Source organism: Dipodomys merriami, unplaced genomic scaffold (assembly GCF_024711535.1).
Source record: "Dipodomys merriami isolate MVZ:Mamm:240054 unplaced genomic scaffold, mDipMer1.0.p SCAF_13, whole genome shotgun sequence".
Classification (NCBI taxonomy): Eukaryota; Metazoa; Chordata; class Mammalia; order Rodentia; family Heteromyidae; genus Dipodomys; species Dipodomys merriami.
In genome coordinates, this window is record NW_027202604.1 from 6,916,068 (window position 1) to 7,045,049 (window position 128,982).

At 43.8% G+C, this 128,982-nt stretch overlaps 3 protein-coding genes across 4 annotated transcripts; 2 read left to right on the top strand and 1 right to left on the bottom strand.

Moving 5' to 3' along the window:
* Window positions 1-26,934: 26,934 nt before the first annotated feature.
* On the top strand, window positions 26,935-59,098 carry Galnt15 (polypeptide N-acetylgalactosaminyltransferase 15). 2 transcript variants are annotated; one of them, XM_070018643.1, is made up of 10 exons: window positions 26,935-28,055; window positions 38,713-38,879; window positions 40,156-40,360; window positions 41,043-41,210; window positions 43,032-43,149; window positions 43,718-43,912; window positions 49,221-49,352; window positions 49,709-49,813; window positions 52,593-52,736; window positions 56,499-59,098. In XM_070018643.1, the coding sequence occupies exons 1-10, from the start codon at window positions 27,532-27,534 to the stop codon at window positions 56,643-56,645; spliced, it is 1,905 nt and encodes a 634-aa protein (XP_069874744.1). In that variant the 5' UTR covers window positions 26,935-27,531; the 3' UTR covers window positions 56,646-59,098. The 2 variants fall into 2 exon arrangements, with proteins under 2 accessions (XP_069874744.1, XP_069874745.1); XM_070018644.1 differs by lacking the exons at window positions 26,935-28,055; window positions 38,713-38,879 and adding an exon at window positions 31,160-31,189.
* Window positions 59,099-72,682: 13,584 nt separating this feature from the next.
* Dph3 (diphthamide biosynthesis 3) lies at window positions 72,683-75,226 on the bottom strand. Its single transcript, XM_070018646.1, has 3 exons — window positions 75,022-75,226; window positions 74,575-74,649; window positions 72,683-74,288 (listed from the first exon to the last, which is right to left on the bottom strand). Exons 1-3 carry the CDS (start codon window positions 75,127-75,129, stop codon window positions 74,223-74,225), a joined length of 249 nt encoding a protein of 82 aa, XP_069874747.1. The 5' UTR covers window positions 75,130-75,226; the 3' UTR covers window positions 72,683-74,222.
* A 229-nt stretch (window positions 75,227-75,455) lies between these two features.
* Window positions 75,456-116,137, top strand: Oxnad1 (oxidoreductase NAD binding domain containing 1). Its single transcript, XM_070018645.1, has 9 exons — window positions 75,456-75,697; window positions 83,308-83,434; window positions 87,079-87,205; window positions 87,477-87,540; window positions 97,662-97,768; window positions 106,225-106,366; window positions 113,133-113,375; window positions 114,892-115,000; window positions 115,557-116,137. Exons 3-9 carry the CDS (start codon window positions 87,087-87,089, stop codon window positions 115,709-115,711), a joined length of 939 nt encoding a protein of 312 aa, XP_069874746.1. The 5' UTR covers window positions 75,456-75,697; window positions 83,308-83,434; window positions 87,079-87,086; the 3' UTR covers window positions 115,712-116,137.
* Window positions 116,138-128,982: the final 12,845 nt, after the last annotated feature.

Here is a 128,982-nt window from a genome sequence, read left to right on the forward strand (position 1 = left end):
AATGAAAACACTGAGGGACATGAAAGGAGACCATTGATATTGTGGTTGCCAACTGAAGCTGACTAAAGTTAGGCTCCTTATCTTCCACAGAGACTTGCAGACAAGGAAGCAGGAAACTGGTCTTTCTGGATGTCTACATTTCAAACTGGATGGCTCCGGAGTCCTTGAGAAAGCTGTTTCTCAGTTGCAGAAGGTGCATCATAAAAGAACACAGAAAAGGATTTATCCTTGCAATGTTTTTATTTTGTAGTTGTTGCTTTGTAAGTCAGTGCTTCTAAGAAGAGGTCAGGGCCCCATAGTCATGTTTTATAACAACGAAGTGAATTCTTTGGGCAGACACTTGAGAGGCCCACATTGGGCCAGGAGTTACCATCAATAGGAATGTGGCCTCGAGCTGTTAAAAGCTGTGCTAGTGTTAGTTCAAGTCTCTCGGTGCAGTGGGTGTGTGAAGTGGTCTGTGCTTAGAGGCTGCAGTCTCAATGGTCAAGGTGGAGGTCTAGTTGAGTTTGGCTCAGAGAAGCCAAACTCAAATTCAGGGAAGGACAGTGGGTGCTGATGAGATGTCCAGGGCCCTGTCAATCAGGAAGTGGATTCAGACATGTCCCTGTGTTGTTCACAGCAGTTTAAAACCCTGTTTCTTCCCCTTATTTACTGTGGCCGGAAGCTGGTTCATGTTCTGCTCATTGTAGCTCTTCATACACTTAACAATCAATGTTTCCCAAACTGGATTTTAAATTGTTGAAGGCCACACATTGATTGCATCCTAACAAACTCCAACGTCTTCCATGGTTCTTAAACAAATAGACAACTTGGTGGTCAGTTATTGACCAGAACTCCAGATTACATTCTGTTGCCAAAAGGAATGGTTCTCTCAATTTTCCATATCTTTGACTGGCAGAGTAGCTCAAGTGGTAGAGTGCCTGTCTAGCAAGCATAAGGTCCCGAATTCCATTTCCAGTACTGCCAAAAAGAAAAACCAACAACACTAATGCTCTATATCCTGTTTTTGTAGCCATCTCTGTGGAAATTTCCTGAACCCTCTTCCAACACAGGAGGCCAAGATAAGTCTTAGTCACCCTTCCCTGTACTTTATGAACATGTTCCTTTTCAATGAGATCCCCAAGAATTCACTTCATCAGACTTTTACTAAGCAAAAATTCTAGGTCCCGGGGTTACTAGGGAGGAAGAGATTAATAGTTTAGGGTTCCTGTTCTTGTGTAAACTAGTCGGGAAGGCTGACAAGTAAATCAAAGATTTCTTCCTCTTCCTCCTCTTCCTCCCCCTGTTCCTCCTTCTCCTCACCCTCCTTCTTAAGGAGAATCTCTGTGTTAGAGGCATGAATACTGAAGAGGGGCCCTAATTTAATTTGGGTGGGAAATGGCCAGAGAAAGTCCCCAGAGACGATATTGGCTTGGTTCTCCTCAAGCAGAATGGATGAGAAGAAACTTTGTATAAGTGTTTTATCAAGGGGGAATTCTCAAGAAACCAAGGAAGAAATGGGGCAGATAAGATAGAGCAAGAAGAGAAGCTAGACAAACAGGTGGGTCTAGCGTCTAATCCCAAGGGGAGATAGGGAATAAGAACTATCTTATGGAGTCATCCCACCCAAGTCCAGGTGGCCAGGTTCTGTACTCTCTGTCAGCAAGCCACTGTAGACTGCTCGAGGGGTGTTACCTTGTCTTCTACAGATTCCCGAGAGAGGAGGCCTCTCTGGGCTGAGGGTGGATCTCTGGGGAAGGACAGAGCTTGGAGTCCTTAGAAACACAGCAGAAGGGGGTGCACCTGCCAAGCTAACCAAGATCTCTAATGAGGCACCATCAGCCTCTGCTACAATGCCTGTCCTCTCTTTTGGAAGGCGAGAATGGCCAAGACATGAGAGGGGACACAGGGCCTTTTAGTGGTACACAGGGAAGAGAGAATGTGGCTCATTCTGAAAGGGCATTGGCTTGACATAGACACATATATAAAATATTTGATGTAAGCAGGCATCAGTAGCTCATGCCTGTAATCCCAGCTACTCAGGAGGTTGAGATCTGAGATCACAGTTTGAAGTCAGCCTGGGAACGGAAGTCTTTGAGTCTCTTTATCTCCTAGTAACTAGCAAAAAGCCAGAAGTAGAGCTATAGCTCAAGTGGTAGTGTTCTAGCTTGGAGCAAATAAAACTAAGGGACATGTCCAGGCCCTTAGTTCAAGTCCTAGTACTAGCACCAGAAACAAACAACAACAACAACACCCCCACCCCCCCAAACCCCCAAATCCCTCCAAAATTTGGTGTGTGAGAGTACCCATGCAAGTGCATGTGCATACAGTTATCAATAGGTGAGCATCCCTCCTCCGTCTTGGGACCCCTGCCCCATCTTGGGTGATTGATGTCTGCCCCCCCCCACTCCCTGTTCAGGAAACTGAGTCTAGAGCCACTAGAGAAACTGAGTCAAAGATGGAAAAGAGCTGTAACGGGGACATGTGAAGAGGTGGTTCCAGTTTTCAAATGTGTTAGGTTTCTGCCAAGTAGTCATAGGCATGTGTCAGGTCTCCTCAATCCCATTTCTCAGAAAGGGCATTTGATTTGTTCATCTGCAACCAGACATCCCCAAATCTTCAATACAGCCATCTATTGTTCTGTAATTGTTTGCAGAGCCTGCCTTTCTCTCCATAGGCCCTCTCCTAGCCAAACTAGTTGCTCAGGACCTCAAGATCTACCTGGCATTCACACACACACACACACACACACACACACACACACACACACACACACACACACACACACACACACAAGTTGAGTGTTTTGTAATGACTCTTGCCAGCTCTTAAGTCTCTCCCTTTGCAGCTGTAAATATGCTCAAGTTCAAACAGCTTCTTCCCTGGAGTTTGACACTTACCTTCCCACCATGGAATTTGATGGTTGTTTTGATATGTGATTATAGCTTAATCTTTTTTGGGGTATATGTGTGCCAGAACCGGTGCTAGACCTCAGAGCCTGGGTACTATCCCTTAGCTTTTTCACTCAAGGGTGGCTCTCTACCACTTGAACCACAGCTCCACTTCTGGTTTTTCAGTGGTTGGTTGAAGAGAAAAGTCTCATAGACTTTTCTGCCTGGGCTGGCTTTGAACCACAAAATTCAGATCTCAGCTACCTGAGTAGCTAGGATTGCAGGTGTGAGCCACCAAAATCCCAGCAGGTTCTGCTTTTATAAATGCATTCATGAAGATGCATGGACCATAAATCTATTCAGAATTCAACTCTTCAGGTGCCAAAATAGCCTAAAGAGCTTTTTTTGGCTATAGTGTTAGTGTATGCCTAAAAGCAATTTGGAGTCACCAAGCTAGCATGCGGATGTCAACAAGCATAAATAAAAGGTTGATAAATGCAAACTGCATTTCAAGCAGCCCCCAAATTCCACAGATGTCTTCCATAAATGGCATATCCTCCCTCATTTTCTAATGAGAAAAATAACCTTTTTATATCCTCAGAAACCATTCTGAGTTTTATCTTCACTTTGGTGGCATTCTTGCACAGATTATATACATTTATTTATTCATTCAGTCATTCCAGAAATGTAATCTAAAGTTCTTCCTGTGTTCCAGCCACGGTCAGGTTCTAGACATACAAAACAGAAAAGTACTCTCAGTCTTGGCTCTCATAGAGCTCACAGACATGAAGGAAATCATTTAAATAATGTTTCTATAATCACAGGCTGGAAAATTTTAGGAAGCAACAAAAAATAGGAAGTAGACATGTGGCTCAAGTGGTAAAAAGCCAGCTGTGAAGGAAAAGAAAAAAGTGAGAGTGAGAGACTCTGAGTTCAAGCCCAAGCACTGGCACCAAGAAAAAGAGAGGAAAGGGAAGGGAGAGGAGGAGGAGGGAGGGGGGAGAGGAGGGGAAGGGAAGGAGAGGGAAGGGAATGAGAGGAAAGGGAAGAGGAGAGGGAGGGAAAGGGTGGGGAAGGGAGAAGGCAGTGAGGAGATAGGAGGGGGGAGGGGAGGGGAATGAGAAAGAGAGAAAGAGAAGAAAAAAAAACAGTACAGTTGTCACTTGTATCCACAGATTCCACATATGTGAATTCAACCAAACAAATTCAAACCAAAGAAATTGTGGCCATATTCAGTATGAACACAACAATTTGCATAGCTGCTATGTTTTCTTAGTTTATTTAAGGTGATCTAGAGATGACTTTAATTTAGTCTAGGAGGATATGTGTGTGTGTGTGTGTGGGGGGGGGTTATATGGAAACAAACACCAGCTTACAAAAGGGACTGGAGCACCCATGGATTTGATATCAACAGAAGAGTCTAGAACCAGTCTCCAGCAACACTGAAGACTGACTGTTGTGCTGATCATCTATTGCTCTGTAGCAATGTACCCAAAACCAGTCTTAAAACAATGCCAGTAAGAATGTGTGATAGTAATACATAATCATCAACAGGAACAGCTTCTGGTGCCCACCTGGCACTGGCCAGCATGTCAGCACATCTGGGTACTGCAGTGATTTGAAGGAAAACATATTTACCTGTCTGGCAGCTCATGATGGCTGTCTGCAGGGACCCCAGCTGGAGCTGTCAAGTAGGACACAAACCTGTGACTGCTCCACCTGCCTGAGCACCCCACGGGGTGGCCTCTAAGTTCCCAGAGTGTGTGTGCTTAGAAGAAAGGGATAGAAGCCATACCCTTTCATGTGCTACATGCCAACTCACACAGTAACTTCTGTCACCTTCATTCAATAATGCAGTCACAAAGTCCTGCATAGTTTCAAGAAAATAGACCCTTCCTTCCTTCCTTCCTTCCTTCCTTCCTTCCTTCCTTCCTTCCTTCCTTCTTTCCTTCCTTCCTTCTCTCTTTCTCTCTTTCTATCTCTCTTTCTGTCTTTCTCTCTTCCTCTCTCTCTTTCTTTTCTTTCTTTCTCTCTTTCTTTCTTTCTTTCTTTCTTTCTTTCTTTCTTTCTTTCTTTCTTTCTTTCTTTCTTTCTTTCTTTCATTTTTCTATTTCATGCTGGTCCTGGGGCTTGAATTCAGGGACTGGACACTCTATTTTAGCATTTTCCCTCAAGGCTAGTGCTATACCACTTAAATCACAACTCTACGTTTGGGTTTTTGCTGGTTATTTGAAGACAAGAGTCTCACACACTTTTCTGCCCCAGCTAGCTTTGAACCATGATCCTCAGATGTCAGCCTCCTGAGTGGCTAGGATTACAGGTGTAAGCCACCAGTGTCTGACTGTAGACTCTGCCTCTTGACAAGAAAATGGTGAGGTTTGGGAGTAGCGTGTGGAGTCAAAAGAATGTTTGCAGCAAATTTTTAGATGATATAGACTCTTACAGAGGCTATGAGAATACTAAGACCTTATTCAAATGAATTGAAAAGTAATTTTCATGTCAGAACCTAGAGGATGAATAAGAGCCAGATAAAAGGAGAAAGAATTTTAAGGGAGAGGAACATTCTAGACAGTGGGTCCAGGGTTAGGAGCAGCTATAAAACAGTGAGTTGGTGGCTCACACCTGTAATCCTACCTTCTGAGGAGGCTGAGATCTGAAGATCCCAGTTTAAAGCCAGCCCAGACAAGAAAAGTTCCTGAGACTCTTATCTCTAATTAACCAAAAAAGCTGGAAATGGAGCTGTGTCTCAAGTGATAAGAGCACCAACCTTGAGTGAAAAAGCTAAGGGACAGTGTCCAGGCCCTGACTGCAAGCCCCAGTACCCCCCTATCCATACATACATAAAAAGAGTGCTCAGTGGGTCCCTTTAAGTATCATTGGCCCATGGTATCTAACTAACTTTTACAGTCTCTTGTTACCTACTGCTGTGTGATAAATCAGCTCAAGCTGGCTGGTATACAAGAGCACCACAACAGGTTATTATTTTTCTCTCTTGGTTCTGAGGCATGACAGCTTAGCTGGCAGCCTTCACCTGGGGTCCCCTTGGGGCTACAGTCAGATAGTAGCTGCGGCTGGCATCACCTCCGCCCGCTTCTCTCACGTATTTGGAATTCAGACTGTGGCATCTCCCACTGATGCGCTTTGAACTCAGGTCCTTGTGCTTGCTAGGCAGGTGCTCTACCTCTTGAGATATGTCCCCAACCCTTTTTTGCTTTGACTAGGTTAGATTAGATTCTTGAATTTATTTCCAGGCCAACCTAGACTAAGATCTTCCTAGTTATACTTCCTGCATAGCTGGAATGATGGGTGCTCACCACAATACCCAGTTATTAGTTGAGATGAGGATCTCTCAATGTTTTTTGCCTAGGATGGCCTCAAACTATGATCTTCCCTCTATCTCTGTCTCCTGAGTAATTGGGTTAAAAACACCATCCTTTATTCATTGAAATTTGTGCTTTACATTTTGTTTTCTGTCTCTTCATAAATTCTTGCTTTAAGATCATGAATGTTATATTGAGGTTGCTTTGTCATAATGATTCTTGTCTCAAAAATCTTTCATGTGCACTCGGACAGCGGCTGGCTCTGTGGATGTCTGTGGTTAGTTTGCCTCCTCTCAAACCAACCAATGGAAGAATCTGTCTCAAGAAACCCTTTTTTAAACCTTATTTTTTTGGCTAAGTGGTTGAGAAAACACAGTGATGACTCATCCGTTGAAATCAAATCCTTCATCCTTAAAAAAAGTGTTTTTATAAGAAAAAGTGGGTGTTTTTTTTCTTGCCCCCAAAGACAGCCTGTAGAATATTTGGTGCATGTCTTTTCTGAGTAATATATTCCATCTCAGTGGAAAGTAACAATTTCAGACTTGAGCCAACCCCATTTTATTTTGGAGTTGTGCACAAGGCCTCCTCATCCAAGGATTCATAGCCTCTTCCCCTCCCCCATCCACCACCCTGTCCCCTCAATTGGCTATATTGTATTTTTCTGCAGACCTTGGGGCTGAGGAATGCCTAGAGAGACATTTAAAATGCATCCAAATAAAAATAAGCATGGCGGGTTTAGCAGCCTTCAACAACCCAACCTCTCTCTCCTCATCCCAATTCTTCACGCATGTGCAAGTCCTTATTCTCACAGCTCATCACCTCAAAACATTTCCATTCTGTTTTCTCCCTGCCCCCACCAAGACTCTACAATTCTGAGTGAAAGTGTTGTGATGCATTTCAGATCCATGAAAGCAAACATCCCATTCTGCTCCATTTGTTGCTTAGGAGTGTCTACAAATCTCTCTTTGATAGAAGATAAACATGTAAAACTTCTACTCATTTCTGTGCCAGATAAACACAGGGCGAAAAAAAAAATTTAGGGTGTGAGACTTGGTCTGTGGCCTGGGCTTCATGAATTAAAAGGATATTTAAGAGGGACACATGAAAGGAGTCAAGATAAAGAACACGATTACAAGAACCAGAGAGAATGGAAATAATGGCTCGGGACAGTGGCTCAGGATAAAAGTGAGCTGGACTTAGAGTGACTAGTTGTTAAATGGCACTAGCCTAGTCTAGGTTGTGGGTACTGAATCCCAATCTCCGTGGGACTGCATCTGAAATGGGCCTTTAGGAGATGCTTAAGTTTCCTTGAAGTATTAGATGGAATTAGTGTTCTTAGGAGCCACAGAGTACACTCTGTCACACTCTGTCCCTCTTCCTCCTCCTCCCCAATCCTCCCTATCTCCTCCCTCCTCCCCCCCCCCACTTTCCTTCTCTCCAGTCTCTCTCTCCTCACTCCACATCTCTGCTTATGAGGACATAATATCTACAAGCTGGAAGAGGCCTTACCAGAACCTACTTGTGCAGGCAGATCCAACCATGCCAACACCTTGATATTCTGCTTCCAGCCCACAGGCCTGTGAGAAAACAGATTTCTGTGGTTTAACATCCCCACCCCCAAGCCCATCAGTGATATTTTGTTATGGAAGTTCAAGCTGACCCAGTGGCTCCAGTATCCCTTGAGACTCAGGGGTTCCTGAGAAGTAGAACTTCCAGTTTTCCCATTTAAATCAAAAACCCAGGCATAAAATGGTCAGGCCTGCTGCTAGAAGAGAAGGAAAAAGCAAAGATGAACGTGGGCCACTCCTCAGCCAGGGGATCATCAGGAAGTTAGTCTTCTAGGTTGAAGGTTGCTCAAAGATTTGGGGCTCAAAAGGGTAGCAGTGGTTAAGGTGCACAATATTATTAATGGGGCAAAATACGGAGACAGAATCCCACCATACAACAAAGGGATCTTTTCCCTTTGTAGGCCTCTAGGCTCATTCCAAGGCTCTGTTCTTGTTGCTCCCACAGGCTTGGCCCCTCCTCCCTCTGGATCTGTCCCTAGCAAAAGTACATTAGTTGTTCAAGTTTCTTTTTTGTCCTGACTGACCCTGCATAGCTCATGCTACACATACTACTGCAGACCAAGAAAACAAGCTTGCTCTCCCATCCTCACCTGAAAAACCTGGGAGAAGAGTTACTATGCCCATGGAATCTCCTCTCCAGGTCTTTTCTGACATAAAAGGCAGAAAGGTTTGTGACTTTCACTGGTAAGCCTGATTCAGGGTCATTCAACATTCTAGCAAAATTAATACTTGTTTTGATTTGATATTTTACCAGTCTCTAAGTTTAGGTGTTAAGTTTGTTGAAAATCATTCCGAAACAAAGGTTTTTTTTCCCCCAACAGCAATGAAAATAAAATTTTGTCCTATAAAGATGCTGTCCTATCAAGATGTTTGTTAAAGAGGATAGCAGTAAAGGTTGCAGTTTATTGTACTGGTCCCTTTCATCTTTCTGTCCCATAAACACAGAGAAAGCCTGGTCTTCCTCAGGGCTGTGGTGAATGATACCTTTTCTGTAATTCTTTTTGTATGTGTGCTAGTATTGGTGCTTGAACTCAGGGCCTTGGCACTGTCCCTTAGCTTTTTTAACTCAAGGCTGGATCTGTACCTCTTGAACCACAGCAACACTTCTGATGATTTGCTCATTGAAGATGTCTCTTAGTTCCGGCCCAGGCTGGCTTCCAAACAAGGTCCTCATATCTCAGCCTCCTGAGTAGCTTGGAATACAGGTGTGAGACACTAATGCTCAATGGCAAAAAAAATATTTTCAAAGGGGAATTGCTCAGGTGCAGAATTGTCAGTTATAGCAAAATCTGGATTCTAAGTGGTCCCTCAGTAAAGAGTAGACAATTATGACATATCAACAGCTAATATGACACAGTTGTAAGTTGTCATCATAAAGACTCTAGCTAACGTAAAACCAACAGTCAGCTAGGAGCTGAATGGGAGGGAACATGGGTAAGGGCTGTTTGTAAACACTCACAGTCCCTCCTTAGGGAGGGACTAGTAAGGAGCTTAATGTGTTTTTACTTTTTCAATGAAAACTATGTGAAACATAAAGTTTAAAACCTGAGGAAGCAGACATGAAGACAATGGGGCATTGATATTTCAGTCAACGTGGTCTGGAGACATTGCTTGGGACTTTGCACTGAGGAACTGTCCTGACATCTCTCCCTCCCCTCTGAATGCATGGGAGACCCAAGGTCCCTTTGGGTACACACAGGTAGAAAGGAGTGAGTCCTTGTGACACTGGGCACTGTTAAGGGGAGGTCTTGCCAGGGGAGCAGGCTCCTGAAGGCTTGTAAGAACTTGGTGACCCCATGTCTCAGAGGGGCCAGGATATTAGAAGCTCTTCCTAAGACAGCTGGGCAGGCATTCAGGTCCCCTGGGGAGGGGGACTGTCAATTTCCAGCCATGCATCCCTGAACTCATGGCATTGTCTCTAGAGCCAAGTGTTCTACCTGACTTAACCAAAATCCACCTTGGGCTGAGCACTAGCAATCCAGGAGACTGAGATGTGAGGATTAAGGGTTGAAGGATGCCTAAAATGAACCTACAATTAACTAGCAAAAAGCCAGACGTAGAGATACAGCTCAAGCAGTAGAGTGGTAGCCTTGAGCAAAAATGGTTAAGGACAGCACCCAGTCCCTGAGTTCAAGCCCTGGGACTGGCCCCAAAAAGAAAAGAAAAGAAACAAAACCAATCCACCTTGGGCTGCATATACAGCTATCAGATCCCAAGCTAGGACAGGTCCTGCACCTCTTTGCCCACCCTGCCTTCTTTCCACCTGAGACTTGTCTGCCTGGCTTCTGAGAGCCCTGCCAGCTCTGAGTTTGGCGCCTGGATGTCCTGAGGACAGACCTTCCCTTCTCTGCCTTCTTGGAGAAAACCACAAAAACAAAGCAAGAGCCAGCTTTGCTCCGAGGGGAGTGTTTTCACCCTGTTCCCCAGGCAAGGAGCTCCTTGGCCCAAAACACAAGCAATGACATATTTACAAGGCTTCTGGGAGGTGCCATGAAGCAAAGCAGCCCAGACCCTGCCAGCTCCGACCTCACTTGGGGATGCTTTCCTTTTCCCTGGCAGCTGCTTTTTAAAGCCAGCTCATCTTCTAAGTGCGAGTGTTTACAAACAGACCTTACCCATGTTCCCTGAAAAACTTCCCAAACTCCATCTCTGCTCAGTGAATCATCTTTTGTTTTGTATGTGACACCTTCTTAGCTGTTTTCCAAGCATAGGTACCAGGCACATGTTCCCAGTGAGTAAGGACATAGTTTACATTTATTTCTAGCCAGCACTTAACATAGAATAAATGACTGGAGAAAACTGGAAACAACCCAAATGTTCAGTCAGAGGAGAATAGGTAAATAAATTCTAGTTGAGTTGTGAAATACTACTTTATAATGAAAAGGAATAAACCACTGACATAATATAGGTACAACAATATGCTGATTCTCAAAATATTACAAAAAGCTAAAGAAACTGAGACCAAAGACTGCGTGCTGTACGATTCTGTTTACAGAAAGTTCTAGAACCAACCACACTCCTCTATGTGCCAGAGGACTTCTGTGAACTAGATCTTTGTATTCTCCACAAAATTTTAATGTTGAAGTCTTAGTCCCCCCTTCATGAAGGCCCAAACCTCAAGGTCTGGAGATGGGACCTGTAGGGGTCACTCAGGATTAAGTGAGATTATAAGGGTGAGACCCTGATAATCAGGATTCAATGAGATTGTAAAGGTGGGCCGTTATGAGAAGAAACAACTGAGAACTTGTGCTCTCCACTAACAGGCACCGAGGAAAGAGGACAAAGAGAGAAGATGATCTTCTTCAAACCAGGAAGGATCTTGGACTTTCAGCCTCTGGGACTGTGATATTTTGTTATGACAAAATAAACAGATGGAGACAAAGTTGGGTACTAGCGTTTTAGTTGGTTTAGGTTGCTATGGTGAAAAACCATACACTGAGTTGCTTAAATAATAGTTATCCCTTGTGCTTCTGGAGGCTGGAAGTACTGGGAGAGAGTGTCTTATGAAGGCCATCTCCCAGTTTGTCGATAGCGATTTTCTTGTATCTTCAGATGGGGAGAGAGAAACGGAGACAGAGAGAGAGAGGGAAGGAGGGAAGAAAGAGGGAGAGAGAACACATGCTGTTCTGATCTCCTCCTCCTCCTCCTCCTCCTCCTCCTCCTCCTCCTCCTCCTCCTCCTCCTCCTCCTCCTCCTCCTCCTCCTCCTCCTCCTCCTCCTCCTCCTCCTCCTCCTCCTCCTCCTTCTCCTCCTCCTCCTCCTCATTGCCAGTTCCTGGGCTTGTGCTTAAGGCTAACACTCCACCACTCGAGTCACAACTCCATTGCTGGCTTTTTGGTGGTTAACTGGAGATAAAAGTCTCATGTTCTTTCCTGCCCAGCCTGACTTTGAACTGTAATTTTCTGATCTCAGCCCCCCAAGTAGCTAGGATTACAGGTGTGAGCACCCAGACTCTTTCTTTTCTTTTAAGAATATGAAAAAGTACCTTACAAAAGTACCTCCTCCAAATACCACTGCCTTGGGGATTGGGGTGGCCATGAATTCTGGAGGGAAACATAAAGGAAGTGTTATGACCTGAATAGGAACTTCCAGGGTGAAGGCTGTGTTGTAGGTCTTGCTAGGATAATGGCTCCATAGGTTTTTACATGGGAAGTGTTGAGCTGCACACTGAAAATGTATGTATTTTATTCTATGTCAATAATACCTCAATAAAGAACTGAAAAAAAATGTCTGTTGAAGGGAATGATCATTTCCTCTCAAATCTCGTCCTATTCTAATCAATGGACTTGGGCATATTTAGAAGCACTCACTGTTTGTGCTTCTTGCATCACAGATACACCCAGTAGGTCTAAAAAGGCGTTCTCAGCTCCAAAAGTAGTATTTGGAAGTTCTCAAGTCACAGCCACTGAGCCAGATTGCAGCAAATGCTAACAGTTCATTAAGAGGTTTTTGGACACTGAGGAAACCATATTAACTCCTTTCTTCATGTTTGCACCAAGGCAGCTTTTGCTTGGTTCCTTTGAGAACCAGCCAACCCCCAGATCTGCTCAGCTGTCAGCAAACACAACCAGGAAAAAAGAAAAGGAACTAGAAAAGCCAGTGCAAAAGGTCTTTATGAGACTTTAAACTGAGCAACTCTGACTTTAATGGCTCCCCATAGCCTAGCAGAAAAGCTGAAAAATGACCTACCCCCATACTTCAGCAGATGACTTTTCTGTACTGTGTGGGATTCTGGAGTTGGGAGCACCTTGGGACAAAAGTGACCCTGTCTTTTCTTTATAGGATGTTGACAATGCTAGTGAGACCAGACACCGAGTTCCTTCCTAAGGAGAAAGGTGCCATTCCCTAAGGGGATCCCAAGCTGTTTGCAATGAAAAATTCAGAAAGCTGTTGTATAAAAGCATACATTCTAGAAAAGGTAAAATATGTGACATTTGTCTCTAATCTCTTCTCCTGTGTCCTTTTCAGACATTGTTAATTGATCATTGCACTATTCATCACTGAGCTTGGCTTCACAATCAATGGTGGGCTGAGCCAGCTAGCTGGTACTTGCTCATAATAGGCAATTGCATATTTTTTTTTTGCTACTCAGTTGTTAAACTCATTTGTATTAACAATCAAATTATAAGCTTGATGCAGGTTACTCCTGCCTGCTATTTTAGCTACTTAGGAGGCTGAGATCTGAAGATCCTTAATGTAAAGCCAACCTGTGCAGGAAAATCTGTAAGACTCTTATCCCCAATTAACTACCAAAAAAGCCATAAGTAGAGCTGTAGCTCAAATAGTAGAGCTAGCCTTGAGCAAAAACAAGAACAACAACAAAAAAACCCCAAAAACTCAGGGATAGGGCCTAGCCCCTGGGTCCAAGCCCCAGGTCCAGCCCCAAAACAAAAGTCAAATCATATAAGATTACACTTAATGCATTATATCAAAAGCAAAGGTATTGCATCCTCAAAACTCATTTCTCCCACTAGACACTGGTGGCTCATGCCTTTAATCTTAGCTACTCAGAAAGCTGAGATCTGAGGCGCATGGTTCAAAGGCAGAAACTCCTATCGCCAATTAACCATCAAAATCCTATAAATGGATCTGTAGATCAAGTGATAGCCAGCCTTCAAGGATAAAGCTAAGGGCCAGCACTCAGGCCCCAAGTTAAAGCCAGCGTGTGTTTGTGCACATGCATGTGCGAGCGTGCGCACGCACACACACACAATTACTTGCTCCTTTGTTACTTTACAGTTTTAAAATAATCTCGGGTGCTGAGGTTATATACATACATAGTATCTTAAAAGTTTATAAAATGGTGTGCTATTGTGCCAATTTCTTTGTTCAATGCTGGCAGAGCAGGAAATAGGTCACAATGCTAGTATGAGAACATTTATATCACAAAAATTGCCAAATGCTCCAACCCAGGACATCCCTTCCCTTTCCCACTAAGTGCCAATTATTAAATATTTGCAGCACATTGTTGCATCTGATAAGAGATGCCAGACAAAGCAAAGCCTGCTAGGCAAAATGCTGCTGCTTCTGATACAGGTGGAGGTTTTGGTTACCATGCCTTCCTTCCCACACAAGACTTGGCATAGAGAGATGCAACTCTGAGCACTCAATTCAGCTGTGCCTGAAGCCAGTATTGCTGTGCTTTTTTTTTTTTTTGCCAATATGACACTTGCTTAGGGCATCATTTTCTGACTCTCCCAAAGATATTATTACATTCATTTAGCAGCCTAGCCCCTGAGTACACAGTTCTGGTTTTCTCTGAATGTTCTGAAAGGTTCCTGAGGAAGCCAGTTAAGAACACTGGACCAAAGTCAGTTGAAATCAGAAGCAAATAGGGAGGGCTCGAAGCAGGAGGAACTAAAGGAAGGTGGGCACTGGGGAAGCCATCAGCCCTGAGAGGAAGGGGGCAGAGTGGGAAACTCCAGAGCCAAGCGAGGTCTTTCCAGCCAGCCTGGCCTGACCCTCAGGAGGATAAGGCTCAAACACCCCAGTTCCAGGAATTTCAGAGGAATTACTTTTCTCTCACTTTTTTTTCTCAGTCATGAGGCTTGAACTTGGAGCTTTGGTGCTGTCCCTGAGCTCTTTTTGCACCAAGCTATCGCTCTACCACGTTGAGCCACAACTCTTCTTCCAATTTTCTGGAGATAAGAGTCTCACAGACTTTCTGCATGGGCCTGGCTTTGAACCTCAGTCCTTAGATCTCAGCTTCCTGAGTAGCTAGGATTATAGGCATCAGCCATCAATGTCCAGCTCTTTTCTCTCACTTCTAGCTGTGAAGGACAGGACCTGGAAACACCCTCCCAATCCTGAGCCAAACTAGGGAACTGTGGACAGAATATAGTGGCTTCAAGGTCTACCACAAGAGTCACCCACTCCAAACAGGTCCTACTTCTCAAGTCCTTCTTCCCTCCCTCCCCCCCTTCCTCCCTTCCTTCCTTCCTTCCTCCCTCCTTCCCTTCACCTTCCTTCCTTCCTTCCTTTCCTTCCTTCCTTCTTTCCTTCCTTCCTTCCTTCCTTCCCTCCCTCCCTCCCTCCCTCCCTCCCTCCCTTCCTTCCTTCCTTCCTCCCTCCTTCCCTTCCCCTTCCTTCCTTCCTTCCTTCCTTCCTTCCTTCCTTCCTTCCTTCCTTCCTTCCTTCCTTCCTCCCTCCTTCCCTTCCCCTTCCTTCCTTCCTTCCTTCCTTCCTTCCTTCCTTCCTTCCTTCCTTCCTTCCATTCTTTTTGGACTTAAAATCAACCTCAGCTCTGAAATGCTGGAGCTTACTCCTTGCTGTGCATCAGACCCATCCCTGCCCACCAAGAATTTGTTCAACAATGCGTATTGAAGGGCCACACACCTTGGAAATTTAATTTGGAGGTTCAGACCTGGGAATAGGCCAGGTCTATGGGACCCTAAGGTGAAATCTGCACATTTTGTTCACTTTTCCCCCAGCATGACACCCAGGAAGAAGAAGTGAAGGTCAATTTGCTGGGATAGAATGAAGGCTGAAAGGTCACCTTGGGGACTGGGTTGGCATGACAATTTGGGGGAGGGATAGTACAAAATGAAAATGTGGGCCCCTTGTTCAAACACATGAAAGGATTTCAAGACAGTGATAGAGTCTCTAGAATGCCGCCTGGGCCCCTGTGTGACCACAGCCATAGCCCAGGAGACTGGGCAGGTGCAGGCTACTGCTGCCTCTGGGGTTTTGCGTTGTTGACTGGATATTTTCAACCCAGCTCCCGTCGTCCTGATTTTCAAGGACTATGGATCCAGGCAGACGGCAGGGAGTCTTGCCAGCCCTGGCCTGACTTTGAAGGACAGCCGCAATCCTGGAGGGCCCAGCCGGGGAGACCTCTGAGTATGACCAAGTCTTACTGGCTCCCTGACCCCAGAGGCTCCAGAGCACTCTGTTTCCATCCCCCACCTCCACCCTCAGTGCCTTGGGGACACAGAAGCAGAGGTGCAGGGAGAGGGTGACAGCTGAGCTGCAAGGCAACAAGCCTTGGAAACCCACAACCCTGTGTCCCCATAACCAATCTGAGGCGCCTCAGGCCTGACCAAGCTACTTTGTTCCATCCCCTGATCCTGGCCTGAGAAGAAAGTGCCTGATAGTGTGACCAACTCACACCCCTCCATGTGTCACCAGTTAACCCTGGGAAACTAGGATGCTAGCTGTCCTAAGATCTAATTGCCATGTTCAGGTTCATTTTCCTTAGCATCCCCCAAGGGGTTCTATGTCATTCAGATCGCCCTACTAACGTAGCAGCTGCTCTGAGTTTTTCCCTTTAAATCCCCCTTCCCCATACCCTGGGCAGTAGTCCTCATTCAAATCCCCTGGCAGTGGGGGGCAGCTTTGTTGTGGTTCAAAACATCTAGATCATTCTGAGTACACCCAGGGTTAAGGCCCCCATCCCAAACCCCACTCTAGGCCCTAGAACATAGGCATTTAATTACCTCTGGCTAGAACACCATTCGGGAGAAGTCGTGACCCTGCTCAGGGCCCCTACAGCCCACCTCCTTGCAAGTGGGGGAGTGGAGGGGTCAAGACACAGATGAAGATCCTCCTTGAAGCAACTTTGTTTAAAGCCAAAAAGCCACCAGGTACCAGTGACTCATGTCTGTAATCCTTGCTACTCAGGAAGCTGAGAACTGAGAACTGCAATTTGAAGCCATCCCAGGCAGGAAAGTCTGTGAGATGCCTGTCTTCAAATAACCACCAAAAAGCTGGAAGTGGAGCTGTGGCTCAAGTGGTAGAGCGCTAGCCTTGAGCAAAAAAATCTAGAACTCAGAGACTGCACCCAGTCCCCAAGTTCAAGCCACAGGACCAACACCAATAAACAAATAGCCATTCCATTTTCTTGATTGTCACAGATTTTGGCACTGTCTGCTAATCTATTCCATAGTCTTTCTAGTTGAAGACAAAAGCTCTGAAAACTCCAGGTTTTGTGGACAGTGGCCCAGAGGACCTATTACTGTGTGGTTGGAGCATTCCCATTCAGAGCCTCTGATAACTAATCATGTTCTTTTCTTTGTATTGTCTGCTAGGAGGCTCAGAATCAATTAGTAGCAAATATAGCAATTTGCACAGGCTTGATGGTATATACATGTGCTTTGTTTTCCTCTTGCTTTCTCAGCTTACTTTCTACCTATGGGGTTTTTGTTGTTGTTGTTGTTTTGCCAGTCTTGGGGCTTGAACTCGGGGCCTAGGCTTGAGCATCTTTTGATCAAGGCTAGCACTCTACCACTTGAGTCACAGTGCCACTTCTGGCTTTTTTGTTTGTTTATGTGGTACTGAGGAATTGAATCATACATACTGGGCAAGCACTCTACCACTAAACCACATTCCCAGCCCTCTACCTATGTTTTTAATGATTTATGCCTTTTTTATTGAACATATAAGCTGCCACACATTTTTTCAGAACTGAAGGGCAAAAGATATTGTTAGTGCCTCACACCTTTAATCCTAGCTACTCAGAAGGTTGAGATCTGAGAATCTCAGCTCAAGGCCAGACCAGACAGACAAACCCTAGAGACTCTTATCTCCAATTAATGAACAAAAAAGCTGGCTCAGGTAGTAGAACTCCAACTTAGGGTAAAAAGCTAAACAAGAGCACAAAGTCCTGAGTTCAAGCCATAATACTGGCACAGGCACGTGTACATGCACACACACACACACACACACACACACACACACACACACACACACACAGATGAGCAAATAGAATGCAGATGGTAATCGTTATGATGCAGAAAAGCAAAGAACAAAATATGAAGCAGACTAAAGCAGATCATTCCAATCCTTATAACACAAGGTTTCCCGTGTGTGTGTGTGTGTGTGTGTGTGTGTGTGTGTGTGTGTGCCAGGACTGGGGCTTGAACTCAGGCCCTGAGTACTGTCTTTTAGCTTTTTCACTCAAGATTGAAGCTCTACTACTTGAACTACACCTCTACTTTCTGCATTTTTTGCTAGTTAATTGAAGATAAGAATCTCTAGGATTTGTCTGGATTTGTCTGGCTGCCTTCAAAGCAAGATTCTCTCAGATCTCCTGAGTAGTCAGGATTGTGAGTCATGAGCCCCCAGCTAAGAAAAAATAAAAGACTAGGGCTTCCGAATTTGAGTGTAAAGCTACCACACCAGGAGGCGCAATGGTTGTCTCCCAGAAAAAGTGATAAAGCTCCATTTCCTAACCCAGTGAGGGCCTTTAGCCTTTCCCACGTAGGCTGCCTTTGGCCTCCACACAGTTAAGGGGCAGACAACTGCTTCCAGAAGCAAGCTATCTTCCCAATCAAGGCCCCAATTATCCTGACTGCCTTACAAGCTCAACACCAAGTTCCTGGAGAGAGATCACCCAGTGGCTTGGAGTGCTGCCACTGTCAGTTGCCCTAATTAATTTATTTGATTTATATGCAGGGCTAAGAGGGAGCTTTTTCAAATCAATATGCAAATGTCATTTAAAATTTAAATCACGATTTGGAGCCTGGGCTTTTTTTTTTTTAATGCCAGTACTGAGGTTTACACTCAGGTCCTGGGCACTGTCCCTGTGCTTTTCCCCTCAAGACTAGTGCCCTACTCCTTGAGCAACAACTCCACTTCCTACTTTATAGTGAGATTGGAGATAGAGATAATTGGAGATTAGAGTCTGGCAGACTTTCCTGCAGTGATAGCTTCAAATTTCAATCCTCAAATCTCAGTCTCCTGAGGTACTAGGATTACAGGTGTGAGCTACTGGCACCCAGCTCAGCCTGGTTTTTTTGTTTTGTTTTGTTTTGTTTTCAAATGGAGGTGTACAGAGGCTCAAACACCTGATGCTATGGCTCTCTGTAAACCCTAAACTCTTGTGTCCAGCAATCAGGGAGGTAGGAGTCAGCAAGCAGGCTGCGTAAGGCCCCTTCCCTGATTCCAGTTGTAGGACTGACTGCAAGGGTCCTTCACAAACATTCAGGCAAAAAGCTCTATACGACTATCAACATTTACAGCTCAGCCTATGTCCACATTCCATTTATGGAATCAGGGCTGACAAATGTCTAGGTAAACACCTAATCCAGCCCCTCATTTTGTGAATATAAAGAGTGAAGGAGCTTGCTCAGGATCACACAGAAAAATGGCAGAATTTGAACTGAGATCCAATACCCATGGCAACTCTGGCCAAGCCAGAATGGGTACAGAATCCTCATCTCTGGCCTCCTAAGTCAACTTCTTAAAGACTTCCTCCAGTCCAGCTAGACTTCTAAGTTATCAATATGTTCAAGAAGCTAAGTGTTGGGGACTTATGTCTATAATCCAAGCTGCTCAGGAGATTGAGATCTGAGGCTCACAGTCCAAAGCCAGTTCAGGCAGGAAAGTCTATGAAACTCTTATCTCCAATTAACCACCAAAAAAAGTTAGAAGGGGAGCTGTGTCTCAAGTGGTAGAGCACCAGTTAGTCCTGAATGAAAAAGCTGAAAGGCAGAGTTAGGCCCTGAGTTCAAGCCCTAGTACCTAGTATGATATAATATATATATATATATATATATATATGCACACATATATATGTATGTGTGTACATATATATGTATGTATATGTTCAAGATATGTCATGATGCCTTTTATGCTCCCAGATCCTTGGGAACATAAACTTAAACACGGAGTCTAATTGGAGGCTCCCACAAGCCAGAGCGTTTTCTGTCTGGGAACCTGGCCCTGACTCTTCTATAAAGTAAGGACCTCCAGATGCCTTCCCTGCTCCTTGCTTATTAGTAAACTACTGTTGTCAACAGTCCTAGCCAGGAGCTGGTGGCTTACTCCTAGAACCCTAGCTACTCAGGTGGCTGAGAGTTGAGGATTGGACAGGCAGCTCTAAGAGACTTTTATCTCCAGCCAACCAGCAAAAAGCTGGAAATGGAAATGTGATAATAGAGCACCAGCCTTGAGCGAAAAAAGCTAAGGAGGGTGTGAGGCCCTGAATCCAAGCCCTAGCACCAAAAATAAATAAATAATCATGTCCTGCCTTGTGCACTCTGTTCCTCAGGGATCAGCTCATGTTTGCAAGGCAATTGCACAAGGTTTTCAAAAGCCTCCTTTAGGGACCATCTTACCCTTGTGAATGGGAACACAGTACAAAGATCACCCAAGGAATAAAGCCCAGCCCAGACTCATCTAGAGGCTGGCTGTCCTGTCTACCGAAGCGCACTTTTTATAGTATTCACCTTCTTCTTCCTGGTGAGCACATGTTTAGAGGAAGCCAGATGCTGATCCTATCAGCCCTCCAGATGTCTGACTAGAGGTACTTTCTAGAATTTCCCAGAGGTTAGGATCTAAATATTCACAAATTCATGCCCTCCCTACATACTGGGTTTTGTGCCAAGAGTGCTCTTCCTTGACACCTCTCCTTCTCCAATGGCAGCTGAAAATCATGAGCTGTAGGCTATGACCCATTGTTTGGGTGTTCAGGATTCTAGTAATCCTGGCTGGAGTTCCTTTCACACATCCACCCTGCTGTCCTCGGCTCTGATCCAGCCTACAGAAGGGAGGCAGAAGCTTTTCAAAATAATGGTAAACAATGAGGTCACAGCCCAGAACAGCCCAGTCCTCCAGGATACAGCCAAAAGAAAATACTCTCAGTGGTTACAGCAGCCCCGGGACCATCCCGAGTCAAGGAGGCTAGTAAGGTGTGGCCCACCAGCCACTGGTGGGATTCGCAGATTTGGAGATAACTTAGAAGCAGTGGTTTAAATAGGGGAGGGGGGCAGTGTCTTACTCTTGTAATCGTATCTACTCAGGAGGCTGAGATCTGAGGATGAAGATTTGAAGCTAACCTGGACAGGAAGGTCCATGAGTTCACCACCAAAAGGCTGGAAATGGAACAGCGGTTCAAGTGGTAGAACACCAGCCCTGAGCATTAAAATCTAAGGGGCAGCACCCAGGCCCCGAGTGTAAGCCCCAGTACTGGCACACACTTCCACACATACACACCCCACACAAATTTACATAAATGATCTCACGTTGTCTCTTACAACTTTTTACTCAACATTCTGCTTTAGATATGTGTATTGATTCATATAGATTTATTTTATTTGTTCTACTTGCTGAGCCTGTTATATATTGTTATATGGACAATTAGCTTATTTCCAGTTTTAGCTATTCATTGCTCTCATGCACCGAAGTTTCTCCCAGAAGAGGAAGTGCCAGGCTGTAGCATGGGCATCCTCACAATAGAGGGTGCTCCTAAAATTGTTCCTCAAAGAACAAAAGTTACCTGCATCACAACAGCAAAAGAGAAGCTCCCTTCCCTTATATCTCAGACTGCATTGGTATTATCGGATTTTGACATAGTGTAGTAATGTGCATCTTGACTCTACTATCTTTTTCCTTGTGTGTATCGGTATTATAGTGTTTCAATTATTTAAGTTTTAAAGTCTAGGTGCACTGGCTTGACTCTTAAATATCTCCTAATAACCTACATGTTAAAGGTTGGGACTCTCTCTGCTTGAAACTTTTGGGAAATGGTGGAGATGTTTTAGAGATGAGGCCTAGTGCGAGGTCAGAACATGGAGGGCCTGCCCTGTCTTTGAAGGCGATGTGCCCAGCTTCTTCCTCTCTGCATTCCCTGGCTAGGAAGTGGGTGGCTTTTCTTGTCCATATGCTCCCCTACCAGGAGGTGCTGCTCCACCACAAGCCAAAAACTAACAAGGCCAATTGGTCATGGTTTTAAACCTCTGAACTTAACCTTTTCTTTTTACGAATGGATTGTCTTGGGTATTTGATATAGTACCAGGCAGCTGACTAACTCTAGATGTCTGGTGAGAGGGATTTCTCTCCTTTTTCTTCAGAATTACCTTAACTTGTCTTAGTCCTTTTCTTTATTGTAAGAATAGTAGAATAACATGCCAGGATCCATGGAAAAGCTGGGTGCCAGTAACTCATGCCTATAATCCTAGCTACTTAAGAGGCTATGATCACAGTTTGAAGCCAATCTGGGTAGGAAGTCCATAAGATTCTTTTTTTTTTTTTTTTGCCAGTTGTGGGGCCTGAACTCTGGGCCTGGGCACTGTCCCTCAGCTCTTCAGCTCAAGGCTAGTGCTCTACCACTTGAGCCACAGTGCCACTTCCAGCTTTTTCTGCTATGTGGTGCTGAGGAATCGAACCCAGGGCCTCATGCATGCAAGGCAAGCACTTTACCACTGAGCCACCTCCCCAGCCCTCCATAAGATTCTTATCTGCAACTAATCACCAAAAGCTGGAAGTGGAGCTGGGGCTCAAGTGGTAGAGTGCTAGCATTGAGTAAAAGAAGCTCAGGGACAGCACCCAGGCCCTGAGTTCTATGGAAGATGAGTTCGAATTTAGAATGCAATGACAGTGAATTTTTCAATTAACTTGGGGAAGATTGAGTCTTTCCATCTAGAATCAAATTTTGCTATAGTTCTCCAGGTTTACTTTTATTCCTTCAATAAAATTTAGTGCTGCCTATACATGCCATGAAATACATTCCCAAGCATCTTAATGTTTTTGTTACTGAGCTGCCATTTTTCACTTAGTAGATTGGCAAAGATTAAAAAGGTTAATGATACTTTCTACTGGTAAGATTACAGAGCAGCTGGCATGTTCATATTTTATTCGTGCAAGTGTAAATTAATGGAAACTCTTTGAAGTAAATTTGCCAAAGCTCTAATTTTTTAATGTGCATCTTACTTAATTCATAGGTTCAATTTATAAGAAATATTTGCAAATATATGCACATATGTGAAATTGTGTATATGTGTGACAGAGAAGATATTTAAAGAAATATTACTATAAAACATAAAAATAGGCAACAGTCCAAATGTGCATTAGTAGAGTACTAGCTAAATCAATCAGGGGCTACTTCATTCATTCAATGATATAGTATGCACCTATTAAATAGAATGAAAGTTTCTAAATACTTATGTGCAAAATGTATAAGATTTAAACTTTTTTCTCTTATTTGTTTCAACTTTGTTTTTCTTTTTTTCTCTTTTCTTTTTTTTGTCAGTCGGGAGCTTGAATTCTTGTGTGTGTGTGTGTGTGTGTGTGTGTGTGTGTGTGTGTGTGTGTGTGTGTGTGTGTGTGTGTGTGTGTGTGTGTGTGTGTTGGTTGTGGGGCCTGGGCACTGTCCCTGAGCTCTTTTGCTGTAGGCTAGTGCTCTACCACTGGAGCAACAGAACCAGTTCTGGTTTTCTGGTGATTAATTGGAGACAATGGTCTCATGGACTTTCCTGCCCAGACTGTCTATGAACTGTAATCCTCAGATCTTTAGCCTCCTGAGTAGCTAGGATTACAGGCGTGACCACCAGTGTCCAGCTTCAGCTTTGGTTTTCTTTACAGTATCTTTTTTGTTTTTTGGCCGGTTGTGGGGCTTGAACTCTGGGCCTGGGTGTTGTCCATCAGCATTTCAGCTCAAGGCTAGCACTCTGCTACTTGAGCCACAGTGCCACTTCTGGTTTTCTGGTGGTTTGCTAGAGATAAGAGTCTCATGGACTTTCCTGCCTGGGCTGGCTTTGAACCACAATCCTCAGATCTCAGCCTCCTGAGTAGCTAGGATTATAGGCATGAACCCCCAGCTCCCAGCTTACAGTATCTTAAAGTGGTAGGTTAGGTTTTTGATTGAAATATGTATTCTTTTTTAAATATTTATATAGTTTTGAAATAGGGTTTCATTATGTTTCCCAAGCTGACCTCTGCCTCAGTCTCCCAAATGTTGCAATTACAGACATGGGCCATGTGTATTTGTTTGAGGTGAGGGCCTGTTCTTGCACGGCAGATGCTCTACCACTTGAGCCATACTCCCAGCATTTTTTACTTTTGAGATAGAGTCTCATGTTTTCATCCGAACTGTCATAGACTATGATACTCCTGGTCTCTACTTCCCAAGTAGCTGTGATTATAGGTATAATCTAACATGCTTGACATTTATTTAAAGTATTGCTCTTTCTTTTTTTCTGGCACCAGCGCCTTATTTATGGCCTCAAGCTCTGGCTTGGCTCACAGCCAATGTTCTACAGCCATTCCTCCAGCTCCAATATTTCTAAATTCTGATATGATTTCTCCTTCAATTCAGTTATTTTGATATATGCTTTTTAGTTCTCACATTTTTGTGTTTTTTTTTTATTATTTTTTCCTGTTATTGGTTTCTACTTTATTCCATTTGGTCAAAGAACACCTACTTGTTATGATTTCAATCCTTTTGAATGTATTGAAACTTGTTTTGTGCTTGGAGAATGTTCCATGTGACTTGAAAAGACTATATACTCTGCTATCAGTGAGTGGAAAAAAAAATCCTCTCTTGTCTACAGTTACTGAGGAGCATTTCACCCTCCCAACTTGAAATCCCTTCCTTCTGTGTCTAGTCCAGAAGACATTGTTTTTTCCCCCTCTTCCTTGTGTGTGTGTGTGTGTGTGAGAGAGAGAGAGAGAGAGAGTGAGTGCACGCGCGCACAGGTGCACGCACACGCACATGCGCGTGTGTACTACTATCCAAACTTGAAGTTAGGGTCTGGGCTTTGTCCATTAGCTTTTTGTGTGTGTTGGTCCTGGGGCTTGAACTCAGGTCCTGGATACTGTCCCTGATCTTCTTTTGATCAAGCCTAGCACTCTACCACTTGATCCACAGCTCCATGTTCAACATTTTTGGGAGTTTATTGGAAATAAGTGTTGCATAGACTTTCCTGCCTGGTCTGGCTTTGAACCAGGATTCTCAGATCTCAGCCACCAGGTAGCTAAGATTATAGGCGTGAGCCTCCAGTACCTGGCTGTTGGTTAGGTTTTTTGCTCAAGGGTGGTGCTCTACCATTTGAGCCACACATCCACTTACTCTTTGCTTCCTCTTAACTGGTTATTTAGGTAAACTTAGCTTCTAGCATGGTACCTTCTCCTCTTCCTTCTCTTTTTTCCTCCTTTACCTGCTCTTCATTCGCTATTCCACCCATCTCTCAGTTGCTCCCAGAACAAACTAAAACCCAAGAGCTAACACAAAGGGATTCACCCCTTCCCTATGCCTTTGTAGCTCAGGTTCTTCTACTCCTTTTCAGGAATCTGAATTACAAAAAGTAGTCCAGGAACCAACTGATGGAGAAAACTCTATGTGCTCAGAACACTAAGATTAAAATGCTATGGAGAAGTCAACACCTTCCCTTCTAGTCTCACCTGCCATGGAACATGGGTCCAAGGAGAGATTTCAGTGAACAAAGCGCGCGTGTGTGTGTGTGTGTGTGTGTGTGTGTGTGTGTGTGTGTGTGTGTGTATGTGTGTGTGTGTGTGCGCGTGCGTGTGCGCGCGCGTGCGTGCATGCGTGCATGCTTATTGGGACTTGAACTCAGGGCCCAGCCTCTGTCTACCTTTTTGCTCAAAGCTGATGCTCTACCACTTGAGCCACACCTCTACTTCCAGTTCTTTTGGTGATTAGTTGGAAGTAAAAGTCTTACTGACTTTCCTTCCTAGACTAACTTCAAATCATAATCCTCAGATCTTAATCTCTGGAGTACCTGGGATTACAGGCTTGAGCCACCAGCAAACTAACTGCGGCTGCTGCTCTTTCTTCTCCTCCTTCTTTTTCTTTCTTCTTCTCTTTCTTTCTTCCTTCTCCTCCTCTTCCTCCTCCTTCTCCTCCCCCTCCTCTTCTTTTGGCATACTTTAGTTGTGCAAGGAATGTTCCAGTTGTAACATTTCCCACATGCATGCAGTGTATGCAGGGGCTCATATCTATAATCCTAGCTACCTGGAAGGCTGAGATCTGAGATTATAGTTCAAAGTCAACCTGAGCAGGAAAGTCTGTGAGACTCTTATCTCCAATTAAGCACATACACACACGGTAAAGGATAGGAGAGTGGAAATGGTGAATGAAGGATGGATTGGTGAGCAGATTGCCTTGTAAACTCCAGGGCCTCACTCCCCTTAATGGTTCTTTTGGAGACTCATGTAGCCCACACCTCTAGACATCCCACAAGCCCACCCTGTGTTGTCTACTGAGAAGTCATCATAACTTTTCTTTCTTTAATCAGTGACATTGCTCCTGGAGTTAGATCCCCCTCCCCTCAGCTTCTAGTCTGTTTGGCATGACAGGTGAGCTGGCAGCCCTGGCACTGGGAAGCTCAGGCAGAGTGATTCAGGCACTTGAGGTAGCAAGCCATCTCCCTCGGCCCCTGTCCACCTGCAGCTGCAGGTGACTCCAAGCTGAGCTACAGGCATGGAAATGCCTTGTCTAAGTCCATCTGGGACAGGAATATGAGTGAAGAAAGGGGCAGGACCCCTGCACAACTCCCCCTCCTCAGGTACAGTCCAGAGCCCTGGCAAGACCCACTGTCACCTTCCCCACCATGGTGTGGAGACAGAAGTCCCACAGGGGCTTTGGGGGGTAGGTGTGGGGCATCTTACAGTGTTTCCAGGCTCCCTGAGCAGAGTGGCATGAGCTGTACCTGGCCAAAGAGAAAAGCAACAGAGCTTACCTCTGCACACAGACCCAGGTGGTCAAAGCCCGAGAAGCACTTTTAGTTTTGCACCAAGTGAACTCCCCAAGCCACCTTTGTTCTCAGCCAAGGAATCAATCTTGGGAGAATCAATCTTCAGCCTCCATTTCCCATCTCAGCTTCCATCTTCCTCCTCAGCCCTTAGCACTGTCTGACCCACTGTAGATTTAACCAATCATCCGTCTCCTCGGGAAGCAGGGAGGTACATACATACAGACCTCTCTCTTCTCCACTGCTGTATTCCCAATTCCCAGAACCATATTTTTTGTTTTCTTTGTACATAGTAGGAGCTCATTACCTATGTATAGGCTGAATGGACTTAAGACCAAAGGAGCAGGCCACGCCTCCTCCAGAGCACCTCTGATTGGCTGGCACACAGTAGGAATTCAGGTGCTCTAGTGGGAGCAAGAGGAGCAAACAGGAGTGTCCCCCAGTCCCTCACTTTCAGAAAAGCCAGGGCAGTGGTTCCCCCCAGGGGGTAGACTTCAAGCTGGCTTGGCAGATCCCCGGAGGGGAGGCAAGGACGCAAATAGACAGCTGGCTCCTGGCATCTGCGTCCTATGTACAACTTGTCTGAATCCGGAGGGAATAGCCGATCCTGCTTCTGGGGGTGGGGAAAGGATTTCTCCTGCAAACAAGGTTCAAATCTGAACTCCTGGGATGTTCTTGTTTTGATCTGGTTCTAGCCTGACACCATGGGGTTGTGCAAACGCCCTGGAACAGTGAGGGCATTAGGACCAGGAGCGAGGCGCACACTTGGCTCGGCCTGTGTCTGGCACAGGGCTCTGGGCTGAGCAGAGCTATGTGTGAAAGGAAATCAGGCTCTGCGTGCGACTTCACATCTGTTGATCTGACCTGACTTGAAGCCATCCAAAGAAGGACGGCTGTCAGCGCTGCTTGACTGAAGCCCCACCAGCTGGCCCCCGACATCTCATTACAGCCCAGCCACTTGTGCAAAGGGAGAGAAACACGTGGAACTAAACACCTGAGAGGAATGGATTCCTTACTTTTTTTCTCAAGGAGAAAACCAGGGAGACAGGGAGCAAACAATTCACTCTGAAGTCTGTGGGAATGGGCTTGCAGAAGGCAATTAAAGAAATCCACTTCGAGAGGACCCAGGGTGATACCCAGGTCCTGTGGCTTTCTGATCATGAGTGGAAGCAGGTCTTAACACACGTGGTTGGCAAATGTCAGAAGGACGAAAAAGAGCTGGCTAAGCGACTAGCAAGACAAATCTCAGGTGAGCTGAGCAAGCCAGGTTGTGCCCTGAGGCACCCGGAGCGGTGTGAGCAAGCAAACCTGAACACAACCTGTTGCATCTGGCAATTGTAGCAGCATGCTCCTAAGGAAGCGCCAGCGACAGGGACCATGCAGACTTCCGTTCCGGCTGCTCCTTGTGATGCTGGGATGTCTCCTGATGATGGTGGTCATGCTGTACCCGCCCCCACCCACCCTGCCCCAGGATGCCACGGCCCGCACCAGCAAGCGCAGCTCTGATGCTGGGTACCGCTTGGATTTTGGAGACTCCCAAGAATGGGTCCTGGAGACTGAGGATGAGGGGGAGGATTATAGCTTCATAGACGATCTACCGCCCTTCATCTCGCTGCGGGAAGATCAGCTGCTGATGGCTGTGGCTTCACCCCGAGCCAGGAGGAATCAGAGCCAGAGCAGAAGAGGAGGCTATCGGTTCATCAGACAGGCAAGCAGGAGGCAGGAGGAGGAAGCCTCAGAGGAGGAGGATGGGGAGGTAGCAGAAGAAGAAGCACTCACTCTGCACAGCCTGGACCAACAGGGCCTCAAAGAGGGGCACAGAACCCGTATCCCCCTGCGGAGGACCCTGCCCGAGGCCCGGCATCCACTGTAAGTAAAGCCCCCCTGCTTCTTCCCCTTTGCTGGTCTCCCCAACGCCAGTCAGGTGGCTGCAAAGTGAAGGTGCAAACTGTGCTGGATCTCCTCCCTCATCCCATCCCTGTCCACGACTCCAGTTCTGGCCTGGAGGGCCAGGCAGGAACAGCTGTGTGTATGTAACCGGCCAGGAGCTCAGCAGGGATTTCTCAAGACACCTTTTCACACCCACTCCAAGCCAGTGTGGGTATTCTGCTCCCTTCTTAGTGTTTTGTGGGGTTTTGTTTTGTTTTTTAATCAACACAGCGATTGCAGTGTGCATTTAGGCAGCTCATGCCACGCACCTGGTTTTAATCGAAGAGCTTTCCATACACAACTCATAAAGTCCTGTGAAGTCCTTGCAACTCTGGAGGATGGGTGTAACTATTAGCTTCATTCTCGTTTTGTAGGAATGAAAAATAAGGCCCAGAGAGGCCAAGTGGCTCACCCCAGTCACACACAGCTAGCCAGTGCCAAAGCAGGGATTTAGATTCAGGCATTTAAGTGCCAGTCTGCCTGAATCACGGCTCTTGAACACCCTCTTTAGCCTGATAGACTAGTTTCAGTGCCTGACTGCTGGAATACTGTCTTCACTAAAGCTTAGTCTGGCAAGATGACCCCAACCGGAGGAGCTTGGCTGGGAAGTATACACAAATGCAGGTCTGTGCCCAGGGAGATGGTGGGCTCTCCCTCTTTATCCCCACCCTCCTTTACCATGGTTGGCCATGGGACAGGACCTGAGGCTGCTTACCCACCTCCAGAAGCAGAGGGACTGGCTAGTCCATCTCTGGATGATCTCAGACCCATCCTTGGAAGTTCTGGTTCCTCAAAGCCCGGCTGTTTCCTGGAAAGCAAATATATCTTTCATCCCTCCAGGCAAGGGATGTGTAAGAGCTCCTAAAATGCCTGATTTGGGCCCTCCCAGCACCATGCTGGGCCTGGAGTCCTTACCTCTCCACTGACTTCAAAGCCTTGCCTTAGAAAGCTCTTCACAGGAAGCTTCCAGCCCAGGCTAGCTTTGTGCTTTCTCTAGACTCCAGGCACTTATTATAACTAAAGCTAAAAGGCCCTTGATGCATTGACTTGCTCTGTGTTGCTTCTCCTTCTTGCTGAGCCCACAGGTCAGGACTGCATGTGCACTGTGCAGCCAGTGCCCGGCACCCGGTAAAGCAATGCTTGCAGATGCAAGAATACTTTCAGATTCCTTTGATATGATTTTCCCTTGCCCCAGAGCAAGATTGATCATCATCATTTTGTGACTAAGAAGAATGACTGGAAACAAATCTTTGGATCCCAAAAGGGGTGTGTGTGTGTGTGTGTGTGTGTGTCTGTGTCTGTGTCTGTGTGTGTCCTCAATTTTGTGCCTGTATGTTGTGTGTATTATACATTGTACCATGCATTGCATGATATAAATTGTATATTGCACATTGCACTGTGTATCATATATGTATGTATGATTGAACAAGTGTTGGGGATATGTGTGGTGCACTGTGTAGTGTGTGGCAAGTGGGTGTGTTGTATATGTGGTGTGATGTGTACAAATATGAGCTATGGGAGGTTGGCATGGTTGCACGTGTGTTCAAGTTGTGGGTATATCTGTGTGCATAGTACACACATGTATTATATATTCATTGTACATATTGGTGCACATGTGTCATGATGTTGTATTTGTCTTGTATGTATTTATGTGGCTCAAATGTGCCATGTGTGTTGTGATAATGTTGCTTGGGTCTGGCGCAATTGTTCATTATTGTGCCTATGTGTATTGGATGTATATTGGATGTGTATTGTGTATAAATTTGTGCATATACAAATGTGTTATGAAGTTCATGATAGCTCACGTGTGTGTGGTACAAAGTGAGTGAATTTTGTAACATATTTGTTGTACCCATGTATGCATTACTGGGTGAGATGTACATGAGTACAATATGCACGTATATTGTGCATGTTGTACATTTGGTGCTGTGTACACATGTATGGTGCTATGCATACATGCACGTGTGTGGTGCATAAAGTACATGTATTTGTTGTGGCTGTGTTACATGTGTATTATGGATCATGTAAGTGGGAGTGTGCATAGGTTCAAGCATGTTGCATTTGTTGTGTGTGGTGTACATATATGCAAGTGTGTGGTGCAAGCAGGTGGATTTTGTGCCAAGCGTGTTTAATGTAAAAAATGTATGCATGCATATGTGTACCATTCTGCGGCTTTTCTTCCAGCCAGCTTAACCAGCTTGTCTCAGTTTTCCTGGAACTTTACCCATTTTAGCACTAAAAACTCCTGGTACCCAGGAAACCCTTAACCCCAGGCAAAGCCATGCAGTTGGACTCTGTGCTCCAGCTTGCCAGACTTCTCATGGTTGCCAGCTCTATGCAGAGGTGGGAAGCGCCCTCTGCTGGATCCACCAGTAAGTGCAACCTGTGGCCGTGGGCCCCAGACTTTCACCTGTAGGTCAGGCTCTGAACACTGGATATGCAAGAGTTCTGATGAAGCGTGGCATAACTCCACCCTCCTTCCAAGAGACAGTGCTTTTCTCTTCTTCCTTAAAACTAGGTTGAAGTACAAGACATGAAAGAAACAGCCATGTATTAAGGACCTACTATATGTGGGCTTGCATTACAGTTTTCCTGCCAAACCTGGAACAACAAGACTTCCAGGGCCATGTACCCCACACTTCCTCCTGTCCCCAGGCTTCCTGCAAGCCCACCCTTAACCTGTAGCTTAGACAAGCCCCAGCCACAGATTCTTCCACCAAAGCCCTGGCCTTTGTTTGCTCCTCTTTTTCAGACTCTAGGTCTTGTTTGAGCACTATTATTTCCATTTGTTTAATTTACATAACAAAACTAGTAAGTGGGTTTCATTTTTATGGATGTGAAGCCAAGGTCGAGAAAAGTGGATGGACTTGTGCCACGTCATCTGTCCACATGTTCAACACCAAAATCACCCTGGGGTTTAAATTCAGGGCCTCCTGCTTGCCTGGCAGGTGATCTACCACCTGTGTTACCTCCAGCCACCTTTAATGTTGGTTATTTTCATGATCTCACTTTTTTCCAGGTGGGCCTGGGCTGAGATTTTCCTTCTTATAATTCCCCTGTAACCGAGAAAGCAGGTATGTGCCACTGTGCCTACCCACTGGTTGTAATGGAGTCTTTCTTACAAACTTTTTTACTCAGTTTGGTCTTGAACTGCAATTCCCTAATCTCTGCTTCCAGATGACTTGAGACATCATGCCAACTTAAAGCCATGCTCTTAATCAGACTTTCTAAGTCTGCCACTTCCTAGACCAGACAATGGGCAAGTCACATGGGTTGAGTACATTTCTGGCTTTCCTTTGAGGGGAGGATGGTAGAGTGGGGTATAGTTCATATCCCCAGCCCTTTTTGCTTTAGTAAGTTTCAGGTAGAGTCTTGTAGAATTTTGTTTTGTTTTGTGGTACTGGGATTTGAACTCATAGTATCATGTGTGCCAGTCAGGCATTCTACTACCTGAGCCACAGGCCCAGATCCCAGACTTTGCACTGATAAGTCAGGTGCAAAGGTCTCAGGGTCTTTACCCCAGGCTGGCTTCAGACACAGATCCTCCTACCTATACCTCCTGTGTGGCTAGGAATACAGACATAAGCCAGCACATCCAGCCTGATTTTCCCTTCTTAATCAGGAAGCTGACACTGGTCCATAGAGAGAGACAATAGAAGATGCTCATCACGGCATCCTCAGGGATACTTGGAGTGGAAGCCACCTGGTGTCACATCCCAGGCACAGAAGAACTGGGTGTGCCCCATGAAATACTCAGTGGGAGCTAGGAGCCCAAGACTCAGCATCGGCTCAACAAGGGAGCAAGACCTTGACAATCCTCTGTTGAGACTAAGAAGTGAGACAGAGAGCCTAAGGCTAGTTCCTTCCTGGCTATGGAATCCAGACACTCCACCAGTCTGTTCCTCACCAGACAGCTCAAAGGCATTGAGATGGTGGTGTGATGAGTCAGAGAACAGCTCCTGGTCCTGGAAGAGCCAGGAACCAACACATAGGACTAACTCATCTCTGCAAAGCTGCTGTCGGAAGGAAGGAAGGTGGAGAAAGTCTTTCCCATCCTCCTGTCTTTGCACAAACCACTCCCACTCCAGCACTAACAGCCTCAAAGCTTGGCCAGATCCACTCTCCTTGATCTTCCAGGCATGGAGTATAAAGCCGTGCTTCCCTAGGATCTAAGAGACTCCTGTGAGCTAGTGCTTTGGTTCTCCAGGAGCCTGTATTTTGGAGTGGCATCAGAGCCCCCAGGTGGCTGGTTAAAACCGAATCCTGAACCAGGTGCTGGTGACTCATGCCTATAATCCTAGCTATTCCGGAGGCTGGGATCTGAGGATCCCAGTTTAAAGCTAACCTGGGCAGGAAAAACCATGAGATTATTTATTTATTTGTTTATTTATTTTTGGGTCCGGTCGTGGGGCCTGAACTCTGGGCCTGGGCTCTGTCCTTTAGCTCTTCAGCTCAAGGCTAGTGCTCTACCAGTTGAACCACAGCGCCACTTCCGGCTTTTTTCTCTTTGTTTATGTGGTGCTGAGGAATCGAACCCAGGACCTCAGGCATGCAAGGCAAGCGCTCTACCACTAAGCCACCTTCCCAGCCCCTCCATGAGATTCTTATCTCCAATTAACCACCAAAAAACTGGAAGTGAATTGAGGGCTCAAGTGGTAGAGTGCTAGCCTTGAACAAAAAACGCTAAGGGGCAGCACCCAGGCCCTGAATTCAAGCCCCAGTACTGGCTCCAAAGAAAACAGATTCCTGCCTTCTTGCCGCCCTTCTCGGCCTCATCCCACCCCACAGCTTCCCACTCAGCAGGTTCAGGATGGGTCTTCAGCATTTGTAGCTACAATCTGCCAGCCACTGCTATACTGCAGAGACTGGAGGACCCTGCTGAGTCCCATTGCTGTCTGTGCACCAGCCAGACTGGCCAGAACAGAGAGCCTCAGACGTAGATATGTGTGCCACCATAGAGACAGCTGGTTAACCTGCAAAGCCTTTCAGAAGATCCATAGTGCAGCCCAAGATGCTAAGTTCCCTATAGACTAGTACTGCTTTTAAGCAGTAAAGGGCTACCCCACAGGTTCTCCAAAGTTTGTGCACATGTAATTCCTTACTGCTTCACACACACACATACACACACACACACACACACACACACACACACACACACACACACACACACACACCACCACCACCACCACCACCACCACTGGAGACTCCATACCAAATCAGAGCTCAATCACCTACATTTCAAAAAACAGAGTAAGGGAGGGAGAAGTAGGAGAACTCAGATTCTTCTTGAAAGGTAATGGAACCAGGTTTTTAGACCCCAGGCTCAAGATCCACAAGTCCCAAGTTCAGTCCAGGCACTCACTCCCATATGTCAAATACAGAGACATAGTGAAGGCAGAGAAAGGAGTTTTATTACATGGCGGCCATGGGAAGACAGCCCACTCGGGCCATCCTCGGCCATCCTCAGAGGGTCCCACATGGCACTGGGGGACAGGGAGGGAGAAAGGTAGCAGAGTAAACAGTCCTAGCTCACAGAGGCAGCCTGGGTAACCATTAGCTCAGTCTTTTTCTTGGAGGAGTTCCAGAGAAGTTATTTTACTACAGGAACAAGATACTGTCCTGTTTGGGGCTGTTTGCTTTAAGGTACTAAGGAGATGTTGCTTGTGGGAGGGGCAGCTTTCACACAAGAGGGCTATCTTAATCCCTGCAAACTAGGCCATTGTCTTAGGAAGAGAGGCAACAGAGAATAGCTCAGATCAAAGGGCACAGATACAAAGATAGGGGGCTTTTAGTTGATTCATAGAACCCAGCAAGAATATCATTTAAGTTGCTTCTGACATCAGTCCTAGAACTGAGAGATAAAGAAAAGAAGTACAGCCCACAGTCTCACTATAACCTGAAGGGCTCATGCTTGAATCTGTGTCAGGTCAGCTCCAAGTAAATAAGCCCTGTTCTTTCCTGACTTAGGTATGCATGAGTGTGACATACTCATCTGCTCACAGAACCGTAGACACAGGGTCAAATCCAGGCACCACCTCTCACTGTGTGACCTTGGGCAAGCTGCTCAAGGTCTCTGAGCTTTAGTGTCCTCAACTGTAAATTGGGGTGATAGTAACATCTTTATATGGGGCAACAGAGAAAGTAAGTTAAAGCATGTGATGCTTTCCCCCAGGATTAAAGTCCAAAGAGAAGCTGACATTGTATTCTTCAGCAAAGAGCCTAAAGTGAATCAGACAGGAGGAAAGATGGAGGGAAGATGGAGCTTTCCTGCTCTGATCCCCCAGAGGAGGGGAGAAGGGGAGGGGAGGGGGGCGTCCGAGGGGAGGCGGGGCATGGAGAGTTATACTCATCTATATGTGGTTCTAGAACAGGCCCCTAAGCCAGGGCTACAGCAGCCCCCCCGCCCAGCTAATGGGGAAGCAGCGCAAGGATCTCATCTGCTTTTTTTCCTCCCTTCTGCCCTGGGACCACCTAGGGCATGGTGGGGAACATGGTGTGGCAGGGCAGGGCAGGGTGGGTGTGTTATTGGGCTATAGAAGAACGTGGTATTACAAGCACAGGGTCCGTGCCATTCTTTGCCATCTCTGTCTCGCCAGGCAGTGAGTCACCGGGATGACTCCTGACCCCGCTGCTGCAGGCTCTGACTGCCTGGCCTGAGAGAGGGGGTGGACAGGGCTGACTGATGAATGGGGCGGCAGTTCATCTGAGAGGCTTGGCTGGCAGTGTGAGGAGGTGGGGCTCATCTCAGTACCCCCCATCCATTCCACTCCACCCCGTCCACCAATGAAAAGTCAGCAGGGTTATTGCAAGTGATGCTACTGGACCTTCCTGGCCATGTCCTGAAGGCCACCCACAAACATCACACTTTCAGCCTCGGAGGATGAAGAGCCCCTGCCCCCCATGGGGCTGTGGTGGGAATGAGAATGAGTATGAGGCACTAACACTAGTTGACTCTGGGCTTCCTGGGTACAACCAGCTGAGCTTGGTCATCAGATTAGAGGTGGCAACCCTGCACCTTGCCTTTTTCTTTCTCTTTTTCTTTCTTCTTCCTTTTTTTAATGCTGGTACTAGGACTGGAACTCAGGGCCCTATGCTCTCCTTTGGGTTTTTCACTTAAAGCTGGTGCTCTACTACTCAGATCTCAACCTCTTGACTAGCTAGGATTACAGACGTGAGCCACCATCGCTTGGCTGTAAGTTGTCTTGTCTTTTACAGTCACCCCTCACCCCCCCCAACTCCAACGGAGGAAAAGGATGTTGGTAGATACTGCTACTCACAGAGAGAGGCAAACTCTTCAGAGGGAGGATTTAGAAGTTTCATCTGGCCACTCTGAAGGGGAGGCTGGCTCTGGCACTATTGCTCCAGGGCACTCTACAGGCCTCTGGTCAGTGTTCATACCTGCAACTCCCAGACAGTGTCCATACCTTGTCGAGGGTTAAAGGGCCAGGATAAGAGCAAGCCAGGGATATCCTAGAATCCCTCAGAAGGGAACTGTGGGACTATCACAAACAGAGGGAGACTGTACACACCTTTTGTGCCCTGTGTCACCTAATAGAGAATGACAGGTTGGCAGAATTAGCCTCCACTGAAGACTCTGATCTTCTCATGCTCTGTCTCATATAGAAACGAGCACCCTTACTCATTCCTTGAAGGTTTTCTTTTCCCCAGCTGTGCTCCAACCTCAGGATCCCCACACTAGCAAACATCATTGTCAAGCTGTACTTAACAGTTAAATATCCTCAGGCAAACTGCTTTGGCTTACACCTGTAATCCTAGCTATTTGAGAGGTGAAGATTGGGTGGTGCACACACAATTTGAAGCCAGCTAATCAAAAAGTTAGTGAAAATCCCATCTCAACAAACATGCTAGGCATGGTGGTACACCTATAATCTCAGCTACCTATGAGGCATGGGTAGGAAGAAGCCAGCCCAGGCAAAACTGAGAGTCTATTCAAAAAAATAACTAAAGCAAAACGGGCTGGTGGTGCGGCTGAAGTGATAAAGTGCCTATCTAGCAAGTATGGGGGCCTGAATTCAAATGTACTACTCACTGAATAAGATGAGGAGGAAGAGGAGGCCAGTAGAAACCTTTCCACTGTGGTCAGGCAAGAGGGCTGGCAGAAGCTTTGGTTCATGTGTGACAGCCAGGCAATCTGGTGCAACACCATGACTCATTCTCTTTGAAATCATCATCCAAATGCATTTTCCAAATTCCTAGGGGATCCTGGGGCAGCAGGCAAGAGGGATGGGTGGGAGAGCAGAGAGGGTGAGCACAAGTGTGTGCACTTGATTGCTCTTATCCCTTCTGATCCTGGCTACAACCCTGAGTGAGGGAAGGTAGCCAGTTGTCTAGTTAGGAATGTAAATAACAGCCAGAATTCCAGTCGAGGTTACCTCAGTCCCAAAGCTGTTGGTCTCTCCTTCGTGATCCTCTGCTTGAGCACCTGGTCACTTTGGCTTACAAAATCCCAAAGACTTTGCTATGCACCACTTCACTGATTTGCTGGATTCTGCTATGACAGGGGCCCAGGATGGTTGACAAGCCACTCAACAAGGAGAATCAGAGGCAGGTGCTCAGAGGTATAATCGCTTGCACAAGGCCCCCTTGCTTGGTCTGTCTACCCGTTGCTTATTTCGCTAAAGGATTTAAAGAAAAGTTAGAAAATTGCTGTTTGCATTTTTTAGACAAGATAGGGGGGAATATATATTTTTAATTAACATTATTTTGTGCTACTCCTGGGGCTTGAACTCAGGGCCTAAGTGCTATCCCTGAGCTCTCCCCCCACTGCCCCCACAAGGCTAGTGTTCCACCACTTGAGTCATAGCTCCACTTCAAGCTTTTTGATGATTCTTTGGAGATAAGAGTCTCATGGACTTTCCTGTCTGGGCTGGCTTGGAGCCTCGATCCTTGGATCATAGCTAGGCTTACAGGCCTGACCCACAGGCACCTGGCTGAAAATGTATTTCAGAATGTCTTTCTGATGTATGAGATATAAGTATGGTGAGTTCTTGTTCTCCAGCAGCATAGATATAAATGTCAGGAGCAAGGACAATTAAGAGTTTATTCAGTAAAGAGAAAGTAACGGCCACTCAGAAGAATGAGCAGTGTGAATGAAAGCTGATTGTCCCTCCATGGTCCTGAGCTGTTGCTTTTACCTTGCCTCTATCTTCCCCTCACCTACTTTTCTCCTCCCTTCAGGCAATTTTCCAGATGATGATTGGTATATTTGAAGTAGGCCAGACCTTTCCCAGGGCAGTGACCACAGGATGGCAAACTGGCCTGGCTCCTGATTGGATTGTTTGAAATAGGCCAGATGCTCTCCTGGATCTGGTGGGTTTGGCCTGAGACATGGCAAAACCCAAGGCCCTCCTGTGGGTGGAGGTTTGTAGACGGCTGGCCAAGTTATGGCCAGACCCAAGACCCACCCTGCACTGATGGGAGAAGGGGCAACATGTTTGCTGATGTCCTTCATTTCCTTCAGTTCCTGGCACATGGGGAGCCCATTTCCCTCACTGAGCCTTCAGAGAGGCCTGGATATCTGCAGGAAGGATATGGCTTATATATATGTTCTCCTGACTGTCCTGTCTGGAATTCTGGTACTGGTTTTGATGTCACACCCCACATCCTGAATGTCTCAGTGTTGAGTAGTGATAACTACCTGTATGATGGGGTGTAAGCCTCATTATGCCACATGCATGTATTATATCCAAGTCTCACATTCTGTGGATTGATAGAAAGGGACCAGTCCCATGGACACACATGGTGGTATTATGCCCTGAGAACAAGGTGACAGACCTCTGTCCCTATGAATCTGCCCCCACAGGACTCCTAAATCCAGTCTCTGCATCCCCAGTCTCCTTTCCTAGTTTAGGAAACAGTCAGACTCCCAGAAATATGCTTAAGTTTTAGCCAAGGGCTTCTCATATTTCCTCTTACTACCACCACCAAGAATCAGAGGCAGGTGTGAACTGTGGTTCAAATGGAAGGATGCTAGCCTTGGACAGCTATAGCTAAAGGAGAGCATGAGTTCTCGCTTGCATGAGTTCCTGCCTCAGTATTGGCACAACACACACACACACACACACACACACACACGCACACACACAACACACACACACACACACCCCTAATGCTACCAATAAATGAGCTGACACTTCTCATGTGCTAGGTGCTGTGCTAGGATGCAGGAATACAACTAGAAAGAAACGGGTGTGCAGCCCTTGAGTGGACGGTAAGCTGTGTTCACAAAATGCTCAAGGAGGGGCGTCCACACACTTTAGCTCACAGCAGTTCCCGGACCTTGGTAACACTGTCATTTGCTTCCATTGTTCCAGATGCTGGCAGTCAGCTGTTGAGAACTGTCCCAGTCCCTGCTGACTGCAATGATGGGGTGTGGACTGACAGAGCAAAGGGGCTCTTGGGATCAGAGCGGGAGCTAATAGAGACACGCCTGTCTCTTTCTATATGGTAGTTTTCAGCAAAGCTGGACAGCACAATGGAGTTGGGAAGGGCATAGAACCAGAGGCCCAGCCAGGCCTGCAGGGACTTAGAGCAGGGGTCAAGTGCTTTCTGCAGCTCCAGGCTCTCTTCCCCCCAGGTGTCTGCAGCAGCACCCCGAGGGCAGCCTGCCCACAGCCAGCGTGATCCTGTGTTTCCATAATGAGGCCTGGGCCACCCTCCTGAGAACTGTACACAGTGTCCTGGACACGGCACCCAGGGCCTTGCTGACGGAGATCATCCTGGTGGACGACTTCAGCCAGCAAGGTAGCTGTGGTTAGCCTTGGGCCCCAGAGGGGAAGGGAACTCCCATGGAAAAGATGGGGGTAGAATCTACTGTAAGCGAAGTTCCCCAGAGGTAGGAATCTTCCTGAGGACTCACCTGTAATTGGAGCATGAAAGAAGGGCCCAGGGGAGACCAGTGGGAGAAGGGAAACAGAAGAGGAAGAAGCCAAGCAAATGGGGACCCCATTCCCTGGGCTCTCCCCCACGACTCTGCAATCACAGAGGGCAGCCAGTAGGGCACACTGTTTGCTAGACCTTGGGCAAAACCCTTTGCATCTATCACTGTTCCAAAGAGGAAACTGAGGCCAGATAGGAGAACTTGCCAGAACTGAGTCAGACCAAGAGGGGCAAAGTGGGGGCCAGATAGCCCAGCCTATAGAGTCTCCTGAAATGCTTCCTCTGACCAAAAAAAAAAAAAAAAAACCTTAGTTCAGAGAACAGCCTAAAAAGAAGATGGAGAAAGAACCACCCAGCCTGACTTCCCAGTCTGCAGCAATCAAACCTTAGGTGAATGTGAAATGTGGTGGGTTTCTTTAAACACCACAGGGGTCGGGGAGCCCAGAGGGGCTCAGGGATTTCCATCTCTAACAAGCTGACAGGTGGTGCTGGGGAACATCCTGACTCAAGTCCTCTGCTTCTGACTTAAATCAGAAATTAAGCCAAAGTCCACTCTGGCTTCATGAGATGAGGCTCCATGAAGAAAGCCAAGCAAGGTGGTATGTTACTTAGGGACACGGCAGGCAATGTGACAGAGGAATCAGGCATGTTGTTAGCTGTCTAAGGTCCTCTTGTTGGAAGTCTTTCCAACCTGGCCATGGCAGAAACTTGGCCAGATTGGGCTGGCCAATACCCAGAGATTCTTCAGACCATCAGCTGAGGCAGGGTCTTCCTGAGATCATGCCCTGTGGTCCCTGTCAGCCAATGATAAATGTCCTATTGGTGTCCCTAGGGAGTGTGGGAACTGAAGAGTTTGTCTTAGATACACAGATACACGTGCCCTCGTGTACATGTGGATCGCCTGTGAACACACACACAACACACATATGAGTCAAACTTTTTCTAGCTTAAGCACGAAACTGAAGAAGCCTCTCATTCTCCTCCTCAAGGGTCTTTGTCTCCCTTCCATGTAGAACCAGCCTTTCAAAGGCATCGTGCAGGCCCCTAGTGCTCCAAAGAGTTGCCAGCAGTGACCTTAATGAGGCCCACTTAGTTCCATTGGCTATGGTGTCTGTGACCCCATTGACCCCTGTCATTCTAGAACAACTCAAGTCTGCTCTCAGTGAATATGTCACCAGACTGGAAGGCGTGAAGCTGATTAGGAGCAACAAGAGGCTGGGTACCATCAAGGCCCAGATGCTGGGAGCCAACCGGGCCACAGGAGATGTGCTAGTGTTCATGAATGCCCGCTGTGAATGCCACTCCGGCTGGCTGGAACCTCTCCTCAGCAGAATAGCAGGTGACAGGTAACTCACTCCGGCCTCGGGATTTGCCCAGCAGAACACGGAAAGTGCTAGGTCTCCACAACTACAGAGAACTCAGTACCTTTGGGGATTCCCAGGTGGTTAGAAGGAAGTTAGAATTGGAGGTGTGGATCAAGTGGTATAGCCCTAGCCTTGCACAAAAAAGCTCAGAAACATCACCCAGCACCCAGTGCAAGCCCCCAAGACCAGCAAAAAAGGAGATATGTGTGTGGGGGGGGGACACATAGGTATGTACTTTTCATAAAATAGGCCCCAATTCCTTACGGAAAAGCATATTTTCTAGAACAACGCTATTAAATAGAAATATATCATGAGACACAAATATTTTTTTAATTCAGTACTCATATTCCAAAATAAAAAAGATGAGATTAATTTTTAGCAATATAGATGATTAAACTCAATATATCCAAAATGTCATTCCAACAATTTTTAAATGATCAAAATTTTTTACATCTTCTTTTCCTGGGCGTCTTCTAAATCTGCATATTTGATAATGACACCACATCTTATTTGGGAAAACCGCATTTGGAGTACCAAAGGCACCGTGGCTGGCTCACTGGCAGCGTGTGTATATATCTGGTTTCCATTCCCAGAGGGTGAACCGTCTGTCTCCCCCCCCCCATCCCATCTCCCTACGCCCTGCCTGCCCCCTCTAATCCCCCAGGAGTCGTGTGGTGTCCCCACTCATAGACGTGATCGACTGGAAGACTTTCCAGTATTACCCAGCCCAGGAGTTGCAGCGCGGGGTGTTGGACTGGAAGTTGGAATTGCACTGGGAACCCTTGTCAGAGCCTGAGAAGAAGGCTCGACCATCCCCCATCAGCCCAGTCAGGTGAGGCCTGTGACCCAGAGATGAAGTCAGCCCAGCTGGGCCCAGCATATTTTCAGGGATGCTCTGAGGTGGGTATGGGAGAAGCTGAGACATCTACCCAGCTCTCTCACATGGGAGCTTTGGAGGTTCCTAGGCCTCAAGTCCTGCCGAGCACAAAGGATGGGGTCAGGCAGATGAATAGGACCACATTCCCCATGCACAATTAGTCCTAAAGTCCATCGTCTCTCCCAGCTGTGGAGTGGATGATCTAGGGTTCCCCTGCTGTGTAACAAGCCGCCTCATAGTAGTGCAAACCAGCCATGTCCCTAAGCTCCTGGTTCTCAGGGTGGGGTTCTGACAGGGCACAATAAGGGATCTGTTCTCACCTTGCCTGGACACACACCCAAGAAATGATTTGCCCAACATCATCAAGCTACTGGAAAGCAGGTCCAGAGTTAGGACGGGGCCAGGCACTGGACTGAGACCATCTACTTTGCCTCTGGCTGTGTTGTGTGGCAAATCCAAGTCCACAGTTGCTTGTTTATAATGGTGAAAGCCAAAGACTTCTAAACCCAAGCCTTTATTCATGATGCACTGGGCACAAGAGGCTGCCCTGGTCTGAGGCAGGTGTCTGCGTAGGCCTGATTTCTGCCACTTACACTGAAGATTCACCTTTCACTGTATTTGACTTGAGCGCTGGCCCAGACATACATTCAAGTGCCCATTAAGTCCATGCCACTTCTGAATTTAAAAACACACTGGCACTGAGGCCCTGGTGGCTCACCTGTAATCCTAGCTATTCAGGAGGCTGAGACCTGAAGGACCATGGTTTGAAGCCAACCCTAGCAAGACTACATTTACAATTAACCAGCAAAAAGCAGGGTTGGAGACATGGTTCAAATGATACAGCACCAGCCAAACAAGTAAGCAGAGCAAGAATGTGAGCCCCAGGTCCCAGAACTGGGATTTAAAAAAAGACAAAAATAAATAAATCACACACATATATTACATGAGTTATTTTTAACCCCCATTAAACACAGAAAAAATTATTCCAATTTGGAGGTAGGAAAACTAAACTCAGAAAGCTTACATATCTACAGATCTGGAAATTGTGCCAAGCAATCTCACAATCTTGGTGTCTTAGTATTTTGGCATAACAATATTTTTAATAATCTGAAGCTGGTGGCTTTGTAATGCAATACTGTCTCCTCTGCAATTAAAAAACTCTGAAGTTTTATTTATATCTTGTGACATATCCAGAGTTTGGCTGCATTCAAATTTGTTTCTGAATGAAGGGAGCTCTGTAAGAAGGCTTCTGGCTACATCTTTTGGGGGGAAGCCCAGAGGATATTATTGTCACCTGAATTCCCTTCCTCCAGGTTTCTAGGTTGCTTTATTGCTTATAAATCATGTGTAATTCTCCCAGAGCACATGGAACTGGCTTTAAACTGCAATCCTCTGATCTCAGCCTCCTGAGCATCTAGGATTACAGGTGTGAGCCACCAGCACCAGGCTCTGGTAGGCATCTTATTTTTAGCCAAGGCTTTGGTCCCAAGCATCTTTCCAGACTGACTATAGCCAGCAGATCTGGGGGCCTGGAGCTCAGTCCCTGGGGCTCCAATGTAGGAACAGACTTGCGGACAGAACAACTTTAGTCCTCTATAAAATACTTGGATTTTTGACATTGTTGCTTTGATCCAATCTTGCCACTAAAACTGTTGATTTCCAGAGCCTGCTTTCTCAGTCCCTGGAGCTCCCTTGGGGAAGCCCTCAGTCCTGCTTTGCCTGTGGAGCTCCGGGCTCTGAACTGCAGTCTCTTAACTGCCCATCTTCTCTGCTCAGGAGCCCCGTAGTACTCGGAGAGGTAGTGGCTGTGGATAGATATTACTTCCAAAACACTGGAGCATATGACCCACTCATGGCACTGCAGGGTGGAGAAAACCTCGAACTCTCCCTTAAGGTAAGTCCTATGCCAGTGTAGGACACAGGTGGGATTTCTGGCATGGTAATGGTAGTGGTAATGGTTATAGCTTGGCAGAAGTCATCAAAATGCCAGGAGTTGAAGATGAGGCTGGGGAAAAAGTATACATTTATTGTGACTAGGTCTGCTAAACCTCCTCCCATTCCTCCCCCATTCCCATCTGTCTTGTGTCCCACCTTGATTTTACTTGGCCTCCCACACGAATTTGACCTTCAAAACTTCACTCCAGGCTCTGGTGCCTGTAAAGGAGACCTCACAAGCTTCTAGAAATTCCCGGGCCACTGGGGCCACATTCCTTTTGGAATGTGTTGGCTGGAGAGAGGAGGTGCAGTCTCTGGGCTGCATTTATTTCCAAGGGTTGAGTCTGCGCATTGCAGACGGGCAGCTGTGCCCTCCACCATCTGGAAACTGCACCAAAGTGCTCTCATCCTCTTGGCCACTTCATGCTCACGACATCCTGTGTGGTTTTTGCCAGTCCCTCAGAGACCCCCCCCCCCGTTCCTGGAAGGGGAGGGGGAGAGTTGCTCACCTTCTCCCTTCGTGGCAGGCCTGGCTCTGTGGTGGCTCCGTGGAGGTCATCCCTTGCTCTCGGGTTGGGCACCTGTACCCAAATCAGGATACCCGCACCTCCCTGGACAAGAAGGCCGTCCTGATGAATAAGGTCCGCCTTGCTGAGATCTGGCTGGGCTCCTTCAAAGAAACTTTCTACAGACACAGCCCAGATGCCTTCACTCTGAGCAAGGTAAGGAGAGGGTAGGGTTCTGTGCCCAGCCTGGGGCCATCCCAGCTGGGGGTTGGGACAGGGGAGTCCATCCCTCCTCCCTGGAGGGAGGTGAGGTGGAGGAATGGAAGCCTTCTGAGGCATGGAAGACACTCATGCCCCTGGAGAGCAGGCTGAGTGGAGGAGCTCCAGGCCTCCACTTAGGTCTTTCTCCTGCCCACCCTTGCCCCACTTCTTTTTCCCCTATGGCAGAACAGCCTCTGAGACTGAGGAATTGGGATGCCTTGAACTTCAAGGTTGCTTGAGGTGAAGATCTCACCAACTGTTTGCTGAAGCTGGCCTGGAACCACACGAACTATCCGTCTCATCCCAATGTCTAGGCAGGCTGAACTCTCTCTGGTCCTCAGGAGTTGCCACTATTGTTGCCCAGAGGGCCACAAGATTCCTCCCACATCAGCTTCCATAGTTACAAGGGAAAGAGACATTGACACAAGGCCTCCACTCCACTCAGATTTCTTCTTTGTTCTTTGGCCTCCTCTTCCCTCTGAAAGAGGCATCCACCTTTGGATAGCATTGTGCAAGTCTACTGGTTAAGCCCATTGGTGGTGAGAAAGACTGGGTGTCAGTGTGGGATTTTCAGTGGTGTGATCCTGAAAGTTCCTTGTGCAGTCAGCATTCCTCTTCCTCTCTTGTTGCACCTTCTTTTTTTTTTTTTTTTTTTTTTTTTGCCGGTCATGGGGCCTGAACTCTGAGTCTGGGCGCTGTCCCTCAGCTCTTCAGCTCAAGGCTAGTGCTCTACCACTGGAGCCACAGCGCCACTTCCGGCTTTTTCTGTTTATGTGGTGCTGAGGAATCGAACCCAGGGCCTCATGCTTGCAAGGCATGCACTCTACCACTGAGCTACCTTCCCAGCCCCTGTTACACCTTCTTGATGTCTCTGGATGGTTTAATAAGTTCATAGATCCAAAAGCACTCAGAAGAGTAGGTGGCATGAGATGAACCCTGTCTGGGTGTTGATGGTCATCACTGGGGGAGAGGGGAGCTTGGTGAGTCCGGCAGGTGGTACTAAACTATGCCCAAGACTGGGAGGTTCCTGGTGGGAGCAAGATCTCCTTAAAGGAGGGACAATGTACACAAAAATGAGCTATCATACCCTAGAGAGGCCCAGAGTGGCTCTTCAGGAGATGTTGTAGTTGAACTGTAGCTGAGTGGATTCAGTTTTGACATCCAAAAGAAGTGCTTGGTGAATATTCTAGCACCTGAGGGGTGGGATAGAGTTTAGACTCACTACGTGCTGAAGGCTCATGCCTGTAACCCTAGCTACTCAGGAAATTGAAATCTGGGAATCCAGATTCGAAGTCAACCTGGGCAGGGAAGTCCATGAAGCTCTTATCTCCTATTAGCCAGCAAAAAGCTGGAAATATGGCTCAAGTGGTAGAGCACCAGCCTTGAGTAAAAAAGCTATGGGATAATGAGCAGGCCCTGAGTTCAAGACCAGTACTGACTGGTACAAAGAATAAAATAAGAAAAGAAAAGGAGTTTAGACTTTACTCCATGAGCAATGGGAGTAGGTGGTTTTCTACAGAGTTCTTTTTTTTGCAATAGAAAACAACTTCACTTTCTTTATGTCTTTTTTTCTGTGCCTGCCTCCCAGCTTCCCTCTTACATATACATGTATATGCCATATGCAGGGTCAAGGACATAGTCATGTAAAAACAATGCAACAAACTAAGAAAACGTCCTTTGTATTTTGACATATCTTGTTGCATTTTGAATTTAACATATGCATATCAGGGAGACCTTATGCCATTTGTCTCTCTTTAATCTTGGTTTATTTCACTCACTGTGATTTGTTCTAGTTCCATCCATTTCCCTGAGAATGCCATTATTTTGTCCTTTCTAATGGCTGTATAATATTCCATTGTATATAGGAACCACAATTTTTGGATCCATTCATCTGTAGTGGGGCATCTGGGTTGTTTCCATATCTTGGCTATTGTGAACAGTGCAGCAAGGAACATTGGGGTGCATGTGTCCTTAAATCCTGGTTCCTGTTGCTCAGGGTAGATTCCTAAGGAGTGGTATGGCTGGGTTGTAGGCAAGGTCTATGTTTTCTGAGGAACCTCCAGATTGCTTTCCAGAGTGGTTGTGTTAGTTTACATACCCACCAGCAGTGCAGTAGGGTTCCTCTTTCTCCACATCCCTGCCAGCATTTGTTGTATAGAACTCTACAGCGTTTTATAGAGTTGCAACTGGCTTTTAATCTTTTGCTTTATTTTGGGGAGAGCATTCGTCTTTCTTGCCTGGGAGGCCAGTTGGTTTTTTCTAGTGCCCAGCTACAAAGTACCCTTAAGGAAATGGCAACATTTTGGATGCACTGGTCTAACCTTCTGCCATAGAGACCCACCAGAGCATGGTCTATTGGCCATAGCCAGACTAATGCAATGGCATGCAAATTACTTACTGACCTTAAGTTTTCTCAACACAATTTTTGGTTCAATTAGAAGTGCTTGTGTTATGCCAGGCACTGGTGGCTCGTGGCAATAATCCTAGCTACTCTGGAGGGTGAGATCTGAGGATTGTGGTTCAAAGATAGTCTGGGCAGCAAAGTCCATGAGACTTATCTCCAGTTAGCCAGAAAAATGCTGAACATGGAGTGGTGGCTGAAGTTGCAGAGTGCTTGAACACTCAGGTTGTGATCATTCAAGCCCCAAGTTCAAGTCTGAGGACTTGGCACTTAGACCCAGGCAATCACAGAAATTGGGACCTGGCATGATGGGAATTCCCTCTGCAGTCTGACTGCTCTGCTTTTGGGGAAAATAAAGGTTATCTAGTTGGTGATTGGGGAGTTTTGAAGTCCTTAGTGTGTTCATCCAGCCAAACCCTTCATTTTATAAAACAGAAAGCTGAGGTCTCATAGAAGAAGAAAGAAGTTAAATGCTAAAGAAAAGCAGGGAGAAAGGCAGGAATAGAGGGAGAAATCTAATGGATATAGAAGTAGACTAGCCCCGCCTCATAGTAGTTGGTCTTCCGTCTCCCAGCTCCCTCAAGTATAGTTACACTAAACCGTACATATGGATACCACTCCTCTGGGACTAGCGGGAGTCCTATTAAGTATCTCCTCTGAATCGCTCTGAATTTGTGGGGAGGTGGGTGGAATTCATTCTCACTGTTGGGACCTCCAGCCTATAAGCACCATCAGTGTGCCACAAATCTTCATTGATGGAATAAATGGATCACACAGAGATTGTTAAACTGAAGCTAAAGTCTGACTCTGGCCTTTTAGCAGCTAATGAACCTGGGAAAGTCTTTTAACACCAACAATAGCTGTGACCATACAATAGAAAGAAATATGAAGCCAGGTACCAGTGCTCATGCATGTAATCCTAGATATCAAGGAGGCTGACATCTGAGGATTGTGGTTCAAAGCCAGCCCAGTCAGATAGTCTGTGAGACTCTTTCTTTTACTTGTCTAGAAATTTAATCATGAAACAACTGGAAACAAAGAAAACATTTTAACAAAAATATTTGGATATTTTACATAAATTAATCTTCTAAGTATAACAGACTGTGAGACTCTTATAGCTAATAAACCTACCAAAAAAAAAAAAAAAAAACAAAACAGAAAGAGAGCTGTTGCTCAGGTAGTAGGGTGCTAGCCTTGAGCGAAAAGAAGCTCAAGAACAGCTCCCAGGTCCTGGGTTTAAGGCTCAGACTGGCACCAAAAACAAAAATTAAAATTAAAAAAAGAAAGAAAGACATATAAAAAAGTGATTCGGAGAATTCCAAATACCAACTTAGTCCATAGGCAATCATTCTTCTCTTCTTTTGTCTACTCCTGTCTCTGAGGAACACCAATGAAGGACATACATGTCCCTCTGTTCATCTGATGACTTTTGCAAAGAGAATGGCACCCTTACTGCTCAGTCAGAAGATACTGAGCAGAGGATTCCTATTTATCTATCTACCTACCTACCCATCTATCCTTCATCTCTCTCTCTCTATCTCTCTATCTCTCTATCTCTATCTCTCTATCTCTCTATCTATCTATCTATCTATCTATCTATCTATCTATCTATCATCTATCCATCCATCTGTCCTCCATCTTCTACTTTTTGTCCATCCTTCATCATCTATCATCCATCCATCATCTATTATCTATCAAATATTGATCTTGTATACACATGTATACACACCGTCCCATTAATGCATGTTTTAGTACTGTCCTATCACTCAGTTGATTTCAATGATGTCCCTGAAAGTATTTAATAGCATGCACTTATTTTACATGTAAAAAGCTTTTGTTCTGAAGATTTCTAGTCCTTTTAAGCCCTCACATGGATTTTGAGATACAGAAAGATCTCACCACCAGGGGACTCGACATTGCCTTGTTTCTTCCTTTCTTAGGTGGTGTTGTGCAGAAGGGGAAGTTCAAAGTCAGCATGCCCCTTGTTTGAGGTCACACAAAGGTTGAATAGATTTGTCAGTTTGTTTTTATCACTATCTTAGTGATAGAATACCAATGAAGAAATGTCTCTGCTTTGGTAACAAAGCAGAGGAGAGGTTGGGGAGATCTCAAATAAAGATTAATGATGTAAATAAACCATCAAAATTATACCAATTTCCTTAGAGGAAAAGCAATAGATTTCCTTGGTTTAATGGTGTGTAAAGCTGTGGAATAAGTAAGAAATTCCTGAGTTAGGAAAGTTAATTTCATTGGGCATGGTGGGGTTCTTGGGGTCTTCTCCCCAAAGCCCCAAACTTTAATTTATATCAACATTAAAATTTTGTCTTGCTATCCATCCAGATACAATTATATAATGAAGGAGAACCACAAGAAGGAAGGATTGTTTCACCTAATTGATTAACTCATTAACAGAAAGACTTGGCAGCCTCACCTGGTCCCTTACCCTACAGTTTCCCAACTGACGCCCTTCTCAGCTGCTTCTAGGCCTGTTCCTGTCTAAGCGCACAGCCCTCTATAGGTGGCCACCAATGCCCACCAGTAAGTCTCAAAGCCTGAACACCAAGGTCTTATTCTGTGGTCTTTGTAAAGATTTGGTAGGTGACTGGAGTGGGTGCTGTCATTTCCAGTCTTGGTGCTTCCATGTCCTAGGGGAGATCCACTCTGTGCCATCCCTTCCAAACTCTCTTCGGCCAACACAAGATTTTCTCTACTGACCACAGTGCTGGGAGCTGGAACCTTGGGCCCCTCTCTGTCCCAGCCCTTCAACTTCTTCCAGCCACCCTATCTCCTCCCCTCCTAAGTCACCTCTGGCATAACACAAACTCTCCTCATGTGGATGCTGGTGTTTTTCTTCTTCCCCAGGCTGTGAGCCTAGACTTCAGGGAGCGAATAAAGCTGCAAAGGACGCTGGGTTGTCGGACCTTCCACTGGTTTCTGGCCAACATCTACCCTGAGTTGTATCCAACAGAGCGCAGACCCAGATTCACTGGAAAGGCAAGGCATGGCCCAAGGGTGATGGGTCGGGAGGAAAGGAGAGGGTAGTTTCCCTCCCAGGACAAGAGCTACTATTCGAATGTTCTTCCATTGTCTTGGTCAACCAATGGTGAGCTCAGCAAGGCCTCGGGGGTCTTCATTCCAACCCCTGCTCATATGCCAGCCTGAGGAAAGTGGCTAGCTTGCCATTTACTCTAACCCCAGACCTCCTGGCCTGCCTCCTTCCAGAGTATGTCCATCAGGATCAGTGATTTCCACTTGACCCCATTCCTTATGAGTGAATTTGAGGAATGGAGCCTGGCTGAGTGTGTATCATGGAAGTTGGGGTTTACTTGTCTGTGGGTGTCCACTTGCAGCTCCGCAACAAGGGTCTTGGATTCTGCGCAGACTGCCAGGCAGAAGGAGAGACCTTGGGCTGTCCTGTGGTGCTTGCGTCTTGTAGTAACAGGCGACAACAGCAGGTAGGTGGTCAGCCTTCTCAGGACAGGGAGCAGTTCGCAGAAGTTTCATGCTTCACTTCCTTTTCTATAGTCCCCTGTCCCCTGATGGCCCCTTTCCCTGATGTGACAATTTGTCATAGCACTGCCTGCTTCAATCCCAGTTTATTGGTGGAGCTGAATCAAAGAATGGAGCAGTGAGATAGAGGGCAATGGAGAGGCTGTTTATCCAACCCTCCTCAGTCAGATGAAAAACTAGAGCCATAGAATCACAGCCCTAGGGATTGCAGGCACTGGTGTTGGCAGGTTGAAGCAAGGTCATAGTGTCAGGAGAAAAGATGGCAATAAAGTCAGAGGAAAAATCTCGATGCAGTGATGCAATATTCAAATAGGCCCCTTGGTCTTTAGGAAAGTCACCTAGAATCTTAGGGCGGGTTTTATTTTATTTTTTTGGTTATTGTTGTTTTGTGTTAGTCCTGTGGCTTGAACTCAGGGCCTGAGCACTGTCCCTTTGTTTTTGTTTTTTTGCTCAAGACTGGTCCTTTACCACTTGAGCCACAGCTCTGCTTTAGGCATTTTTTTTTTTTTGGTCGGTCATGGGGCTTAAAATCTGGGCTTGGGCGCTGTCCCTGCACTCTTCAGCTCAATGCAAACACTCTACCACTTGAGCTATAGCGCCACTTCTGGTTTTCTGGTGGTTTATTGGAGATAAGAATTTCACAGACTTTCCTGCCCAGGTTGGCTTTGAATCATGATCCTCAGATCTCAGCCTCCTGAGTAGCTAGGATTACAGGCATGAGCCACCAGCGCCCGGCTTTAGGCTTTTTTTGCTGGTTAATTGGAGGTAAGGGTTGCACAGACTTTCCTTCCTATGCTTGCTTCAAATTACTATCTTTAGATCGCAGCCTATTGAGTAGCTAGGATTACAGGCATGAGCCAGGAGCCTGGCTTAGGGTGTGCTTTACTCTCTTCAAAACTTTCTTTCATCGGAATAATTGCTCAGATGGTAGAAGCCTCCTTTGAACCCATCTGGGGCCTTGGTGGACTCACTTCTTTTTTACAACCTGGGTGATAATGGAGCAAGTCTCACCTGTTCCCAGATCTCTCCACACTCCTGCTGTCATAAGGGACTTTGCATTAAGGTACCTCAATTCCCAGAGGTATTTTTTGGATGATCTGAAGATACCAAGAGAGCCTGGGGGTGGGGGGAGTAGAAAAGAACATCCCTCAGAAGGCCTGGGGCCCAGCCCTGCCTGGAAGAGAGCCAGCCAAGAACACATAGAAAAGGGAGGCTCAGGATCCACTTCACCTCTCCTGGCTCTAGAACCATCTAGAACCTACTGAGAAGCAGTCATGCCTGGTTCAAGGGCTGAAAACAAAAAGAAATAAAGCTTATGAAGAAGTTCTGTAGTAGGGTAAAATGGCTGTATGATCTCAGCAGCCTTGTTTAAACTCTCTGAGCCTTTTCTTCTTCATCTGCAATTGGGAATCAAGTAAACAGAATGTTTACTCTTTTCTGTGTGTGCACATATATATATATATATATATATATATATATATATGTTGAGGAAATTAGTGAGGACTCTTGGATCCAGCAATAGTGTAATATATAAACTCAACGCCCTTCCTTAATACACATAGATAGGCTCTCTCTCTCTCTCTCTATATATATATATATATATGTATATATATAGGCTATATATATATATGTATAAAATGCTCCTTTTGTGCACAAGTCATTGATTTGACAAGAAAGCAAGCAAAATCTCCTTAACAACAACAACAAGCAACTGAAAATAGAGCTATGGGATATTATGGGATATGGGCTGAACTGCCAAAGTCAGGGGTAGGCAGCATCCACCTCAGAGAGCTGGGCATGCTGACTCCAGACAGGGAAAAGCAGTGAGAGCCAAACTTCAATCCATGAAGATCAGCTTTGGATCTTCAAGAGCAATCCCTGCTCCCAAAGTTAAATTCCATCTATCCATCGCCACAGGGAAATGTTTCCCAAGGAAGTTTGTCCATCACCTCAGGGGTTTAAGTAGGAAAAATACCCTTCCCTGAGTAAGGTGCCCAGCCTTGCCTCTAACATTGGGTTAGGATTCACGTATAAACTGTGTATGTGGTTTGGCATCCTCAAGCAAGGCAGGCTATTTCATTTGCAGAGTACCATGCAAAACAAAAGTATGGCATCTCCAATTCAACAAGTGTTAAGGATTTTTCAATGCTGATAGCAATGTGTTAAGTTTGTTAAACCAAGAGCATGTGTGCCAGTTATATTGCTCAAATCCAACCAGTCCTGTCTTAGAACCACTAATATAAAAATTGGTTTGGGCTGTGACTGTCAGGAACAAACAAAAATAGGTTTCTCAGGATGTGCCTTCAATTAGTGTGCACAGGCTTCTCCACTAAAGGCCTCCCCAAGAGTATGCGCGATCCCAGTGCTGCGGGTAAATACGATAACCATGAGCGAGAGTCAGCAGCAGATCCCACAAACAGCGGGACAGTTCATTTGAGGGGCAGGAAAGATCTCTGCAGAAAGAGATCAGCATAGGCCTCAGAGAGAGGTTCCTCATCTGTTCCTCCACCATTTCACTCACAGGACACACAGACTTCTTTCTAGATTAATCTATTGGACAGTCAATAGGACAATGGAGGAACGTGACAGAATCACGTAAGGCAGCTGCCATGTGAGAACTTCAGGGCCCAGGGCTGGTGTCACAGTATATTTATCGACTTAACCATGAGATGCAGCCTTGCTGTCCTGCAGAACAATCCCTGACACACTGTTCCTTCTGCCCAGCGCCTGGAACACATTGGCAGGAAGGAAATCCGTTTTGGAAGCCCGCCACATCTGTGCTTTGATGTCAGGCAAGAGCAGGTAATTCTGCAAGACTGCATCCAGGAAAGCACAGCCATCCATTCGCAACTCTGGGACTTCCAGAAGGTGAGAACTCATTTCCGGATGTTCAGTAGGGCTGCAGGTCAGATGGGATTTATGGGCAGCACTGCAGTCCGGGTTGTTCCAAGAGGTCAGGTGTTACCAGAGGCCTGTGTTTCTAGGGTTGAAAGTTACTGCATGTCAACCTCAGAGAGAGAGAAAGCACCCCCATGGGGAGGCTGGGCCACCAGCATCAGGACATGTACTAATCCTTCTTCACCTAGTCAGTGTATAGAACTGACTGACTGGGAAAAGGATTGCTGCCCCTCCTCCCACTTTGATGTTTGTCAGTTCATCTTGCGGGGAAGAGCGTGGAACATGTCACAGAAACAGCTGACCAGTGTGTTAGTATGTTTTTTAGGAGTAACACAAAGACCCCCCCTTACTACTGTAATAAAACATGAATATGAGTAGATGCATAGATGAATAGATATATAGATATCACCTTCTTCCTTCTAATGCAGATTCCATTCTGATCATTTCAGCATTTTTGTAAAGTTTGGACCTATGAATCCTTAGGGAAGAGGAGCTTTAGATCCTTCCCAGAGGTCTTGTGTCTATGGAGAGGAATTCTAGTATCGTAAGCACTTAGGAGAATTAGCAGCTTGCAGACACAGGATTGGAAGAGGAAGGTGATAGTATCTATGATTAATTTTCTCCTTATATCTTCCAAATTGAGTTAGATTATTACCATAAAAAACAAATACACACTTTTTCTTTCTTCTTCTTCTTTTTTTTTTTTTGCCAGTCATGGAGCTTCAACTCAGGAACTGGGCACTATTCTTGAGCTTTTTTTTTTTTTTGGTCTATCATGGGTCCTGAACTCTTCTAGTGCTCTACCACTTGATCCATAGCTTCACTTCCTGCTTTTTCTGCTTATGTGGTGCTGAGGAATCGAACCCAGGGCCTCATGCATGCAAGGCAAGCACTCTACCATTGAGCCACCTTCCCAGCTGTCTTGAGCTTTTTTGCTCAAGGCTAGCACTCTACCACTTTGAGCCACAGTACCACTTCTGGTTTCTTGGTGTTTAATTGGAGATAAGAGTTTCATGGACTTTCCTTCCTTGGGCTGACTTCAAACCATGATCCTCAGCTCTTAGTTTCCTGAGTAGCTAGGAATACAGGCATGAGCCACCAACACCCAGTTCATAGTTTTCTTTTCTCAACAGAATGGGGATTTGAACTCAGGTCCTCACCTTTGCTAGACTGGTGCTGTACCACAGAGCCATACCTCCAGCCCTGTTTTTCCATGGTTATTTTTTGAGATAGGGTCTCACTTCCTGACTGGGCCTGCAACCTGAGCCACTATCCACCTGCTTTACACTTTCCATCATCTCTGGACTCAGGTACAACACTGCATCCAGCTTCCTTTCATGGAGATAGAGTCATAGTCTCTTGGACTTGGACTTTTCTGTTCAAGTTGGTCTGAAAACTTGATACTCTAATCCTAAACTGCCCAAGCAGCTAGAATGACAGATCTGATCACTAACACCCAACTTAAATATACACATTCAAAAAAGTCTTTTCATTGGCTGCCGGTGGCTCACGCCTATAATTTTAGCTACTCAGGAAGGATGAGATCTGAGGATCATGGTTCAAAGCCAACCTGGGCAGGAAAGTCTGTGAGAGTCTTATCTTTAATAAACCACCAGAAAAACAGAAGTGGCACTGTGGCTTAAGTGGTACAGAGCTTGCCTTGAGCTGAAGAGCTGAGGGATAGTGCCCAGGCCCAGAGTTCAAGCCCCATGACTGACAAAACAAAACAAAAAAGTCTTTTCTTCAACTTCTGCTTGGGAGTAAAGATAGCAAAATAACTAAGAAGAACTCTATCCCTGGTGTTCTTAAAGCTGGCTCTGGGAGGAAATTTTGTATTTTAGAAATCTTCAGGAAAATTCAAAATAAGCAGCTGGGACAAAGACCTTGAGGCTTTGATGACAAGTAGACCCAGAACTAGGGGGAACCACATATGCAAAAAGTCTTAGCGATCATGTTAAGATCTTTCATGGATGCTCATGAAAGATCACTCTAAGAAAGTACTGTGAATAAGATATATTTTAGAGACAGCATTTTAAGACAAATAAAAAATTAGAATTACCCAGCATATTTGAGATATTAGGAAATGAAACTAGGCACAGTGGCAAACACTTGTAATCCCCACTTCTTGGTACAGAGATAGGGAAGATTGTGGTTTGAATCCAGCCTAGGTCAAAAGTTACAAAGACCCCAATCTTAACAAATAAGCCAAGCAGTGGTGGCATGTGACTGATATTAGCTATGCTGGAGGCCATACATAGGAGATTCAGGTCTGAGGTTGTTCCTGTTCAAAAGATGCAAGACCATATCAGAAAAAAATAACTAAATCCTAAAAGGACTGAGGATATAGCTAGTGGTAGATTGCATACCTCGCAAATTTAAGGCCTTGAGTTCAAACACAGTACTACCAGAGAGGCGAGGTAGGGGTGGTGATGGGGGAGAGAATTTAAAAAGCTATTATCATCAGCCAGAAAAGAATGCTGTTCATAGTGGCACTACTTAATAACAGCCAAGTGCTGGAGACAACCCAAATGTCCATCCATGGATGGATAGATACAATGTGGATACACATTTATCTTAAATGTATATTATTCAGATAGGGATTAATTGCCTCCTAAAATAATTTCTTATAATAACTGGTATTCACCTTTAAAATGGAAGAGAATCTTGTCCTCTGCTACAACATGCATGGGCCTTAAAGCCACTATGCTAGATGAAATAAACCAGTTACAAAAAGTCAAAAGAAGTCAAGCACTGGTGGCTCACCGCTATAATCCTAGCTATTCAAGAGGCTGAGATCTGAGAATTGAGGTTCAAAACCAGCTGAGTGGGAAAGTCTGTGAGGTTCTTATTAGTTTACTACTGAAAAGCCAGAGGTGGACCTATGGCTCAAGTGGTAGAGCACCAGTCTTGAATGAAAAAATGAAGGAACAGTGCCCAGGCCCTGAGTTCAAGCCCCAATACCAGCACCTACAAAAATAAGAGGAAGTAAAAGTTTGAAAAGAGGATGTTAGATTTAATAATAAATCTGCTAGTTTTTGAGCAGAGCACTCATAGTTCATTGAATGTGGCTTGTTCAGGATGTAGGTAATCGTGGAGGCTTTGCTCTCTACTGTAACCTTCTGGCCACAGCACAAAATTGTAAGATAAACAGAGGGCAGAGCTCATGAAATCCTTTTGAAAGTGGACATTTGTGAACAGAGTGCTAACAGTGAATGTCCAAAACACAGCAGAAAACTTGGACAGGTTCTATTTCCGGAAATCATCCTCACCACATGTGCTTAAGAAAGAACATAATAGGGCTGGGAAGGTGGCTCAGTGGTAGAGTGCTTGCCTTGCATGCATGAGGCCTTGGGTTCGATTCTTCAGCACTACATAAGCAGAAAAAGCCGCAAGGGGTGCTGTGGTTCAAGTGGTAGAGCACTAGCCTTGAGTTGAAGAGCTGAGGGACAGCACCTAGGCCCAGAGTTCAGGCCCCACAACCTACCAAAAAAAAGAACATAATTGTAACAAAGATAAGGACATTAGTGACCCCAAGGGTTTGAATAACAACTATATTTTAGGACTATCGTAGCTAACATTTTGAATTAACCAAAAAAAAAAAAAACACTACCATTCCTCTGCAGGCTGGTTCAAATTATATTAGTTGCTTACTAATCAGTGCAAATGTTAAAAGTATCTTTCAGGGGACTGCCTTTGTGGGGAACTGGCTTTCTTTATCTTTTCTATTTGCAGAATGGGATGCTTGTCCACATTGTTTCCGGGAAGTGCGTGGAGGCTGTGGATGAGCAAAGCAGCATGGATTTGTTTTTGAGTCCATGCCAGGATAAAGCCAACCAGCTGTGGCGGTTTGACCAGGTCCACCCTGTGGATGAGCGGTGAACACAAGGGCAGAGAGGAAAAGACTTTTGACCATTGCAGTTCTGCCCTAAGGGAGCTGAAAGAGCATGTAGATGTCATGAATCAGTCCCTTCTGTGCTTGTGCTCCTGGTAGTAGACAAAAGAAAGTTCTGTGAAAGAATGTAGAGTCTCTCCTTCTCACACCTTATCTTATTGACTGCTGACTGTGTAAAACAGAGCTGGGCACCAGTGGCTCATACCTATAATCCTAGCTATTTAGGAAGCTGAGATCTAGAGGATCATGGTTCAAGGCCAGTTCAGGCAGAAAAAAAAATCTATATGATTCTATATCTAAAATAATCAGCAAAACTCATTGCTGGAGGCATGGTTTAAGAGGTAGAATACCAAGTAAGAGGTCCTGAGTTCAAACCTAGTACCTACCAAAAATTTGATTCATTTTCTCATTGCCTTTATTAATAGAGATGATCAACATATGGTACAGAAGAGTCATTTCTTTTCTCACTGAGCAAGTGCTCTTGATTCTGCCTAGGGAAAGAAGCCTGGGCATTGTCTGGCAGCCTCTCAAGGATGCTGGACCTAGACCACTGGATCAGGTTCTCTGTCTTCAAGTAGCCTTAACTTGGATTGCTGGTTGGCCATGAAAATTCAGCGGTGACCTGACAATTTGACAACTTTAGGTCCACTAGACGAGCTTTCGTGTTCATTGGTTGAGCCCAAGCGCAGGGAGGCACTGAGAGGATCAGGGTAGGAATGGAGAGAAGATAGAAGAGAGCTTTGGCCCAACTCTGCAGCTCGTCCCAGCCTGCTGAAACATCCATAGAGCTGGGTAAGATGTTTTCATCTAAATGAGAATTTCCTTGGTCTTGTCTACCTCTGTTCACCTGCCCCAGCCCTTGTGTAGCTCAGCTAACTCTAGCCAAAATTGCCTGCAATGTATTTCTCTAGTCACTGGTATTGCAAAGATCAGCACAGAGCAGGTGTTTACAGTTGAGAAACTCTCCTGATGCCCCATATTTGGTTGGCATAGGCCTGACAAGAAATAACCATTGTAAAGGCCCATACTTCTTGGAAGAGAGAGATGCCAGCATCTGAACCAGTTTCTTTCTAAAGAAAGCAGAGTTGAATGTTAATGTGTGTGAGATGTGAGCCCTGAGTAAGTGTCTGAGACCCATATATGTGGCTGCAGGTTTAATGCTCACATGTTTGGAAGAACAGATCTCGGCTGGAGTAGAGCCAGGACTGACAGGAGTGGGAAAGCTCTCCTTGCTGAGCCTGGCCTATCTAGTTCAGACAAGAGTTGCTGAGTGGGTTGGTTCTGCCATTGGGAAAACATCATTCACATCCAATTCTCTACCAGATGGAGTCTGCTCTCTAATCGGCAAGTTTAGTACCCTTCTACCCACTTAAAGATGCTGTCTCCTTTGGGCTGTCTTTGAGTGCAGTTTTTTTCTTCTTTTCTCTTTTCTTTTGTCAGTTGTAAGGCTTGAACTCAGGGCCTGGGTGCTGTCCCTGAGCCTCTTTGTACACAAGACTAATACTCTACCACTTGAGCCACAGTGCCACTTCCGGTTTTGAGTGGTTAATTGGAGATAATAGTGTCTCGGGGACTTTTCTTCCCTGGGCTGGCTTCGAACCTTGATCCTCAGCTCTCAGCCTCCCAAGTATATAGGATTATAGGCGTGAGCCGACAGCACCCAGTTGAGTACAGTGATTCTGATAGGAAAAACTAGGTAGGAAGTATGTTTTTAAATACCTAACATCCTTACATAGGCATTCTCCACCCATTCCATTTACAGCCCACTGCATCTCTCTGTCCTTAGACTATATGCTAGATCTGAGCTGTCTAACATGGCAACCACTAACCACTGGGAGCTATCTTAATGGAGACTCATTATAATGGAGGAATGTGACATCATTCCCTCATACAAGCTTGAGCTCTATGGCCACATGTGGTTAATGGTTACTGTATCAGAGATGCAGATAGCTACTACCAAGAGTAGTTCTATTGGACTTTAGATAACGTTGGCCTCCTATCTAGAGAAGATATTTTAGCCACTGGCTTACTGCTTCAGACCTGTGTGTTTGTATCAAAAACAAATTCCCCCCTCATGTCAGGAGGCTGAGATGGAGTTAAAAATTCTGCCTGGCAGTGGTGGCTTATCCCTGTAATCCTAGCTACTCAGGAGGCTGAGATCTGATGATTGTAATTCAAAGCCATCTCAGACAAGAAAATCCATGAGACGCTTATATCCAATTAACTAGCAAAATGCCAGAACTGAAGGTGTGGCTTCAAGTTGTAGAGTGCCAGCCTTGAGTGAAAAGCCAACCAAGAGCTGGAGACTCTTAGTTCAAGCCCTGTACTGGCACAAAAGATGGGGGTATTAATGGTTCAAGAATGAAAACTAAACAAGGCTTCTATTTTTAATGGAGTTTATTATTTGCATTGTGGGTATTTGAAAATTAATATAAATAAAAGGCTGAATTTATTCATGTAAGTTGTATGGGGGGGGGAATTAACAGAAGGGCTCATGTGGCTGATGGCTTAATTTGTTGAACAAGTAGAACCTGGTGTTTCCTACTTCCTTACTCATCCCCACAAGCTATTACTTTATTACCAAGATGGCTGTCAATGCTGACTGGTTCTTACAGATTCTTAAAGAACACATGCTTCCATTTAGATTTAAATGAACCCTCTCCTTCCAGTTTAACCAGTTCTCCTCTTATCTATTGACTCCACATGCATTTTACCCCAACGGATTCAAAAGTAGAGGAGCTCATCTGACTTGATTCCTGTTTGAGTTCATCCCATAAAGGGCTCAGATTCATTTCTTCTTTTCCTCAATGTCACAGATCCCACAGGCAAACTCAGTCCCGTTCTACCATTCACATCAGAAGATCCCCAGGCCTTTGACAATGATGTTGTCACTCCACAGAATTTGACATTTTAGAGGTCATATATCCTGCATACATTAAGGAAGTTTCCATTTTCTGCTGACACATCATAGGAAAGCCAGTTGGACACCAAGTAAACTGCAGCCAGTCACCAAATCAGAACAGACAGGTGTAAACAAGTTACATTCCCCAAAAAGTTCTGAAAGAAGCATAGTTTGCACAATATGTACAGTTGTGCTAACGTTGTGTGTGTGTGTGTGTGTGTGTGTGTGTGTGTGCGTGCGCACGCATGTGTGTATATGTATACTGACCCTGGGACTTGAACTCAGGGTCTGGGCACTGTCCCTGAGCTTTTATGATCAAGATGAGGACTCTACCATTTGACCACAGTCCACTTCCAGCTCCATAGTCTTTTTTCCTAGGCTGGCTTTGAACCATGATCCTTAGATTTCAGCCTCTCAGCTAGGACTAGAGGCGTGAGCCACCAGCACTCAGACAGTTGTGCTAACATTTATGCAAAACATCAACATGCATTTTCTTGCATGGCCCAGCTATACTTTTTTCTGCATGTTTGTGGTTGCTCTTTAAAAATATCTTTTAAAAGTATAACTTGTCAAACTTTTTTTCCCCAATGCCTAGAGGAATAGGCTTCTTTTAGCAAAGAGCCATAGAGTACACTTCTTCAATTCCACTTAGTACTTAAAACTAAGTGGATGCTTGACTTCACAAGTTCTGAAGGAGAAAACAGGATACAGAAGAACAACATTTCAAGTCAGATGCCAGTGGCTTATACCTGTAACCCTAGCTACTCAGGAGGCTGAGAGCTGAGGATTGCAAATCAAAGCCATATAGGTCAAGAAAGTCTGAAAGACTCTTATCTCCAATTAATCATCCAAAAGCCAGAAGTGGAGCTGTAGCTCAAGTGGTAGATCACTAGCCTTGAGTTAAAAAGCTCAGGAACAGTGCCCCCTGAGTTCAAGCCTTAGAACAGGGAAAGGAAGGAAGGCAGGAAGGGAGGGACTGAGGGAGGGGAAAGATCTCTTTAATATTGGGGCTGGGAAGGTGGCCCAGTGGTAGAGTGCTTGCCTTGCATGCATGAGGCCCTGGGTTCGATTCCTCAGCACCATATAAGCAAAAAGCCGGAAGTGGTGCTGTAGCTCAAGTGGTAGAGCGCTAGCCTTGAGCTGAAGAGCTGAGGGACAGCGCCCAGGCCCAGAGTTCAGGCCCCACAACCGGACCCAAAAAAAAAAAAAAAAGATCTCTTTAATAATCTCTTGTGCTCCATCTAAGCTAGGTAATCTCATATTTGATGCAATGGCTCACACACAACTGTTGTACTTTTTTTTTTAACCTCACCCCTGTTGGCTTTTGTTCCTGATATCTATCTTTTCATAAGAGATGCACAAGTTGGACACCAGAGTACCATATGTTGAATACTATCCCAGGACAAAGGACAGAAAAAAAACAGAGTTCTTCTCTGACATCCTTTTCTGTTGAAAAAGCAACGTTTTCCCAGAAGCCTTCTTTCTCATTGGTTACTCCATGTCATTTGGCCATTCCCAGCAAGCAGCCAGGGAAGTTGGTAAATTTACTCTAAAAATTTAGCCACCAGAAAGGGAGAAGGGGCTGAGCATGCTGACACCCAGAGCATACCTGAAGCTCTTGAGCTGAGAAGATGGGAAGATGGTTGTCAGTAACTGGCTACATTTGAAGGTAGCACCTCTCCCAGGTAAGACTGTCTCTGCTTCTGGTTTACTATGTTGAGGCCCAAATTGCTGGACACAAAGCCAGAGAATTACAAAATTCTTTGTTTAAACTTCCTGGATACTATCTACTTAGCTACTGTCTCTGAAAATGTAGGAATCTTCAACTGTTCCAGTCTAGCTCAGTTTGGATCACAGAGAATACAAGAATACATTTAGCATGAGGATCTCAGCCTTTTCTACCATAGGTGATCAAACATTACAGGAGGCAAAACTGAGTTGATCTCTTTTACTGCTCATCTTGCAGCAAAACTTGTGGTCCAGGCATGAAAACCAATAAAACTCGAGAAACTGTCTCTGAGAAATAAGTTTCTACCTCATTTCTAAATAAATAGCAACTCATCAAGGCATACACAAGCTAGAAAGGATCCAAGTACGGTGGCCCCTAGCTAGGGTGATAATCCTAGCTACTTGGGAGGTAGTGATCAGGAGGATTATGTTTGAGGTCAACCTGAGCAAAACCATAACCCAATCAGTAAAAAGCCAGAAAAAGAGTCCTTCAGTCCCATTTCCTGTGAGGGGAGCAAGAAATGTTTCTCATGCTAAAATAAACCCTTGCCAGAACGAAAATAAAAAATACAGAGCTGGATGCAATAGCATATAGCTGTCATCCCAGTTTTTGGAAAAGCATAAATAGAAAGATCAAAGTTCAGGTTAGCCTGGTCAAAAATCCAAGACCCTGTTTCAAAAGTAACCAAAACTGAGAGGGGTAGGAATATGATTCAAGTGGTAGAGCATCTGCCTAGCAAGTACTAAGCTCTGAGTTCAAACTCCAATACTACCAAAATAAAAATAAGGAAGGAAAAGAAAGGAAGGAAGAGAGGGGAGGAATGGAGGGAGGGAGAGAAGGGGTTTCACATGGGATTTATAATTTCTTCCTTTCTTGCATACCATATGTGAATATATGATAGAAGTTGTTTGAGAATCTTGTGTAAAACAAGAACATCCTGTTAATCCCATTCGCTTTCCATCTGTGGGAAAAGTCATTAAATGATGCGTCAAGGGGCCTCTGGACTTTCTCAAGGCTTCCCCAAAAGACAGGGGCTTAAGACAAAAATCCTCTGACTCTGGTTCTAATCCTCCCGTGGTGCATTCAGTCCCTATGGAGACACAGCATCCGGCCCATATCCAGGGAGCTATAAACTGTGCTGCAGCTGATTTTATTGCCTGAGTTTTAGTTTCTAAATGACACATTTGCCATTAGTAACCCAGATTGTGATGGCTTTCCCCAAGTAATTTTGGCTCTTAGAATCCCTTTCCAGATTGAAAAAATAGACCAAAATATTTGTTGAATGTCTATTGTGTACCAATGATATTTCTATAACCTTGTCTTATGCATTTTCTGAATCATTGGTTTGGACATCTGAATGAGTCACCCATGAATCAGAAAATTAGAAAATTGTAAAATAGCATCTCTGCATGTATGTCACCCAGTACCAGGCTCTCTGGTTTCTGGGAAGGCAGTAATATTTTAAAAACAATTCCAGGAAAGTAACTGAATGTGCTTTGTGATACAGTTGCCAAATGGATCACCTAGGCCCGGCACTGATGGCTCATGCCTGTAATCTTAGCTAGTCAGCAAGCTAAGGTCTGAGATCTAAGGGATGCATTGTCCCTCTTCACAGTTTCTGAAGCCCTGTGCGTGGACTCTGTCTTTACCTGGACCACTTCATTCATTCATTATTTATTTATTTATTTTTGTGGGTACTAGGATTTGAAGCCAGAGAAAGGGAGAGAGAGGGGGAGAGAGGGAGAGAGAGAGAGAGAGAGAGAGAGAGAGAGAGAGAGAGAGAGAGAGAGAGAGAGAGAGAGAGAGAGAGAGGAAGGAGGGAAGGAGGGAGGGAGGGAGGGAGGGAGGAAGGGAGGGAGGAAGGAAGGAAGGAAGGAAGGAAGGAAGGAAAAAGGGCAAGAAAGAATGTTAATTGGGGCTGGGAAGGTGGTTCAGTGGTAGAGCACTTGCCTTGCAGGCATGAGGCCCTGGGTTTGATTCCTCAGCACCACATAAGCAAAAAGAAAAAAGCCAGAAGTGGCGCTGTGGCTCAAGTGGTAGAGCGCTAGCCTTGAGCTGAAGAGCTGAGGGACAGCGCCCAGGCCCAGAGTTCAGGCCCCACAACCAAACCCCCCCCCCCCAAAAAAAGAATGTTAATTGTGTGTTTGGGCATCTTGATTTTCATCTAGGAAGTTGTAGGAGGAATAGAATAAGGCTAGAGACTTAACTGGAAACCCTCAGCCATGTTTACCAAGAGAGGGACTATCTGGTGATTTGTAGTTTCCTTGTGGTCTTGCTGTAGGGTTCTCACAGACATAGTGACAATGTGGACTTATTTTGTGCCACAGAACTACCTGTCTGTGTTCTGGGCAATAACATATGTTAAGTAGGGAGGGGACTCTGAAGCTAGGCCTTGTGGTTGGTGCCTTCTCCTTTCTCAGGTCTTCTGTGACACAGGTACTAGTGTCTGTGCCCTAGGAGAGTAGCAGGTGTCACATGAGCCTTGCTATGTGCCTATAATCAGTCAACCAAGGAGTACCCAGGGCATAAGAGGAGGCACAGATAATTAGAACTCATCTGTCTTGTGACAAGCTCTTGGAAAATCTGGCTGCAGTATTCAAGTAGCTTCTTTCTCCCTCCTCAGTGACTCACAATGGTAATGCTCATGGCTGGACCTCAAATGGATGCCAGTAACAAGGTAGTGGGAAGGACTCACCTTCCTGCCACTTATTTGAGAGTGACAAAATCTGATGGTGACAGCACATATAAGATTCCTGGCAATCAAATCCTCAAACCATCAGGAAGCTGAGGATCCCAGTTGGAAACCAGTACAGGCAGGAAAGTCCCATGAGACTCTTATCTCCAATGAACCACTGAAAAGAGCTCAAGGATGGTGTTGCACCACAGTAGAGCTGTGACTCAAGTGATAGAACAAAAGCCTTGAGCCAAAAAGTTAAGGGACAGCACCCAGACCCTGAGTTCAAGCCCCCGTACTGGCACCAAAAAATTAAATAGAATAAATAAAGACAGTTTTTACTGGCTCATACCTGTAATCCTAGCTACTCAGTAGGATGAGATCTGAATATCATGGTTCAAAGCCAGCCCAGGCAAGAAACTGTTTTCTCCACTGAACAACCAAAAAAAGCTGGAAGTGGAGCTGTGGTTCAAGTGGTAGAGCACTACTAGCTTTGAGCACAAAAGCTCAAAGATAGCACCAGGCCTGAAGTTCAAGCTCTAGTACTGGCACACACACACACACACACACACACACACACACACACACACACACACACACACACACACACACACACACACACACACACACACACACACACACACACACACACGTCCTGAAGCTAATTGAGCCAGGCATTCATACTCCAGGCATTCCATGTACCTCAAATTTTGGCAGCAACTTTCACAGGAAAAGGATTTGGAGCCTGCAAGCTGTCTTGGTTGACAGGATTAATTCACCACTACGCTGACCAATGACAAATGTGATGTCTCAGGCTGGAGGACAGGCCATGTATCCAATGCCACTGGGAAGGTCAAAGGTTTAAGGCAGCTCAGTTGGGGAACAAGTAGAGGCGCAGACTCTCTGAGCCCAGCTTCACCATTAGCACCAGACTGGACTAAAGCAAAAGAGACTTCTGGAAACTTACCATCTTCTCACTAGAATCTTGATTCCCACTGAGTCCCATGCAGAGGCTGGTACTCTAGATATGAACCAGAGATCCCTTCCCTTGGCCCAGCGGCATGCCATCCACTGGGCCATGTCCATATTACAAGACTATAGAGGTCAACAAGGGACTGCAGAGATGTTGCATCAAGTCCCACATCCCTGGAAGCCTCGGCACAGAGCCACCACCTGTGAGCAGTTCCATGCTGGCTCCCATTCCCTTAGTCCTGGGTCTTTGGCTTCCTGCTTTCAGTGTCTTCTCTGAATACAGGGCTGTTTACGCAGCTGGCACAATGACTGTGCTTTTTATTATTTATTCATTTTGGTTCAAAGCCTGCACATTGTCCCTGAGCATTTTTATTTTTTATTTTTATTTTTTGCTCAAGGTTTAATGCTCTACTATTTGAGCCACAGCTCCACTTTCAGCTTTTTTTTTCCTGGTTAATTGGAGATAGATCCTCAAAGACTTTCCTTTCCAGGATGGAATCTACAATCTTTAGATCTCAGCCTCCTGAGTAGCTAGGATTACAGGCATCAGCCACCAGAATCCAGCCTGACTATGTTTTTGTTGTTGTTGTTGTTGCTACTGTGATTAATTACCCATGAAAAGCCACTTAAATGAGGAAGGAGGTATTTTGGCTCATGATTTCGGTGGTCCACAGTCCATGGTCAGCTGGCTCCATGGTTACTGGGCTTGTGGTGAGGTCCAGTGGAAGAATATGGCAAAACAGAGATGCCTACCTAGTGCAGCCAAGGAGGAGAAAGAGTAGGAGGAAGGTGAGAGAGCAAGGGTCCAGAGTCAACATAGCTTCCAAGGACACACCCTCAATGATCCACTCCCTTCAACCAGGTTTTACAGTCCTAAAAATCCACTGGCTTGGGCTGGGAAGTTGGCTCAGTGGTAGAGCGCTTGCCTCGCATGCATGAGGCTGTGGATTTGATTCCTCAGCACCACATAAGCAGAAAAAAAGCCAGAAGTGGCACTGTGGTTCAGGTGGTAGGACGCTAGCCTTGAGCTGAAGAGCTGACAGTGCCCAGGCCCAGAGTTTCAGCCCTCACCACCGACAAAAAAATCCACTGGCTCCCAATAACCCATCAATTACGAAACTATCAATGGATGAATGCATCGATGAAGTCAGATGGTCAGTCACTTCCCACAGCTTTCCTCTGCACACAGCTGCTCAGGGGCCTTCAGCAGCAGATCCTTTAGGGAATAATTCAGATCTCAATAACAGCAAGGAAGCAATCAGCCTGAGGGAATGGGGCTAAGTTACCATGCCTAGGGCAAACCTCAGTCCCTGAGCCCACTGGAGACTGTGGGCCGATTCCCTAGCCTTTCCTCCCCTCCCTCCCCTCTTTCCCTTCCCTCCTTCCCTTTTCAGGTAATTGTTGCTGTATTCTGAATTCTTTTCAGGATGGTTCAGCATAACCAAGCAGCCACTTCAATAACACTCCTGTTGTCTGTTCTTTCTGTTCTGTCTCTCCTCCTACTCTCACCTTCCTGCTCCCCAAGTTCCCCTCCCAAAGAAGCCACTTACCCTCAAGACTTCTCAGGCTCTAGTTTCATTGACTCAAACCAGAACACACTGGTTTGCCTGATTCACTGACTCCCCAGGCTGACTTGGGGATGCCCAGAGCACGCCTCAGAGCTATGGAGCTGAAGCAGGGGCCAGCCACCCAGGTACTCCTGGGAGTCCTGCCAGAGGGTATCTGGCCACCTGTAGGGGTGGGCCCTGCAGCTTAACATCAAGAAGTTCAGATGATAGTTAAGACTTACAGAGAGGAAGGGGAATTTTGTAGAACAACACTGAAGCTTCTCATGACATTGAAGTACAACCAAACCATGAGAGTGCAATAGAGTGGCTGGGCTTCAGGGACAAATCACACCATTGGCTTCTTACACACGGAGAGAAATGTGGTCTGGAGCAGCTCAGGAGGCCCACAGTAAGGAAGATGATGTGTGTCTCAATAAGGTAAGAGTTTCTGAGAGCCACAGGATACATTGTGGCTATGTTCCAGTGACGAATCCAGATGTCTAAGTCATATATGGTTAGTATATATTGGATGAATGAATGGACATAATAGAGGAGGAGAAGAAAGGAATGAGTCCTGGCTCTTGATATTGCTGTCATTCCTCAGCTCAGATGGTGGCTGTGGTTCTCCACTGTCCCCGGAGGACAAAAACTGACCTCCTTGGTGCCCTGCAATTCCCTCCAAACCTGGCTCAATGCCTTCTTCGTCACCTCCCCTTGGACTGAAGTATGGAAGATATACTTCAATGTGCATGGGGTGGAGTCCCAGAGGAAGGACTCGGGCAGAGGGAAGGAGGCCAGAAGATCAAGGATGTGCCAGGATCCTGGACCTTGTGTCCTGTTCATGCTGGGCCTGGAGCGCGTAGGGCAGAGAAGGAGATCACAGTTGGCAAAGGCAAGTGGGCCTGAGCCAGGAAACAGCCTCTGTGGCCCAAAGATCCAATCTTTCAGGATTTCACAATGCTTTATTTTTCCTTCTTCTGATTTTTCATTCAAATCCATTTCTGTCCATTGTTTCTGTTTATAATTACAAAATATTTGGATAATCCAATTTACAATAACAGGGGAATAGCTAGGAGAAGTACAATAATTCAAGTATTTATATGAATGTAGCAAATTAAGTTAGAAACATACATGTATAGAATATTACTTTTTGTGGGGAGGGGACAGTACTGGGGTTTGAAATTTGGTCCTCACTACTTGCTTCTGAGCCACACCCTCAGCCCTGACTTTTGGTGGTTATTTTTGAGGTTAAGTCTTGTTTCTGCCTAAGTGCATATTAGGGCATGATACATATGTGTTAGGCTTCCTGTTTTAGCTCAGATAACAAATATATGCCATCTTGTCCAGCTTTTCATTGAGAGCCTCTTGAATTTTTTCTGCCTGGATGGCCCTGAACCTCGATCTTCCCAGTGAGTAGCTAGGATTACAGGTATGAGCCACTGGCAAGAATTTTACAGTTATACGGAAAAGGCACATACATGTAAAATGTGTGTTAACACGTGATGTGTGTGGAGAGAGGGAGAAAGATGGAAGGGTCACATACCAAGGTGTCGTCAGGTATTAACTGAGCTCTCAGGGAAGCTGAGATTATGGGAGCTTCTGTTCATTTTCTTCTCTTGCTTGATTGTATTTTGCTATTTTTCAATAATGCAGATATACTACTTCCAGAATTACATTAAATAAAATAAACAACAAAATCTATCATGGGCTGTTTAGTTTGTATCAGTCCATTTCCTGTTTGTCAACATTTATGTCCTCACATTCTGTAATCATCAGCAATATAGTGGGACATCAGGAATATTGGCAGGAAACAAGATACAAAATAGTAATGGTAAATTGTGAAAGCTAGCCACAAATGCACATATGTGTAAAGCAGTTGTGAGATGTCCCACAATGTAACAAACTTATTAATATTTCAAGGGATATTCACTAGGACACATCTTTTTTTTGGTATTTTTGGCTTTGACCAAATTCTTGTTTGGGGATTCTTGACTCCTGGTTGGAAGACCTGGACCGCTCAATAGGAGGTGATGTGCCTCCTCCCTCTGGTTCCCTTGGGAGGATAAAGGAAACTATCCTGCCAATGAAAAGACCCCTTTGTATCAATAGGAGAGAGAGAGAGAGAGAGAGAGAGAGAGAGAGAGAGAGAGAGAGAGAGAGAGAGAGAGAGAGAGAGAGAGAGCCTGAGCATGAGAGCGAGGAGAGAGATTTCTGTGGCTGGGTAAGCATGAACAGATCTACATGCAAAGATGGTGACACAAACTGCTAGAGTCTAGAGAGAATATGATAGATAGGGCTTGAACTCAGGGTCTGGGCATTGTTGCTGAGCTTCTTTTTGCACAGGGCTAGTACCCTACCACTTAAGCCACAGCTCCACTTCTGGCCTTTTCTGTTTATATGACACTGAGGAATCGAATCCAGGGCTTCATGCATGCTAGGCAAGCACGCTACCACTAAACTACATTCCCAGCCCTAGAAATTTATTCAGTAAAGCAGAAAGAACAATGAAAACAGCCCTTTGAGTGACAGATGGCTGGGCCTCAGGATTATTTTCTCTGTATTTCCAGTGTTTCCTGAGTTAATTTCTAGTTCCAAGGGCCAGAAGGCCCTAAGCTATGAAGTAAAACAAAAATCAGAAAGTAGGGAGATGGGAGAGAATTGTAAAAGGGGTGACATTGACCAAGATGCAGTATATAGGCACAAATTGACATGTTAAAGACCCCCTAAGACATGCCTCCTTTCTCAAAGGATTTTTTTTTTTAGCATTTTACCCTGATGTTTCTTTTAAACAACCTCTTAACATAACTGTGATGACTACCCCATCTTTCTTGTTATATGTCATTTGTTGGGGTTTGTACATAGTTAATCAAAAAATTTTTAAGTTTTTATCCCATTTGATTTTCACAACTCTGAGAAATGGGTTTACTATTCTTACTTGATTGCTGCAGAGCAAATGCTGAGTAAGACTATTAAGCTTTATGTGGAAGAGCTGAGACTGGAACCTAGGTCTTTCACCCTCTTAGAATACATTGTCAGGACATTCTAATGCAACCAAAGAAAGGCAATGTAAGACTAGGTGTGGTGGTACACATCTGTAATCCAAGCTATGCTGGGGGGAGGTGGGAGGATTGTGGTCCAAGTTGCCCTGGGTAAAAATACAAGATACTAGCTGAAAATCACTAACGTAAAAAGAGTTAGAAATGTACCTCATGTGGTAGGGTGCCTGCGAGGCCCTAGGCCCAGACACCATATATATATGTTTGTACATATGTACGTATATGTGTGTGTATATTACATGCAAACTTTAAGAAAGGAAAAAGGCAATATAAAATCTTAGGAGAGGCATTACATATTTCTGCAGCTTTTGTGAGTACCATAGACTGTTTCAGAACAGACCTGCTGATAAAAACTTCCTGTAGTTTGCTGGGTGCCAATGGCTCACATCTGTAATCCTAGCTACTCAGGAGGCTGAGAACTGAAGATCATGGTTCAAAGCCAGCCAGGGCAGGAAAGTCCATGAGACTCTTATCTCCAATTAACCATGAAAAACCGGAAGTGGTGCTGTGGCTTAAGTGGTAGAGTGCTCACCTTGATCAGAAGAGCTCAGGGACAGCGCCCAGACCCAGAGTTCAAGCCTCACAACCAACAAAAAACAAAACAAACAAACAAAAACTTCCTGTGGTGACAGAGATGCTCTTTCCTGGAGCCATCCACTGACAACTACAAGCCATGATGCATGTGTGAACTCTGATGGCATTGTCTGTTGAAGGAATGCCTTGTTCTTTTAATTTTAACCAACTTCATATTTAAAAAGCCATAAGTTGGACAAAATTGCCTTGTTGGACAATGGGAACCCAGAGCACAAAAGCCCATTCAGTACATTTTGAGATGTCACTGAGGCCCATAACTACTCAGGGTGAAGTTCTGGTAAATTCTCAGCTGCCTCAGACACTCACATTAAACAGGCCTCAGCTTGGGAAAGTTTGTGATTGCTGGTGACTGCACATGGCTGTTTCCTGGTCTAGGTTGGAGTCTAGTGAGACTTTGGCTCCTCCTACAGGCCATGGCAAGCATTGCTATTCACTTCACTCCCTCCACCTCCCTTATTCCTTCTAGAAAGAAGCTCTAAGGGGCTGATCCTTTACCAGGTCATGTGCCTGCTCAAAGTCACATAGGAACTAAGTGAAGAGGGGCCTTAGATATTGTTTCTTCAACATCCTCACTCATGGATTACAGGTGAGAGAAATGCCAAGAGAGGTGACCACTATGTTTTTGGCCTCTTAGCTCAGGGCACCAACCACAGAGTCCACAGATGGGGCAGGAACACGTGAGCAAGCAAGAACAGGAACCATCTGTTTAGGGTCAGGCCCTCCTTTTGCCTCTTATGTCCACATAGTAATTGCTTGTTGACTAGAGAATGAAGCTTCCAGTCATTTAAGGACAACTCATATATGCATTTGAACAACTGAAGGATGATAACTATTTCCATCATTTTCTTCGTTTCTGTAACATATTTTTATTTGAAAAAATTCTCCCATATGTGATTAATAGGCTTAGCTTTCATAAACAAAAAAAATACTTGGAGCATATTTGTTGAATGAACGCACATTTATCCAATTTAGAGTGAGGAACTATTAACAAATCTTTTTTTTATTTTTCCAAACACAAAGTTCTGCTTCATCATTTCACTAATTTCCCTCTTTCGCCTCACCTCTGAACTCAGCATGGTGTGGAAGATGCTTGGGCCAAGCCAGATGGGCTAGTCAGTAGTAGGCCAGAATCTGGTAGGAATTTATAAGCTATGTGCAGCAGATTTTGTTCAAGGTCTAAGTTCGAGATGTTAGCTATGTCTATACTTTTGTATCAGACTTGAAGTGGGAGATGCTCTTCTGATTTGAAAGAGTCTACATAACAAATGGTTGAGCCCCTCTGAAATATACAGGGGCATTAGTTGCAGCAAAAACACTCAAAGTAATTCATCTTAAAGTGCCAGCAGCCAGGAAACCGAGTAGGTAAGCAGTCCTCCTTCTGGCTATTGTATTTCATTTTGTAATGATACTACATGCATCAACAGTCTCATTCATAATTAGAGCTATAATCTTCCAGTGGATGCTTATGGTAGACCTTGGGGATATTAACCTGTTGTTGACAGAGTTCCATTGAAATGGCTTGAGTTTTAACATGTAAGATACAGCCAAAGTGTCACTCACCTCAAAATATAAATAACACAAAATTAATTAATGGGACTATTGCCTGGCATGTGGCCAAGGAGATGAAATTAACTAGGCCACCATTTGTGGGTTTTTTTTTTTTTTCACTTCAAAAGTTATTCAAGTATAACTGCCACAGAAGAAAATAGTATTTGGAGTTAAAAGCTTGGGTTGAAATACCAAGTCTGATGAACAATAATTATGGTAGATGGCATTTCTTTTAAAAAATAGTCCTTCCCTGATGGGCACCGGTGGCTCACACCTGTAATCCTAGCTACTCATTGGGCTGAGATCTGATAATCGTGATTCAAAGCCAGTGTAGGCAGAAAAGTCCATGAGACTATCTCCAATAAACCACCAAAAAGCTGGAAGTGGAGCTGTGACTAATGTGGTAGAATGCCAGCCTAAAAAAGCTGAGGGACAGTGCCCAGGCCCTGAGCTCAAGCCCAGTACCAGCACACATACAAATAAAATTCCTTCATTTCCTTCAATCCATCACCTCCATAAGATCATTTTATTTCCTTGCTTCTAGACTTAGGGCTTGGCTATATGACTTGTTTTGGCCAATGGAATGTTGGCAGCCATGATGCAAGCAGATTTGAAGTTTGCATGTTTGAATGGGCACTGTACTTCTGACCCAATAGTCCACAGGCCAAGAAGAGGAACATGGGACCAGTTCCAGCCACAGGCCAAGAAGAGGAACATGGGACCAGTTCCAGCCTGACCTGCACCTTTAAATCACCCTGCAATACACTTAATCAACAATAAGTGAGACTGGGAATGTGGCTTAGCAGTAGAGTGCTTGCCTAGCATACATGAAGCTCTGGGTTTGATTCCTCAGTACCACATAAACAGAAAAAGCTGGAAGTGGCCCTGTGGCTCAGTGGAAGAGTGCTAGACTTGAGCACAGAGAGGCTCAAGGACAGTGTCTAAACAAATAAAGAGACCACTCCCTGCAAAAAGAAAAAAAAAACGCAAACCACCAAAAAGTCCACTTGTATGTTTTAATTTAAACCTCCAACAAGTCGGTAAAACACATTTATCAAAATCAGGAAAATGAACACCCACATTCTAGCAAACTATTTTCTAATAGTAGGAGCCATACCCCAAAACAACCTGCCAGATTAGTAAATTTTCACAAAGCAAAGTTGTTTATAAAGGGAGCTTTCAATTTTCCATGTAAATGATTTTGACTTTTTCCTAATTTCAGCACTACAGCCAAGGAAGACTGAGAGCCTAGCTTCATATATTTCTCTTTCTGCAGGTAGCATTTCTTGGCAGCTATGCACATCTGCTTTGGTTGCATGCTATGGAGCATATTGGATATGTCCTCATGGGCACATTTACTTAGAGCTCTCTCCCACTGTCAAAGTTATTCTCTGTTGTAGATGCTTGGTCTTTTAGTGATAACAACATAAGGCCATGAGATTTGGCAGGCACTGCCACCAGCTGCAAAGACCTGCCATTAACCTCTACTATTTCATCATTCTTATCGATGTACAAAGAGCGAGGCATGGTGGTGATCCATGTCTGAAATCCCAGGCTGAGGCAGGAGGATGACAAATTTGAGACCAGACTCAGCTACATAGACCTGGGCTTCAAAAAAAAAATCAAATAAATAGGAATTCAGAAGTACTTCTTCGATGTACAAAGAGCGAGGCATGGTGGTGATCCATGTCTGAAATCCCAGGCTGAGGCAGGAGGATGACAAATTTGAGACCAGACTCAGCTACATAGACCTGGGCTTCAAAAAAAAAATCAAATAAATAGGAATTCAGAAGTACTTCTTCTGATCTGGAAAAATCATTCAAGCATTTAATTTACTAAGTAGTCATGTTTCACTCCTCTGATCTATTTCTCTCCTTTGGCAGTTTTCCTTTTTATCTTGTCCTGACTTTCAAGGAACATGGAGTATTACAGACTCCATTTCTCTGATCATTTCACCTTAGATCTTTCTACTTTCATCACTAACTTGCCACTATGGAGAAACTGGGCCTACATTTTCTCTTTAACAGGACACTTGAACTATATGCATTAAGTGTTAGGAGACTGGCTTGGCAATGGAAATGGAGCAGCAGCCCTGATTAACATAGGATTTTCTTAGGGTTAGAATGACAGAGCTGATGTCAACTGTCAGAAAAAGGGCTAGTTTTAATAATCTTAATAGTTAAATAAAAAATATAACTTCCTTTTAACTGTGGAGCTCTAATGACTGAGGTAGATAATGCTGTTATAATTAATGAATTAGGATGAAAATACAAAAGTGATAAAACTGAGAGGAAGCACTGATTTTTTTTTTTTGAAATCCAAATGGATCAAGTATATTTCCAACTTAAACTTCAAAGTTCTAAGCATGAAATCCAAGTCTGACATGTCATGAGCAGCTCACTTTTCTAGTTGAAGATGAACCTGGCAGTTGTTAAAAGATCTACATTCACGACAAGCCATAAAACAGACCAGTAACTTTGCACTTGATATTTCCATCCTGGTTCAATGCCAACTCTTTAGGACTTGGATTCTGAAGGTTTCTTCAGCATTTAACTAATTCTTTGTTGGCTGAAGGAGCTGGGATTGTTTCTCCACACATAAACTGATCCTAAGACCAAAAGAGAAAAGACATTAACTACTTAGTTTCTTTGCCACAAAAGCATTAACATTATTTTCATTTTGTTACAGAATCGTTCCATCTGTTATTTTTCAACTCCTATGTCACTTCATTCTTGTTGAAACAGTTAATATTAGCTCCAGAGTTGGAAGTGAATTTTAGTCCTAAATTCATTACTTAAGTGTCTTAAAACATGCCCATCTTCTCTAGAGCAATCAGTAATAACCCAAGTTCTCCCCCTCTCCTCCCCCCTCCGGCTTTTCAATGTACCACTTACTTTGTCATAAATTACTTTTATAATAAGAGAACAGCTGGGACACGTTGCCACTTCTTCCCCATTCTCCAAATCTTCCTATAATGAAATCAAACCACGTGGTCAGTATCACCTTCCCTTCCCTTCTCCCATCCCTCGGTGGTGGCCTGCCTCTTCCAAGGATAGGTGGGAGCCCGTTTGTTTTCCTCTCTAAGTGTTAGCGGGGGAAACACTAGAAACATTGGGCGACGCCCCTTCTCCTAAGAGATATCCCAGGAAGCAGCTTGGAGGCAGGACAAACATACAGAAGGTCTTTCCTTTGCGGGGTGGGGGTGGGGGGGGTGGCTCAGCATCAGGAAAACGGACAGGAGCGCCCCAGAGCCGCGAGGACGGCGGCAGGGCCAGGGATAACAACAGCGCGGCGAAACCCCGCGTGTTCCGGGGAGCTGCCGGGTGGGACCCCAAAGTTACTTTGGTGATGGAGAAGTTATCGCCACACGGGCAGGGGTAGAAATAGGTTTCCGAGTCCTCGTCATACTGGAAGTCTTCGATCTCCACCTCGTCGTGAAACACCGCCATGGTCACCAGGGTTGACTGGGAGTTGACGCTCCGTCCGTCGGTCTGCGCAGCACCGTCCCGGTAGGTCTACTGCGGTGGGCGCCGGCCGGGACCCGGCATCTTCACCACGCCCAGACCCTGGAACTACCGCTTCCGGCGCACAGGCGATGACGCGACGCCAGCCTCGCTGCCAAATGGGTGACCGGGGTGCGGTCACGGTAGAGATGATGGAAGAGGGGCCGGAGACCTTGGAAAGATGGCACCGCTCCTTCCATTGGACGGCAGTGACCAATAGCACGGGAGATTTGAGGCAGCTGCCTACGTCATCACATCGGGACCGCCGAAGCTTCCTTGCGCGGTGACGGAATTTGGCCGGCGTCCCTAACCGTGGTGTCTCGGGCGGCCTGATGGCTGCGCCGGGCAGCCGACCTTAGGGAGCCCAGAACCCGCGTTCGCCGGCCTCAGAGCGGGAGGGCGCCGCGTTTGCCGGTGGCGGGCGGCGACCGGAACGACCGTGCAGCTGCCTCTGCAGCCTTCCCTGTGCCGGAGGAGCTTCGCCTCGAGCTGTGGACGCGGTTGCTGGCTGCAGGTACCTCCGCGCCAAGGTTACCCCAGACACATTCAGGTTCCCTAAACCGTGCTGCTGAGAGGACCAAGACTAGAACGAGGGCGCGAGGCCTAGTCCTTCAAGTGGTCGGGCAGATGGCGTTGTTCGCCACAGTGATAGGCAGTAACTTTTTATCGCTGGACATTTGTTACGTTACCCGTAAGCCTTAGCTACAAGTCTGTGGCGGACCCTGGGGATTGAAGTTTCCGTCTTACTAGTCTTTGACACTGAGTTGCAGAGAGTGGCATCTTGACCAATATCTGGGAACAATGAAGTGCCTGACGGTCTCCAAAAGTCCACCACAACCAGCTTACCTATCCGAACCTAAGTTTCTCATGGGAGGAAGGGAGTCATAGGCAATGTTAGCTGCGTGAGGCCTCTTACTGCAGTTACAAAGTGGTTTGGCTAGAAAGTAGGGTTAGGTACCAAGGGTGTCGCTGTTTCTAGGCAGTCACTGATTCTCAGTAGAGAAGCAATGCCACGTAAATGATAAAACCCTGGGAAACAGTCTTGGTTTAGATCTGACTTGATTACAATTGATCTCTGGGAATCAGAGACACACTTCTTTGGGCTTTTTCCCTTTTTAACCATCTTTAGGGCCTCTACCACTTAAGTCATACTCCAGCCCTTTGGGCTTCAGCAAAAATTTGTTTTTGCTGGAGGGGTGGTGGTGATACTGGGGTTTGAAGTCAAGGCTTCACACTTGCTAGGCAGGTGCTCTACCACTAGAGCCATGTCCCAAGACTTTTTGCCCTAGTTATTTTTGAGATAGGATCTCACCTTTTGCCCAGGAGGGCTTACAATGGGGGTATGTTTCTTGTTTTATCTGGGATGACAGGATAGGCCACCATGCCCAGGAACTTTTTCATTTGGCTGACCTCGAATTGCAGTCCTCCCAAGTACTTAGGATTACGGGGGTGTGAGCCATTAGTACTTTGCTGCTTTAGTAAGTTTTCGTATCTCGTCTTGTGTTTTTGCCTGGAGCCAGCCTCAGACTACAACTGTGGCCTCCTAGATAGCTGGGGATCACAGGTGTGAAGCATCACTTTGCATACTGATAAAGATGGGGGTGTTGGTAACTTTTTGCCCCAGCTGTCCTCAAATTTTGATTCTCTTGTCGCCTCCCCATATCCCAACAGGTATCTGGGATTTCACAAGTGAGCTACCGTGTCTAGTCAATCTTTGTTTTGTAAGTCATGGGGCTTGAACTTGGGGCCTGGGCACTGTCCCTGAGCTGTTTTGCTCAAGGCTAGCACTTTACCACTTTGAGCCACAGTGCCACTTCCAGTTCTCTGGTGGTTAATTCGAGATAAGAGTCTCATGGCCTTTTCTGTCTGGGGATGGGGTCTATTAGACACTCATGTTTCCATCTTGTCTTCTTGCCCGTCCCCCTTGTCTAGGTACATGCAGTTCCTCTAATAGTTCTCCCAAGTTTGAATTGTGTGGTGGTGAAGAAAATAAAACCATAGCAAAGCATGTGATGTAGGTTATTTGGCAAGGAGGAGAAGGTACATGTACTAGGAAATTACACTCTTGCTTGCTGGGTACTTCTACAGACTTTTTTTTTATTTAATCCTCTCAGCAATCCAGTGAGGTAAGTGGGTATTGTGGAAATGGTAAAAGATGATTTATCTGAGATGTAACAGCAAAAATCAAGAAAGAGTCACACCTTACTTAGTTCAGTACTGCTGTTTCTGGACCAGACACTCTGCATACCAGTAAAGCTGTATCTCTCTTAGAAAGTAACATCTAGGAATTGAAACTGAAAGGTACCATGATTTCTCTGTACATGTACAATCTTTCAGGGCATTCTTGTATTCAAGTGCCTCTAGTGAGGCATTTTGGGTTTTTGTTTTTCTGACACCCCTTCTATCAGCAAGTTGTAGAGTTCTAATTCTGAAATATAGTCAATTGTCAGCTACTTCTACCATCCCTGGAGATGTTATCCTAGCACAATCTTAACACTGGCTCTCCTCACTAGATATTCTGCTTTCACTCTTGCCCCAGCTTAACCCATTCTTCATACATCAACTTGAGCAATGTTTAACAAATAATGGAGATCACATCCTTTTGCCCATTCACTTCCCAGTGCCTTTAGGGTAAAGTCCTTAGCCTTCCCAAGGCTGTGAACTATGTGATCCTGGACATGTGATTGTTCAGCTTTATTTTATGTCTTGTCACCCACTCACACTTGCTTTGGCTCAGATAATGCTCCAGGCTTGTTTGTGTTCTTTTCCCTTCGAATACCTCTGCCTTTTTTTTCCACTCTTTTTTTCTTTATTTTGCCTTCCACTAGCTAAGCAGGTGCTCTATCACCTAAGCCTAGCTTTTATTGGTTGAGATTATTCCTCTGCCACACCTTGAACCCAGATCCTCCTGTTCCCAAGTAGCTAGGATTACCAGAATGAACTAGCCACACCTAGCTTCTACCACTGTACCTTTAACAGCTACTTCATGTCCTGGTCCCTGCTTAAGTATCATCACTTCACAGGCCTTTCCTGATACTTCCTTCCCCCCTCCCCCACTTCGCTTCTGCTTGTTTTAAGACACTCATCACAGGCTGTGATCATCCCCTAATTCTATTATCTCTCTCTCACTGGCAAGGGAATGTATCTCCAAGACCTCAAATAATACCTGGCACCCTGGAATTGTTGTGGGAACTCTACTTGTGGAGCTTAAATCAGTGTAATTAATCTTAAATTTGTTGCTTGCATCAATTTGTTTTGCTACTTAATTTTATTTAGAATTATAATTTTTTTCAGAAATTGAGTTTTGGTAAGATAGAGCTTGTGAGACAACAGACAGTGATGGAATATTTCTGTGGCTTTAGAGATTATTTAGTATATGTTGATCCACTTTGGCTGATTAAATATTTTCACTGAAAAGAATAAACCTTGGTCATACAAAAGTAGATAGTTCTTTTTTTTTTTTTTTCCTGGTCCTGGGGCTTGAACTCAGAGCCTGCACACTGTCCTTGGGCTTCTTTTGCTCAAGGCTAGCACTCTGTCACTTGAGCTACTGTGCCACTTCCAGCCTTTTCTGTTTATGTGGTACTGAGGAATCAAACTCAGGGCTTCTTGCATGCTAGGCAAGCACTCTTCCACTAAGCCACATTCTTAGCCCCCCTTCCTTCCTTCTTCCTTCCTTCCTTTCCTTTCCTTCCTTTCCTTCCTTCCTTCCTCCTCTCCTTTTTTCCTCTTCCTCCTCCTCTTCTTTCTCCTCTTCCTCTTTCTCCTCCTCTTCCTCCTCCTTTTCCTCCTCCTTCTCCTCCTCTTCTTCCTCCTCCTCCTCCTCCTCCTCCTCCTCCTCCTCCTCCTCCTCCTCCTCCTCCTCCTCCTCCTCCTCTTCCTCCTCCTTCTTTTTTAAAAGAAAAAACTACCAGGTGCTAGTGGCTCATACCTGTAATCCTAGCTACTCAGGAGGCTGAGACCTGAGTATCATGGTTCAAAGCCAGCCGCCTTGAGACTCTTTATCTCCAGTTATCCAGCCAAAAGCCAGAAATGAAGCTGTGGCTCAAGTAGTAGAGCACTATCTTTGGGCACAGAAAGCTCAGGGATTGCACCCAGGCCCTGAGTTCAAGCCCCAAACCCGGTGCACGTGCGCACATGTCCATATACACTCACTAAAAAACAGAAAACAAACCTAATTCTAATTGGCACTTCAGTTTTGTAAACATGTGCTTTATTTGTCAGTAGGTGGCACTCTTGGTCATGATTACTGTTACAGAACAAGGGCTCAGTGTTTGAAAGAGAAGGGTGTTTTTTGTTTTGTTGTTTGATTTTATTTTTTGGTGCAGCTCCTGGAGCTTGAACTAAGGGCCTGGGCTCTGTCCCTGAGCTTTCTGTGCTTAAGACTAGTACTCTATCATTTGAGCGACAGCCTTTTTGGTAGTTGAGTGGAGATAAGAGTCTCATGGACTTTCCTGCTGTGGCTGGCTTCAAGCCACCATCTTTAGATCTCGGCCTCCTGAGTAGCTAGGATTAAAGGCATGAGCCACGAGTGGCTGGTGAGAATGGCTTTTAATGTGAAGATGTCTTTTGTTTTTCAGTTGGGTTACAAAGTAGAAGTATACAATAGCCACCCAAATACCCTATCACTAAGACTATTTTAGAAGTAATTATTGAAGTATTAATCAGCACAGTATTTCTTTTTTTTTATTTATTTTTATTTTTTTATTTTATTTTATTTTTTTTTTAATTTTATTTTATTTTATTTGAGAACATACTGTACAGAGGGGTTACAATTACATGGGCAGGATAATGCATACATTTCTTACCAAGCATTGCAGCCTCCTCCTTTGTTTACCCTTCACCTCCCTTCCCAGCCTCCCCCCTCCCCCCACCCAATTATACCCCCCTCCCCCCCCCACACCGACATTGTAAAGTTGGTTTTGACATGACATTTTGTACTTCTCATTGTTGCAACAGGTCCACCTGAATCCTTAAACGACTTGTTTGTCCCCATCTCCTCCACATGTTATACTGACATCAAATATAGTGAAAGCGGGGGTTACACTGTGGGGGAGGGACATACAAAGCAACAAAGAAATAATCTTATAAATGCGTTAGAAACACATGCATGAAAGAAACGAAAACATTAAAATACATATTTAAGGGTTCATTTTCCTAACATCACATTATCTGACCTTTTCCGCTTGACTCATACCTATACTAGATATTGCAAATAAGGGAAACCATGGGACCTATGCTTCTTTGGGCCTGGCTTACTTCACTTAATATAATTTTTTCCAAACCTTTCCATTTCCTAACAAATGGGGAAATGTCATTCTTTCTGATGGAGGCATAGAATTCCATTGTGTATATATACCACATTTTCTTGATCCATTCATCTACTGAGGGGCATCTGGGTTGGTTCCATATCTTAGCTATGGTAAATAATGCTGCAATAAACATAGTTGTGCTGGTAGCTTTAGTGTGGTCTTGTTTGTAAACATTTGGGTAAATGCCCAAAAGTGGGATTGCTGGATCATAGGGGAGATCTATGTGAAGTCTTTTGAGGAACCTCCATACTGCTTTCCAAAGTGGTTGAACAAGTTTACATTCCCACCAACAATGAAGTAAGGTTCCTTTCTGTCCACATCCCCTCCAGCATCTGTTGTTGTTAGAGTTCTTGATTTTTGCTGTTCTAACTGGAGTGAGGTGATATCTCAATGTTGTTTTGATTTGCATTTCTTTTATGGCTAGGGATGTTGAACATTTCTTCATGTGTCTATTGGCCATCCTTCTTTCTTCTTCAGAGAAGCTTCTCTTTAAGTCTTTCGCCCACTTATTTATTGGGCAGTTGTTTCTTTGAGGATTTGTTGTTGGGTGGTTTAATTTTTTGAGTTCCAAGTATATTTTAGATATGAGACCCTTGTCCGTTGTATGGCTAGTAAAGATCTTCTCCCAATCGGTGGGCTTTCTATTGATCTTGCTAGCTATGTCATTTGCCCTGCAGAAGCTCTGCAACCTTATCAGCACAGTATTTCTGTGTTTAATTTTAACAGTTAGATTTGGCCTTACATGTCATACAGCCATGTTACTCTGGCCTTTGGCTATGTATGGTATTGCTTTCTTCAATGAATACGAGGTCAGAATGGGCAGAAACTAAACACAACCTTGGTGGCAGGTCTCAGGGATGGCCACCAGAGGGCAGGATGCAAATGCTATGGAAGGATGGACATCCTGAGTAGGGGGAATTAAGATGAGCCAAGGAAGATGGACAAGGGAAGCAGGAAGAGAAATAGTGAAAACAGGAATGGCAACAGCAGGCCTAAGAATGATGGGAAGCTCAAAGACAGCCTGGTGCTGGCACAAAAACAGACCCGAAGACCAATGGAATAGAATAGAAGATCCAGAAATAAAACCACACCCCTACAGTCAGCTGATATTTAACAAAGGAACCAAAGACATACAGTGGAAGAAACACAGCCTCTTCAACTACTGGTGCTGGGAAAACTGGGCAGCCACATGCAGAAAACTAAAAGTGGACCCCAGCCTATCACCATGCACTAACATCAACTCAAAATGGATTAAAGACTTTGAGATCAAACCTGAAAATCTGAAACTACTGCAGGACAGAGTAGGAGAGACACTTGAACTTATAGGCACAGGCAGGAACTTCCTGAACAGAGTCCCAGGGTCACAACAAATTGGAGAGAGACTCGACAAAAAGGACTATCTTAAAACAAAAAGTTTCTGCACAGCTAACGTCATAGCAACCAAGCTAGAAAGACAACCAACTAACTGGGAAAAAATATTTACCAGCAATATATCAGACAAGGGGTTAATATCTAGCATATACAGAGAACTCAAGAAACTAATCCCTCCCAAACCTAAAAAAACAATTACTAAATGGGAACTAAAGAGAGATATCTTAGAAGAAGAGATAAAAAATGGCAAAGAAACACATGAGGAAATGTTCACTATCCCTGGTTGTGAAGGAAATGCAAATAAAGACAACCTTGAGATACCACCTTACCCCAGTCAGAATGGCCCACATCCTCAAGTCAGTCAACAAGAAATGCTGGAGGGGATGCAGAGAAAGAGGAACCCTATTACACTGCTGGTGGGAATGTACACTTATACAACCACTTTGGAAAGCAGTCTGGAGGGTCCTCAGAAAGCTAAATATTGACCTCTCTATAACCCAGCCATACCACTTCTAGGCATCTATCCTGAACAACAGGAACCAGGATAGAAGGACACATGCACCTCCATGTTTATTGCAGCACTGTTCACAATAGCCAGGATGAGGAAACAACCCAGATGTCCCACCACAGATGAATGGATCCAAAAAACTGGTATCTATACACAATGGAATATTATGCAGCCATTAGAAAGAACAAAATAATGGCATTTGCAGGGAAATGGGAGGGAACTAGAAGAACTCATGTTGAGTGAGGTAAGCCAAGAGCAAAGAGACAAATGGCACATGGTCTCCCTGATAAGTGAATTTTAAATCCAAAACATAAGATGATATGACAAAGTTAACAAGACTTAAGAAACTTCCACTCATCGGGTTGAATCACCACTAAATAACCCCATGCTGCTGATCACATATATGGTATATATGTGTACACGGGAGGGAAACCAGGAGGAGGACACAGAACTAGAGGGAATCAGGGAAAAACATACTACAGTGGGACCCATCAGCTGCACTGGACATTGATCAACATGAACTAAGCAACCCAATGGCAGTGGTGGGAGGGAGGGAACAAGTGGGAAAGTGGGAACAGCTGACACTATGCAAAATGAAAGAAATGTACATATCACCCGATGTGGAAGAAATAACTATTGTCAAAGCTCATAGAACTCATAAATATTATAGACCACGATAGAAAAAAAAGTAGTTTTTCTTATCAATGTTTTATAAATGGAAAGAATTTTAAATACCCAAAGAAATTCTCTAATAAATGCTTGCCTGCCTGAAAAAAAAAAAAAAAAAAAGAATGATGGGAACCAGGTAATTAAGAGGTTACTTGTGAGAGGACTGCTACTTGTAATCAGTCTTTTCATCTGCAGCTTAAACCTAGGAAGACTTTTCCAACTTCCAAAAACATTGTTCCTAACCTATTATCTCTAACATTGCAGGAACTTTATGAGACTTTCAGTATATGAAAAATGCTTCATTTCCTAAGTGGAATATATCCAGAGGTCTCAGCATAATACCTACATATTTTCTGCCTGCTCCTTAGCCTTACACTTAATGACTTCTAAGGTAAGCTTTACCTTTTTTTCTTTCAGTGATACTAACATACCTTTTTTTTGTTAAGCATATTCACAAAAGAAAAACTAGTTCTCTCTGAGGTGAAAGAGGCCATATGCCTTTTTTATTTACTAGAGAGAAAATAGCCAGTAGCATGATTATTCACAGTGCTGCCTCATACTCTGACAAGAAGAAAGACCTTTTGCTGAAGAGACTAGTTATGAAGGAGTGAGCTTCATTGAACTTGGTTTTGATGGAATGCATTTTGTCTAATTTACGTTGCCACTATCTTTTTTTTTTTATCATTTTTCTCTCATTGCCTGCTAGAACTGATAGTCTTAGAGAGTGTCTGTTTTCTTCATTCCTGTATCACAAGAATGTAGGCCAGTGCCTATTCATACTGGTTCTTAGTGACTATTTGTTAAGTGAAAAATTAAATTCATGATCCATGTGCTGGTGGCTCATGCCTATAATCCTAGCTAGTCAGGAGGCTGAGTTCTGAGGATTGTGGTTTGAAGTTAGCCCCAGAAGGAAAGTTTGTGAGACTGTTGTCTCCTACTAACTACCAAAAAAGCCAGAAGTGGAGCTGTGGCTCAAGGGGTAGAGCACTAGCTTTGAGCAGAAAAGCTGAGACAGTACCCAGGCCCTTTGGTCAGGCTCCAGGACTGGCACCAAAGAAGAAAAAAATGTCATGAAGCTGGAAGCTGGTGGCTCATGCTAGTAATCCTAGCTACTTGGGGATGAAATCTGAAGATTGTAGTTCAACACTAGTCCTGCAAGAAAGCATGTGATACTCTCATCTGTAGTTAACCACCAAAAAGCCAGACGTTGAGCTGTTGCCCAGGTGGTAGAGCACCAGCTTTGAGCAAAAAGACTAAGGGATGGTGCCCAGGGGCTTAATAAAATTAATAAACACTTCATTGTCTTGTCTATTTTCCTAACGTTAACATTTATTACAGTTTATATAGTAAATTCCAAACATATATATGTTTACTTATTCTCGAGATCAGAGATCAGATGAGATCAGGGACGTTCAGGGTAGTAGGGCTGTCATTTTTACTTGTTCTCAAGGTCACTTATATTAGTGACCTTTCCTATCTTGGAAAAGGCAGATATGACAATAAAGCTTATGTGGCTGTTTTAGGCAAAGAAGTACTTAAAGTTAGCATAACATAGGAGAAGCCAAAATTATTGTTGACTTCTAACCAGTGCTTTTCAGATAGTCCAATAATTTTAAGAAGTGAAGTGTCAGGGAACCTTTCTGTGTGTATTTTATTTTAACAAAGCCTTGCCTCTTTTTTCCAGCCATATTGAGAATTGAACTGAGGTCCTTATACTAGCCAGGCAAATGCTCTACTACTTACGTCATTCCCTCAGTCCTTTTGTGTTAGTTATTTTTCAAATAGGGCTCCTGTTTATGCCCAGGCCAGCCTTGAACTGCTGTCTTCTTATTTAACCTTCCTGCATAACTGATGACAGGTACACACTACCATTCTTATTACCCAAGTTTTATTAGGATAGAGGTCTCAAGAACATTTTGCCTTGAACCATGATCCTCCATGGCTCCTGAGTAGCTGGGATTACAGGTGTGAGCCCCACTCCCAGCTTATTTTTAGCTTTTGGTTAAAGTATGCAGACAGAAAAGCACTTAGCTGCTAAAAGGACAGCTTGATAAATCTATTCAAAGTGAAAATAGGCATTCAGCACCAAGATTAGTGCTTTCACCAGCCACCTCTCAGGCATAACTGCTAACTGGATTTCTAACATCAGATATTTGTTTATCCTGTTTTGCACTTAAAAAAAATCTTTTATCAGGCTGGGTGCTACTCAGAAAGCTGAGCTCTGAAGATTGTGGTTTGAAGCCAGCCCAGGCAGGAAAGTCTGTGAGATTCTTATCTCCAATAAACTACTCAGAAAAAGCCAGAAGTGGCACTGTGACTCAAGTGGTAGAGCGCTAGCCTTGAGCACAAAGAGGGTCAGGGACAGTGTGCAGATGAAAAAGAAAAAAAAAAAAAGGTTTGTCAAAGAAAATGAATATTCTTTTGAGTCTGGCTTTTTTTTTATTCAGTGTGATATTTGTGATATTCAGTTATTGCCTCTAATTGCAGTTTATTCATTCTCATTATTGGGTGGTAGGTATAACTTTGTGGTTATAACCTGTTTACTCTTTGAGTGGCCTTTTTGATAGTCATTACTTTGGGCTGTTGTGACTAGTATTACCATCTGTATTGGCTTTTAGTGTCTGGGAATTTTAAGCTTTTTATGTTTGGAAACCTGACTAAGTTTGTCTCTTGCATTTTATCTAACAAATACTAACAACTTACATGAAACTCTTAAAGTGGAATACAATTACCTTTTGACATAAAATCCTACTCTGTTAATAGTGTGAAATTCGTCATATCAATTTGGTTGGAGGTTTGGGGAACCATTAGAGAACATGAATATATGTCAGATGTCACATATGATGTTTAGACCAAATATATGTCCCATAAAATTATAATGGAGATGAAAAATTCCTATTGCCTAGTGACATTGGCCATAACAGCATAACTGGTGTTTATGGTGATGCCAATATGAACAAACCTGTACTTCTAGTCATGTAAAGATAGCACAGGTGGACACAGTATTTCAGTACTCTCAGCTACTCAGGAAGTTGGGTAATGAGGGAGGATTTTGGTTTCATGCCAGCCCAGGCAAAAAGTTCTCAAGACTCCATCTCAGCCAATAAAATTATGGGGTATGTATCCAAGTGCTCTGGAAGCATGAATGGAAGATTGTGATCTACGTCAGCCCAGGTGTAAACAAATGTAAGACTGTATTCAAACAATGACTAAAGCATAAAGGGCTGAGGCTGTGGTTCAAGTAGTATAGAATCTGCTTGAATGAGACCCTTAGTTCATGTCTCATCTCTACCCAAAAAAAAAGGCATAATAATACATGGCACATAATACTTGATGAATAATTCTGTACTGTTTTTCATTATTTTAGGACATACTTCTTTTGCTGATAGTCTACTGTAAAGCAGTTTTCCATATCATACCAGCAGCATCTTACACATGCTTTTTTTTTTTTTTTCTTTTTTTGGGTCCGGTCGTGGGCCTTAGCTCTGGGCCTGGGCAGCTCTTGAGCTGTCCTTCAGCTCAAGGCTAACGTTCTACCACTTGAGCCACAGCACCACTTCCGGCTTTTTTTTCTGCTTATGTGGTGCTGAGGAATCGAACCCAGGGCCTCATGCATGCCAGGCAAGTGCTCTACCATTGAGCCACCTTCCCAGCCCCTCACACATGCTTATTGTGTCTTTTGATCACCTCAAAAGGCCATGTTGAATAATTAACCTATACCATCTAGGTTTGTGTAAGTACATTGGATGGAATTTGCTCAGTGATGAGCTTGCCTAATGAAGCAGTTCTCTAAATCCATCTCTGTTGATTGTTAGTAATGCATGACTGTATTTGATAGGGGCCACTATGTACTTAAGTCCTGTGCGTGTGTGTCAATCACCTCTGAACACTGCCAGCAACCTTGCCAGGTAAAGGCAGGCCCTGCTTGCTTTGTAACAGCACAGAAATTCACACTCTTTTCACTAATTGTTAAAATGGTCTTATTTCTCTACTTCTTCTGAAAATGATTTTAAATTTCAGTTTTATGTTTGCCAGGAAGCACCATGGCCTGTGCTGCCGTGTTGATTCCCAGGTTATTGCGAGGTTCTGTCGGTGCCATTTGCACTCGGTCTGCTTTGTGGAAGTTGACATCCAGCACTTTGCGTCACCTTGCTCAAACCAGGTGAGTGATCAGCCCGAAGTGTCATGTTAGGTTGATTTTCAGAGATTTGACCTGCAGATAGTTCTGGGAGGCTTACCAAACACTCAAAAGAAGCAATAGACTGGCTTCAGTATGCATACCACCACAGCTTGTTAAATTTTAGTTAGTTGTGCTAATTTTCCTTGGCTGTTTTGCATAATATTATACCTTTGAATAACCATGACATTACAGGGGAAACTAATCTTATGTTTTTAGAGGGTAATACTTAACCTAATTTTACTTTTTATTAAAGCGTAATGAAATCCAAAAGGAAAACTGATCACTTGGAGAGAACTGCGAGTGTCATTCGGCAGGAGGTTTGTAACTTTGGGGCCGGGCAGGGTTGCATGGTTGGACAGTTTGCACACTGGCTTAAGGGAGAGGCATTGGTTGAGGTTGGTCCCTTTGAAGGACAGGGACAGTAAATTTATTTTTTTGTTCTGAGATTTTCTAACAGAAGACAATTTAAGATGATAGAGAAGTACTGAATCTTTTTCCTTTAAACATGGGTAAATGAATTAATTTTTGGTGAGTGAATGTAGCAGCAGTCAAGAGAATTGTCCTTACAGGTATGATGCTTAGGGTTATATTTTAGAGCTGACATTTTCTTTTTATCCCTCCCCCCCCTTTTTTTTGGCATGTCTTATTCATCCTTAGTCATCCTCAGAACCACTTCCTATTTGATGAAGGGAACACTAACATCTGAGGAGAAAGGTGGATGAGCTCTTGTTGCCCTTCCCAAGCACAGATTTTTCTCATCATATTCAGATTGTAGAAACTTACCTGCCACCTGCAGGGGTGTCAAGGGCTGGGCAGTAAAGGATCCTCACCCTTAATTCAGTGAGTAATGCCATTTTCACTTAAAGATATAATCTGAATATTTAACTTGGCTTTTTTGACTTGTTTCACACTTACTCAGATATAGTTAGATTCATGAGCTTAGTCTGTTTAAGCTAATAGTTTTAAAAATATGTTTTTTATATATACATAAAAATGATTAGAAATTGTATTGTTCTGGTATTTTAACTTAATGGATTAATAGAAGGAGACAATAGGAGATGTATTGTTTAAGTCCTACTTTTAAAATGAATTCTACTTTCAGAAAATTGCTCTGGAACTGATTTGGCTTTAAGTTGACTTTTTTAAAAGTCTATGAAATTAGCTCATCAGAGAAAGTGTATAGTTGTACAGGAAATTACATTTTCCTCATTGATTATAAATCTGAAAATACTTTGATTTGCTTAGTATACAAAAATACCGTGTAAGGATTATTAGGATTCCTTCTTGAAAAGTTAAAAGCTTGTACTGTACTATTGCCTGTATTATTTTGAGGCAGGAAAATACAACAGGTTTTGGCAAATTTTGTGTAAGGGGCCAGCTAGTAAATATTTTCAGCTCTGTGGGTCATGTCTCATTTATAGCTTCTAGATTCTGGTGTGAAAACAGCTGTAACAGTATGTAAACAAATGAGTGTGGTTGTCCCAGTAAAATATATTTTTACCTAGACACTCAGATCTGGCCTAGAGGTAACAGTTGCCAATCTATCTATTAGGATAGTCATCTCAGGATTTAGGACAAAAATATTGGGACTTTTAGGGGGTTATTTTGATCCAAGTTTAGGACAAAGCAAGTTAATGTAAAATTGACAGCATGTAGAGGTAAGAATCTTAGCTTCTTAGTAATCAGAAAATTACAGGGTTAAATTTCTGTTCCTGTAGGAAGAATTTCCTAATTTAATTTCTTTTCCTCTGGTTTCTAATTTTTACTCTCCCAAGTAGAGTGAGCACTGAGAGATATGAGGAATTGGATGTTTTCTGGGAACACTGTCTTAGTGTATGGCATTAAGATCTCTCCAGAGGGCACTATTATCCACAGACTAGGAGCTTGTCCTTACTGAACAGACCTGCAGGCTGGACCAGGTCAGAACTAGACCAGTTCCTCTCGGTGTTAACCAGTACAAAGCTCCTATGTATCATTTGCTCTTCAGGTCAAGTCCAGCAGGTAGCCTAACAATAGGATACCTTCTACATTGTACAAAAGATGGAATGAATGTGGTCTAGGATATGTCTTAGGGACTTTCCTAGAATCAAGCAAGCTGCAGCTTAAAATTCTCTCCAGGCTCAAGACCTTGTGGTCTCCTCCCAAGTGGATAGAGAATGGAACAATCACTTACCAAGAAGCAACCTTTCAGTATCGGGCATTGTATCTCCTCTGGAAGACGTAAGAATGCCCATTTTATGATCTTAGTGCTTTTTTCATGAACTATAAATATAAGCAGTCTGAGGTCATGCTGATGAGGAAACTGGACTGTGAATAGAATGACATTTAATGTGCTCAAGTTCTGATTTTTTTCCTTAAGGGTTGAAGAATAAATCGGGGTAACCTTAGAAATGTCAAGAAGATAAGAGTAGATATATTTTAAAGCAGTAAGCATTGTTCAAGCAAGAGTGATATTTTATTGGATGGGTCATTTTGTACTTGTCCTCAGCAGGATTGGTCCATTGAGCAAGATACACTATGTCCATCAGTTTTGTGGGACCATTTGGCAATGAATGGTTCTAATTAGATCATTCCTATGCATTCATTTATTTGGACATATGCTAGCCACCATGCTCGGTACTGGGCATTGAAAGTGCTAGACAAGCCACAGTCCTCAGGTTTTTAGTGGAACTCTAGTCCATAGAAACTGATTTTGTGCACTTAATTGATTTTGGAAAAGCTAATTCTGTTTCACTGGTACTGTTACTTTTATCCTACAGTGTCTTATGTGTATTGTTGCCTTTCTGTTTACAAAGCTTCTAATTCCACAATAGATTGGTATATGATTCTTATAGCAATGCTGGGAATGAGGTATAGCATTCCTATCCTCGTTTCACTGATGGGGGAATTAAGATGCAGAGATTTTGACAGGACCATCCTGCATCCCGATGTAACTGTAGTACTAGTGTGTGCCTTTCGTTCCTAGAGTGATCATCAAGAGCGCTTTTACTTTGAAATTGTCCTTTAAAAAATTTTTTTTTCTCCTAACTCATAGCTTTGACTGAAGTTTAAAGGACCTGTTCAATAAGGGAAGGACTCAGCCAATCACCTCAGGTCTCTGATAATCAAATCAGTTTTTATTACAACAAAAGACTACCACTTGGTTTAATTGAGCATTGTGGAGAATTGCTGATGATACAGTGGTTAGTTAGTAAAGCCAAAGGGCTGGTCTCCTGGGCCAGAGATCTTCAGGGACACTGTGGTTCTCAGCATTGATCTTTCAGTACTCAACGGTGTGCTTGACCAGGGTTTTGTGGAGGTGTGGGTTTGAGTGGGATGGGCTGCATAATTGGAGAGTAGACTATGTCCACATTTAACTGCACAATTTTCTGCCTTTTGAGGGGATTTTGTGCTTCCGTGTGAGGAAGGGATATGTCTTTCATGTGCTTTTTTTCTCAGGAGTTGTAATCTTCACCATATTGTCCCCAGTGACAAAACAGGCTGTGGAGAGATACCTGGGGCACCCGTTATTTAGTGGTAGTTATGGGAACTCCAGGGAGATTAGGTCACTGCCTCTGGGAGAAACACCCACGGAGGGACAGTCTGATGGCCTGGCAGCTAGACTGGCTCATTGGAGCGCTCAACTCACTTCAGAGAGTGAGAGCCTGCAAAGAAAAGGAGGCTCCTTGGAGGAAGGGGCTGCCATACTACAGGCACACAATACTTGCTTTTGGATAGAATTTGCATGCACTAATCCTAGCTTGGTAGCAGATTTACTTGAATGAATTGCTTTGTGCAGAGGAGTGGTAGTGATAGCCATCTTAAAGGTGAGGTGATGGGATGTTGTTCATACAGACAGAAACTATGTAAAATGAGAATGTTGCCTGCACTGCTGCTACTTGCTTATACCTGGGGCAGACCTGTGGAGTTGCAGTCACTATAATGCAGTATGTGGCAGAGTGTGACACTCACAGAAGTGAAGCTCTTTTCCTTCTTTCTCCAAAGCGACCCAGTCAAGTGCAGTGAATCCTCATTCATTCTACATGGTACAATGAATATACTAGCCCAGTTGTAGGTACTGGTACTAAAGGATTATGCTGAATGTTTAGTTATACTGCGATATGTCTTGCAGGCAAGCCAGATGAGGTCAGATGTAAAAGAACTGTGAAGGAAATAAAACAAGGTTATGGGAGGAAAGACTGACTGGGGGCAACAGTACCATTTAAATCTGTACTTAATACTTGAGCTGAGACTTGGATAAAGAAAAGAGCTAGCCATGTATCTAGAATTCTGGCAGCCAGACTAGGATGCCAGGGTTTTGAGGCAGGAAGAAGGCTGGTGTATTTAGGGGAGACTGATGTAAGAGAGGATGATAGATGACCAGGCTGTATACATGGTTGTTCTTGAATAAGGAGTTGGAATTTATTCTGGGGATAATGGAAGGCTTAGTCAGGGAAGTGAATGATATTTTCATTTTAAGTGAGATATGTTTGTTTGGCATAAACTGAGCTTTTGTTGTGCTTTGGCCTTAAGTTGGAAGCTGTTACCATAGTCATAGGAGAGGTGCTGGTGGTGAGGATGGAGAGTGGAGTTGGGGTTCATGCATGGAGAGAAGAAAGCAACATGCTTTCTAGGTTTCACAGCTGAAGAATCTGATAGATAAAGATGCAGTGGTGGTGGCAAATACTTGCTGAAATGGAGAAGGATGGGGAAGTGGCTAGCTTTGGAATAATCTGGAGTGGGGTTGGGGTTTGCTGGTGGAATAACAGGTGAAACAAGGTTAGCCATGTGTTTTAGCAGCTCATATCTACTGTTGAACTTGAGTCATAAGAGAAGATGGGTGTATTTAGCAATTTTAACTAATTTTATGTATGTTTAAATTTTTCTTTTTTTTTAAATTTTTATTTTATTGTAGAGGTGGGGTACAGAGGGGCTACAGTTACATCAGTCAGGTGATGAGTACATTTTTTTTTTTGGGTCCGGTGGTGGGGCCTGAACTCTGGGCTTGGGCGCTGTCCCTCAGCTCTTCAGCTCAAGGCTAGTACTCTACCACTTGAGCCACAGCACCACTTCCGGCTTTTTTTTCTTTTTGCTTATATGGTGCTGAGGAATCGAACCCAGGGCCTCATGCATGCAAGGCAAGCACTCTTCCACTGAGCCACCTTCCCAGCCCGTATGTTTAAATTTTTCTATAATAAAAGGAAAGATATTTTAGGAAAAATAGTTCTGGAATAGTTTGAGGTGGTTGAAGGGAGACTATGCTTTGTCATTTATTTTTCCCTGGGACAAATAAGGAATATATTTTGAGGTAGAAATTCAGATCAGCAGCTGTGTGTGTGAATTTGACATTCACTGGTGAAAATGAGGCCTAAGACTGAGAGGGGGTGGAGAGGCGGGCCCAGGTCTCAGCTCTGCTTGGGTCAACAATTAGAGGACAAACAGACAGAAGAGAGAGGAGTGGCAGTAGGCTGGAGGAAAGTCAGCCTCTGGTTGAGCCCAGGAGAAAGTAGTGGGAGAAGGTGAGGGTGGCTAGCTCTGTTGGATTGTGCTAAGGGATCCTGTCTGGATTTACCACAGAAGCTGCCTGGAGTACATTCTAGACACTGGAGGCCTGACTGGGGTGAGTTGGAAAGAGAATAAGAGATTAGAAAGTGGAGGTAGAGGTAAAAGGATCTTGAGTTTGAGGCTAGCCTGGAAAAACAACAACAACAAAATGGAGTCAGAATCCTACCTAGCTCTTGACAAATGCTTTGATAGGAATTGGAGCAGAGAAATGAGGTGACAGCTGAATGAGAGACCTGTTTGTTGCATTTTAAGAAACACCAAAAGACCCAAGTTCTGGATTCGGATCTGTTTTGGTACTTACTAGATCTGGGATCTCAAATTACCTTGCGTTAAAAAAAAAAAAGGATAAATAACAGTCGGCTTTTGGGCCATTGTGGAGAGTGAATGAATGAATGAATGAATGAATGAATGAATGAATGAATGAATGCATGTGAAGTGCCTGGCATGCAGTTGATAAGTGCTGTCAGTAAGCATCTGAGATGGGAAATCCTATAGCTTACCCACATTCTTTTATTTTTCAAATGTCATACTGGGGTTTGAACTCAGACCCTGGATACTGTCCTTCAGCTCTTTTGCTCAAGGATAACACTCTGCCACTTGAGACCAATTTGAACGTCTGGCTTTTTGGTGGTTAATTGGAGATAGAGTCTCATGGACTTTGCAGCCTGGGCTATATTTGAACATAGATCTCAGATCTTAACCTCCTGACTAGCTACCATTCCAGGCTTGAGTGTACCCAGCATCACTCAGGTTCTTATGAGAGGACAGGGCAGGGTGATTCAGGAGAGGACAGTTGCTGGAGTGAAGCCCAAGAAGGATAGCTCAGGTGAACAGGTAGCCTTTAGTAGGAGTAAGATGTCAACTATCATGCTAGGACATAGTGTTGATGAACATCATCCACTGAAGTAAAATTGATTGTTAACAGTTTGTCCTTTTCCCTCCCTCATCCCCTTCCTCCTTCTCTTCCTTTCCTCCTACACCCCTTTTCTTCTTTCTTTATTTTCTTAAGACAGGGTCTCACTATATAACCCAGGCTTGCCTAGAACTCACTATATAGTCCAGGCTGACCTTGAACTTGTGATCTTTTCATACAGTTTGTCAGTAACTCATTCAAGTAAAATCGACTTAAAAGAATTAGGTTCCTCCATGCCAGGTCGGGATTCTGGACATTTAATAATTTCTCTGGGTCTTGGTGTGCTCATGTGTAAAGTGGCATACTATTTCAATAATAGTTTCCTTCAACTCTGAAATTCTCTGAGCCCTAACTATAATTTTTTTAGGTTATCTCTGAAACTGGCTTGGCTTAAATGTATTTAGCCCAGAAAGTGAATAAATAGGAGTGAAAATAGGGGAAGCCAGTTAGGTTTCCAAAGATCTATTTCTTGAATGATATCTGCATCAGCAGTATCATTCAAAATATCCCATATAAAACCAGCTTTTTAAAATAAATGAGATGGAATTTCCTTTTGCTTGCTGACTTGGTAGAAGTATTAAAGTATACCAGTAGAAGTTGGCAACTGTGTTGCTATTTTATTGGAAGAGTCTAAATGTTATTTTATGGAGAACTTCATTTCCTGCCATGTGTTTTAACTTAGGATGTGGCAAGTTGTGTTTTGGTCATGGAATCTTTTGATCCATTAACTATAAAAGCAAGTACAATGTTAAAACATATAGTTTGTCCATTATGTTTTACTTATTCAGTAAGAGTGAAGAAGGAATGCTGTATGGTAAGAATCACAACTCTGGATCGTAGTTATCTGAACTAGTTTCAAAACAAACATGGGCCCATGGAGACATTTAATTTATGTTTTAAATACACATGGCTAGACATCTTTATATACTAGGTGGCATTAAGCAGTATGTAAACAGTCTTTAAAAATCATGAGTTATGCTAGGCATTTTGGGTTTCAGTTACAGTAGTTTTGTCTAGACTCTTAGGATGAATAGCATTAGGTACATAGCTGTTTTAATACTAAAGGACATAATAATTCATATGGGAATGATTTTTGGTCACAGACATTATCTAAATGAAAATATGGCTTAATAGGAAGTTTAACTTTTTTCCCTTTACCTTTCTTTGATATAAGAGACCATTTGGCCAGCAGAAGCAGATACCAGTTCCAATGAAGGAGGTCTTGCCCCCTCTGACTACTCCCACATTTCTTAAAAGAATCTGGATTTTCTCTGGTGTCTTTCTCATATCCCCTTTTTAAAAGCAAAAAAATGCTCCTGAACTTCTACTGACCTTAGTTTGTAAACTGGTTTTAAGGACTATTTTGCAGGTGCTTATTGAGCCTGATGGGGTCCTGGGCTTGATTGAAGGAGCTGATTTAGGTATACATTCTATCCCTTTGTGGACTGTTTTCATTAATATGTATCATATTTAATAGGAAAGAGTGTATTGTGTTTGTACAGTTGAGAGGATGGAGGTAAGAGAGAAATATGGGGAATATTTGAGCAGGGTCTGGAGGTAAATAGTAAGTGATAGAATGGAGAGGATATGGCCCATAGAGTTTGGGGGTGGAATGTATGGGTGTTAGGTGCCTTTGGAGACCAGCAGGTTGTCCACGCTCAGGAAAATGACAGCATAGGGATCCAGGAGCAGCTCGAGCTGGTATGAGTTATTCAGCCATTTAGCTTTTTTCTTGTTAAGTAGTATAGAGCCCCAAAAGCTGTGTGAGCTGAGGGATAACCCAGGTTGAACCATAGCAGTAGTCACTCATTGACTGCTTTGAGACACACAAGAAGGAAGCCAGGATAGCAGTGAAAATGAAAAAAAGAAATGTTCAGCTAGGATGGTGAAGGTGGGCAAAAATTCATGGACACTTGACTGTGTTGGGGACAACATGCTAGAAAGAGTCAAGTGTTTGTAGAGCAACTGAGAATAGATTTGATTGCAAGAGGGGTCCAGAATTGAAAGTCTTGTGGTAGAAAGCAGCTGATTTTGTTCTGTCAGGATGGGGGCAGCCTTCTCCAGCTCTGCTTCCAAGTTGTCCAGTTCCAACCACTACATTCCGGTGCCCAGAACTAGGCAAGAATGTAGTGGGTTTAATTCTACACATAGATAGAGTTCACCATTGAGGTAGTGCTGTCAGATGATAAAAGGCCAAGCTAATCTGGGTTTGAAGTTCCTAGCTTAGGTGATCTTGATCCATTGGTGAACCTTCCCTTATATTCATCTGCTGGATGAGATGTACAACAGAGCATCTCTTGAGTCGCAGTCATTCGTAGCAGTTGAAAGTGTATGTGCACTAGCATATAAAGCATTTAACCCAACCTTTGGTATCTGAAATAGTGGCATGGTGGTCAGCATGCGCTGTGTGTGTGTGTGTGTGTGTGTGTGTGTGTGTGTGTGTGTGTGTGTGTGTGTGTGTGTGTGTGTGTGTGTGTGTGTGTGTGTGTGTGTGTGTGTGTGTGTGTTTGCCTCCCACAAGTTCCATGGTGCTGTACATGGTAGGCAGGAACTTTTCCATGGTGTGTGTGTGTGTGTGTGTGTGTGTGTGTGTGTGTGTGTGTGTGTGTGTGTGTGTGTGTGTGTGTGTGTGTGTGTGTGTGTGTGTGTGTGTGTGTGTGTGTGTGTGTGTGTGTGTTGAGGGTGAGGTTAGCAAAGTCTTCCATTGAGGAAATGGGATAAGGAATGGTAAAAGAGGAGGAGGACTAGGGCAGACAGGCAGGAGGGAATCTGAAGAGTTCAGAGTCAGCTACCTCAGGCAATGAGAATACTTCAGGATGGGTAGTCCAAGTTCAGAGAGATCAGGAAGAGGGAAATAACACTGGATGTTGAATATGGTTTTCACAAACGCATTGACCAACCTGGGGAGGACAAGATGCAGAAGAGCAGAGGCCAAGTATCCTGTAGGTTAAGAGAAGCATCAGGGAAAAGGGAAGGGAAGGTTCATAGGCTAAGGTCAAGCTCATCATCTCAGTTAGAAGCAGGGATAGAAGGCAGGATTTCAAAAATACTTACGACAATTTGCATTCATTTAGTAGTCAGTGGGATAGAAAGTATACAAGCTACAAGCCCATCACACGGCACATTTCCTGGTCATTGATGATGAGTTAGTGCTCTGTGGGCAAGGTGCTGTGCAGCAGCATTGTTGTGGTGGCACAAATACTAATATTGAAGTGAAGTACATAATGTAAAATGAGTGCTCGTAAGGCCTGATCAACACAATCAAATGTATTATAACAAACATGTAATAAATACTATGGGCAATAGCATTAGAAGTGTTTTGCATCTACCTCTCATTTAGTCCTCCCAATAGAAAGCAGATACATCATGACAGTAGTGCTCTCCCACTCTCTGTAGGGAAGGGCTCTTTATGTTCTGTCAAGGTTGTGAATGGTTTATGTTTTGGACAATACAATAAATAAAAAGAATAGAAAACAAAGACATGAGTACAAATCCAGTTCTGTTGTGAGTCAATAGACACAGCTACCCTGTAAAATTGCTGGGGAAAAGGTGGTAAGTGCTTACTTTAGTTTCTGCAGTTAGCTTGTCGTGTGTGTGTAACTTCCATACTCAGAAGCACTAGTGGTCATACTCTGCCTAGTGCTGATGGAGAGTCAGGTGCCAGGCAGGTTGCTCTTTCCTCCCCCTTGTCCCCAGCTCTCCCTAGAGAGCCTAACCCAGTACATGGCAACACAGTGCATGTCACAGGGCAAATATTTGTTAGATGTATACTTGTTAGACAGTCCCTCTTTATGCAGAATAAGATTAGTATTGTAGCAGATCTTTCCAAAAGTTAATTAAAATTTTCACCTGGTGATTTGGCAGGTTTATAAAACTCTTACTTTTACAGATTTCAAAATAATCACGGTTGTTCCCAGAAAGCCCCGTTTGTCCCTTTGCTATGCATGCACTAACCTGAGCCCTGGTTCACCTTGGCTCTAGGTCGTAGCTGCAGCTAAAGTGTGTGGAGCTGCCAATGAGTCACCATCAGTGAAGAGCCTGCACTTGCTTGTTGCTGATCAAGATTTTTCCTTTAAAGCTGGTCAGTGGTAAGTAACATCCTTTTCCCAAGGATATATATTTAAGAAGGTGCAATCAGAAGTGATTATGTTTTCTTCTGGAAAGAACTTCTAAGGCTACCTTTCATTGCTGGGTTGCCTCCGTGTCCCCCACCCTCTAGACTCCCCCAGGGAGAAGAATATAGGTCATTTTCATTCATGGTGATCACGGAGAATGTGTCTCCTTTCTTGGCCTGAGCCCATGTTCCTCTCAGTCATATATGAAAATTGCTTTGAATTTTCCAGCTTCACACAAAGCAGCTAGTTCTGGTCCATGGAACCGACAGCTCTGATAATTGCGTTCTGCAGGAAAGCTTGCTAATGGAATGCACTGCAATAATCTAATCTGCTTGAGTTATGTGTTGCTGGGGAGTCGTATGTTTCTAAAAATTAGTCTTCTTTATGTCTAATCAAGAGTAGAAAAAGCAATCTGAAAGAAGAATAACCTGATAGATCATTACAGGACTGACCATACTCTCCACTGAATTCCTGTGTCACTCATACCTTGTCTGGGTTGAGTTTAAAATATTTTGCTTAATTTATTGTCAGGATTCCTCAATCAGCCCCACTCACCCCTCCACAAATCACAAGTATGTCCCTTTCAACTCTGAGGACTAATCAGTATGCTGACAGGCTAACAGCCCAGCTGTCCCACTTCCTCCCAATGGCCTCACAAAGCTGCAATTCAAGTGGAATTATAAATAAAGCAGCTTGTATTTCCCTAGGAAAGGTGTGTTTGGGTGTGTGTGGCCTTTATTTAAATAAAGCATTCATTCCTAAATGAATTTCTGGCTTGTCAGTCTCCATAGTATTTCTTAGGAGTCACTTGACTAATTTTGGCAGTCCATCTGGAAATGTGGTTTTGTTAGGAGGAGGATGTGTGATAATAGCAAGAGTTAGCAGTCTTGTGTTAATAGTTTGCCTTTGAATTTAGAACTAGAAAACAAGATGCTGATTGCAATAATTTGCGTTTGTGAAGCAATTTACTGCAATCTTTGCACATGTTCAGTAATACATATTAAATGCAGTTTGGCAGTTTTAGGGGGTGGGCAACATATTTACCCCTTCAAAAGTGGTTTCGCAGTTATTATATTGAAAAGTAGAAATTTTAATTGTAATGATATGGTTTTTTTTTTTTCCCTTATTTCCCTCCGATGGAGCATTTGTGTCCTGTGCATGGCATTGTCTCTGAACCTTCAACTCTGAATTCTTCTTTCCCCAGTATCCTGGTTGGAAAAAGATACCCTAGTGTGCTTGTGAGTGTATTAGCACTGACAGGCTGCAATGACCTGATGAGAATAATGTCCTTCCCTAGTGGTGTATATGGAAATGGGTCCTGCAGTGCTCTCAAGAGAAAAACAACAACCAGAGTTGGTGTGATGTTGCCATCTCAGTGAGTAGATCTGTCCTTTCACTGATGGTAGCCCTGTTTTTAGTGTGTGCCTGACAGCTCTGGCTTCAGGGGTAAGATGGAAGGAGATTGTGGTTGATGGCTGGTTAGTGGTAACCATTTCCCTGCTTAGTGTGTATCAGCATTCATTCCTTGGCCCTTGGCACTCTCCTTTTAAAAACCTTAACCCTTGCTGAAACTAGTTTTATGCCCAAACTCCTGAGATTTCAAATGTCAGGTCTGGCCATTCATTCCAATATAACAAAAAATGAGATGATGATAGTGAAAGGCAGAGAAGGAAATTTCTTACAACTGTTGGAAGAGGCCAAGTAAACACTTTACTTCATCTTCAGCTGTCTTCTAGGTACAGAGATGAGCTCTAGGTTAAGTAAACAACTGTGGGCAGAAGGAGAGAGGCATGGATAATTATTCAACAGTCCTGGTTAAAGTATGTCTTGGCTGAGTGTTAATTCAGTGCTTGTTTCTGGAGAGGTTCTGGAGAAGTTGTTACTGCTGCCTTCACTGGTCAAATAAACAAGTCATGAAATTGCCTGGTGTGTTATAAAGATACTATGGAACAGTCTTGGTCTTTCCATATTCCAAGGTGATTGCTAGGTGGCTGCTGGAGAATGGCTTAGGGCAAAGACATATACATATATAAATATATACACACACATATATATGTCTTCATATATACTATATATGTATATATATACATACATGAAGCAGGGAGGGGAGGAGGGCTAGGGTAAGCTTCATCAATATTCACCACCTATGTATATGTTTGGAAATGCCCTTTATATAACTAATACATGCTAATAAAAAGTCTTTAAAGAATAATGGAGGTAAGAATGCCAAACTTTATTTCTGCTTGTGGTTGTTTCATGGACCCAAGTAAGTAGTCGGTGCTTTTCAGAAAAAGCAGCTTTTAAGAACCTCTTACATTCCTGTTGACTTACTATGTGGTTCTAGGGGTTGTGAGTTCCTTTTGGTATTTGACCTTCTGGTTTACAGGAGGGCCATTTCTCTTAGGTTGGTGATGTCCCCTCATGTTGTGTTCTTAGTAGATGGCTTTGTGCTTCAGATTCTTTGGAGAAGACTGAGGATTAAGTGAGAGGGAGCTGGGATGTAGCTGCCAGGCAGTCTGTGAAATTAGTATTGTGAGTGGAGAGCCACTAGGGATAAAGGAAAGGATCACTTCCAGGCTGTGCTTGGGTGATTTAATTGGGCCAGGGCCTCACACCTCTGAATTCCTCACCTGTGGCCTCCTCTCATATTTGAGAATGAGGTCCCAGATCTAACTTTTGGGTAAACAGACAAATACTGTTCATGAGTAGAGCTTTGGCCCAGGTCCTCATGGAGGCACTTTTCACTTTTAGACCAAAGATTGACCTAGGGTTGGGGAGGCGGGGGGAGGGGGGGAAGGGGAGGAGAGGATCTACCTGTGCTGCACTGTGTTGTACTGGGCCCTTCATAGGGAACTGGTACTTGACCTGAGAAACCTGTTCTGAGAGGTCAAGCAGTCCAGTCCAGAGGGAAAGGCCAATAAAGGAAACTACCTCAAAACATTTCTCATGAGGGTAGAGCTAAAGCTCTTGGGTTCCTCTTACTAGAAGGCTACCTTGTTCCTTGGTAGGGCCTACCCTTCACCTTGCCAGGTTTTACCTGCCTGGGGGTGGAAAGGGTGTGCAGTGGGTAGCTGTTGTATGTTCCAGTACGGCACTGGATGCTCGTCTCTTGTAGTGGCTAAACTGTTGTGAGTGTAGAGACTGCCCAGCTCACATGCTTGCGTTCTTCCTGCTAGCTCTAGAATGGGAGCATCTTCCATATTTCCCTAGGCATCAGAATCCAGATCTTTGAAGAAGAAGCAATTGTTTTCCCATATTTGGGAATATTTTAACTTGGTTAGGTTGGTTTTACTTTGTTCTTTTCAGTACTTAACTAGTTACATCATTTGTGCTGGTGAGACCCAGAAAGGGGGCAGATTGCAGTTCTTAGTTCTCTGAAGTGAAGTTGTTGGAAAAGTTGTGGACCATTCCTCCTATGACCACACAGAGAAAGCCTTGCATCCCCTGGCTCTTCAGACTCTGGTTTTCCATTACACTGTGGATTTTGTTGTTGTTGTGTTGGCGCTACTAAAGCTTAAATTCAGGGCCTTGCACTTGCAGGTACCTTACAACTTGAGCCACATACTTTTAGCCCTGTTCTTCATGTTTTTTTGTTTTCTGGGTTGTTTTTTTTTTGAACTGGACATGCACTTGGGTCTCAGTGCACCTGATGGCTTCTCACATCACTGGGATCACAGGTGCACCTCTGTGTCCAGCTTCACTACATAGAGATAGAATCTTGTGAGTTTTGGTTTTGTTTTGTTTTGTTTTGTTTTTGCCTGGGCTGGCCTAGTACCACCACGCTCCCAGTCAGCCTCCCATGTAGCTTGGAATGTTAGGTGTGTGCCGCTACGCCCAGCTTTGGATTGAAAAGGGATCTCGTGTACCTGTCTGCCCTGCTGTGGCCTCAAACTGCTGTCTTCCCATTCTCACCTACCCACACACAGTTAGGATTACAGGCATGAACTTCTGACGCCACCAGGTTTACAATTTGTGAGTTTAAGATTCACAGCATATCCTTCTGCGAAGTTTTAAACCTCCATTTCTGGTAGAATTGCTTTCTTCCTTTTGCCCTGACTCTCAACTGTAGGCAGATTTTATTATATATTTTAATTGTATTTGTTTCCTAACTTTTCTCCCATTAGAGTAGGTAGGGGCAGGAGCCCTCAGCGTGTGTGTGTGTGTGTGTGTGTGTGTGTGTGTGTGTGTGTGTGTGTGTGCGCCTCCCACAAGTTCCATGGTGCTGTACATGGTAGGCAGGAACTTTTCCATGGTGTGTGTGTGTGTGTGTGTGTGTGTGTGTGTGTGTGTGTGTGCCTCCCACAAGTTCCATGGTGCTGTACCTGTGTGTGTGTGTGTGTGTGTGTGTGTGTGTGTGTGTGTGTGTGTGTGTGTGTGTGTTTGCCTCCCACAAGTTCCATGGTGCTGTACATGGTAGGCAGGAACTTTTCCATGGGGTTTGTGCGAGTGAGGGAGTAAGGAGCTCTAAGCACGGCACTAAATTGGGATCTCCCAGTACAACTTCATCATTTTGCCACTGTTTGCATGTCCATTGTGGGTGGGCTCAACACCAGGCACTTGGTCTACTGTGACAGGACGTGGCTGCCTGGTGAACCCATTGGACATCAGTGTGCTGCTGTGCTCTACAGCTGGACTTCTCAGTTCTGTGTGTTCACACTAGGTACCTACAAGTGTGTATTTTTTGTGTGTGTGCCAGTCCTGGGGCTTGAACTCAGCGCCTGGGCACTATTCCTGAACTTGTTCTCTAAAGGGTGGTACTCTACTACTTAAGCCACAGCTCCGCTTCCTGCTTTTTGGTGGTTAACGAGCTAAGAGCATCATGGGCTTTTCTGCCCAGGCTGACTTCAAACCAGTCCTCAGATCTCAGCCTCCTGAGTAGTTAGGATTACAGGCATGAACTACTGGCACCTGGCTAAAATGGGCATTTTTATTTTATTTTAGTTTTTAAATTTTTTTGTGGGGCTTGAACTCTGGGCCTTGAACTCTGGGCGTAGGCACTGTCCCTGAGCTCTTCTGCTTAAGCCTAGTGTGCTCTACCATTTGAGCCACAGCATCACTTCTGGCTTTTTCTGTTTATGTGGTACTGAGGAATTGAACCCAGGGCTTCATGCATGCTAGGCAAGCCTTCTACCACTAAGCAACATTCCTAGCCCCAAATGGGCATTTTTAAAAGGTGTTGTTTAAAGCCTAATTCTTTCTTAAAGAGATGTTTTATGAAATGTATATTGTGCATATTTCTTAAGTCCATTCATATAGGGTTTTAAAAATAACTTCATTTATTTATTATTAATGAAAGAGGCCCTTTTTCTTCTGAAGGTAATTTTCCAAAGTTACTAAGAGAGTTGCTTTTATCTTTGAAGAGTAGTAATCAGCATTGATCAGCAGGGGGTGCTGTGGTTCAGGAGATGAAGCAGGGGAAAGTAGTTCATTGATTTTTTTTTTTTTAAAGACCTGGAAATAATGATGATAGTGGTGATTTTGTATACCTCCTGTCTGATAGCATACAGCAGCTGTGCTATTAATAAATTTGAACTGTAGTCTTAAGTTTTTACCCTGCCTAAAATGAAAGGGAAGCTAAAGTATTCACGGGGAAGAGGCAAATGCATATAAGTAAATATAGACTGGAGACCTACATTCCCAATCCAGGACTTGGCCCCCCCCCCCCCCCTTTGGTTGTGTTTTTTGTTTGTTTGTTGTCAGTTGTGGGGTCTGAACTCAGGGCCTGAGCTCTTTCGCTCAAGGATAGTGCTGTACCACTTGGAGCCACAGCTCCACTTCCAAGGTTTTTTGTTTTGTGTTTTTCTTCTGTCAGTTGTGGGGCTTGAACCCAGGGCCTGGGTGCTGTTCCTAAGCCTCATTGTGCTCAAGGCTAGCACTCTAACAATTGAGCCACTTCACCAGGCCTTGTTTTTAGGACTAAAAATAGTGAATATTTGAGGCTATAGAGGATAGTATCCCCCCCTTCCCCTATCCACCCCGTCCTGGGGCTCAAACCCAGGGCCTGAGTACTGTCCATGAGCCTCTTTGTGTTCAAGAAAAACACTCTACCACTTGAACCACAGTACTATTTCTGGCTTTTTTGAGTAGTTTATTGGGGATAAGAGTCTCACAGGGACTTTTCTATCCCGGCTGGCTTCAAACCACAATTCTCAAATCTCAGCCTCTTGAGTAGCTAGGATTATGGGTATGAGCCACCAGCACCCGGCATTTAAGTATACCTTAAGGATATGAATCAAATAATTAAGAGAATCTTGAACTTTGTGTCTAAGCTTATTTATAGGAAAACAAATAGACACAGAAACCTTTTGTTCTGGTGGCAGAGAAACCCCTAGAATGGATGTTTTCAGTTACCTAGACATGATAATTAGAACGTTATGTGCCAGGTTCTTTTCTTGATAAGTGACCCAGTTTGTTGCATTTCTTATAAGTCACTGAAAACAAAGCATTGAAAATTAGAATTCACCAGTTCTAGATTAAGGCCATGTCAGCTTATATAAGTTTGACAATGGGTTTGGCTAATGGGTTTTTGTTGCCTTTTGAAAAAAGTGTGTGTTTTTAAAAAAAATTTTAAAAGGACATTTTACTAGGCACTGGTGGCTCACACTTGTGGTTGATATCTGAGGAGCATGGTTTGAAGCCAGACTGGGCAGGAAAGTCTGTGAGACTCTTATTTCTAATTAACCACCAAAAAGCCAATGTGGTCAAGTGGTAGAGTGCTAGCCTTGAGCTTTAACAAACTTCAAGGATAGTGCCCAGGCCCTGAGTTCAAACCCCAGGACACATGAACACAACCACCACGCAAACAAAATGAACAAAAGATTTTACAGCCAAGCATGCTGGTGCATGCTATTAATCTAAGCACTCGAGTTCAAAGCCAGCCCTAGGATACACACTGAGTTCCAAATTGTCTATGAGCTGTGCTGCTCGCCAAACCTCCCAGCCTCAGATTCATGATCTTCCTTCTCTACCTTATGAGTCCTGGGATTGTAAGTGTATACCAGTATACCTGTCATCTCTTTGGGTTTTTTATACATAAATTATGTCATGTGTATCTTCAGTCTGAATGACTTTTGTTTCATTCTTTTATTTTCCTTGGCCTGAACTTATAGTGCACTGTTCAGTAGAAGTGGAAATAGACATCCTTATCTTGTTCTTGTTCTTAGAGGTAAGCTTCAGCCAATCACTATTAGGTATGGTATTAGCCATGGGTCTTTTGTAGATGCTCCTGATTAGATTTCTCAGTTTTCAAAGTTTGAGTGTTTTTATTTTGAAAGTGTGTTTTATTTTATCAAGTATCTTCTCTGTATACAATAAGATGATTGTGTGGGCTTTGTCTTTTAGTCTTCTAAGTGTTATTACATCCATTCATTTTGTGTACCTGGGATCTGTGTGTTTATATTAGAAGGGATATTGGTCTGTCTAGTTTGGGTATCAGTGTACTACTGGCTTTTTAGAATGAGTTGGAAGGTGCACTTGTGTTTTTGGAAGTTTGCAAAGAATTGGTATTAAATGGTAGAATTGACAAGTGATACCATTTGGATCTTAGATGTTCTTTGTGGGAACTTAAAAATCAATAATAAAATCCTTAGACCTCTTATAGGTCTCAGATTTTTTTTGTTTCTTTGTTCCTTAAGATTATATTGGGGGGGGGGGCTGGGAAGGTGGCTCAGTGGTAGAGCGCTTGCCTTGCATGCCTGAGGCCCTGGGTTCGATTCCTCAGCACCACATAAGCAAAAAGAAAAAAGCCAGAAGTAGCGCTGTGGCTCAAGTGGTAGAGCGCTAGCCTTGAGCTGAAGAGCTGAGGGACAGCGCCCAGGCCCAGAGTTCAGGCCCCACGACCGGACCAAAAAAAAAAAAAAAGATTATATTGGGGGCTGGGAAGGTGGCTCAGTGGTAGAGCGCTTGCTTTGCATGCATGAGGCACCACATAAGCAGAAAAAAACAAAAAGCCAGAAGTGGCACTGTGGCTCAAGTGGTAGAGCATTAGCCTTGAGCTGAAGAGCTGAGGGACAGCGCCCAGGCCCAGAGTTTTAAGCCCACAACTGGACTCCCTCCCCCCCAAAAAAAGATTATATATTGGATACTTGTCTTTTAGAAAATTATGTTTCACTTAAATTATCTAAATTTTCAGTGTACAGTTTATAAAAATCCACTTAACTTTTTTATTTTTGTAAGATTTGTGATGATGGCTCCTCTTCTTTTTTTAATTTATTAAAAATTATTATTTTTGTTTATGTGATACTGAGGAATCAAACCCAGGGCCTCTTGTATACTAGGCAAGCACTCTACCACTAAGCCACATTCCCAGCCCTCCTCTTTTATTTTAATTTTAGTAATTTTTTTCCTTGGTCTCACTAAAACTTTGCCAATTTTGTTTATCCTGTTGGCAATAAACTTGCTTCAACAGTAATCATTTATTTGCCTTTTAGGATTGATTTCTTCATCCCAGGAGTATCGGTGGTTGGTGGGTTTTCAATATGCTCTAGTCCCAGACTGCTAGAACAAGAGAGAATGATAGAATTGGCAGTGAAATATGCAAACCACCCTCCTGCTCTCTGGATTCACAATAAGGTAAGCAATTGCCATTTCAAATTCAGAGATTTGGTTATCTCTGCCTCCCACAAGATTTGTGTCCAGTTTATTCCATCTGTCTAAAAATACCTGGTATTGGGTATTTAGAGTATTTACTTAACATTGAGGAGGTATAGAACCACCTGGGCTGGGATGTAGCTCAGTGGCAAAACACTTGCCTAGCAAGTGCAGCTTCCTTGGAAAAAAGAAGAGCAACTTGTTTTGTCTTGTTCTATTTTATACTTTTATACTAAGTATACTTAGTGGTATAATGTGTGGGTTTGAACCCAGGGCCTCTTGCTTACTAGGAAAGTGCTCTGTTTCCTGAACCATACCTGCAGCCCTGCAGAGTCTTTTTAATGGATAAAGTATGATTCAAAAAGACTGAAATTTAGAATTTTTTTTACTTACTCTTCAGTAGAATACTTTTGATTATTGAATATATTTTTCACTTTATGAAAGTTTTTGAAAAATGATTTTCATGTAGATGGTAAATAAATCATGTTATTTTACTTTAAATATCCCAAATAAGGGAAATGAAATTGTGACCAGTCTTTGGAGGGGAAACTATCTCCAGTTACGTAATACTGTTTATGCCCAGAGGTGAGACAGTTCCATCCATGTTCTGTGTACCTCAGGCTCTAGAGGAGATCTAGGTCCCCTTAGGTTTCGCTACACAGGGCCCAAAACAAGCCACCTCTTGGAGCTACTCAACTCAAAGCAAACTTGTTGTCTGAGTTTTAATGGTGTTCCTTTTCACTGCCATAGCCTTCTTTACTGCAGTGTGTCTTCTGTATACAGCTGTCTTCATTACTGCAGTGTGTCTTCTGTATACAGCTCTCTTCATTACTGCAGAGTGTCTTCTGTATACAGCTCTCTTCATTACTGCAGTGTGTCTTCTGTATACAGCTCTCATCACATTCAAGGGATTTGTTTTCTTATCTCCTTTTTGATAAATATGCCAGTGCAAATGTGGCTTCAGGAACTAGAATTGTCTCCTTGTTTTCCTGCTAATAATCATGGAGAGTCAACAAAAGGGAACAGAAAACAAAAACTAGCCCTCATCAGAGTTAGAAATATACCTAACTACATTTTTTTAATTGCAGAAATTGCTGAGGGAGCCACATGCAGATAAATGGAGGGAGGGACTAATAGTAGCCTATCTCCTAGAGCACCAAATGTATTCCCATGAGGGCTGTGGGGTGTGGAGTCCTTGTCTACAAGAAACCAGAAACACAGTCAAGATCAGGGGCTGTAGAAGTCCCACTTAGATGCAGTTTAGTTGTCAGGAGAGGGGGCCCATAAAGAAGCACACTGATAAGCCTTGTTCAGAGGAGGTACTGTGCCTTGATAGTAGCTGAGCAGCTGTTATTCTATGAAAACTAGCTGGCTTAGGACCTTGCTGGGCCTAACCTTTAATTAGGGCCATCTTAAATATGTTTAGTCCCTTCAAAAAAAAAAAAAGTCACCAGAGTTTAGGACCAACCTAGGCTATGTACATAGCAAGACTCTTAAGAATCCAAACTACAACAGTGATGAAGAATCATATTACTCATACTTAAGATTGAAGTAATAGTGCTCAGAATAGTGTATGAAGTGTAGAAGGATGAATGCAGACATATGAAATAGAGAGTTCAGAAATGCACTGACACCCATACTTATGTCCTAAAGGTGCTAAGGAAGGATAAGAAAGGATAGACTGTTTAACCAGTAGCACTGGAACATTTGTACATCCATGAAAAAGCAACCAAAACAACTAACCGAACATTCAAAATTAAAGTGGGTTAAACATAAAATATAAGTTGTAAAACTATGAAAATTCTAGAAGAAAATACAGGAAATACTGTAACTTGAGAGTAGGTAGAATTCTTAGACATCACACCAAAAGTAAGATCCATAAAAGAAAAAAAGTGTCACATAGGACTTAATCATCATGAAAAGTCATTCTACAAAAGGCTAATAATAGAAGTAAAGAAAAACCAACAAAACAGCCTATAATTGGGGAAAAAATATTTGTGAGATACCTAGCCAAGAAATTGTATTATAATCTATAAAGAACTGTCAAAATTTTGTCGAGAAAAAGAAAACATAATTTTAAAAAATAGGCAAAGGATGTAAAAATGACATATAACTAATGAAAAGATGTTTATGATTACTAGGCTTAGGAAACTACATTTAAACCATTTGTAGTAAGCCAGGCATAGTAGCACAGTGCTGTAATCCCAGCACTTGTGAGGCTGAGATGAGAGTATCATGAGTTTAAGACCAATCTGGGTTATATAGCAAGCAAGACCCTATCTCAAAACAAAAAGCCACATATGTAATGTTATCCTAGTACATTAAAATGACTAAAATTGAAAAGAATGATAATCCCAGGTGAAAACTAAAAGTAATGACAATACCAAGTATGAAGGAGGATGGATGTATTGCTAGCAGGAATGCAAAGCCCTAGTGGATCTGGCAAACATTTGACAGCTATGAAATTAAACATCCATTACCATATGACCCAGCAATACCACTCTTGAGTGTTTATCCTACAGAAATGAAAGCTGTGTTCATAGAAATCCTAGTAGGAGCAATGGCAGTTCTGTTCATACGTAATACACACTAGAAACAAATGCAGGTGAATGGATAGTTACACATTCATACAGTGCACTCAGCAATAAAAAGGGATGAGCTATTAATGCATACAACTTGAGTTTTAAAGGCACTGTGTTGAGTGAGAGAAGCCAGTCCCTAAAGTCTGTAATATATATATATATATATATAAGTATATTATATATATATATATATATATATTGCATTTATCTCACATTCTGAAGGACAGAAGTAATGATTGGAAGCAGATCATGCTTGACAGGGTGGGGGAGATAGTCCCATATACTGGTGTGTGTGTTAAAATTCATAGAACTGTACACCAGAAGAAAAGTTATTTTAAAGTCTACAGGAGCAGAAAAATACTCCCTTTGGGGTTTGTTCTTGTGCATGTCAACTCGTGTGTGCTCAGGATAACCTCAGGAGCTTGTTGGGCTTGGAGTTTCCATTGTGAATGCTTCCTGTCACATGCTTATCCTTCCATCCTTGATCTCTTTTGCTATGGCCTCACCTGCCTCATTCCTGTCTAAATTCTCTGTAGAGGTTCAACCTGGTGCTGTTGCTAAGCTGCTCTCTCAAGCTAAAATGGGCTGCTGGGGTGTAGCCAAGAAGATGTTCACGTGCCCCTCATTGGTTTAAAGTGAGCATAGCCATCCTGGTTTCCTAATGCCAAGAACTTCCTCCTCCCTTCAATTGTCCTCAGCCTCCCACATGACCTGGTCCTGGTCCACCGCTCCCTGCTTGGTTTCATGCCTCATTGGCATTTCAATGAAGGAACGTATTCTTAAAAGCTGTGGAAATCTCCAAGTGGCACTGCCTGAGTGCACATCCTAATTGTGGTGCCCGCTCTTGTCTGCCCAGTGGGAGTTGCAAACAGTCTTTATGAAGTCGGGTTTTTCTTGGAACCATTTTTAGGTGGCTATTTTTCTCCTGAGGATTTGCCTTATTGAGCTATTAGAGTGGACAATGGAGGCACGTGAGTGTCTGGATGGCAGCAGGCTGCTCTGTTGGGACATGGGATAAAGTGCCATAAACGTCTTCCTTTATTTTATCGGCTTTGGCTCAAGCTCTTGGCAGGGTAAGGGGTTCTAGACAGCTATTGCGTGTTTAGCTCCAGTGGCTGTGGAAAGGTGGTTTATTTCACAAGTAGAAAATCTATACTCAAATTTAATACAGTGCTATGTGATTGAAGGTAATGTCCTTTTACTTACTTACTGTACCGTGCAGTGCTTTGCTTCTTGTGTTCCTGCTGCCCTGGTAAATTTTATTGATCAACAAAGACAAAGGTAGCTTTTGATTCTTTCCAGATCCTAGCAAATTAGAAGATAGATCTACTGCAGATGGTTTTGTCACGAAGGAGAAATGGGTTTCTGGGGTATTATCTTTTCCTGGGCATACTCTCTTGTCAGCTTTAGGGTTGAATGTTCTTGACTTTCTAAAAACAGTAAGCTAATAGATTTCTTTGTTGTCATTACTAAGCACACTAGAGGTGGCCACTGGAGAAAATTATTTCTTTTTCATTTCTCACTTTTTTTTGGCTCTCAGGTTCTTAGGAATAAAGAATGATATTTGATGCATATAGGCAAGAAAGGGGGATAGTGAGGGGACACAGGAGATGAAATCATCATCATTAGGCAAAGTCTCTTGTATGTTGAATTCTATTTTCAGGACTTGAAAGGGAGGAACATTTTAAAGCACTTTGGTAGCCAGTGCAGTCATTCCTAGATTCTAGCTATTTTAATCCAAATGCTCCCTTGCTGCTAATTTCTTTTGTCAAAATGAAAACCTACTTACTATCATTCATGTAACAATCTCCTACATATTTAAAACAGTTAAGCTCAGAGATTTTTTTCCCCAGAGAAAGGATTTCCATTCATTCAATGGTTTTTACTAAAAAGGACCTATTTTGTGAATTCAAGTAATTTTCGTTTTCCTTTAGATTTTTCTCTTAAGTTTAGCTCATTTTTAAATTGTGTTTTCTGCTCACCTGGCATGTGAAGTGCCGAAGCATTGAATGCCAAGGGTTTCCTCCTCAAGGAGTGGGTGATATGTTATTATAATGTCTAAGGAGAGTGTTCATTTAGTTGATTTATGCCAGGAATGTGTAAATGGTACAAACCTAGAGACATTTTCATATTCCTGAGTTCTGTTATTTAATATCAGGGAAGAAGGAAGCAGGCATACCCCATACATTTCTTCCTTTATGGCTACTGTCTCCTACAAAGCTTTATCCAGCAAGGACCCCTCCCCTCCCCCATGATGTGTCATTGTAATTTGATGCCCACAACAACTCTGAGGTGCGCAGAGTGGGTCTTGTTGCCCCTTTCCAGGTACAACAGCAGATGTCCAGAGAAGTTACAAGACTAGATTTTCTTGGGATTGTAATTAAAATTCAGTCGTTGACTCCTGGGTCAGTGTGTTTTTCTCCAAAGTCCAATTCCCCCTGTCCTGAAGTGAAATTCATAGTTAAGGAAATAAACACATAAATTAATAAAAAATAGTTCTCTAATTGTAATACAAAAGGAGGAAAGTGACCCAGACATAACCAAAGAATATTTCAACATATAAATGCTTGGTCATATTTAAACTAGAGGGTAGAGTAGAATAATCAGATGGTGTTCCTAAACATAGACTCACCATGAGTGCACTTCCAAATGTAGGTAATATAGGTATGTTGTATTGGTGACAGAAGGAAACACATATCAGCAGGGATGTAGTTTTCAAGGAAAGTGAACATACTTGATAAAGTTATAAACACAACTGAATACACTCTGTGCAGTGGTTGCATTTTGGAAAAGTCACCCAAACTAAATCTATATAAAAAAAGGTTTTGAGTTCATTTGTAAAATGCGATAATGAGATAGTTAATCTTGTCAACTTGATAAGAATGTGAAGTGCTTGGGAGATTAGTATAGCACACCTCTGAGTATGTCTGAATGTGAATATACATTTCCAGAGAGGACTAGTGTATAGAGAAGACCCACTCCTTGAATATACACTGCACCATCCCTTGGGGTGGGGCCCAGAGAAAAAGACAGCCAGCTAGTGCAGGCTTTCTGTCTGTCCATCTGTCTATGTGCCCTACCCTTTCTTCTTCCCTCCCCCACTATACTAGCTGATGCTTTTCTTCATCTCAGAGACCATGGAAATGGCCAGCTCTGGACTGAAACCTCTGAAACTGGGAGTCAAATCTGTGCTTCTTTTAAGTTGTCTCAGGTATTATCACAGTGATGAGGTGCCTGATACAGTTTGGCTTTAGTCTTAGATCGTTACAAGCCATCTTTCACCTATATGAATGGTCTGTGGACCTTTCAGGAGTTGTCGTCATGAATGAATGGTCCTGTATGTTGTGGGTAATGGTGTGTTGGGAAACCAGCTCCTTGAACTGTAAGTCCTTATTGCATTATTGACTGACTTCTGTGCTAGAAATACTCCCACTGGAGCTGATTTCAAACAGCCAGTAGTACTGGCTCAAAATTCCTGAAGATTTAGCCTTCAACTTAATAGGAGCAAACTGCAGGACACCACTAATTTTGTAGGATGTCTAGCACATGTCCTAGACAGTCCCCAAAAGGCCGAATGGAATCCCCAAATCCGTGACAACAAAAAATATCTCCATGCATTTCTAAAACCTCCAACAGGGGCAGTATTGCCCAATGAGAACCAATGTATGAACTCTGGTGGTATTTGGGGGTAAGTGACCTCATCAAATAGGTGCTGGGTAGGCGTGAGACTGCCCTGTGAAGCTCCTGGTGCTTATCTGGCTGTACCAGGAGTCTTCATACTGAGTCCAGAGCAGTCCATGCATAATGCTGTCCCCGTCCTGCCTCCTCAGCCTTGATCAGAACACAAGAGCCTACTCAGATGAAGAGGACCTGCACTCTGGGGCTGCTCCCTGCCTGACCACTGCTACTTTTGTCAGCTCAGTTTATCACCTGAGAAGCTAACAAACAACAAAAATCACTGAAGCAAGTCTCTCTTTTTTTTTTCCTTCCAGTTCTGGAGCAGTTACACAAAGGTGGGGTGGCAAATGTTGAGAGCTAGTTAGAAAAATAGTGCTGGATTCTAATGAAATTGCAGAAAGTAGATTAGTTGGTTTTATTAAGATAGACCATTTGGTTTAAAGACTGTGCTTCAAAGGACTAAAAAAACCTTTTCTTTCCTGCCTTAGTGTACACTTGACTCTGAAGTGGAGGTGAGAGTGGGTGGAGATTTCTTTTTTGACCCTCAACCGGAAGATGCCCCTAGGAACCTCGTGTTGATTGCAGGAGGGGTTGGAATTAACCCTTTGCTTTCCATCCTGAGACACGCAGCAGACCTCCATCGAGAATGGGCAAACAAAGGATGTGGCTATGAGATAGGAACAGTCAAACTGTTCTACAGTGCAAAAAATACCAGCGAACTTCTTTTTAAGGTAAGAGGGAACCAGGTGAAGGGTCGCTCACATGCATAATCGAGTTGGAGGCTGAGAATAGGAGGATTCGAGTTTGACATTAGAAAAGCATGCAAAACTCCATTCAACCCATAGCTGGGCATGGTGACATAGATTTGTTGTCCTAAGCTATGTGAGGAAGCTAAGACTGGGAAGATTGGAGTTCTAAGCCAACCTAGGCAGAATAGTCTAAGACTTAGTATCTCAATGGAAAAGTTGGGCAAGGTTGTACGTACCTCCATTCCCATGGGAAGTCTAACGTGGGCAGATCATGCACTAGGCACAGGAATTGAGATCTTATCTCAGAAGTAACTAGCAAATATAAGGCTGGAAATGTGGCTTAGCATTAGAGAGACTACTTAGAAAGCACAAAGCTGGGGCTGGGAAGCTGGCTTGGTGGTAGAGTGCTTGCCTTGCATGTATGAGGCCCTGGATTCTATTCCTCAGCACCACATAAGCAGAAAAAGCCAGAGGTGGCGCTGTGGTAGATGGCTACAAGCACCCAGGCCCAGAGTTCAGGCCCCACGACTAAACAACAACACAAGAAAAAAAAGAAAGAGAAAGAAAGAAAAAAGAGAAAGAAAGGCAGACAGAAAGAAAGAAAGAAAAGGAAGGAAGGAAGGGAGAAAGAAAGAAAAGAAAGAAAGAGAAAGGAAGAAAGAAAAGAAAGAAAGCACAAAGCTCAGATTTCAAAGCCTAGTACCACCACCAAAAAAAAAAAAGCCACAAAAGAAACAAAGAAAGGGGGTAGCATATGTTTTTCAGTTTGCTGTAAGTAGACTTGTTTAATGGTGTTGCCCACAAGTCTTTTTTCTGTTGGGTCTGATTTCTTTGCAAAGGTTTTAACAAAAAGCTTGGTAGGATTTATGTTCAAATGAGAATTGACCATCATGTCTCATCCAGGACAGTCACAACTAGTAATGTTGAGGGCTCCCAGGTAAGTGGCAGGATAGGGTGTGTACTGGTGGGATGGGATCTGTGCTTAGTGGAATGAGTGAATAGAAATGACACCAAAACCCCAGGTTCCAGGGAGAGAGAGTTGTGAGACTAGTTAGAGGGCTTGAGTGTCCCACACAGGTGAGACCTGGATAATTGACTCAGCTGGTTAAGGAGAGCCCTTATGGGTTGCATCTGTTGAAACTAAAAGTACATCCAGTGGAGAAGGCTTTCACTCAGGACTGCCTTGCAGCTGCATGAATGAACAAAAGAACAGAAACAGTTAAAAGACAACTGTGGTCAGTGAAACTGCTGTTAATTTGCCAATGCTTAAGAAAAAGGAAAAGAAAACACTCCCTGAGAGTTAGTAATGTGCTTGTTAGCATATTCAGATTCCAGCTCTGAATCTCTGGCCTGCCAGGCTGCAAACCCCATCTCCTGAAGTAGAGAAAACAGCAGCAGACGTGTGCAGAATGGGAGTTGAGCTTCAGCGTCAATGGTTTTGCACATCTGTTTTGATTTTCTAGAATTGTAGTGTGACCAACTATGTTTGACATTCCAGAAAAATATCCTTGATTTAGTAAATGAATTTCCTGAGAAGATTGCGTGCAGTTTGCATGTTACGAAACAGACTACACAAATCAGTGCGGACCTTAAGCCATACATCACGGGTGAGTCCCTAAAGATGTTTTGACTATCTTTGCACTTACATATGATGGGCACACCATTTACTTTAGTGTTAGAAGTTGCCAGGGAACAGCCAGGGGAATTGAGAGATGATTCATCATGAAACAATGAAGAACTATATTAGTTGGATTTACTTATTATATGCAGATTTCCTACTGCCATATTGAAAGAATGTTCTTTCTATTTAGTAGGCCTTTACATCATCACCATAGTGTGCATCCAAAAAATTATACTCAGCCCTGGCTGCATGGGTTCCATTTGCCATTAATGGTCATTCAGCTTACTCATGGTTTCCTGTTTGGAAGGACTTTTGTAAAACAGTTTATTTACTTTGGTGTGTAGTTTTGCATCTCGACTGAAGACGAGTAAGCGAGCTGGTCCTCTCTAAAGACTGCTGTTTGCTTGTGATAGGTTTAGGAAGCCTGGAGAGTCACTGAGCTGAAATTACTACAAATAAACACTGTGCTTATTTATTCTGTCCTTGTATTTCAAGATACAAACATGTCTGGCTTATTGGGGTTTATTCTTATTTTTTGGTAGAAGGAAGAATAACAGAGAAGGAGATAAGAGATCATATTTCAGAAGAGACTTTGTTCTATATTTGTGGCCCACCTCCAATGACAGACTTTTTCTCCAAGCAACTAGAAAACAACCATGTTCCCAAAGAACACATTTGCTTTGAGAAGTGGTGGTAGCAGGCCAAGCAACAAAACTGGAAGACTGACAGCCATTTGGGAGAGTAAGAGATACTATTTAATAGCATCTACCTCTACTTGAGCTGTCTTTAGGACTGAAGTGACCACTAGTGAATAAAAGAAAAGCTAGCTAGCACCACACTTAACTGTAAACTTTTTGGGAAGAATTTATTGATCAAACTATTTTTTTTACCATATTGATTTTCTTCTAATTTCCTGTTTAATTATCTCAGGATACACTCTGAGTTGGGTATTACAGTGTTTTTTTTTTTTTCCTTTTGCCCTTAGAGGAAAATGAAATGTGTATATTTAATCAGGGGAAATAATAAGTTTTTGTGGGAAGTGTTTAAATTATTTGGCAGCAGTTTATATACCTTATGTTCATTGAACTTATCATTTAAATATATTCTTTATTTTTAAAATTTATATTTAATGTCTCAGTGTACTTTTATCATGGTCTGAAACTGCTTTAAGGGACAGAATATCCAATGTGCTGCTTCCTGGTAATAAATAGCCTAAATGTGCATGGTAAATGTTAGCCGCTCCTGTGTCCTGGCTGCCTGCCCCACTGTGGGAGGCAGCTTCCTGTTAGAGACAAAGGTGTTGGTGACTGTTATGTTCCCTGTTGTCTGTCTTGGTAGGTGGGCTGGTGACCCTGGAAACCTGCTAAGAATTGATTTGGGGTTAAGAGCCATTTCCCAATTCTGCATCTTTGCTTTTTAGTTCCTTCCTTTTCCAGGGTTGTTCCTGGTATCTGCAAGTATGTAACAAATCACTGAATGAAGAAAGCATTTTAAGTCTTCACTGTCTAGGGAAAGGAGGCAATCCCCAGGTAGGACAGAAAGAATGGTGACATTTGATCTCAAGGCTGCTCTGATGAAACTGCTAGAAAGCAAACTCAAGCTCTTGTTTATCTTTGTTTAGGTTTTTAAAAATCCAAAAGAAATTCATGAACTAACTGAGGTCAAGCAAGTGCTGGGTCTTATATCAACCTGGAGAACATTGGAATGTGAATGGAGCCTGGAAAGGACAGACTAGTGCTAGAGACCTAGGAGACCAGGTTGAGATGATTCTTGAGCTGAAGCAAGAAGATGGGTTACTCTTTATGTCTGTGGGCCTCCCAGGAGCTCTGGGCTTAAACTGAGTGATTCATGGCATCTGTAGACAGCTGGCATTGCCACTATGGCCTCTGCCCTGTTTTGTGTTTTGGCAAGTTTAAGCAGAAAGTGTTGGTCAGCTCTTGTCATGTACCACTTGCTATTATTCCCTGACTGGAATATCTTCTGAGATGCACACTAGTAAGTAGTTCTGTCATTGTGTGGATATCATGGGGCATACTTCACAAACCTGGAAAGCCAGGCAGTCATTAGTCTTTTGAGACTGATGTTAGGTATGCAGTCCATCATTGACCAAAACATCATTGTGCAGCACATGGCTGTTAGATTCCAGATGTGAATTCAGTGGGAGGGAGAGAAGGGGACAGCTGGCCTGATGGGAAGTCCGTTCTGGGAAGTGACTACCTGAATTTCAGAAGTGAGGGGACTGGAAGAAGTTCTGGGCCACAGATAAATACATTAGCCCCCAAGTGCCCCGGCTGAGGGAGGCTTTAGAGCTGAGTTCTCAAGGTGTAGAAGCACACAATGAGATTCAGTGGGGTAAGCAAGGGGCTCTTCTGACAACTAGTGAAGGCAGCTGGCAGGGAGCCTGTTGAGAGTGGAGGTGCGGGGTGGCCTCACAGCAGTGGGGGAGTAGGGGGATACTGCCTCCGTCTGACCAGCACCATGCTGTGTGCCTGATGCTGTCAGAGAGCAAGGGTCACCACACCAGCCTGGGGATCCCAGCTCTACCTGCCACCTTGTGCTGACTCCCTGTCACCAAGTGTGAGCTGCTGGGGTGGGCCAGGTCACAAACGCTGCTTGCCTGTGGTGTTCTTTCAGCTCTGTCATTTGGCACTAAGAACTGAATAGCATTTTCTGGTCTGCTGGCCAAGAATGGCCTGTTGCCCTTGGCTGCCAGTCCTGTCCACATCTCTTTGGTACTCAAACTGAGTGACCCTCAGTCAGTGGGGCTTGGAATTTATTACATAGTAGCTTGAGACTGGAGAGAGCCTTTGAGCCAGACTACTGAGTTCAGATCCCAGCTGTATCACCTACGAGGTCAGTGATGCCAGACAAATCCCTGGACTATTCTATGCCCCACTGGAAATCACACACTTGGAACCACACATGGAAGGGTGGTAATACCACCACCTTCCTCGAAGAGCTCCCGGGATCAAATGGGATCCCATGTGTGGAGAATGCTAGCAGAGCATCCATGGGCACCATTCATTTGCTCCTCCTCATCCTGTTCAAGAGAGGATGCTAGATTTACTCTGCTAAAGACCCCTCATGTGGGGAGAGGCCTGTCTTGTTTAGCACTGTGCTCAGCACATGGTAGGTCCTTCATGAAGTTTGATATGAAAAAGCCTGCCCAGAGCAGATGAGCCAGGTTGAGGAACTCGCTAAGAACCCTTTGGCACTGTGAGTTTATGGAAATATTCCTTGTGACCGCAGACATGAGTGTCTCAGAGTGAAGACACATGGCAGGGCTTACTAGAAAGACCAAGCATGTACTTGGTCTTCCCCAAGTAGCTTACCATTAGGTGTTTTCTCCTAGGCAGGATGGGTGTGGAGCCCTCCACATAAGGATGGTCCCTGGGACCCTGGGTCTAAGTCAGTAGATCTCACTTTAAAAACAAAACAAAACCTCATGGAAAAATTCCAAATATACCTCAGGAGTGTGTCCTCCTCCCCTACCATCCCTCAGCTGCAGTGATGTAGCATTCTGCTGTTTCTGGCATCAGGATTCGTTCTGCTGGGTCATCTGTAGGTTCAGTAACTGATGCCCTGATGTGAGAGTCTACGTGTGACATGAGGTGATACGTCCTGAGTTTCTTGTATCAGTGGCACCCTCCTCCTCAGCACTTGCACTTGCCCTTTGGCTTCTTTGTCCTGTAGCTTCCCATACTTTGAACCTAACTTACTTATCCTCAAGACCACGGCCATTAAGATGATGCTGTATTTCATGTTAACTGGTAATTAACCTAGAAGTTACTTAGACATAGATTCAAGGTTATTTTAAAGGCTTTATTGTCAAATAGTGTATGTACTTTCATTTTTAAATGGCAGTACTGTGGTTTGAGAGCTTTATGCTTGCTAGGCTGGCACTCTGCCATTTGAGCCATGGCAACAGTCTTATTTTTTGCTGGTTAATTTTGGAGATGGAGTCTAGCAGACTTTTCTCCTGGGCTAGCCATGAACTATGATTCTTCAGATCTCTGCCTCCTAAGTAGCTAGAAGTATAGGTGTGAGCCACTGGCCAGCTTGTACTTCTTTTCGTATCATGTGAGACAAACAGTCTCCCACTTTTAATGTTGTTAAGATGGATCCATGCCTGATCCTTTCCTCACAACCTCAAAAACCCTGAAACTATAAGAAAAAGATGCAGGATCAATGTTTTTCTTTCTTTTTATTTGTCAATTACTGTAGTCTATTATGAGTTTGTGCCTTACCACCCTCTAAAGATGACCAGTGGGATTTTTTAAGTGCCATATTTCTTTCATCCATTGCAGTCAATTTCAAGTTATCTCTGTAGTGTCAGTGGTGCATACTAAGCAGTAGGGATTGTTGGGGTTTGGAGCTCCAAAAAGCTACAAAACAGTGCCCTAATAAACAGGAGGAAGAGAATCCCCTAATGAAGACAGTGCTTAGAGGAGGAACAGACATTGACTAGGCTGCTGCTGCTTTGACAGGAGCGATACATTGTGATCAGTGACTGTCAAGAGGCCTTGCTGATCTTGTTAGCTGGATGGTGAGAGTGTAAACGTGGGTGGGTGTGAGCTTAGGAAGAACTGGCAGGAAAGAAAAGTTATAATGAGCATAGACGATAGTTTCAAGGAAGTTTTCTAGGACGGAAAGGAAAAAGGTAGACTAGTAGCTGGAAAAGGCAGTGGCCAAAATGCCATTTATTGCCTTTTGTTTTTGTTTTCAAAACGTTAATTTTGTACTTAAAGATGTGTAGAGATACAGAATTCTTCTCTTCCTGTCATCCAGCTAGCCAAAGTGTTAGCATAACCATGGTATATTTACCAAAATTAAGAAACAAACAGTATTGTCATATTGTTGTAGTACTATTAATTAATTATGTGGAAGAGATGGAGGCCTAGTTGTGGGAACACCTGTGACAGTCCTTTAGTGGAACTCCTGTGGTTTGACTGTGAAGTGTCCCTCACAGACACAGGCCCCAGCTGTTGGGGAGGTGGGGCCCAAGTAGAGGGTGCAGATATTTTGTCTCCACCACAGAAGTCTGCTAACATAGGAGGGAACAGAGTTTTCTAGACCTTGTTGAATGATGAATTGTCAGTCATTGAACATCTACTGTGTGTCACTGTCACCAAGGTAGACACTGTGGACAGGAAAGTGCAATACATACAATATTAAATGTTCTATGAGGAAGTGTGTTGTAGACCCTCACCTACTTGGGAGGCTGGCTGACCATCTGAGCCCATAAATTCAAAACCAGTCTTGACAACATGGTGAGAACTGTTGCAAAACAAGAGAGAATTCTATACTGAGAACATTTCCATGGGACCGAAAGTAGAAGTGTGCTGGGGAAAGATGAGTTTTGTAGCTACTTCTGGTTGTAGGTCAGCCCTGGACAAGTTGCTGAAGTGAGGGTAGTCTGTAGGTACAGAGAAGGTGGGGCCATGGGAAAGGTTGCACCCCTGCTCTGCAGACAGTATTCTAGGAGGATGTGATGACTGGGTGCACAGCTGTAGGCGCACATGTTTGTAATGCATCTTTGCAAGTCCAAATACATGTGTGCATGTCATGACTGTCAAGCCAAGGTCATACATTTCTGAGATTTTTTTTTCCTTTCTGAATAGAAAACAGCAATTTCCTTTATTCCTAGGTATTAGAGATCATCATGTGCTGATAATTTAACCTAAAGGCCATTATTTCATTTTTATTTTAAATCAAACTCAAGGTAGCATGTGCTATTGTTAGAGAGAATAGAGAGATGTCTTTAATATTACTCTTTCCTGATATGCGCACAAGCTGTCAGCATGGTGATGACATATAAGATATCTCCTAACCCATCCTCAAATAAGGCATGCATTTTAAAATGTTTTCTGCTCTGAATTCCTCACTTTCTTAGTTGTTGGCCAGCCACATTGATCTGGTGTGCTCTGATTTCTTCAACTGTGCAGAAGCCCATCACCCTAACCTCATCCCTTTGAACCTCTCCTTGTGGGTCACCTTTTACTGCACCTTGGGCATATGAAAATGAACACCCTAAAATGCCCAAGTCCCTTCTCCCCACTGCATCCCATGCCTGGAACTTCCAGGAACCTCAGTAAAGAGCTTGCTAGGCATCTTTTCATCAGCTGATGGTGTATTAACCTTGCATGCCTGTGCAGCTCTCTGTGCTCTCTTCATACACTCCAGATAGTGCACATATGCCATAATGGACTTGGCTGCATCTCTATAATGGATACTTAAGTTATTTGCACTTTGGGGCTATTACAATGTAACACTTAACAAACATGCTTATATGGTTTTTTTTTGTATATGTATTCCTAAGAATCACAAGAAGCATCATTTCTAGATTTTAAAAACTGGCTAGTTGTTGCCAAATTGCCCTATAAAATGCATAAACCATTTATACCCTAATAGAGTATGAAATGCCCATTTCTGGTTAGCCCTAGACATCTCGTCTTCAAATATCTTTTTGCTAACTAGTTGGATAGAAGCTGATTTTTTAAAATTAACTTTTCTGATTGTTCCGTTACATTTTTTAACCTCGATTTTTAGCTGTGTTTCTTTTGAGAATGTTGTCTTGCTGTATGTGCACTTTGATGATGTGTTACAGATCAGTGATTCTTTATTTAAAAAAAGAAAGCCCTGATCCTTTGTCTACTCTATATATTGCACATACTTAAACTTTTAGTTTGTTACTAGCCCCTGATTTCTGTTCTTATACTAGAGTTCTAAATTTGTATATACTCATGTATATCAGTCTTTCACCTTGGCTTTTTAAAGTACATATTCCTTTGATAATCACAATGCTTAATCCATTGGAGATTAATTTGTGTTTGATGTGAGATAGGGATCTAGCTTTTCCCACGTGGTTCTCCAGTTGCCCAGCAACATTTATCAAACCTTCAGTACTTCCCTCGGGACTGCTTCTGGGTCACACAGTGAAAGACAGATTTTTTTCCCTCCTGGATCCCCCACTCTGTTCCTTATATTAACTCCTGTAAATCTTTGGTATCTGTATTCACTAACAAACTAATTGTATGTATAGGTTCCATTTTGATAATTTCCCTGCAAACACCAGTGTGCATTGGTCATACCCATCTGCCTTTTTTCCATCCTCAACCAGCCCCTGCCTTTCTAGTCCTTAGTAATCACTGGTCTAACTTTAAGGCAACTCCTCCACCCCTCTCATAGTTTCCAAATGGGTGTGTGTGGGGGGGGGGTTGGTGTGTGTGTTTTGTTGAGGTACTCGGATTTGAACTCAGAGCCTTGCACTTGATAGGCAAGTATTCTGCCACTTGAGCCAAGCCTTTTTAACTTCAGTGTGTTTTTTAGGTAGAGTTTTGCTTTACCCAGACCAGCCTTGAACTGCAGTTCTCCTATCTACATGGCTGGTATTATAAGCATGTAATATCACACTCAGCTTGTTTTATTTAGATGGGGTTTTGCTTTTTTCCTTTTTAAAAATTGTACAAAGAACTTTTATTATGATATTTCCATTTGTGTATATAAAGTTTTTTTAAAATCAGGTTTCATTATTCTACTTCTATACATGTGTATGAAGTACTTGGATCATATTAACCTTGCCTTCTCCCCTCTCATTGACACCTCCAAAACAGTACCTCCTGCTGTACATTCATGTAAGTCATCTCATATATATATTTATATATATATATATATATATACACACACACACACACACAAACTATATATATATATACATACATACATATATATACATACATACATATATATATATATGACACACACACACACACACACATATATATATATATATATATATATATATATGTATGTATGTATGTCATTGTTGTTTTTGACAGGTCCTGGGGCTTGAACTCAAAGCTTGGGTGGTGTCCTTGAGCCTCTTTCTTGCTCAAGGCTAGTCTAGCACTTTTACTACCTGAGCCACAGTGCTGCTTCTGGCGTTTTCTGAATAGTTTATTGGAGATAAGAATCTCACAGATTTGGGCTGGGAAGGTGGCTCAGTGGTAGAGCGCTCGCCTTGCATGCCTGAGGCCCTGGGTTCGATTCCCCAGCACCACATAAGCAAAAAAAAAAAAGAATCTCACAGACTTCTCTGAATCCCAAACTTTTCTGCCCAAGCTGGCTTCAAACGGTGATCCTCAGATCTCAGCCTCCTGAGTAGCTAGGATTACAGGTGTGAGCCACCAGCACCTAGCATATGCTCTCTCCCTCTCTCTCTCACTCTATACATAATATATATAGTAATATATATTATATAGTCTATATAATATAGTATAGCATATATAATATATTACTATATCTATTACATACAGTCTAGATTCTGCATGAGAGAGAACATGTAATATTGGTCTAAGGTTTTACTTGGACTAGCTCAAACTGATTTTCCTGATCTGCCTGTGAATAAGAGGGATTATAGACATGAACCACCACACCATATTTTCCATATCTATCATCTGATGATGGTTACCTAGGCAAATTCCATGTCAGCTTTAGAACAGGGTCCCAGAAACATAAGCATGAAGGTATCCTCTGTAAGATGACCTCATTTCCTTCAGATGTATAGTCTCAAATGGGTTAGCTGGGTTTAGGACAGTTCTGATTTTTGTTTTTCAGGAACTTCCATGTTGTTTTCCATAGTGGCTGCACTAATTTATATTCCTATCAGCAGTGAGTAACAGTTCCTCTTCCTACTCTTACCAGCCTTTTTTTGTATGTGCTTTTGGTGATAGCCATTCTGACTGGGATAAGATGGTCTCTTTTGATTTGTATAACTCTGATGACTGATATTGACATTTTTCATATATTTATTGACTATATTTCTTCTTTGGAGAAATGTATGTAGATAATTTCTCATTCTTTAAGTGGATTGAGGTTTTGTTTTTTAGTGTGAAATTTTTTTTTGTCGGTCGTGGGGGCTGAACTCTAGGCCTGGGCACTGTCCCTCAGCTCTTCAGCTCAAGATTAGCACCCTACTGCTTGAACCACAGCGCCACTTCCGGTTTTTTTTCTGCTTATGTGGTGCTGAAGAATCAAACCCAGAGCCTCGTGCATGCAAGGCAAGCACTCTAACACTGAGCCAACTTCCCAGCCTTAATATGAATTTTGTAAAGTATGAATACTAGTCCTCTTTTGAATGAATTTGTTTTCTTTGCTGTGCGTTGGCTTTCAATTTGATTCCATTTCCTTTTTTTTTTTCTCGTCAGTTGTAGGGCTTGAACTCTGGTCTGGGCGCTGTCCCTCAGCTTTTCACCTCAAGGCTAGTGCTCTACCACTTGAGCCACAGTGTCACTTCTGGTTTTCTGAGTGGTTTACTGGAGATAAGAGTCTCACTGGCTTTCCTGCCCCAGTTGTCTTTGAACCAGGATCCTCTGACCTCAGCCTCCTGAGTAGCTAGGATTATAGTGTGAGCTGCCAGCACCCAGCTTGATGTCATTTCTTTTGTCAAGTCTTGCTTTTTTTCCCCTACCCTAGGCCTTTAGACTCTTACCCAGAAAACCATTGCCCCTACCAATATCTCTAAGGAGTTCCTCTAAGTTTTCCTCTCATAGTTTTAAAATCTCAGATCATATACTTAAGGTCTTCCCTACACTAAGGAGGGAAGATTGGGGTTAAGTTTCAGTCTTCTGCACATAGACAGTATTCCTATCACCATGTGTGGAAGAGGCTGTTGCCTCATTGAATGTACATTTTAGAAACTACCGAGTCATTTTGCTGTGGGTATATAGGTTTATGTGGGATTCTCTATTCTGTTCCATTGGTTTATTGGTCTTTTTCTGGGGTAGGACTGTGCTGTCTGAGTTACTATGGCTCTGTAGTATCTCAAAGTCAGGTATTACATTATCTTTTGCTTGCTCTTTTTCTCAAGATTGCTTTGACTACTTGGGGGTCTTTTGTGCTTCCATGTGAAGTTGAAGATTGAGTGTCCTGACATGCGTCCCAGAATGACATTGGTGTTTGCAGTACCTCTGTAGATCACTTTGGGTATCAGGGACATTTAAATAATAGAATCGCCTGGCCACAGCAGGTCTCTTTTTTAGTCTTATTTCCCTGTGATACTGGCTGTGTGTTTATAATGTATAGCCCTTATTATGTTGAGAGATGAACCTACTATACCTATTTTTTTTAGGGCTTTATTGTGACAGAATGTTACATTTTGTCAAATGCTTTTTCTAAATTTTTTGAAATTTTAATGTCAGTTTATAGGTACAATGCATCATGATTGATTAACATCCCTTTCATCATTCCCCAATCTCTCCCAACTCAACCCCTTTCTTAAAATTTTCCTAGTTTCCTAGGATATGCATTGAATATTATCCCAGCCCCTTGACCCTCCCTCCTCTTATCGCAGGTACCTGCTTCCTGATATTCATTGTGTTGGACAGCAAGTTAGTTTTTCTAAGGAGCTACACCATTTGAATTCTCCCATGCATATACCATACTTCAGTTAATACATTTGTGTACACTTGCATATGACCCTGTGTTTACTTGTATATTTATAAATTAGATCTAATTACATATGAGAGAACACATGCATCCTTTGTCTAAGTGTGATTTCATTTAAGATAATTTTTCTAGGTCCATCCATTTCTTTGCAAATTGAGTTGTTGATTCTTGAGGGGTTAGTTTCTTGAGCTCTTTGTATATTAGGCCATTGTCTGACTATAGGCTGTCTTTTTAGCTTGTTAACTAAGTCCTTTGCCATGTAGAACCTTCTTAGTTTGATGCAGCCCCGCTTATCAATTCTGTGATTAGCTGAACCCCTGGTACTAGTCCCTGCCTTTATCAGTAAGGTCTTACTACTTACTTCCTGTAGTAGTTTTAAGGTTTTGGGTTTTACATTTGAGGTCTTTGCTCTAATTTGAACTGATCTAGTTAAAATTTGAACTAGTGATCTAGTTTTAGTTTCCTGCATGTAGATCTCCAGTTTTCCTACCATCATTCATTCCTTGAAGGGGGATTTATTTCCATTCTCTTTCCTCCCTTGTCAAATATTAGATAGCTGTATGCCTGTAGGTTTGTTTCTGGGACTTCTATTCTATTGGTCCTTAGGCCTATCTTTGTGTCGTACCAAGATGTTTTTACTGCTAGCTCTGTCTGTAATTTTGATACCTCCAACACTGCTTTTTGTGAAATGTTTTTTCTGCATGTATTGGGGTGATAGGATTTTTCCTTTATTTTGATGTGTTTTTACATTTATTAGTTTATGTTGAGCCATCTTTGCCTCCCTGGAATGAAGCTAGCTGATCACTGTATAAGATCTTGATATGCTATTGGATTTGGTTTGCTAGTGTTAGGGATCTTCACATCTAGTTCCTTGTGGATTTTGGTCTATAGGTTTCATTTGGTGTTTTCTTGGTATAGTAAGGACATTTGGTCCTGGGCTGTTGTGTTTTGGAACTTTTTATTGAGTCCATCTCATTACTTGTTATTGGTCTGCTTATGTTTTTCATTTTTTATATCCTCTTGGTTCAGTTTTGGTTGGTCATATGGCTCCCAAAAATTTCCAATTTGTTAGCATGTAGTTTTCCAAAATAATTCCTAACAATACTTTGTCCTATATGGTATGAGTAGTAATGTATAGAACCAACTGTTTCATTGATTCTTTGTGTTGTATTTTTATACTCATTTCCTCCAATAATGTGGATATTTGATCATTCAATGATGTGCCAAACACCTTGAGTTCTTTCTTCATTCTTTCTTTTCCTGAGTGTTATTATTTTTGATAGTTCTGTCCTCAAGCTCTGCTGAGACTTTGTACTGAACTCATTTGACTTGTTGAGCTCTTTATTTTCAGGACCTCATCTCCCTTAATATCTCATACATATCCTGCCTTGCCTTTCTTGTTAAGCTTATCTATTTGTCTGAATGCGCTCCAAATTCACTGAGCTCTATTGACATCTAATGCCTGAAAGCAGGCATTAGACATTTCAACTATTTTAGTATCTTTGGAATCTGTTACTATTTAGCATCTCTAGAAAGTGTCAGATTACTGTTTTGTTTTCATATTTCGTGTATTCCTTTGTTGAGATTGGGGCTTTTGTTGGGATGGTGTCTTTGGTAAGTAGCTCTCTTCTGGAGCAGGGTTGTAGGTGAAGGTTTTCCAGCTGGCTGCCATAATGCAATCCGCCCATGGCCTCCTTGGTTGTGATTAGTAAGTTTACACAATATGGACTGTGTAAGAGTTGGAGACATTGTGTGCAAACCCAATCTTACCAGCAGGGCATGTTAAGTCAAGAAGGGGTAACTGATGGTAGGGCCCACATGTGCACTCAGACAGCAGAGACTGTGTCACTGTGGGAGTGCCCGTCTACAAGGGGACCTCAGATCCCCCCTACCTGTGTATACCTGGGGACAGAGGAGTAGCTAGGGGCTTTTCTTCCCCTGATTTTTAGGGCTGTAGTGGACAAGGATTGAGCAGGACTGGCTGCTGGCAAGAGTGAGTAGAACTTGACTAGTGCTGGGCATTTTTCTCTCCCAGCCACTTTAGTCTTGCATCCCAAGGGCAGGATTCAGCACCCCTGTGAGCAAGAGCTGTGGAACCACGGTCTTGTCTTGTGGCTGGCATCCCGGGAACCTCCTGTGTAAATGCCCATTGGTCCTGGCACTGGTGCACAACTGAAGACACTGGGTGCTCTCCCTGATTCTGTGTGACAACCCCATCTCCTGCTTAGTTCTAGCTGGCTTGTGTTGGCCCGTGGGGCAGTTCCCCGGGCAGTACAGCATGTACTATACAGCATGTACAGTCCCTCCTCTCCCCCCCCCCCCCGGCCTGTTCTCTCATCGCACCACACACACGCCTGTGCCTCCTCCTCACCATTACTGGGGCCGGGGCAGGGTGGGGGGGAGCTGCTTGACACCGTGGTGGCCTGGCATTGACTTCCCACAGGACTAGAAGCTTCCCCATGGGTCATGAGGCCCTTCTGATAGCCGTCTTCTCACACCTAGCACAGTGGTGCAGGAATTTAAACACCTCATGCCCACACAGGCTTGGTCTGCCAAGCAGTCATGGCCTGCTGGAGCAAAGTACCACACTTTGGGGGTGGGGGTGGGGACAAGAACCACCAGGTTCTGAGGGGCAGCTGTCCTGTACCTGGGCTTAGTTTTCTTGGTCTGACTACAGAAACAATTGCTATCAACAAGAACCTATTGCTTTGCTTCCTACTCTGGCAACAACCACCTCAGAATCCCTGCCAAGCAGCCTAATGGCTCTCGTCCTGAGATCTGACATGCACACACTTCCCTGTTCCAGTCCCGAGTCAGGTACAGGAAGCCCGGCCTCTCTTGGGAGACTGCATCAGTAACTTTGGGGTCACAGAGAGGCCAGAGAGCCAATCACCAGGGTGCACCCTGCTGTGCTCATGCTGGGGTGGCAGTGAGCCCTTGGTTGCCCACCTACCCCAGTTATTCTCACTCTTCCCCCTCCATCTTCATCCCAAATGAGTTCAGATAGTGTTGCTGCCTTCAATGTCACCCCCCAACACTAGCTGTGGGCTCAACCAAAATGGATTCCGTGAGATGGGCTTGGGTGAACCTGACCAAGCTAATCATTGCTGCCACTGCTGAGGGGCGTGTGGCACAAAGATAATTTGCTTAGAATTAGTGCACTGCTAGAATGTGCTTCATATGAAGTAAAATTAGCCTACCTCCCGCTGTTCTTAAATCTGCTCCCATCCAGCCTCAGCAACTCTGATGTAGTCTGAACATTTTGAGATGTGAAAGATAAAGACATGGAGCCCAACAGATCTTTACCTTTTCATTACTTAATAACCACTACCCACCTAAATGAAGACTAATTATTACTGTGGCATTTTTGTTAAGATGGGGCATGCTGTGCTTTTGTAAAGAGAAGCAACATTTCAGTGGTTTAGCACAGTAGTTAATATAATGTCCCTGTCATGGTTCATCTTGAGTAGTACCAAGGCTGTTGGGGACCTGGTCAGGCTTATGGCCAGAACTTGGGGTCAT

Coding starts and splice junctions, on each gene's coding strand:
- Oxnad1 (XM_070018645.1), top strand. CDS start 87,087: ATGGCCTGTGCTGCCGTGTTGATTCCCAGGTTATTGCGAGGTTCTGTC. Junction 87,541..97,661: donor CGAGTGTCATTCGGCAGGAG/GTTTGTAACTTT, acceptor CCTTGGCTCTAG/GTCGTAGCTGCAGCTAAAGT. Junction 113,376..114,891: donor CCAGCGAACTTCTTTTTAAG/GTAAGAGGGAAC, acceptor TTGACATTCCAG/AAAAATATCCTTGATTTAGT.
- Dph3 (XM_070018646.1), bottom strand. CDS start 75,129: ATGGCGGTGTTTCACGACGAGGTGGAGATCGAAGACTTCCAGTATGAC. Junction 74,650..75,021: donor ATAACTTCTCCATCACCAAA/GTAACTTTGGGG, acceptor ATTTCATTATAG/GAAGATTTGGAGAATGGGGA. Junction 74,289..74,574: donor TAAAAGTAATTTATGACAAA/GTAAGTGGTACA, acceptor TTTTGGTCTTAG/GATCAGTTTATGTGTGGAGA.
- Galnt15 (XM_070018643.1), top strand. CDS start 27,532: ATGCTCCTAAGGAAGCGCCAGCGACAGGGACCATGCAGACTTCCGTTC. Junction 40,361..41,042: donor AGCAGAATAGCAGGTGACAG/GTAACTCACTCC, acceptor CTAATCCCCCAG/GAGTCGTGTGGTGTCCCCAC. Junction 52,737..56,498: donor AACTCTGGGACTTCCAGAAG/GTGAGAACTCAT, acceptor TTCTATTTGCAG/AATGGGATGCTTGTCCACAT.